The 143,301-nt window shown below is 50.3% G+C and overlaps 3 protein-coding genes and 1 long non-coding RNA gene across 5 annotated transcripts in view; 2 read left to right on the forward strand and 2 right to left on the reverse strand.

Moving 5' to 3' along the window:
- ccnb1ip1 (cyclin B1 interacting protein 1) overlaps positions 1-708 on the reverse strand; it is a 6,971-nt gene extending 6,263 nt beyond the window's left edge. Inside the window, exon 1 of the mRNA XM_085984399.1 lies at positions 350-708. Within this exon, the coding sequence (XP_085840525.1) occupies positions 350-646 (297 nt within the window). The 5' untranslated portion in view covers positions 647-708. The remainder of the gene's footprint in view (positions 1-349) is intronic.
- An 11,725-nt stretch (positions 709-12,433) lies between these two features.
- LOC147118334 (protein mono-ADP-ribosyltransferase PARP14-like) lies at positions 12,434-83,723 on the forward strand. 2 transcript variants are annotated; one of them, XM_085984400.1, is made up of 15 exons: positions 12,434-12,892; positions 14,677-14,801; positions 29,168-29,198; positions 33,848-36,015; positions 36,695-36,928; positions 40,880-41,092; positions 43,077-43,143; positions 44,039-44,185; positions 49,991-50,050; positions 51,335-51,511; positions 52,178-52,372; positions 57,435-58,016; positions 64,876-65,018; positions 68,322-68,490; positions 82,063-83,723. In XM_085984400.1, the coding sequence occupies exons 1-15, from the start codon at positions 12,724-12,726 to the stop codon at positions 82,401-82,403; spliced, it is 4,821 nt and encodes a 1,606-aa protein (XP_085840526.1). In that variant the 5' UTR covers positions 12,434-12,723; the 3' UTR covers positions 82,404-83,723. The 2 variants fall into 2 exon arrangements, with proteins under 2 accessions (XP_085840526.1, XP_085840527.1); XM_085984401.1 differs by lacking the exon at positions 57,435-58,016.
- A 25,367-nt stretch (positions 83,724-109,090) lies between these two features.
- On the forward strand, positions 109,091-119,619 carry LOC147118335 (immunoglobulin lambda-1 light chain-like). The gene is made up of 3 exons (XM_085983713.1): positions 109,091-109,174; positions 116,423-116,776; positions 119,101-119,619. Exons 1-3 carry the CDS (start codon positions 109,129-109,131, stop codon positions 119,442-119,444), a joined length of 744 nt encoding a protein of 247 aa, XP_085839839.1. The 5' UTR covers positions 109,091-109,128; the 3' UTR covers positions 119,445-119,619.
- Positions 119,620-130,672: 11,053 nt separating this feature from the next.
- The window catches only part of LOC147118336 (uncharacterized), a 17,423-nt gene continuing 4,794 nt past the window's right edge, over positions 130,673-143,301 (reverse strand). The window contains exon 3 of the long non-coding RNA XR_015077901.1: positions 130,673-135,032. This is a non-coding gene — a long non-coding RNA (uncharacterized LOC147118336). The remainder of the gene's footprint in view (positions 135,033-143,301) is intronic.

The raw sequence follows: 143,301 nt of genomic DNA on the forward strand, positions 1-143,301 counted from the left end.
ACCCCGGGGGATGGGCACTAGTATACCGGGGGATGGGCACTAGTATACCGGGGGATGGGCACTGGGGCCCCGCGGGGTGGGCACTGGGGCCCCGCGGGGTGGGCACTGGGGCCCCGGGGGATGGGCACTAGTATACCGGGGGATGGGCACTGGGGCCCCGCGTGATGGGCACTGCGACACCGGGGGATGGGCACTAATATACCAGTGGACGGGCACTGGGACCCCGGGGGATGGGCACTAATATACCGGGGGATGGGCACTGGGGCCCCGCGGGATGGGCACTGCGACCCCGGGGGATGGGCACTAGTATACCAGCGGACGGGCACTGGGACCCCGCGGCAGCCGATACCTGGTAGGTCCAAAAGGCCAGCGCGCGGGAGGCGATGTCCAGGATGAGCTCGGGCCGCAGGCCGGACAGCACCATGGCCTTGTACTCCTCGGACGGGCTGAGCTCGGTGCGCACGATGTCCAGCTGGCCGGCCAGGTCGCTCTTGCAGGCCGGGCAGCGGCCGGGCGAGCGGCTGAACTCGCCGCTGCCGTGCTGGTCGCAGAAGACGTGCGAGCAGGCGGTGACCCAGGCGAAGCCCGACAGCTTGGTCCGGCACTTGGCGAAGTTGCACAGCAGCACGTCCTCGCACATCGCCATGGCGCCCCGGCCGACCGAGTGGGTAGTGCGCAGGCGCGTGGCGGGGAGCGGGGGAGCAGTGCGCAGGCGCGAGCCGGGGAGGTGGGCAGTGCGTGGACGCGAGGCGGGGAGCGTGCACGCGGCTCGCAGGGTGTAGGCCAGTGCGCACGCGCGTAGCGGCGAGGGCAGTTGTGTGAACGCGCGTGGCGGGGAGGCCAAGACCGGCAGTTGCGCACGCGCGAGGAGGGGGCACTGAGGCCGGACTGCGCGCGAGCGTGATAAGAAGGCGGGACCGCACGCGCGAGGTGCGGCGAGCGCGCAGGCGCTTGGAGGCCAAAGGGGCGGGGCCGATTTTGATTGGCGGGCGGGGAGGAATCTTTGCGTGTGTGGGGAGGGGCAGGGCTTTTTTCAGGATGGAGGGCGGGGCTCGGGAGAGCGGCTTGTCTCAGGGGGCGGGGCTTGGATCATTGGGCGGAGCTGGGCTTAGAGGGCGGGGCACGGATCAGGGGGCGGGGCTGGTCTCTGGGGGCGGGGTTTGGCTCAAGGGCGGGGCTGGGCTCAGAGGACGTGCCCTCTCGAGCCTCACGTGGGTGGGGTGGGACAGGCGCGAGCCCAGCCAACCGCCCAACGCAGGATTTCGCGTGCTTGCCCGGGGCACGTGATCACCAACTGCCAGGGGAGGGGCGCCATCTTGGTAAAGATGAGGCATCCATTTTGTCTATGGCACTTAAAACTCTAATATTTAACATGTCAGATTCTCTGATTCTGAAGAATCTCATATCCCCCAGCTGTTCAATGCTAGTTGGTGCCCTTTGCCAGGCCTTCAGGATGGGAGTTATCATAGAATGGTTACAGCACAGAAGGAGGCCATTTGGCCCTTCGAGCCCGTGCCTGCTCTCTGCAAGACCACTTCAGCTAGTCCCACTCCCCGCCCTTTCCCCGTAACCCTGCACATTTCTTTCCTTCAGATACTTATCCAACTCCCTTTTGAAAGCCGCGATTGAATCTGCCTCCACCACCCTCTCAGGCAATGCGTTCCAGATCCTAACCACTCGCTGCGTAAAAAAGTTTTTCCTCATGGCGCCTTTGGTTCTTCGGCCAATGACCTTAAATCTTAATACGATAGCAAAATACTGCAGATGCTGGAAATCAGAAATAACAACAGAAAATGCTAGAAAAACTCAGCAGGCCAGGCAACATCCGTGGAGAGAAATTAGAGTCGACGTTTCGGGTGAACGCTTTTTCAAAACTGGAAAGGAAATGAAATAGATCGAAGGCAGGGCTGCGATAGAACAAAAGAAGTGAAGGGACATTAAGAGGTATTCAAAACCAGACGAGATGGTAATAGGACAAGTGGAGACAAAAGACGGCTCAGATTAGGTGTGAAGTGTACTGGCAGAATGGGAGACAGCTGCCATGTGGGAGAGAGAAAAAAAAGGAAAGGGTGGGGGGAAAACCCAAAACAAAGGGGTGGAAAAAAATATAAGTAAAAATGTAATAGGAGCCGAGGTTATGATCTGAAATTGTTGAACTCGATATTGAGTCCGCAAGGCTGCAAAGTGCCTAATCGGAAGATGAGGTGCTGTTCCTCGAATCTTAAATCTTAAACTCCTTATGTGGCGCGCTGTCAACTTTTGTTTGATAATGCTCCTGTGAAGTGCCTTGGGACGTCTTACTACATTATACAACAACAACAATTTGTAAAACGTCCCAAGGCGCTGCACAGGAGTATTTTAAGACAAAAAATTTGACACCGATCCACATAAGGATAAATTAGGGCAGGTGGCCAAAAGCTTGGTCAAAGAGGTAGGTTTTAAGGAGCGTCTTAAAGGAGGAAAGAGAGGTAGCGAGGCGGAGAGGTTTAGGGAGGGAATTCCAGACTTTAGATCCTAGGCAACAGAAGGCACGGCCACCAAAGGTTGAGCGATTATAATCAGGGATCCTCAAGAGGGCAGAATTAGAGGAGCGCAGATATCTCGGGAGGTTGTGGGGCTGAAGAAGATTACAGAGATAGGAAGGGGCGAGACCATGGAGGGATTTGAAAACAAAGGATGGGAATTTTGAAATCAAGACGTTGCTTAACCAGGAGCCAATGTAGGTCAGCGAGCACAGGGGGGATGAGTGAACGGGACTTGGTGCGGGTTAGAACACGGGCAGCTGAGTTTTGGATGACCCCAGGTTTAGGTAGAGTAGAATGTGGGAGGCCAGCCAGGAGTGCGTTGGAATAGTCAAGTCTAGAGGTAACAAAGGCTCGGGTGAGGGTTTCAGCAGCAGATGAGCTGAGGCAAGGGCGGAGACGGGCGATGTTACGGAGGTGGAAGTAGGCGGTCTTTGTTGTGCTGCGGATATGTGGTCGGAAGCTCATTTCAGGGTCAAATATGACACCAAGGTTGTGAACAGTGTGGTTCAGCCTCAGACAGATGTTAGGGAGAGGGATGGAGTCCGTGGCTCGGGAACGGAGTTTGTGGCAGGGACCGAAAACAATGGCTTCGGACTTCCCAATATTTAATTGGAGAAAATTTTTGCTCATCCAGAACTGTATGTCGGACAAGCAGTCTGACAATTTAGACACCGTAGAGGGGGTCGAGAGAAGAGGTAGTGAGGTAGAGCTGGGTGTCGTCAGCGTACATGTGGAAACTGACGCGGCGCTGTATAAATACAAGTTGTTGTTGTTGCTGGGTATCCAGCCCAGTTGTCTGTTCCTAAAAGCAGGAGGGGAAGTTTTCGATTCAAAAAGCAATGGAGTTAAACATTTTATTATATGTGGTTGTCTATGCCTTTGTACTGTCTATAATAACATGGGAGTGATGAGTGCAGCGAGAAGGCATTATTTCAGAAAGTAAGAGGCGTGTCTTAAGTGGAGGCCTGTCAGTTGTTTTAAATTCGTCTCAGCAGTGGTGCAAAATGGGTGGCATTGGATCGGCCGCCCGTTATACGCAGCGCCTGACATTCAGTTCCACTGCAGTCATTTCAGAATTTCTAGGCCCATGTATTTCTATTCATTCTTTCTAACTTGTACCGGTCGGTCTCTTATCAGGGTGATCCAAGCCTGCTAAACATTTAATGCCTTTCCCACATTACAACACTGACTCCACTTCAAAAGTACTTCATTGGCTGTAAAGCGCTTCGAGACGTCCGGTGGTCGTGAAAGGCAAGTCTTTCTTTCTTCCCTCTTTATCACTCCAGGCTTTCTCTCTGTGGTCCGGGTCCAAAGATTAATGCAGTACACTGGTGTTTAGCGTTAGGGTGGCAATAGAATGTATTATTCTGGCTAGTTACAAATAACTTCATCTCCAAATGTAAACAATGTGTAACTCTTGATCGGCACCCCATCCACACCTTAAACATTCACTCCCTCCACCACCGGCGCACTGTGGCTGCAGTGTGTACCAGCTACAAGATGCACTGCAGCAACTCGCCAAGGCTTCTTCGGCAGCACCTCCCAAACCCGCGACCTCTTCCACCTAGAAGGACAAGGGCAGCAGGCGCATGGGAACACCACCACCTCCAAGTTCCCCTCCAAGTCACACACCATCCTGACTTAGAAATATATCGCCGATCCTTCATCGTCGCTGGGACACAATCCTGGAACTCCCTCCCTAACAGCACTGTGGGAGTACCTTCACCACACAGACTGCAGTGGTTCAAGAAGGCGGCTCACCACCACCTTCTCAAGGGGCAACTAGGGATGGGCAATAAATGCTGTCATTGCCAGCGACGCCCTGATCCCATAAACAAATTTTAAAAAACTCGGCATACAAGGCAGGCTTCTCTGACTGCTGTCCAGACACTCTTAACTACATTTGCAGGTTATTGGTTTTATGTTTTTTTTTAAAACTATAAAGCTGATTTAAAATGGAACCTAGTATCAATAGATTATTTTTGTACAAGATGGATTCCTTTACTAGCTTTCAATCTCGTGACATGTTGACCCAAGCCTCACGCACTGAAGGCTGGTCAATTGGACAGGATATTGGTGGGGAGCTGTCCTCCAGTGAACTGTAGAAGCAGAAGAACTTGGATTTCTATAGCGCCTCTCACAACGTCCCAAAGTGATCTGGAGACACTTTTGTAGTGTTGTAATGTAGGAAAAGAGGCAGCCAATTTGCGCACAGCAAGATCCCAGAAAAAGCAATGCGATAAATAACCAGATAATCTGTTTTGGTGGTGTTGGTTGAGGGATAAATATTGGCTAGGACACCAGGGAGAACTCCCATGCTTTTTGGAATAGGGTCCCTCGGACCTTTTACATCCAACTGAGAGGACAGACGGTGGCGGGTGGGGGGGCGCCTTGGCTTCACGTCTCATCTAAAAGACAACACCTCCGACAGTGTAGTACTCCCTCAGTACAGGCACCAGGAGCGTCAACCCTGGATTATGGGCTCGTCTCTGGAGTGTTGGTGGCTCGACCTTCTGACTCAGAGGTGAAAGCGCTACCACAGCTGTACCCTAAATTCCTTCATGGAAGAGGGTGAAGAGAATCAAAGAATGATACAGCACAGAAGGAGGCCATTCCGCCCATCGTGCCTGTGCCGGCTCTTTGGTAGAGCTATTCAATTAATCCCACACCCCTGCTCTTTCCCCACAGCCCTGTATTTTTTCCCCCTTCAAGTATTTATCCAATTCCCCATTGAACGTTATTATTGAATCTGCTTCCACCGCCCTTTCAGGCAGTGCGTTCCAGATCACAGCAACTCGCTGCGTAAAAAAATGACTCATGTCGCCTCTGGTTCATTTGCCAATCACCTTAAATCTGTGTCCTCTGCTTACCGACCCATCTAAACTGGAAACAGTTTCTCCTTGTTTACTCTATCAAACCCATTCAAAACTATGAAAACTCCCTTTAACCTTCTCTACTCCAAGGAGAACAACCCCAGCTTCTCCAGTCTCTCCACATCACTGAAGTCCCTCATCCCTGGTACCACTCTAGTAAATCTCCCCTTAACCTTCTCTGCTCTAAGGAGAACAATCCCAGCTTCTCCAGTCTCTCCACATCACTGAAGTCCCTCATCCCCTGGTACCATTCTAGTAAATCTCCCCTTAACCTTCTCTGCTCTAAGGAGAACAACCCCAGCTTCTCCAGTCTCTCCACGTTAACTGAAGTCCCTCATCCCTGGTACCATTCTAGTAAATCTCCCCTTAACCTTCTCTGCTCCAAGGAGAACAATCCCAGCTTCTCCAGTCTCTCCACATAACTGAAGTCCCTCATCCCTGGTACCATTATAGTAAATCTCCCCTTAACCTTCTCTGCTCTAAGGAGAACAACCCCAGCTTCTCCAGTCTCTCCACATCACTGAAGTCCCTCATCCCTGGTACCATTCTAGTAAATCTCCCCTTAACCTTCTCTGCTGCAAGGAGAAAAACCCCAGCTTCTCCAGTCTCTCCACATCACTGAAGTCCCGCATCCCCGGTATCATTCTAGTAAATCTCCCCTTAACCTTCTCTGCTCCAGGGAGAACAACCCCAGCTTCTCCAGTCTCTCCACATCACTGAAGTCCCTCATCCCCTGGTACCATTCTAGTAAATCTCCCCTTAACCTTCTCTGCTCTAAGGAGAACAATCCCAGCTTCTCCAGTCTCTCCACATTGCTGAAGTCCCTCATCCCTGGTACCATTCTAGTAAATTTCCCCTTAACCTTCTCTGCTCCAAGGAGAACAATCCCAGCTTCTCCAGTCTCTCCACATCACTGAAGTTCCTCATCCCTGGTACCATTCTAGTAAATTTCCCCTTAACCTTCTCTGCTCCAAGGAGAACAACCCCAGCTTCTCCAGTCTCTCCACATCACTGAAGTCCCTCATCCCCTGGTACCATTCTAGTAAATCTCCCCTTAACCTTCTCTGTTCTAAGGGGAACAACCCCAGCTTCTCCAGTCTCTCCACATTAACTGAAGTCGCTCATCCCCGGTACCATTCTAGTAAATCTCCCCTTAACCTTCTCTGCTCCAAGGAGCCAAATAAAGAGGAAAAAACAAGTCAGCAGGGAAGGCAGAGCAAAGGTGTGAAGGCAAAAGGGAATATGGCAGGGCTGGAAGGCATTTATTTTAATGCAAGGAGTCTTGCAAATAAGGTGGATGAACTGAAGTTGTTGTTGAACACATGGGAGTACGATATTGTTGCTATCACGGAGACATGGTTGAGGGAGGGTCAGGACTGGCAGCTAAATATTCCGGGGTATAGAATCTTCAGGCGAGACAGAGGGGGGTGTAAAAGGGGAGGGGGTGTTGCAATATTAATTAAGGAGTCTATTACTGCTGTAAGGAGGGATGATATATTAGCGGGTTCCTCTAATGAGGCCATATGGGTAGAACTTAAAAACAAAAAGGGGTCAAGCACCTTGCTGGGAGTGTATTATAGGCCCCCAAACAGTCAGGGGGAGATAGAGGAACAGATATGCAGGCAGATATCAGAAAAGTGTGAAAATAATAGGGTAGTAATAGTGGGGGATTTCAACTTCCCCAATATAAATTGGGATAGTCAGAGTGTGAAAGGCTTGGAGGGAGCAGAATTCTTAAAGTGCATCCAGGAAAGCTTTTTGAGCCAACATGTAGAAAGTCCTACAAGAGAGGGGGCGGTACTGGACCTAATTCTAGGGAATGTAGCCGGGCAGGTGGTGGAAGTGTCTGTAGGAGAGCATTTTGGCGATAGTGACCACAATTCGGTGAGATTTAAGGTGGTCATGGAAAAAGACAAAGACAGCCCGGAAATCAGGGTTCTAAATTGGGGGAAGGCCGATTTTAATAAGATAAGACAGGATCTGGCAAAAGTGGACTGGGAGCAGCTACTTATAGGAAAATCCACATCAAAACAGTGGGAGGCTTTCAGAAGGGAAATAGAGAGAGTACAACACCAACATGTTCCTGTAAAGGTCAAGGGTGGGACCAACAAGCAAAGGGAACCTTGGATGACAAAGGATATACAAAAATGCATTAGGAAAAAAAGGGGGGCTTTTGGCAGTTACAAAAGACAAAAGATGGTGGAAGCCCTAGAGGAGTATAAGAGGTGCAGGGGCATACTTAAAAAGGAAATTAGGAGGGCGAGGAGGGGCCATGAAATAACACTGGCGAGCAAAATAAAGGAAAATCCTAAGATGTTTTATAAGTATATTAAGGGCAAGAGGATAACCAGGGAAAGGGTAGGGCCCATTAGGGACCAAAGTGGCAAGCTGTGTGTAGAGCCAGATGAAGTAGGTGGGGTTTTAAATGAATTTTTTGCCTCAGTGTTCACTATGGAGAAAGACGATGTAGACATAGAAGTCGGGCAAGGGGACTGTGACATACTTGAACATATTAGCATCGAGAGGGAGGAGGTACTAGCGGTTTTAGCAGGCCAAAAAGTGGATAAATCCCCAGGCCCGGACGAGATGTATCCCAGGCTGTTGTGTGAGGCAAAGGAGGAGATTGCAGGGGCTCTGACACAAATTTTCAGAACCTCTCTGGCCACAGGGGATGTACCAGAGGACTGGAGAACAGCTAACGTAGTACCATTATTCAAGAAGGGTAGCAGGGATAAACCAGGGAATTACAGGCCAGTGAGCCTAACATCTGTGGTAGGGAAATTATTGGAAAAAATTCTGAGGGACAAAATTAGTCTCCACTTGGAGAGGCAAGGATTAATCGGGGATAGTCAGCATGGCTTTGTCAAGGGTAAATCATGTCTGACCAATCTGATTGAATTTTTCGAGGGGGTGACTAGGTGTGTGGATGAGGGAAATGCTGTGGATGTGGTTTACATGGACTTCAGTAAAGCTTTTGACAAGGTCCCGCATAGGAGACTGGTCAAGAAGGTAAGAGCCCATGGGATCCAGGGGGCCTTGGCGCGTTGGATCCTAAACTGGCTGAGTGGCAGGAGGCAGAGGGTGATGGTCGAAGGTTGCTTTTGTGACTGGAAGCCTGTGTCCAGTGGGGTACCTCAGGGATCGGTGCTGGGTCCCTTGTTGTTTGTGATCTACATTAATGATTTGGATGAGAATGTAAAGGGTATGATCAGTAAGTTCGCGGATGACACGAAAATTGGTGGGGTGGTAAATTGCGAGGAGGAAAGCCTCAGGCTACAGGACGATATTAACGGGTTGGTCAGATGGACGGAAAAGTGGCAAATGGAATTTAACCCGGAAAAGTGCGAGGTGATGCATTTTGGACGGACAAATAAGGCAAGGGAATACACAATGAGTGGTAGGACCCTAGGAAGTACAGAGGGTCAGAGGGACCTTGGTGTACATGTACATAGATCCCTGAAGGCAGCGGAACAGGTAGATAAGGTGGTTAAAAAGGCTTATGGGATACTTGCCTTCATTAGCAGAGGCATAGAATATAAGAGCAGGGAGGTTATGATGGAGCTGTACAAAACGCTGGTGAGGCCACAGCTGGAGTACTGTGTGCAGTTCTGGTCGCCTCACTATAGGAAGGATGTGATTGCTTTGGAGAGGGTGCAGAGAAGATTCACCAGGATGTTACCTGGGATGGAGCGCCTCAGCTATGAAGAAAGACTCAACAGGCTGGGGTTGTTTTCCTTGGAGCAAAGGAGGCTGAGGGGGGACCTGATTGAGGTGTACAAAATGATGAGGGGCATAGATAGGGTAGATAAAGAGGAACTTTTCCCCTTAGTAGGGGGGTCAATAACAAGGGGGCACAGATTCAGGGTAAGGGGCAGGAGATTTAGGGGGGATTTGAGGAGGAACTTTTTCACCCAGAGGGTGGTTGGAGTCTGGAACTCACTGCCTGAAAGGGTGGTAGAGGCAGGAACCCTCACAACATTCAAGAAGCATTTGGATGAGCACTTGAAATGCCATTGCATACAAGGCTATGGACCAAATGCTGGAAAATGGGGTTTGACTGGACAGGGATGGATGGGCGGCGCAGACACGATGGGCCGAAGGGCCTCTTTCTGTGCTGTAAAACTCTATGACTCTATGACTCTATGAGAACAACCCCAGCTTCTCCAGCCTCTCCACATCACTGAAGTCCCTCATCCCCGGTACCATTCTAGTAAATCTCCCCTTAACCTTCTCTGCTCCAAGGAGAACAATCCCAGCTTCTCCAGTCTCTCCACATCACTGAAGTCCCTCATCCCCTGGTACCATTCTAGTAAATCTCCCCTTAACCTTCTCTGCTCCAAGGAGAACAATCCCAGCTTCTCCAGTCTCTCCACATTAACTGAAGTCCCTCATCCCCGGTACCATTCTAGTAAATCTCCCCTTAACCTTCTCTGCTCCAAGGAGAACAATCCCAGCTTCTCCAGTCTCTCCACATCACTGAAGTCCCTCATCCCTGGTACCATTCTAGTAAATCTCCCCTTAACCTTCTCTGCTCCAAGGAGAACAATCCCAGCTTCTCCAGTCTCTCCACATTAACTGAAGTCCCTCATCCCCTGGTACCATTCTAGTAAATCTCCCCTTAACCTTCTCTGCTCCAAGGAGAACAATCCCAGCTTCTCCAGTCTCTCCACATCACTGAAGTCCCTCATCCCCTGGTACCATTCTAGTAAATCTCCCCTTAACCTTCTCTGCTCCAAGGAGAACAATCCCAGCTTCTCCAGTCTCTCCACATCACTGAAGTCCCTCATCCCTGGTACTATTCTAGTAAATCTCCCCTTAACCTTCTCTGCTCCAAGGAGAACAATCCCAGCTTCTCCAGTCTCTCCACATGTAACTGAAGTCCCTCATCCCCCGGTACCATTCTAGTAAATCTCCTCTGCACCCTCTCCAAGGCCTTGATATCCTTCCTAAAGTGTGGTGCCCAGAATTGAATGCAACACTCCAGCTGGGGCACAAGCAGTGTTTTATAAAGGTTTAGCAACAACTTCCTTGTTTTTCTACTCTGTTCCTCTATTAATAAAGCCAAGGTTCCCATATGTGAGAATAGGAACAAATCCAACAAATTGAATATATATTTATTCCACATTTTGTCCCACCTTGGTGTCATACTTGACTCTGAGATGAACTTCAAACCCCATATTCGCTCCATCGCTAAGACCACCTACTCCACCTCCGGACTCTGCCCCGCCTCAGCACATCTGCTGAAACCCTCATCCGTACTTCTGTTAACTCTTGACTTGACTATTCCAACGCTCTCCTGCACCCTTCATAAAATTTAAACTCGGCTGCCCGTGTCCTAACTCGCACCAAGTCTCATTCACCCATCACCCCTGTGCTCGCTGACCTACATTGGCTCCCGGTTAAGCAACGCCTCGATTATAAAATTCTCATCCTTATTTTTAAATCCCTCCATGGCCTCCTCCCTCCCTATCTCTGTAACCTCCTCCAGCCCTATAACCCTCCGAGATATCTGCGCTCCTCCAATTCTGGTCTCTTGAGGAGCCCTGATTATAATCGCTCCAGCATTGGTGGCCGTGCCTTCTGTTGCCTAGGCCCTAAGCTCTGGAATTCCCTCCCTAAACCTCTCCGCCTCGCTACCTCTCTTTCCTTCTTTAAGACGCTCCTTAAAACCGACCTCTTTGACCAAGCTTTTGGTCACCTGCCCTAATTTCTCCTGATGTGGATCGGTGTCAAATTTTGTTTGATAACGCTCCTGTGAAGCGCCTTGGGACGTTTTACTACATTAAAGGCGCTATGTAAGTACAAGTTGTTGTTGTTGCTGGGTATCCAGCCCTGTTGTCTGCAGGAGGGGAAGTTTTCGATTCAAAAAGCAATGGAGTTAAACATTGCTTTATTTGTGGTAGTCTACGCTTTTGTAAAGAAAGATTTGCATTTATATAGCACCTTTCACGACCACCGGATGTCTCAAAGCACTTTACAATGAAGTATTTTTGAAGTGCAGTCACTGTTGTAATGTGGGAAACGCGGCAGCCAATTTGCACCCAGCAAGCTCCCACAAACAGCAATGTGATAATGACCAGATTCTTCTTCTTAGGCAGTCCCTCGGAACCGAGGATGACTTGTTTCCACATTAAAAATGAGTTCTCAGGTGACTGATGAGTCCAATGCGGGACCTACAGTTTCTGTCACAGGTGGGGCAGACGGTGGGTGGGGTGCTTGGGTTGACGTGCGCTCCTTGCGCTGCCTGCGCTTGGCTTCCGCTTGCTCCCGGCGAAGAGACTCGAGGTGTTCGGCGCCTTCCCGGATGCTTCTCCTCCTCTTTGTGCGGTCTGGGGCCAGGGATTCCCAGGTATCGGTGGGGATGTTACACTTTTTTCAAGGAGGCTTGGAGGGTGTTTCCTCTGCCCGCCTGGGGCTCTCTTGCCGTGCCGGAGCTCCGAGTAGAGCGCTTGTTCTGGGAGTCTCGTATCGGGCATGCGGACAATGTGACCCGTCCAACGGAGCTGATCGAGCGTGGTCAAAGCTTCGATGCTGGGGATGTTGGCCTGAGCGAGAACACTGACGTTGGTGCGCCTAGCCTGCCAATGGATTTGCAGGATCTTGCGGAGGCAGCGTTGGTGGTACCTCTCCAGTGCTTTGAGGTGCCTGCTGTACATGGTCAATGACCAGATAATGTTATGTTGAGGAATAAATATTAGCCAGGACACCAGGGATAACTCCCCTGCTCTTCTTCGAAATAGTGGCCATGGGATCTCTTACGTCCGCCTGAGAGGGCAGACGGGGCCTCGGTTTAATGTCTCATCCGAAAGACGGCACCTCCGACAGTGCGGCGCTCCCTCAGCACTGCGCTAGAGTGTCAGCCTAGCTTTATGTGCTTCAAGTCCCTGGAGTGGGACTTGAACCCACAACCTTCTGACTCTGAGGCAACTGACTCACTTGTACTGTCTGCAATAACATGCAAGTAACAAGTGTAGCGTCATTGGTTCAGAGGTTGCAAGTAAGAGGCGTGTCTTAAGTGGAGGCGTGTCAGTTATTTTGAATTCTCGGTTTGCAGGGATAGGGAAGGACGACAGAGAGGTGGGGGGAAACTATTGGGATTGACTCTTTTAGTTGCCCTTTTCCCAAGACCTCGGTGGTCAAGAGGCAAGAGTCGAAAGGGGAGCCTGGAGGAGGAATGAGGTGGAGTTTTCAACCAGCTCTAAACTGCCAGAGTGGTTTGAAGAACAGCGAGCGAAAGAGAAAGTGTTTTCAAAGAGAGATACGCACACAAAAAAGGTTGTTTTAAGTTTGGGGGGGTTGGAGGGAAGAGAGAAAGATACCTCAAGATGAGCCAGGAATGTTTCCCCGTTTTGGTCGAGGTTTCAGCACCGAACGATGGGTTGGAAAAGGTGCTGAAAAGCTATTTCAGTGTCCAGAGAAAATCTGGGGGAGGCGATTGCCAACTGGTCTCCTTAACCAACACCACCTTCAGGGTCTCCTTCAGCAAGAAAGAAGGTAAGTGCTGTCTGACCCTGTGACTTGTGCATCAAGAAAAAAACGTCCCTTTTGGACAACGAAAGACCTCGGAACAAGAACGTTGTTGGGTTTTTGTTAAGTGTAATTTACAGGCAAGCTCAAAACCGAAAGTAACCGTTGGCAGCGTTTTCCCATAAATTGTAAGTTTCGCTTCTGAGTTTAACTGGAAACTGAAAGTGATTGCAATTCATCGAATCATAGAAATTTACAGCACAGAAGGAGGCCATTCGGCCCATCGTGTCTGTGCTGGCCGACAAACAGTTATCCAGCCTAATCCCACTTTCCAGCACTTGGTCCCTAGCCTTGTAGGTTGTGACACTTCAAATGCAAAGCCAAGTATTTTTAAAAATGTGATGAGGGTTTCTGCAGTACTGAGGGAGCCTTGCCCTGTTGGAGGGGCTGTACTGAGGGAGCCCTCCGACAGTGCGGCGCTCCCTCAGTACCGCCCCTCCGACAGTGCGGCGCTCCCTCAGTACCGCCCCTCCGACAGTGCGGCGCTCCCTCAGTACCGCCCCTCCGACAGTGCGGCGCTCCCTCAGTACCGCCCCTCCGACAGTGCGGCGCTCCCTCAGTACCGCCCCTCCGACAGTGCGGCGCTCCCTCAGTACCGCCCCTCCGACAGTGCGGCGCTCCCTCAGTACCGCCCCTCCGACAGTGCGGCGCTCCCTCAGTACCGCCCCTCCGACAGTGCGGCGCTCCCTCAGTACCGCCCCTCCGACAGTGCGGCGCTCCCTCAGTACCGCCCCTCCGACAGTGCGGCGCTCCCTCAGTACCGCCCCTCCGACAGTGCGGCGCTCCCTCAGTACCGCCCCTCCGACAGTGCGGCGCTCCCTCAGTACCGCCCCTCCGACAGTGCGGCGCTCCCTCAGTACCGCCCCTCCGACAGTGCGGCGCTCCCTCAGTACCGCCCCTCCGACAGTGCGGCGCTCCCTCAGTACCGCCCCTCCGACAGTGCGGCGCTCCCTCAGTACCGCCCCTCCGACAGTGCGGCGCTCCCTCAGTACCGCCCCTCCGACAGTGCGGCGCTCCCTCAGTACCGCCCCTCCGACAGTGCGGCGCTCCCTCAGTACCGCCCCTCCGACAGTGCGGCGCTCCCTCAGTACCGCCCCTCCGACAGTGCGGCGCTCCCTCAGTACCGCCCCTCCGACAGTGCGGCGCTCCCTCAGTACCGCCCCTCCGACAGTGCGGCGCTCCCTCAGTACCGCCCCTCCGACAGTGCGGCGCTCCCTCAGTACCGCCCCTCCGACAGTGCGGCGCTCCCTCAGTACCGCCCCTCCGACAGTGCGGCGCTCCCTCAGTACCGCCCCTCCGACAGTGCGGCGCTCCCTCAGTACCGCCCCTCCGACAGTGCGGCGCTCCACCAGTGCGGCGCCCCTCCGACAGTGCGGCGCTCCACCAGTGCGGCGCCCCTCCGACAGTGCGGCGCTCCACCAGTGCGGCGCCCCTCCGACAGTGCGGCGCTCCACCAGTGCGGCGCCCCACCGACAGTGCGGCGCTCCACCAGTGCGGCGCTCCCGCAGTGCGGCGCTCCACCAGTGCGGCGCTCCTGCAGTACTGGCACCAGGAGTGTCGGCCTCGATTATGGAGCACTCGTCTCTGGAGCGGGGACGCAAAACCACGACCTTCTGATGCGAGAGTAACAAAAGAAAAACTTTAGTTCTTCAAATCAAAATTATCGCAGTCCCTTTGATTATAATGAATGGCTAAATATGTAGGGACTTCCCTGCACCACTGACCTCCATTCATCTGTTTTACTCCTTAAGCACAAGGAAGAGTGCTGCAGCAACAGCACCACGTTGTAAAAATAAACTCTGGCGATTTGTACGTGACTGTTCGAGGAATTGAAAATGCCGATACAACCTCCTCAGGGGAGTCGATTCAATGTCAGGTAAGAACACAGCAATACATCGCAAGTCAGCGAGGTCAGTGTATCTGGAGCGAGTTACTCCAAACCCAGGTGGGTCAGTGTATCTGGAGAGCGTCACTCCAAACCCAGGTGGGTCAGTGTATCTGGGTACGGTCACTCCAAACCCAGGTGGGTCAGTGTATCTGGAGAGTGTCACTCCAAACCCAGGTGGGTCAGTGTATCTGGGTACGGTCACTCCAAACCCAGGTGGGTCAGTGTATCTGGAGAGAGTCACTCCAAACCCAGGTGGGTCAGTGTATCTGGAGAGAGTCACTCCAAACCCAGGTGGGTCAGTGTATCTGGAGAGAGTCACTCCAAACCCAGGTGGGTCAGTGTATCTGGGTACGGTCACTCCAAACCCAGGTGGGTCAGTGTATCTGGAGAGTGTCACTCCAAACCCAGGTGGGTCAGTGTATCTGGAGAGAGTCACTCCAAACCCAGGTGGGTCAGTGTATCTGGGTACGGTCACTCCAAACCCAGGTGGGTCAGTGTATCTGGAGAGAGTCACTCCAAACCCAGGTGGGTCTGTGTATCTGGAGAGCGTCACTCCAAACCCAGGTGGGTCAGTGTATCTGGAGAGCGTCACTCCAAACCCAGGTGGGTCAGTGTATCTGGGTACGGTCACTCCAAACCCAGGTGGGTCAGTGTATCTGGGTACGGTCACTCCAAACCCAGGTGGGTCAGCGTATCTGGAGAGAGTCACTCCAAACCCAGGTGGGTCAGTGTATCTGGAGAGAGTCACTCCAAACCCAGGTGGGTCAGTGTATCTCAAGAGAGGGTATCCACCCCATAACCAGAAACGCCTATTTCCACTTCCGTAACATCGCCCGTCTCCGCCCTTACCTCAGCTCATCCGCTGCTGAAACCCTCATCCGGGCCTTTGTTACCTCCTAGATTTGTTTATTCCAACGCGCTCCTGGCTGGCCTCCCACATTCCACCCTACATGAACATGAGGTTATCCAAAACTCGCCTGCCCGTGTCCTAACTCGCACCAAGTCCCGTTCACCCATCACCCCTGTGCTCGCTGACCTACATGGGCTCCCGGTGAAACAACACCTCGATTTCAAAACTCTGCTGTTTGTTTTCAAATCCCTCCGTGGCCTCGCCCCTCCCTATCACTGTAATCTCCTCCAGCCCCACAAACCCCCGAGGTATCTGCGCTCCTCCACTTCTGCCCTCTTGAGCATCCCTGATTATAATCGCTCAATCTTTGGTGGCCGTGCCTTCAGCTGCCTAGGCCCAAAGCTCTGGAATCCCCTGCCTAAACCTCTCGGACTCTCTACCTCTCTTTCTTCCTTGAAGACGCTCCTTAAAACCTACTTCTTTGACCAAGCTTTTCTACCCTAATTTCTTCTTATGTGGCTCGGTGTCAAATTTTTTTGTCTGATAGTATTCCTATGAAGCGCCTTGGGACGTTTCACAATGTTAAAGGCGCTATATAAATACAAGTTATTGTTGTTGAGTGTCACTCCAAACCCAGGTTGGTCAGTGTATCCGGGTACAGTCCTTCCAAATCCAGGTAGGTCATTCATCGTCAGATCTGGTTGGACCACATAAAGCACTGTCGGGTCCTGCTCTCCTTGGCCAAAACTGCTCATTATTCCAGGATCATTCAGGAATGCAATGATAACCACGACAAACCGTCTTCTTAAACCCCTCTCCCCTGCCTCCTCCACCCCCACCTGCAACAAGCGCGATGGACTTCTTTGTCACTAAGATTGAGACCATCCGTTCAGCTGCCTCTGCCACTTCCCTTCCTTCCCCTAGCCCACCGGGCCAAACTTCCTCTAAGGAGCTGCCCTAGCCTTGAACTCGCATGTTTCTCTCCTATCTCCCCTCTTGTCCATGAGACCCACCTCCTGCTCCCTCGACCCTGTTCCCACCAAACTGCTGACCACCCAACTTCCTTTCCTGGCCCCCATGCCGGCTGACATCTCCTCAGGTATTGTCCCCAACCCACTCAAATCTGCCGTCATCACTCCCCTCCTCAAATGACCCCTCTGACCTTTGAAAACTACCACCATATCTTCAATCTCCCTTTCCTCTCCAAAATCCTTGAACGTGCTGTCGCCTCCCAAATCCGTGCTCATTTTCCCCACAACTGTATGGGTAGAATTGAGAAATACTAAGGGGAAAAAAACATTAGTGGGAGTGGTATATAGACCTCCAAACAGTAAGGCGGAGGTTGGGGATGGCATTAAAAGGGAAATTAAAGAAGCATGCAATAAGGGCACAGCAGTCATCATGGGTGACTTTAATCTACATATAGATTGGGCCAACCAAATTAGTAGCAATACTGTGGAGTAGGAATTCCTGGAGTGTTTACGGGATGGTTTCCTGGACCAATATGTCGAGGAACCAACCAGAGATCAGGCCATCTTAGACTGGGTATTATGTAACGAGAAAGGATTAATTAGCAATCTTGTTGTACGAGGCCCCTTGGGTCGGAGCGATCGTAATATGATCGAATTCTTCATTAAGATGGAGAATGAAGTAGTTGACTCAGAGACAAGGGTCCTCAATTTAAATAAAGGAAACTACGATGGTCTAAGGAGCGAGTTGGGTAGGATTGATTGGGGAATGTCACTCAAAGGGTTGACGGTGGATAGGCAATGGCAAACATTCAAAGACTGAATGGATGAGCTACAGAATTTGTTATTCCCAGTTTGGCATAAAAATAAAACAAAAAAAGGTGACTCAACCGTGGCTAACAAGGGAAATTAGGGATAGCATAAGATCCAAGGAGAGGACATATAAATTGGCTAGAAAAAGCAATAATCCTGAGGATTGGGAGCAGTTTAGGAGTCAACAAAGGAGGACAAAGGGATTAATTAAGAAAGGGAAAATAGAATATGAGAGTAAGCTAGCAGGGAACATAAAAACTGACTGTAAAAGCTTTTATAGATATGTGAAGAGAAAAAGATTGGTGAAGTCAAGCGTAGGTCCCTTACAGTCAGAATCAGGGGAATTTATAATGGGAAACAAGGAAATGGCAGACCAACGAAATACATACTTTGGTTCTGCCTTCACAAAGGAGGACACAAATAACCTCCCAGAGATGCCGGGGAACATAGGGTCTGATGAAAGGGAGGAACTGAAAGAAATCAGTATTTGTAGGGAAATGGTGTTAGGGAAAATTGATGGGACTGAAGGCCGATAAATCCCCAGGGCCTGATGGTCTATATCCCAGGGTACTTAAGGAGGTGGCCCTAGAGATAGTAGATGCATTTCTGGTCATCTTCCAGAACTCGATAGACTCTGGAACGGTACCCATGGATTGGAGGGTAGCTAATGTTACCCCACTATTCAAAAAAGGTGGTAGAGAAAAAGCGGGGAATTATAGATCGGTAAGCCTGACATCGGTAGTGGGGAAAATGCTAGAGTCTATTATAAAAGATGTAATAGCAGAGCACTTGGAAAGCAGTGACAGGATCGGACAAAGTCAACATGGATTTACAAAAGGTAAATCATGCTTGACTAATCTACTGGAATTTTTTGAGGATGTAACTGGTAAAATAGATAAGGGAGAACCAGTGGATGTGGTGTATTTGGACTTTCAGAAGGCTTTCGATAAGGTCCCACATAAGAGATTAGCGTGTAAAGTTAAGGCACATGGGATTGGGGGCAAGGTATTGACTTGGATAGAGAACTGGTTGGTGGACAGAAAGCAAAGAGTTGGAATAAACGGGTCGTTTTCCGAGTGGCAGGCAGTGACTAGTGGGGTACCGCAAGGATCGGTCCTAGGACCCCAGCTGTTCACAATATATATTAATGATCTGGACGAGGGACTTGGATGTAATATCTCCAAATTTGCAGACGACACAAAGCTGGGTGGGAGGGTAAGCTGTGAGGAGGATGTCGAGAAACTCCAGTACGATTTGGACAGATTGGGTGATTGGGCAGAAACATGGCAAATGCACTATAATGTGGATAAATGTGAGGTTATCCACTTTGGTGGCAAAAACAGGAAGGCAGATTATTATTTGAATGGCAATAGATTGGGAGAAGGGGAAGTGCAAAGAGACCTGGGTGTTCTTGTGCACCAGTCGCTGAAGGTAAGCATGCAGGTACAGCAGGCGTTTAAGAAGACAAATAGTATGTTGGCCTTCGTAGCAAGAGGGTTCGAGTACAGGAACAAGGATGTCTTGCTACAGTTGTACAGGGCCTTGGTGAGACCACACCTTGAGTATTGTGTGCAGTTTTGGTCACCTTACCTGAGGAAGGACGTTCTTGCCATGGAGGGAGTGCAGTGAAGATTCACCAGGCTGATACCTGGGATGGCAGGAATGACGTATGAGGAGAGATTGTGTCGATTGGGCTTATACTCACTGGAGTTTAGAAGAATGAGAGGGGATCTCATCGAAACCTATAAAATTCTGTCAGGTCTGGACAGACTAGATGCAGGAAGGATGTTTCTGATGGCCGGGGAGTCCAGAACCAGGGGTCATAGTCTAAGGATAAAGGGTAAGCCATTTAGGACTGAAATGAGGAGGAATTTCTTCACCCAGAGAGTGGTGAACCTGTGGAATTCTCTGCCACAGAGGGCGGTGGAGGCCAGTTCATTAAATATATTCAAGAAAGAATTGGATATATTTCTTAAGGCTAAAGGGATCAAGGGATATGGGGAGAAGGCAGGGACCGGGTACTGAATTTGGATGATCAGCCATGATCTCATTGAATGGCGGAGCAGGCTCGAAGGGCCGAATGGCCTACTCCTGCTCCTATCTTCTATGTTTCTAACCAGGGCTTTGTATAGCTGCAGTATAACTTTTACCCCCTTGTATTCTGGTCCTCTAGATATAAAGGCCAGCATTCCATTAGCCTTTCTGATTATTTTCTGTACCTGTTCATGACATTTTAATGATCTATGTACCTGGACCTCCCAAGTCTACTGTTTTTAGCTTTTCACCATTTAGAAAGTACCCTGTTCTATCCTTTTTAAGTCCAAAGTGCATGACCTCACATTTGCTTACATTGAAATCCATTTGCCACAGTTTTGCCCATTCACTTAATCTATCAATATCTCTTTGTAGTGTTATGCTTTCATCTACACTGCCTATAATGCCGCCTATCTTTGTGTCATCGGCAAATTTCGATATGTGGCTTTCTATTCCATTATCTAAGTCGTTAATAAATACAGTGAATAGTTGAGGCCCCAACACCGATCCCTGCGGGACACCACTAGTCACATCCTGCCAATTTGAGTACTTACCCATTATCCCCACTCTCTGTCTCCTGCCGCTCAGCCAATTTCTTAAGCAGGTCAATAATTTGCCTTCAACTCCGTGGGCTTCTACCTTAACTAACAGTCTCTTATGAGGGACATTATCAAATGCCTTCTGGAAGTCCATATAAATAACATCCATCGACATTCCCCTGTCCACTACTTTAGTCATCTCTTCAAAAAATTCCATCAGGTTTGTCAGGCATGACCTACCTTTCACAAATCCATGCTGGCTCCCTCTGATCAGCTGAAAATTTTCAAGGTGTTCAGTCATCCTATCCTTAATTATAGATTCTAGTAATTTCCCAACAACAGATGTTAGACTAACTTGTCTAAAATTCTCTGGTTTCCCCCTCTCTCCATTCTTAAATAGCGGAGCAACATGTGCAATTTTCCAATCTAAAGGAATGGTTCCTGAGTTGAGAGAACTTTGGAAGATTATAGTTAGGGCACCTGCAATGTGCTCACCTACTTCCTTTACAACATCTTCCTCCTCCAACGCCTCTCCTTCATTGTCCAACTGGGTGGGACTGCCCTCGCCTGGTTCCATCCTTCTCTATCCAGTCACAGTCAGAGAATCACCTGCGATGGCTTCTCTTCCTGCTCCCGCACCGTTACCTCTGATGTCCCCCAAGCATCTATCCTTGGCCCCCTCCTGTTTCTCATCTATATGCTGCCCCTCGGTGACATCATCCAAAAATACGACGCCAGGTTCCACATGTACGCTGACGACACCCAGCTCTACCTCACCACCGCCTCTCTTAACCCCTCCATTGTCTCTGATTTGTCATGCTGCTTTTCTGACATCCAGTCCTGGATGAGCAGAGATTTCCTCCAACTAAATATTGGGAAGACCGAAGCCAATGCATTCGGTCCCCGCCACACATTCCGTTCCCTTGTCACTGTCTGAGGCTGACTTGGCATCCATTTTGACCCTGAGATGAGCAGCAGGGTGTGATTTGAGCAGATTGGTAGCTGCAGAAATGTCATAGTGAATGGAAGTCCAATGGCTAGACAGTTGGGAATTTGAAAGTGCAGTGGTAAGCGACTTGGGGAAGAGATTGTCCAGGGGCAGACATGTTGGAAGTGGGATTGATAGGGGGGATGTGAGTGGAGCGCAATACAAGCAAGTGGCCTTATCTGTGATTGACATGATGGGAGTAAAGAGGCCTCTTTTTTTAATTCGTTCATGGGCTGTGGGCGTCGCTGGTGAGGCCAGCATTTATTGCCCATCCCTAGTTGCCCTTGAGAAGGTGGTGGTGAGCCGCCGCCTTGAACCGCTACAGTCCATGTGGTGAAGGTACTCCCACAGTGCTGTTAGGGAGGACGTTCCAGGATTTCGACCCAGCGACGATGAAGGATTGGCGATATATACTTCTAAGGCAGGATGGTGTGTGACTTGGAGGGGAACTTGGAGGTGGTGGTGTTCCCATGCGCCTGCTGCTCTTGTCCTTCTAGGTGGTGGAGATCGCGGGTTTGGGAGGTGCTGCCGAAGAAGCCTTGGCGAGTTGCTGCAGTGCCTCTTGTAGATGGTACACACTGCAGCCACGGTACGCCGGTGGTGGAGGGAGTGAATGTTTAAGGTGGTGGATGGGGTGCCAATCAAGCGGGCTGCTTTGTCCTGGATGGTGTCGAGCTTCTTGAGTGTTGTTGGAGCTGCACTCGTCCAGGCAAGTGGAGAGTATTCCATCACACTCCTTACTTGTGCCTTGTAGATGGTGGAAAGGCTTTGGGGAGTCAGGAGGTGAGACACTCGCCGCAGAATACCCAGCCTCTGACCTGCTGTTGTTGCCACAGTATTTATGTGGCCGGTCCAGTTAAGTTTCTGGTCAATGGTGACCCCCAGGATGTTGATGGTGGGGGATTCGGCGATGGTAATGCCGTTGAATGTCAAGGGGCAGTGGTTAGACTCTCGCTTGTTGGAGATAGTCATTGCCTGGCACTTCTGAGGCGCGAATGTTAATGGAGAGAGCAATGGAGGATAGGAGGCAAGTGAGCTCAGAGGCGAGACAGCATGATGAGTGGAGATGGAGGTTGAAATCACCGAGGCTGAGAAGTTGCTCGGTGCAGAGACTGAGGGGGAGCTGAGGGAGGAAAGCAGTGAAGATATCTCAGTGAGAAACTTGGCAGTGTACTTGGGTGGGCGGTAGAGAGCGAGATTTTAAAGGCGAGGCGAGAGGGGTGGAACAAGGTGAGATGATCAAAGGAGGAGAAGGTGCCAGAGAAATGGGGGGACAGACCAAGGTGTGTTTTGGTGATCAGAGCCATACCGCCACCACGGCAGTCTGGGCGGGGCAAGTGGTGGAAGGTATAGCCGGGCGGGGAGGCTTCATTTAGGGGTAAGGTGTCATCACCCCTCAGCTAGGTTTCTGTCAAAGCCATGATGTCGATGCTAATGTTGCCTTTAAGCTGTGCAGCTGCGCAGCTCTCTGGACCTCCAGCGCAGCCGGCCCACTGGCTTTCCAGTGCCAAAAAACGCGCGTGCGCGGTATTTTGAATGGGCCGCGCTGGCCTTTAAAGGGGCCACGCACCCAATGAAAATGAACAGGAACATTGGTCGATGTAATCACACACAATAAGCTCATGGATGGCACGGGCCTTGTTGATGTGAGCGGACATTCTGGAGGGAGATGCGGAGAAGGACGGTGATAGCCGATCCGCTGGCAGAGACCGCAGGGTCAACGCTGGGAGGGGTGAATGGGACAGGAAGGAGATTGGCAAGATTAGCCCCCAGCGGGCGCGCTGGGCGGGAAGGTCAGCGAAAGAGTAGGATGGGGCAGTTGGGGAGTGGGGGGGGGAGGTTGCTGCTGATAAGGGGGCAGCAACGAGTGCCTCGATGGGCTCTTCGGAGGATGTCAACGTAGGCACAGAGGGAAGCTGTAGGCTTATCTAAGAGGGAGTCAAGCCTGGGACGGCGGCCGGAGAGTAGAAGATCAAGGAGTGCTGAAGGGTTGGGATAGGAGTTTGTGGGGGGTGGGGACTGAGTACCCGAGAGGGGCGAGTGAAAGGAGGCATGACAACAGGAGAGAGGAGTCTAAGAGGTAAAGAGAAAATATAATGATGGGCTCAGGTCTGGAGCGGCAGCAAGTGAATGCACACTGGAAAACTCAAGGTACATAGGCCTGATTACGTAGCAATTATTAGGATACATATATCCTGGTAGTAAAAATATTGTTAGAAGTGGAAAAGGTAGAAGCAATGGCAGGGGTGAAAGTTGATAGCCAGGATGTACTAGAAAGGCTGGGTATGCTTAGAGTGGACAAGTCGCCTGGTCCAGATGGCTTGCATCCCAGGTTGCTAAGGGAATTGGGGGAGGAGATAGCGGAAGGGCTTGCCATAATTTTCCAATCTTCCCTAGATGCGGGGGAGGTGCCTGAAGATTGGAAAGTGGCAAATGTGACACCATTGTTGAAGAAAGGGTGTAAGGACAATCCTAGTAACTACAGGCCGGTCAGTTTAACATCAGTGGTGGGTAAAGTTTTAGAAACAATAATCAAGGAAAAATAATGGGCACTTGGAGAGGTTTAAGCTAATTAAGGAGAGCCAACACGGATTTATAAAAGGAAGTTTGTGTTTGACTAATCTAATTGAATGTTTTGATGAAGTAACAGAGAGGATTGATGAAGGGAATGCATTGGATGTTGTCTACATGGATTTTCGGAAGGCGTTTGACAAAGCACCACATAGAAGGCTGGTTAACAAAATGGAGGCTCATGGAATAGGTGGGTCAGTGGCAGCTTGGATAAGGAATTGGCTTAAGGACAGAAAACAGCGAGTTGTGGTAAATGGATATTTTTCAGACTGGAGGATGGTAGACAGTGGTGTTCCCCAAGGGTCAGTGCTGGGGCCACTGCTTTTTTTGATATATATAAATGACCAGGATATTGAAATACAGAGTAGACTTTCTAAATTTGCCGATGACACCAAACTTGGGGGTGTGGTAAACAGTGAGGATGATAGCAATCGACTGCAACAGGACATAGAAAGGCTAGCAGAATGGGCAGACAAGTGGCAGATGGAATTTAATACAGATTGTACAAGTGTGAGGTGATGCATTTTGGCAGACGGGACTGGGAGTTAATGTGCATAGGTCCCTGAAGGTGGCGGGACATATTGAGAGTGTGGTTAACAAAGCATATGGGATCTTGGGCTTCATAGATAGAGGTATTGAGTACAAAAGTAGAGAAGTTATGCTGAACCTTTATAAAGCGCTGGTTAGGCCACAACTGGAGTATTGCATCCAGTTCTGGTCACCACACTTTAGGAAGGATGTGAAGGCCCTTGAGAGGGTGCAGAGGAGATTTACCAGAATGGTTCCGGGGATGGGGGATCTTAGCTACAAGGACAGGCTGGAGAAGCTGGAATTGTTTTCATTAAAGCAAAGGAGGTTGAGGGGTGATTCGATAGAGGTGTACAAGATTATGACGGGTTTGGATAGGCTAGACAGGGAAAGGCTGTTCCCACTAGTTGATGGTACAAGGACTAGGGGACACAGATTTAAGGTTTGGGTAAGAGATACAGGGGGGGATGTGAGGAAAATCTTTTTTATGCAGCGAGTGGTGAGGACCTGGAACCATTCTGGTAAATCTCCTCTGCACCCTCTCAAGGGCCTTCACATCCTTCCTAAAGTGTGGTGACCAGAACTGGACGCAATACTCCAGTTGTGGCCTAACCAACGCTTTATAAAAGTACAGCATAGCTTCTCCACTTTTGTACTCAATACCTCTATCTATGAAGCCCAAGATCCCATATGCTTTGTTAACCACTCTCTCAATATATCCTGCCACCATCAGGGACCTACGCACATTAACTCCCAGGTCCCTCTGTCCCTGCACACTCTTTAAAACTGTGCCATTAAGTGTATATTGCCTCTCCCTGTTCCCTCTGCCAAAATACATCACCTCACACTTCTCTGTATTAAATTCCATCTGCCATTTGTCTGCCCATTCTGCTAGCCTTTCTATGTCATGTTGCAGTCGATTGGTATCATCCTCACTGTTTGCTACACCCCCAAGTTTGGTGTCATCGGCAAATTTAGGAGTAGATTTTATTTCTCACAGGAGGCTGCAAAAGCAAAATACTGCGGATGCTGGATATCTGAAATAAAAACGTAAATAGCTGGAAATGCTCAGCAGGTCAGGCAGCATCCATGGAGAGAGAAACAGAGTTAACGTCTCGGTTCGATGACCCTTCGTCAGAACAGGAAAAAGTTAGGCATGTAGCAGATTTTAAGCAAGTGTAGGGGCAGGGAAAGTGGGCTTGGAGAGGAAAGAACAAAGAGAAGGCCTGTGATAGGATGGAAGGCAGGAGAGATGAAATGGCAAAAGGGATGATGGTGCAAGGCAAAAGGAGATGGTAACGGGAGAAGTAAAGAAACAAAAGATGGGTCTACAAGAAGTGTGAATGGATATAGCCCCTACGTTTGCTTAAAAATCTGTTACATCTCTAACTTTTTCCAGTTCTGACGAAAGGTCATAGACCTGTTTCTCTCTCCATGGATGCAGAGTGAATTTCTTGGCCGGGGACCAGACTATAGCAAAAAATAAAGCTGAAAAACCAGTCAGACCGGTTAAACAGAAAACACTGGGAACAACTCAGCAGGTCAGGCAGCATTCCGTGGATTCTGCTGACTATTTCCAGAATTTCCTGTTTTTATTTCAGATTTCCAGCACTCGCAGTATCCTGCTTTTGTTTTGGACCTCTTCTTCTTAGGCAGTCCCTCGGAACCGAGGATGACTTGCTTCCACATTAACAATGAGTTCTCAGGTGACTGATGAGTCCAATGCGGGACCTACAGTCTCTGTCACAGGTGGGGCAGACGGTGGTTGAAGGGGCGGGTGGGTGGGGTGCTTGGGTTGACGTGTGCTCCTTGCGCTGCCTGCGCTTGGGTTCCGCTTGCTCCTGGCGAAGAGACTCAAGGTGTTCGGCGCCTTCCCGGATGCTTCTCCACTTTGTGCGGTCTTGGGCCAGGGATTCCCAGGTGTCGGTGGGGTTGTTACACTTTTTCAAGGAGGCTTTGAGGGTGTCCTTGAAGTGTTTCCTCTGCCCACCTGGGGCTCTCTTGCCGTGCCGGAGCTCTGAGTAGAGCGCTTGTTTTGGGAGTCTCGTATCGGGCATGCGGACAATGTGACCCGTCCATCGGAGCTGATTGAGCGTGGTCAAAGCTTCGATGCTGGGGATGTTGGCCTGAGCGAGAACACTGACGTTGGTGCACCTATCCTGCCAATGGATTTGCAGGATCTTGCGGAGGCAGCGTTGGTGGTACCTCTCCAGTGCTTTGAGGTGCCTGCTGTACATGGTCCATGTCTCTGAGGCATACAGCAGGGCGGGTATCACTGCTGCTCTGTAGACCATGAGCTTGGTGCTGGGTTTGAGGTCCTGGTCTTCAAACACTCTCTTCCTCAGGCGACCGAAGGCTGCACTGGCACACTGAAGGCGGTGTTGGACTTCATCGTCGACGTCTGCCCTTGTTGACTGTAGGCTCCTGAGGTATGGAAAGTGGTCCGCGTTGTCCAAGGCCTTGTCGTGGATTTTGATAATCGGGGGGCAGTACTGTGTGGCGGGGGCAGGTTGGTAGAGGACCTTTGTCTTACGGATGTTTAGAGTAAGGCCCATGCTCTCGTACGCTTCGGTGAAGGTGTTGACGATGGTTTGAAGTTCGACCTCCGAGTGAGCGCAGACGCAAGCGTCGTCTGCATACTGTAATTCGACTGTAGTACTGTATTTATATAGCGCCTTTAACGTAGTATAACACCCCAAGGCGCTGCACATACCCACCTTTGCCCCATACCTCTTAATACCTTTGGTTAACAGAAATCTATCAATCTCCAATTTAAAATTAATAATTGACCTAGCATAAACAGAGTTCCAAACTTCTACCACCCTTTGCGTATAGAAGTGTTTGCCAGTTTCACTCCTGAAAGGTCTGGCTCTAATTTTTAGACTCTGCCCCCTGGTCCTAGAATCCCCAAACAGCGGAAACAGTTTCTCTCTATCTACCCTATCGGTTCCCCTTAATATCTTGAAAACTTCGATCAAATCACCCCCTAACCTTCTAAATTCCATGGAATACAACCCTAATTTGTGTAATCTCTCCTCGTAACTTAACCTTTTAGAGTCCGGGTTTCATTCCGGTAAACCTACACTGCACTCCCTCCAAGGCCAATATATCCTTCTTGGGTGCGTTAGGGCTAAAATGCAACCATTTAGAGCCAGGGAACTTAAACAGTGGAAGACTTGAGATTGGTGGGGAGGGAAAGGGTGAAGGATGGCCCAGGATAGAGTTGCACAGCAAAGGAGCTCCCTAGGGCGCAGCAGCCCAGGACTCAAAGCAGGTGGGTCAGCCTTTATGGGTACTCTAAATAGCGCTGCACTGTTCGAGGGTCAGTACTGAGGGAGTGCTGCAGTGTCGGAGGGGCAGTACTGAGGGAGCGCTGCACTGTCGGAGGGACAGTACTGAGGGAGTGCCTCATTGTGGGAGGGACAATACTGAGGGAGTGCCTCATTGTGGGAGGGTCAGTACTGAGGGAGCGCTGCACTGTGGGAGGGTCAGTACTGAGGGAGCGCTGCAGTGTCGGAGGGGCAGTACTGGGGGAGCGCTGCACTGTAGGAGGGACAGTACTGAGGGAGTGCCTCATTGTGGGAGGGTCAGTACTGAGGGAGCGCTGCACTGTGGGAGGGTCAGTACTGGGAGCGCTGCACTGTGGGAGGGTCAGTACTGGGAGCGCTGCACTGTGGGAGGGTCAGTACTGGGAGCGCTGCACTGTCGGAGGGTCAGTACTGAGGGAGCGCTGCACTGTCGGAGGGTCAGTACTGAGGGAGCGCTGCACTGTCGGAGGGGCAGTACTGAGGGGGCGCCGCACTGTCGGAGGGGCAGTACTGAGGGAGCGCTGCACTGTCGGAGGGGCAGTACTGAGGGAGCGCTGCACTGTCGGAGAGTCAGTACTGTGGGAGCGCTGCACTGTGGGAGGGTCAGTACTGAGGGAGCGCTGCACTGTCGGAGAGTCAGTACTGAGGGAGTGCCTCATTGTGGGAGGGTCAGTACTGAGGGAGCGCTGCACTGTCGGAGGGGCAGTACTGAGGGAGCGCTGAACTGTGGGAGGGTCAGTACTGAGGGAGCGCTGCACTGTCGGAGGGGCAGTACTGAGGGAGCGCTGCACTGTGGGAGGGACAGTACTGAGGGTGTGCTGCACTGTTGGAGGGGCAGTACTGAGGGAGCGCTGAACTGTGGGAGGGTCAGTACTGAGGGAGCGCTGCACTGTCGGAGGGGCAGTACTGAGGGAGCGCTGAACTGTGGGAGGGTCAGTACTGAGGGAGCGCTGCACTGTCGGAGGGGCAGTACTGAGGGAGCGCTGCACTGTGGGAGGGACAGTACTGAGGGTGTGCTGCACTGTTGGAGGGGCAGTACTGAGGGAGCGCTGAACTGTGGGAGGGTCAGTACTGAGGGAGCGCTGCACTGTCGGAGGGGCAGTACTGAGGGAGCGCTGCACTGTGGGAGGGACAGTACTGAGGGTGTGCTGCACTGTCGGAGAGTCAGTACTGAGGGAGCGCTGCACTGTCGGAGAGTCAGTACTGTGGGAGCGCTGCACTGTGGGAGGGACAGTACTGAGGGTGTGCTGCACTGTCGGAGAGTCAGTACTGAGGGAGTGCTGCACTGTCGGAGGGGCAGTACTGAGGGAGCGCTGCACTGTGGGAGGGTCAGTACTGAGGGAGCGCTGCACTGTCGGAGGGGCAGTACTGAGGGAGTGCTGCACTGTCGGAGGGTCAGTACTGAGGGAGTGCTGCACTGTCGGAGAGTCAGTACTGTGGGAGCGCTGCACTGTGGGAGGGTCAGTACTGAGGGAGCGCTGCACTGTCGGAGAGTCAGTACTGTGGGAGCGCTGCACTGTGGGAGGGTCAGTACTGAGGGAGCGCTGCACTGTCGGAGAGTCAGTACTGAGGGAGCGCTGCACTGTAGGAGGGGCAGTACTGAGAGCGCGCTGCAGAGGTGAGCCTGCTACCCGCTGAGCCACGGCTAGCCGATTGCACCACAGGGATTGTGTGTACACTCATCTTCAGAATCTGGGCTTGGCCGACGTCAATCCAATGTGCTCTTAACTTGTTGCCTTATTTGTGTTGTCACAGGAGCCAAGGGATGCCTCTGGGAGCCTGGCAGGTAAGCAAAGATCCTCATCGCTTTATCTTGTTTGATGTGCAGGAACTTAAGGGGCAATGTTAATCCAGCCTGCGCAGGGGGAATGGAGCGGGCTTGGGGTTATGTTGGGGGGGGTGGCGGCGTGTATGTTTCTCCCTGTTCACGCACCCACGCTCCAATTCCCCCCCCCCCCCCACCACCTCACCAGGTATGGTTAAGGGCACCCAACCCAGAGAAGCGGGGGCCTAATTTCAATGACGTCCTCGGTGCCATTTTAACCCAGGAGGCCCAGTTAAGTGAGATCGCAGACTTTCCATTTTCAACCCCACCCACCTCTCCCTATTCCTGTCTTGCCTTGCCGGGGAACGTATTCCGTGGCTATCCTGACGATGGTCTCACCATTCACCCCGCCTGCTGTCGGTGAGATCATTCCTGACGGCTTTGGGCGTGTGTCAGTGTCGGAGGGCGTGTAAATGTGTTAAAATCTCCCGGGCCTTATGTTCGGAGGACGGGGTGGGGGCGGGGAACGACTCGCCACCCGCATTGGACCCGCACCACACCCTCACCCCCTGCCGCCCCCCCCCCCCCAAGCAGCATGAGTTAAAATCGGGGCTTTAGAATTAAATTGCAGCACAAAACAGGCCATCCGGTCCATGCTGGTGTTTATGTTCCACATGAGCCTCCTACCACCCCGACTTCATCTAACCCCCATCAGCAAATTGGCTGCTGCGTTTCCTACATTACAACAGTGAATACACTTCACATAAGAACATAAATAAGAGCAGGAGTAGGTCATCCGGCCCCTCGAGCCTGCTCCGCCATTCAATAAGATCATGGCTGATCATCGCCCTCAACTCCATTTTCCTGCCCGATCTCCATATCCCTTGATTCCCCTAGAGTCCAAAAATCTATCCCCTCATGTCCTTATCCAGCTTCCCCTTAAATCAATCTATGCTATTCGTCTCAACTACTCCCTGTAGGAGCGAGTTTCACGTTCTCGCCTGTCTGCTCTCTCAGGTAGACGTAAAAGATCCCATGACAATATTTCGATGAAGAGTAGGGGGAGTTATCCCCGGTGTCCTGGCCAATATTTATCCCTCAACCAACATCACAAAAAAACAGATTATCCGGTCATTACCACATTGCTATTTGTGTGCAAATTGGCTACTGCGTTTCCTACATTGCAACAGTGAATACACTTCACATAAGAACATAAGAAACAGGAGCAGGAGTAGGCCATATGGCCCCTCGAGCCTGCTCCGCCATCCAATAAGATCACAGCTGATCATCGACCTCAACTCCACTTTCCCGCCCGATCTCCATATCCCTTGATTCCCCTAGAGTCCAACAATCTATCGATCTCAGCCATGAATACACTCAAAGACTCAGCATTCACAGCCCTCTGGGGCAGAGAATTCCAAAGATTCACAACCCTCTGAGTGAAGAAATTCCTCCTCATCTCAGTCTTAAATGGCCGACCCCTTATCCTGAGACTATGCCCCCTAGTTCTAGACTCTCCAGCCAGGGGAAACAACCTCTCAGCATCTACCCTGTCAATCCCCTTCAGAATCTTGTATGTTTCAATGAGATCACCTCTCATTCTTCCAATCTCTAGAGAATATAGGCCCATTCTACACAATCTCTCATCATAGGACAGCCCTCTCATCCCAGGAATCAATCTAGTGAACCTCTGTTGCACCGCCTCCAAGGCAGGTATATCCTTCCTTCGATAAGGAGACCAAAACTGTGCACAGTACTCCAGGTGTGGTCTCACCAAGGCCCTGTACAATTGTAGCAAGACTTCCTTACTCTTATACTCCAAACCCCTTACAATAAAGGCCAACATGCCATTTGCCTTCCTTATTGCTTGCTGTACCTGCATGCTAGCTTTCTGTGTTTCTTGCACGAGGATCCCCAGATCTCTGAACACCAACATTTGAAAGTTTCTCACCATTTAAAAAATAATTGTGTTTTCTATTCTTCCTACCAAAGTGAATAACCTCACATTTCCCCACATTATACTCCATCTGCCACCTTACTGCTCACTCACTTAGTCTATCTATATCCCTTTGCAGACTCTCTGTGTTCTCCTCACAGCTCACTGTCACACCTAGCTTTGTATCGTCAGCAAACTTGGATACATTACACTCGGTCCCTTCATCTAGGTCATTAATATAGATTGTAAATAGCTGAGGCCCCAACACTGATCCTTGCGGCACCCCACTAGTTACAGCCTGCCAACCTGAAAAAGATCCGTTTGTCCCTACTCTCTGTTTTCTGTCTGTTAACCAATCCTCTATCCATGCTGCTATATTACCCCCAACCCCATGAGCCCTAATGTGTACTAACCTTTTAGTGGCAGCTTATCGAATGCCTTTTGGAAATCCAAATATACGACATCCACTGGTTCCCCTTTATCTACCCTGCCAGTTACATCACAAAGCACTTCATTGACTAAAACGCTTTGGGACATCCTGAGGTCATGAAAGGCGCTATATAAATGCAAGTCTTTTTTTTTTCTGGGTAAAGTTTCTCGTGAATGCCCTGTTGGATTTATTGGTGACTATCTTACATTTATGGCGCCCTAGTTTTGGTCTCCCCCCGCCCCACAAGTGGAATCATCTTCTCTACATCTACTCTATCAAACCCCTTTCATAATTTTAAAGACCTCAATCAGGTCGCCCCCCCTGAGCCTTCGCTTTTCTAGTTCAAACGTGGGGACTTATTTTCCATCTGACGAAACGATCCTCAGGCAAAACTGGCCACAGAAAAAGCATCTCGCTAAAGAATCAGAGGGGAGGTGAGGACAAATTTCAAAAGGCAATTGGAGATATACTTGAAAAGGTTAAAATAAAATTGTAGAGCTATGGGGAAAGAGCAGGGTGGGGCTGTGGGGGGTGACTGGGACTAATTGGTTAGCTCTTTCAAAGAGCCGGCACAGGCACGATGGACCGAATGGTCTGTGCTGTATGATTCACGACTTCAGGATGTCCCAAAGACCGAGTACAACATCCAGGCTGACACTCCCAGTGCCAGTACTGAGGGAGCGCCGCACTGTCAGAGGGTCAGTACTGAGGGAGCGCCGCACTGTCGGAGGGTCAGTACTGAGGGAGCGCCGCACTGTCGGAGGGGCAGTACTGAGGGAGCGCCGCACTGTCGGAGGGGCAGTACTGAGGGAGCGCTGCACTGTCGGAGGGTCAATACTGAGGAAGCGCTGCACTGTCGGAGGGTCAGTACTGCGGGAGCGCTGCACTGTCGGAGTGGCAGTACTGAGGGAGCGCTGCACTGTCGGAGGGGCAGTACTGAGGGAGCGCTGCACTGTCGGAGGGTCAGTACTGAGGGAGCGCTGCACTGTCGGAGTGGCAGTACTGAGGGAGCGCTGCACTGTCGGAGGGTCAGTACTGAGGGAGCGCTGCACTGTCGGAGGGTCAGTACTGAGGGAGCGCTGCACTGTCGGAGTGGCAGTACTGAGGGAGCGCTGCACTGTCGGAGGGGCAGTACTGAGGGAGCGCTGCACTGTCGGAGGGTCAATACTGAGTGAGCACTGCACTGTCGGAGGGGCAGTACTGAGGGAGCGCTGCACTGTCGGAGGGTCAGTACTGAGGAAGCGCTGCACTGTCGGAGGGGCAGTACTGAGGGAGCGCTGCACTGTCGGAGGGGCAGTACTGAGGGAGCGCCGCACTGTCGGAGGGGCAGTACTGAGGGAGCGCTGCACTGTCGGAGGGACAGTACTGAGGGAGCGCTGCACTGTCGGAGGGCCAATACTGAGGGAGCGCTGCACTGTCGGAGGGTCAATACTGAGGGAGCGTTGCACTGTCGGAGGGTCAGTACTGAGGGAGCGCTGCACTGTCGGAGGGGCAGTACTGAGGAAGGGCTGCACTGTCGGAGGGTCAGTACTGAGGGAGCGCCGCACTGTCGGAGGGTCAGTACTGAGGGAGCGTTGCACTGTCGGAGGGTCAGTACTGAGGGAGCGCTGCACTGTCGGAGGGGCAGTACTGAGGGAGCGTTGCACTGTCGGAGGGTCAGTACTGAGGGAGCGCCGCACTGTCGGAGGGGCAGTACTGAGGGAGCGCTGCACTGTCGGAGGAGCCGTCTTTTGGATGAAACGTTAAACCGAAGCCCCGTCTGCCCTCTCAGATGGACGCAAATGACCCGAACATTTATCCCTCAACTAATATCACTAAAACAGATTATGACAGAAAGACTTGCATTTATGTAGCGCCTTTCAGTATCTCCTAAACCGAGGGCCCCGTCTGCCCTTAGGTGAGATGTAAAGGTTCCCACAGCCACTATTTCGAAGAAGAGCAGGGAGAGTTCTCCCCGGTGTCTTGAGGCCAATATGTATCCCTTGACCAACCTCACTAAAAAACCGATTATCTGCTTATTAGCTCATTGTTGTTTGTGGGAGCTTGTTGTGCTCAAATTGGCTGCCGCGTTTCCTACTTTACAACAGTGACCACGCTTCAAAAGGATTTCATTGGCTGTGAGGCGCTTTGGGATGCCCAGAGGTGATGAAACATGCCTTATAAATGCAAGCTCTTTTTTATTGCCTGATACTGAGTTGTCTCCCTCCCTGCCCAAGCTTCCTGAGAACAGAGGCAGGTTGGCAAGAGTCAAGGCTGAAGGAGCCTACCTAAATGCCAGTCTTTCTTTCCTCCCTGTCTTCGCAGCTGAGAGCGGGGCCGCTGAGGGGGCGATCCCCAAACAAAGAGGGTCGGCGAGGAGTGGTGCTTATTCAGAGCGAAGAAGCTCCTCCATGGAGAGCAGAGGGCCAGTGAAAGAAATGACGGTGGATCCATTCTTCGGGGAGTACCTGAAAGAGCGAGATGATGTTCTGAGTGACTTCCAACAGAAGCTGCTCGGAGCTCAATGCGAGGTCCAACTCTACAAAGCCAACGATACGATTTTTCTGTTGCCCACAGTCGGCAACTTTCCCGTGGAGGATTCGACTGAATGGTGCGATGGGGCAGGAAGGGCATTTCAGAAAATGCAAGGAAGGTACCTGGTTCATTGTGGAACCGACTCAGCCAGGATGCAACTGGCAATGGAGCTATGCAAAGTGGCACTCAAGTCTCTCTCTATTTTCAAAGCAACTCAGCCAGATCGCACGGCAGTAGTGGGCCTGAGCGAAGACGTCAAACTTTTCACCAGCATTATCGAGTTGCTCGCTGGACAGATTGAACCTGCGGAGGAACCGCAGACTGAGACCACACTGCAGAGCCTTTCGAAGTTCTCCCTCATTAGGGGCTCCTTTGAACAACATCTCGAGACTCACTGTCCAAATTTAACGTGGAGCTTGGATGAATCCCGTTCCTCAATCTCGTTCGCGGGAAGCCCGGGCGAGGTGCGAGATGCCACGGCGAGTCTCCGTGACCATATGAATCAAGTGTTGGAGGTACTGCTCCACCTCTCAGATCAGAAAGTGGCATTCCTCAGCTTGTGGGCACCCCAGGAGATGGCCACAGAGCTGTTTTCTTTTCCCATTGTCCTGGAGCTGGGTGACCGTCGGGCGGTCCTCTTCGGAAACTCCTGGCCTGATCTGGACCGAGCCAAATCGATCCTGGTCAATAAAATCTACGAGGAAGTAATCGATGTACGGGACGAAGCTCGGGCAGCAACGCATGCCAAAGAGTGGCATGATTTACTGAGGCCATTCCTCAGTATCTCATCAAAGAGGCTGCTGGTCCATGAGGTCAAGGGCATAAGCGGGGGCACCTCCACGGTCAACATTGCTGGGTTTAGAGAGGAGGCGAACGAAGTGGCATCTAAAATAAAGGAATATTTACACAACAGCGCCGTGATAGAGGAGACCATCGTGCCTCGCAGACAGGTGCTGGTTGAGTTCATTCATAAGCTGATGGACCTCATGAACTGCCAAAAATTCCTATCGGACATCACCACCCGGGCCAAGCGAGCGATCGTCCTCAAAGGGCCGAGATCGATATTGGCAGCAGAGAAGGACTGCCTGGAGAGCTGTCTGGAGTCCATCGCTTGGGAGAGCCTGACGATAGCTGAACCGGGGGCAAAGGAGTTCTTTCAAGGGAGGGGGAAGGAGCATCTGGACATGGTAGCCACAGACTCCAAGTGTTTGGTCGTGTTGCAAGAGGACATCCCGGCCAGCGAGGCAGGGGATCTGTCGGCTTCCCCAGGCAGCATGGTCCTCGCCACCTACTGCTCGGAAGGCGGGCTGGCCATATCAGTCTGCCAGGGGGACATCACGCAGCAGCAAGTTGACGTGATAGTCAACGCGGCCAACGGGCAGCTCCAGCATGGCGGTGGGGTGGCCGAGGCCATCTGCAAAGCCGGAGGGCCCGAGATACAGAGGGAAAGCTCGGCTTTGGTCGCTAGATACGGGGCAGTGCCAGTCGGGAAAGCGGTGATGACTGGCGCTGGGAGACTTCCTTGCGCCAAGGTCATCCACGCCGTGGGACCCCAGTGGAGACTGATGGGAACCCACGGGCAGAACCAGGTCACGGACCTCTTGAGGAGTTGCATCTCCATGTCGCTGGAGTTGGCGGAGAGTGATGGCCGCCGGTCGATCGCCATCCCGTGCCTGAGCTCCGGGCTCTTCGGCGTCCCCAAGGCCGTGTGTGCCGACGCCATCGTCTCGGCCATCAAGGGATTCAGCGGAAGCTCGCTGAAGTGCATCACTCTGATTGACATCAATACCGACGTCCTTTCCGAACTCCAGCGAGCCTGCGGACAGGCCTGGGCTTCACCTGCCCGCAGCAGGCCACACGGTCCGGGCGCCAGATCGCCGACCCCGCCGCCTGACCCCAGTCACCCGGCAACCACCCTGCAATTGGAAATCATTTCCGGGCCTTTGGAAGAGCAGGAGGTAAGCTTGTCCTGTTTTGTGACTTTCCTTGGGAGGTAATATTCTGTGACGAAGTGGGGGTGGTCAGATACTGACCTTTCATCCTCCTGGAGTCCGAGTTCAGCCCCCAGACAGAGAGGGGGAATGAACGGCTCCTCTCTCGCTGATGGGGGACTGGGTGGGTCGGACATTGACCGTTGACCCTCGGGTGACCTCTGGTCAAATCCAGCCCCAGGCAGCTGGGGGTGGAGGGCTCCTCTCCCCTTAAAGCAGAGAAGGTTAAGGGGAGATTTAAAAGAGATGTTCAAAATCATGAGGGGGTTTTGAGAGTAGATAAGGAGAAACTGTTTCCACTGGCAGGAGGGTCGGTAACCAGAAGACACGTTTAAGATAATCAGTGAAAGAGGGACGCGCTGCCTGAAAGGGCAGTGGAAGCAGATTCAACAGCAACTTTCAAAAGGGGAATTGGATAAATACTTGAAGGGGAAAAAATTGGCAGGGCTAAGGGGGAAAGAGCAGGGGCGTGTGGGGCTGTTCGGTTAGCTCTTTTCAAAGAGCCGGCACAGGCACAATGGGCCGAATGGCCTCTTCCTGTGCTGTATCATTCTGTGACCCGAAGTACCAGTGTAGAAGGACTGGTTTCTTCTTGCTGCCGTTCCATCCTTGGTTACTAATGCTGCTCCGTGCCGTTTGTTCACAGTCCGACGTCCTGGTTGCTCCTATTTCTCAGGATCTGAACTTACATTCCACTGAGGATTCCAGCGCAATTGTTGCCAAGACTCTGACTGCGGAATCCCCTTTCAAGCAAGGCCATATCGTACCTCCAGGGGTTGTCAAACAATACGACGTCACACGTGACCCCGGTTTGAAGTGCAAATTTGTCTACTTTTTCATTTGCAATCCATGGACTGGGCCCCAAGACCAGGACGAACAGGTAATTTTATTGTGAATATAAGCTTTTCTATATCATTTTGAAAATGTTCCCTAGCGGCGAGTCACTATGAACCATTGATGAGTTAAATAGTCTTCCAGCGGGCAGAAAGCAATATCTTCATCCGTCCACCCGTCCATCTATCAATCCATTTGTCTGTCCATCCTTCCATCCATTTATCAGTCGGTTCCTTTATCCATTCATCCACCCATCCATTCCTCCATCTGTCCATCCGTCCATCTATCAATCCACCCATCCACCCCCTCCATCCATCCGTTCGTTCATTATTCCCTCCCTCCCTCCATCCATCCATTATCAATCCCTCCCTCCCTCCCTCCCTCCCTCCATTTATCAATCCCTCCCTCCGTCCATTTATCAATCCCTCCCCCCCCTCCGTCCATTTATCAATCCCTCCCTCCCCCCCTCCGTCCATTTATCAATCCCTCCCTCCCTCCCTCCGTCCATTTATCAATCCCTCCCTCCCTCCGTCCATTTATCAATCCCTCCCTCCCTCCGTCCATTTATCAATCCCTCCCTCCCTCCGTCCATTTATCAATCCCTCCCTCCCTCCGTCCATTTATCAATCCCTCCCTCCCTCCGTCCATTTATCAATCCCTCCCTCCCTCCGTCCATTTATCAATCCCTCCCTCCCTCCGTCCATTTATCAATCCCTCCCTCCCTCCGTCCATTTATCAATCCCTCCCTCCCTCCGTCCATTTATCAATCCCTCCCTCCCTCCGTCCATTTATCAATCCCTCCCTCCCTCCGTCCATTTATCAATCCCTCCCTCCCTCCGTCCATTTATCAATCCCTCCCTCCCTCCGTCCATTTATCAATCCCTCCCTCCCTCCGTCCATTTATCAATCCCTCCCTCCCTCCGTCCATTTATCAATCCCTCCCTCCCTCCGTCCATTTATCAATCCCTCCCTCCCTCCGTCCATTTATCAATCCCTCCCTCCCTCCGTCCATTTATCAATCCCTCCCTCCCTCCGTCCATTTATCAATCCCTCCCTCCCTCCGTCCATTTATCAATCCCTCCCTCCCTCCGTCCATTTATCAATCCCTCCCTCCCTCCGTCCATTTATCAATCCCTCCCTCCCTCCGTCCATTTATCAATCCCTCCCTCCCTCCGTCCATTTATCAATCCCTCCCTCCCTCCGTCCATTTATCAATCCCTCCCTCCCTCCGTCCATTTATCAATCCCTCCCTCCCTCCGTCCATTTATCAATCCCTCCCTCCCTCCGTCCGTTTATCAATCCCTCCCTCCCTCCGTCCGTTTATCAATCCCTCCCTCCGTCCGTTTATCAATCCCTCCGTCCGTTTATCAATCCCTCCCTCCGTCCGTTTATCAATCCCTCCCTCCGTCCGTTTATCAATCCCTCCCTCCGTCCGTTTATCAATCCCTCCCTCCCTCCGTCCGTTTATCAATCCCTCCCTCCCTCCGTCCGTTTATCAATCCCTCCCTCCCTCCGTCCGTTTATCAATCCCTCCCTCCCTCCGTCCGTTTATCAATCCCTCCCTCCCTCCGTCCGTTTATCAATCCCTCCCTCCCTCCGTCCGTTTATCAATCCCTCCCTCCCTCCGTCCGTTTATCAATCCCTCCCTCCCTCCGTCCGTTTATCAATCCCTCCCTCCCTCCGTCCGTTTATCAATCCCTCCCTCCCTCCGTCCGTTTATCAATCCCTCCCTCCCTCCGTCCGTTTATCAATCCCTCCCTCCCTCCGTCCGTTTATCAATCCCTCCCTCCCTCCGTCCGTTTATCAATCCCTCCCTCCCTCCGTCCGTTTATCAATCCCTCCCTCCCTCCGTCCGTTTATCAATCCCTCCCTCCCTCCGTCCGTTTATCAATCCCTCCCTCCCTCCGTCCGTTTATCAATCCCTCCCTCCCTCCGTCCGTTTATCAATCCCTCCCTCCCTCCGTCCGTTTATCAATCCCTCCCTCCCTCCGTCCGTTTATCAATCCCTCCCTCCCTCCGTCCGTTTATCAATCCCTCCCTCCCTCCGTCCGTTTATCAATCCCTCCCTCCCTCCGTCCGTTTATCAATCCCTCCCTCCCTCCGTCCGTTTATCAATCCCTCCCTCCCTCCGTCCGTTTATCAATCCCTCCCTCCCTCCGTCCGTTTATCAATCCCTCCCTCCCTCCGTCCGTTTATCAATCCCTCCCTCCCTCCGTCCGTTTATCAATCCCTCCCTCCCTCCGTCCGTTTATCAATCCCTCCCTCCCTCCGTCCGTTTATCAATCCCTCCCTCCCTCCGTCCGTTTATCAATCCCTCCCTCCCTCCGTCCGTTTATCAATCCCTCCCTCCCTCCGTCCGTTTATCAATCCCTCCCTCCCTCCGTCCGTTTATCAATCCCTCCCTCCCTCCGTCCGTTTATCAATCCCTCCCTCCCTCCGTCCGTTTATCAATCCCTCCCTCCCTCCGTCCGTTTATCAATCCCTCCCTCCCTCCGTCCGTTTATCAATCCCTCCCTCCGTTTATCAATCCCTCCCTCCGTTTATCAATCCCTCCCTCCGTTTATCAATCCCTCCCTCCGTTTATCAATCCCTCCCTCCGTTTATCAATCCCTCCCTCCGTTTATCAATCCCTCCCTCCGTTTATCAATCCCTCCCTCCGTTTATCAATCCCTCCCTCCGTTTATCAATCCCTCCCTCCGTTTATCAATCCCTCCCTCCGTTTATCAATCCCTCCCTCCGTTTATCAATCCCTCCCTCCGTTTATCAATCCCTCCCTCCGTTTATCAATCCCTCCCTCCGTTTATCAATCCCTCCCTCCGTTTATCAATCCCTCCCTCCGTTTATCAATCCCTCCCTCCGTTTATCAATCCCTCCCTCCGTTTATCAATCCCTCCCTCCGTTTATCAATCCCTCCCTCCGTTTATCAATCCCTCCCTCCGTTTATCAATCCCTCCCTCCGTTTATCAATCCCTCCCTCCGTTTATCAATCCCTCCCTCCGTTTATCAATCCCTCCCTCCGTTTATCAATCCCTCCCTCCGTTTATCAATCCCTCCCTCCGTTTATCAATCCCTCCCTCCGTTTATCAATCCCTCCCTCCGTTTATCAATCCCTCCCTCCGTTTATCAATCCCTCCCTCCGTTTATCAATCCCTCCCTCCCTCCCTCCGTTTATCAATCCCTCCCTCCCTCCCCGTCTCCCTCCATCCGTTTATCAATCCATCCCTCCCTCCATCCATTTATCAATCCCTCCCCGACTCCCTCCATCCATTTATCAATCCGTCCCTCCATCCATTTATCAATCCCTCCCTCCCCGACTCCCCCCCTCCATCCATTTATCAATCCATCCCTCCCTCCATCCATTTATCAATCCCTCCCTCCCCGACTCCCTCCATCCATTTATCAATCCATCCCTCCGTCCCTCCATCCATTTATCAATCCCTCCCTCCCCGACTCCCCCCTCCATCCATTTATCAATCCATCCCTCCCTCCATCCATTTATCAATCCATCCCTCCCCGACTCCCTCCAGCCATTTATCAATCCATCCCTCCCTCCATCCATTTATCAATCCATCCTTCCCTCCATCCATTTATCAATCCATCCCTCCCTGACTCCCTGCAGCCATTTATCACTCCCCCATCCATTATCACTCCCTCCGTCCTTCCATAAAGCAGTATAAATGAGTTCAAGTGCTGTGAGGGAGCCTTTCTGGAGATGGCAAAGATTGGGAGACATCAGCCTGGAGATGACTGATGGCGATGTGTGAGCGCGTTCTTGACAAGTTCACGGGACTTGAGGAGGGTAACCCATTTAGAATAAAGGCCTCTGTTCGAATAATGGGCCGAGGGATGTCACGTGAACTCTCTAAGCATCCACCTCTTCATCGCCAGCAGTTAATGTCAAGGCTGTGGCCAACAGGTGGGACCGACCTAGATTAGAACCAAGACCGCGTAGGTCTTTTCTTTTCTCACTTGTGACTTTTTCATTCCCCCTCACCAGTCGCTCCGGCTCGGGATCAGGACTTGCCTCGAAGACTGCCACAAGGCGTCTCTCTCCTCCATTACGTTCCCACTCGGTGGCATGGCCTTTCCCAAGGATGTCGCGGCGAGGGCTCTGCTGGGAGAAGTCCAAAGGTTTCAGGCAGAGAATCAGCTCACCTCGATAAAGACCGTTAAGATTGCCGTCCATCCCTCCGACCAATCTGGAGACGCGGTAGGTGTTACGCTGGGAATGTGACTCTACCGAGTAAAAAGAAAGATTTGCGTATATAGGAAGATAGGAGGCCTCCAGCCTTTCCCGCCATTTCAATTAGATGCGTGCAGTTCTGGTCACCACATTACAGGAAAGATGTGATTGCACTAGAGAGGGTACAGAGGAGATTTACAAGGATGTTGCCGGGAGTAGAGAATCTGAGCTCTGAGGAAAGACTGGATCGGCTGGGTCTGTTTTCCTTGGAACAGAGGAGGCTGAGGGGAGACCTTATTGAGGTGTATAAAATTGAGGGGCATAGATAAAGTGGATAGAAAGGACCTATTTCCCTTAGCAGAGGGGTCAAAAACCTGGGGGTACAGATTTAAAGTAATTGGTGGAAGGTTTAGAGGGGATTTGAGGGGAAATTTCTTCACCCAGAGGGTTGTGGGAGTCTGGAACTCACTGCCTGAAAGGGTGGTAGAGGCAGGAACCCTAACCACATTTTAAAAAGTACTTGGATGTGCACTTGGGATGCTGCAACCTACAGGGCTATGGACCAAAAGCTGGGAAGTGGGATTAGGCTGGATAGCTCTTTGTTGGCCAGCGCAGACACGATGGGCCGAAATGGCCTCCTTCTGTAGCTTTCTATGATTTCTATGATTCTATCACGGCTGATCTGTATCTTAGTACCATCTTTCCGCCTTGGATCCCTATCCCTCAATACCCTTAACCTAACAAAAATCTATCAATCTCCGTTCTTAAATTTTCAATTGACCGCCCACCCCCCCACCCCAAAGCCTCAAACAGCTTTTTGGGGGAGAGAGTTCCAGATTTCCACTACCCATTCTGTGATGAAGTGCTTCCCGACATCATCCCTGAACAGTCTAGCACTAATTTTAAGGTTATGCCCCCTTGTTCTGGACTCCCCCCACCAGAGGGAATTGTTCCTCTCTATCTACCCTATCATATTCTTTAATCATCTTAAACACCTTGATCAGATCACCCCTTAATTGCGCTGCACTGTCGGAGGGGCAGTATTGATTGAGCGCTGCACTGTCGGAGGGGCAGTACTGAGGAAACGCTGCACTGTCGGAGGGGCAGTGCTGAGGGAGCACTGCACTGTCGGAGGGGTAGTGCTGAGGGAGCGCTGCATTGTCAAAAGGGGCAGTACTGAGGAAACGCTGCACTGTCGGAGGGGTAGTGCTGAGGAAACGCTGCACTGTCGGAGGGGTAGTGCTGAGGAAACGCTGCACTGTCGGAGGGGTAGTGCTGAGGGAGCACCGCACTGTCGGAGGGTCAGTACTGAGGGAGCGCTGCACTGTCGGCAGAGCAGTACTGTGGGAGTGCTGCACTGTCGGAGAGGCAGTACTGAGGGAGTGCTGCACTGTCGGAGGGGCATTGCTGAGGGGGCGCTGCACTGTCGGAGAGGGCAGTACTGTAGGAGCACCGCACTGTCGGAGAGGCAGTACTGAGGGAGCGCTGCACTGTCGGAGGGGCAGTATTGGCGGGGTTAATTCGAGTGCTCTCGCTGCCCCTTTGAGGTGAGATGTAAAAGATTCCACAGCCACTATTGGAAGAAGAGCAGTGGGAAGTTCTCCCCCCCATGTCCTGGCATCAATGTTTATCCCTCATCCGAAGAAAAAAAACAGATTAACTGGTCATGATCTCATTGCTGGCTGTGGTATCTTGCTGTGCGCAACTTGGCTGCTGCATTTCCAGCATTATGAACAGTGACCACATTTCAAAAAGTACTTCATTGGCTGCGAGGGGCTTTCTTTCATCCAGATCCCAGAGGGTCAAATGTCAGTGTCTGACGCTCTGTCGATCCGCCATCAGAGAGAGGCGGCCTTCACCTCCCTCCGTCGTGGGGCTGGGTTGACCCCAGGTCCCCAGAGGGTGAAAGGTCAGTGTCTGACCCTTGCCCCACCAGTCAATAGTGAGCCAGATCGACTGCAGTCTGTGGACACCAATGGCTATCATAGGACATTTCTTTATATTTTCACAGATACTTCGGGAAACTCAACAGCACCACCAACAGATGAGAGCTGGCATGACGGGCAGCAGGAGTCTGGGTGAGGAAATCACGGAGAGGGAGTGGGGAAAGTATTTGGGGAGAAGTGGGGAGGGTGAAGAAATTTACGCATAATCTTAAAGGATTTTCACTCAGTGCCGACGAAGGAACGATGCTGTACGTCCAACTCGGGATGGTTGTAAGGTGTCAGCCATGGCTCAGTGGGCAGCACCCTCGCCTCGGAGTCAGAAGGTCGTGGGTTCAGTCTCCACTCTAGAGACTCACGCCCCATAATTCAGGCTGATGCTCCTGCAGTGCCAGTACTGAGGGAGCACTGCACTGTCGGAGGGGCAGTACTGAGGGAGCACTGCACTGTCGGAGGGGCAGTACTGAGGGAGCGCTGCACTGTCGGAGGGGCAGTACTGCGGGAGCGCCGCACTGTTGAAGGGGCAGTACTGAGGGAGCGCTGCACTGTAGGAGGGTCAGTACTGAGGGAGCGCTGCACTGTAGGAGGGTCAGTACTGAGGGAGCGCTGCAGTGTCGGAGGGGCAGTACTGAGGGAGCGCTGCACTGTCAGAGGTGCTGTCTTTCGGGATAAGACGATAAACCAAGGCCCCCGTCTGCCCTCTCTGGGACGTAAAACATCCCACGCCCACTATTCCGAAGAAGAGTAGGGGAGTTCTCCCTGGGGGCCCAATATTGATCCCTTAACCAACAGCATTAAAAAGCAGAATATCTGGTCATTTATCTAGTTGATGTTTCTGGGAGCTTGCTGTGCGCAAAATGGCTGCTGCGTTTCCCACATTGCGACAGTGGCTACACTTCGAAAAGTGCTTCATTGGCGGCGAACCGCTTTGGGGTGTCCTGGGGTGGTGAAAGACGCTGTAGAAATGCAAGTCCTTTTCTGAAAACGGTCACAAACTGCACTAACAGATCGAATTTTGCTCCAATCCCAGGTGCCTTTTATCACTCACTGTCGACCTCTGGGGACTTGGTCAGGATGAATATCGGAGATATTGTTCTGCAGATCGCCTGCGCCGATATCACCAAGGAAACAAGTGACATCATCGTCAACTCGACGGGCAGCGACCCGCTTCAATCCGGTAAAGGAATCGCTTTTAATCATATCTCTGTCGTCTCACCACTTTACATATTTAGACTGTGAGGGGAACACTTTCAAATTACAGGTACCTGGGTGAGGTACACTATGGGCAAGATACAGAGTAAAGCTCCCTCTACACTGACCCATCAAACACTCCCAGGGCAGGTACAGGACGAGTTATATACAGAGTAAAGCTCCCTCTACACTGTCCCATCAAACACTCCCAGGGCAGGTACAGCATGGGCTAGATACAGAGTAAAGCTCCCTCTACACTGTCCCATCAAACACTCCCAGGGCAGGTACAGCACGGGTTAGATACAGAGTAAATCTCCCTCTACACTGTCCCATCAAACACTGCCAGGACAGGTACAGCACGGGTTAGATACAGAGTAAAGCTCCCTCTACACTGTCCCATCAAACACTCCCAGGGCAGGTACAGCACGGGTTAGATACAGAGTAAATCTCCCTCTACACTGTCCCATCAAACACTGCCAGGACAGGTACAGCACGGGTTAGATACAGAGTAAAGCTCCCTCTACACTGTCCCATCAAACAGTCCCAGGGCAGGTACAGCACGGGCTAGTGCCTGACATACTCTGCGACATTAAAGGTAGTCCTCCTCGAAGGACTCTTAAGTGTGGGAGAGCAATAGCGGTAGGTGATTTGATAGGGGAGCAGACGGGCGTTTCTGCTGCCACAGACGTGACTCCAGGATGTTATGTTGCCTCCCTGGTGACAGGGTCAAGGATGTAACTGAGCAGCTGCAGAACATTCTATGGGGGGAGGGGGAACAGCCAGAGGTCGTGGTCCATATCGGTACCAACAACATAGGTAGAAAGAGATATGAGGTCCTGCAGGCAGATTTTAGGGAGTTCGGAAAGATATTAAAAAGCAGGACCTCAAAGGTAGTAATAGAAACTTAGAAGAAACATAGAGAAATAGGAGCAGGAGTAGGCCATTCGGCCCTTCGAGCCTGCTCTGCCATTCAATATGATCATGGCTGATCCTCTATCTCAATACCATATTCCTGCTCTCTCCCCATACCCCTTGATGCCTTTTGTGTCTAGAAATCTATCTATCTCCTTCTTAAATATATTCAGTGACTTGGCCTCCACAGCTTTCTGTGGTAGAGAATTCCACAGATTCACCACCCTCTGAGTGAAGACATTTCTCCTCATCTCAGTCCTAAATGTATCCTGAGACTGTGACCCTTCGTTCTAGACCCCCCCCCCCCCCCAACCAGGGGAAACATCCTCCCTGCATCCAGTCTGTCTAGCCCGGTCAGAATTTTATATGTTTCAATGAGATCCCTTCTCATTCTTCTAAACTCTAGTGAATACAGGCCTGGTCGACCCAATCTCTCCTCGGTCTGGTGAATCTTCGCTGCCCTCCCTCTATGGCAAGTATATCCTTTCTTAGGTAAGGAGACCAAAACTGCACACAGTACTCCAGGTGTGGTCTCACCAAGGCCCTGTATAACTAGTAAGACATCTTTGCTCCTGTACTCAAATCCTCTTGCAATGAAGGCCAACATACCATTTGCCTTCCTAACTGCTTGCTGCACCTGCATGTTTGCTTTCAGTGACTGGTGTACAAGAACACCCAGGTCCCTTTGTACATCAGCATTTCACAATCTATCACCATTTAAATAATACTCTGCCTTTCTCTTTTTCCTGCCGAAGTGGATAACTTCACATTTATCCACATTATACTGCATCTGCCATGTATTTGCCCACTCACTCAACTTGTCTAAATCGTCTTGAAGTCTCTTTGCCTCCTCCTCACAACTCACAATCCCACCTAGTTTCGTGTCGTCAGCAAACTTGGAAATATTACATTTGGTTCCCTCATCCAAATCATTGATCTATATTGTGAATAGCTGGGGCCCAAGCACTGATCCCTGGGGTACCCCACTAGTCACTGCCTGCCACCCCGAAAAAGACCCATTTATTCCTACTCTCTGTTTCCTGTCTGTTAACCAAGTTTCAATCTTCGGAATACTCCCCGGTGCCACGCGCAAGTGATTATAGAAATAGGAGGATAGAGCGGATGAATGCTTGGCTGGAGAGATGGTGCAGGAGGGAGGGCTTCAGATTCCTGGGGCATTGGGGCCGGTTCTGGGGGAGGTGGGACCTGTACAGGCCGAACGGGTTGCACCTCAACAAGGCCGGAACCAATATCCTGGCGGGGAGATTTGCCAGTGCTGATGGGGAGGGTTTAAACTAATTTGGCTGGGCAATGGGCAACAGGATGCAACATTAGAAAGGGAAAATAAAGTGCTCAAAGGATTCGGAGAGGCAGGGAGCACTAAAGTAAGAAACAGTAAGGTATTAGGAGAATACAGGAGGGTCTAATATGGGTTTACAGTGTATGTATGGGAACGCACGAAGCATAGTAAACAAGCTCATAGTCATAATGGCACAGAAGGAGGCCAGTCGGCCCATCGAGTCCGTGCCGGCTCTCTGTAGAGCAATCCAGTCAGTCCCATTCCCCCGCTCTATCCCCGTAGCCCTGCAAGTTTATTTCCCTCAAGTGCCTATCCAGTCTCCCCTTGAAAACATCGAGTGTCTCCGCTTCCACCACTTCCGTCGGCAGCGAGTTCCAGGTCCTCACCACTCGCTGCGTAAAAAAGTTTTCCCTCACATCTCCCCCTGTATCTCTTGCCCAAAACCTTAAATCTGTGTCCCCTAGTCCTTGTACCATCAGCTAGTGGGAACAGCCTTTCCCTGTCTAGCCTATCCAAACCCGTCATAATCTTGTACACCTCTCTCAAATCATCCCTCAACCTCCTTTGCTTTAATGAAAACAAATCCAGCTTCTCCAACTTGTCCTTGTAGCTAAGATCCCCCCATCCCTGGAACCATTCTGGTAAATCTCCTCTGTACCCTCTCGAGGGCCTTCACATCCTTCCTAAAGTGTGGTGACCAGAACTGGATGCAATACTCCAGTTGTGGCCTAACCAACGCTTTATAAAGGTTCAGCATAACTTCTCTACTTTTGTACTCAATACCTCCATTTATGAAGCCCAAGATCCCATATCCTTTGCTAGCCACCTTCAGGGACCTATGCACATTAACTCCCAGGTCCCCCTGTCCCTGCGCACTCTTTAAAACTGTGCCATTAACTGTATATTACCTCTGCCAAAATGCATCACCTCACACTTCTCTATTAAATTCCATCTGCCACTTGTCTGCCCATTCTGCTAGCCTTTCTATGTCTTTTGTGGATAAATGCGAGGTTATCCACTTTGGTGGCAAAAACAGGAAGGCAGATTATTATCTGAATGGCAATAGATTGGGAGAAGGGGAAGTGCAAAGAGACCTGGGTGTCCTTGTGCACCAGTCGCTGAAGGTAAGCATGCAGGTGCAGCAGGCGGCTAAGAAGGCAAATGGTATGTTGGCCTTCGTAGCGAGAGGGTTCGAGTACAGGAACAAGGATGTCTTGCTGCAGTTGTACAGGGCCTTGGTTAGACCACACCTTGAGTATTGTGTGCAGTTTTGGTCACCTTATCTGAGGAAGGATGTTCTTGCCATGGAAGGAGTGCAGCGAAGATTCACCAGACTGATACCTGGGATGGCAGGAATGATGTATGAGGAGAGATTGGGTTGACTGGGCTTGTACTCGCTGGAGTTTAGAAGAATGAGAGGGGATCTCATTGAAACTTATAAAATTCTGACAGGACTGGACAGACTAGATGCAGGAAGGATGTTCCCGATGGTCGGGGTGTCCAGAACCAGGGGTCACAGTCTAAGGATAAGGGGTAGGCCATTTAGGACAGAAATGAGGAGGAATTTCTTCACCCAGAGAGTGGTGAACCTGTGGAATTCTCTACCACAAAAGGCAGTAGAGGCCAATACATTAAATATATTCAAGAAGGAGTTGTATATATTTCTTAAGGCTAAAAGGATCAAGGGGTATGGGGAGAAGGCAGGGACCGGGTACTGAATTTGGATGAATTTGAATAGCAGGCTCGAGAGGCCGAATGGCCTACTCCTGCTCCTATCTTCTATGTTTTGCAGTCGATTGGTATCATCAGCACGGTTTGCCACACCCCCAAGTTTGGTGTCATCGGCAAATTTAGAAAGTCTACTCTGTATTCCAATATCCAGGTCATTTATATATATCAAAAAAAGCAGTGGCCCCAGCACTGACCCTTAGGGAGCACCACTGTCTACCATCCTCCAGTCTGAAAAACAGCCATTTACCACAACTCCTTTCCTTATCCAAGCTGCCATTGACCCACCTATTCCATGAGCCTCAATTTTGTTAACTATGTGGTATTTTGTCAAACGCCTTCCTAAAATCCATGTAGACAACATCCATTGCATTCCCTTCATCGATCCTCCCTGTTACTTCATCAAAAAATTCAATTAGATTAGTCAAACATGATCTGCCTTTTACAAATCCGTGTTGCCTCCTTAATTAACTTAAACCTCTCCAAGTGCCTGTTAATTATTTCCTTAATTATTGTTTCTAGAACTTTACCCACCACTGATGTTAAACTGACCGGCCTGTAGTTACTCGGATTGTCTTTACACCCTTTCTTGAACAATGGTGGCACATTTGCCACTTTCCAATCCTCAGGCAGCTCCCCTGCATCTAGGGAAGATTGAAAGATTATGGCAAGCCCTTCCGCTATCTAGTACATCCTGTCTATCAATTTTCACCCCTTCCATTGCTTCTACCTTTTCCACTGCTACCAATATTTTGTCAGCATTCACCTCCTTAGTAAATACCGATACAAAGTACTCATTGAGTATTCTAGCCTTGCCCTGCGCCTCTAAGCATAACCTTCTTTGTCGCTAATAGGCCCCACCCCACCTCTTACTACCCGCTTATTGTTTACATGCTGGTAGAAGATTTTTGGGCTCCCTATATGTTGACCGCCATTCTACTCATATTCTGTCTTTGCCAATCTTATTTTCATCATCACTTACCCTCTCAACTTATTGTATTTGGTCTGGTTCTCCCTTGAAGAATTCACCTGACATGCATCATACATCCTCTTTGTTTGTTTCATCATCTTCTCTATCTCCCTCGTCATCCAAAGAGCCCTTGCTTTGGTTCCCTTACCCTTCCCTCTTGTTGGAAGTGAAGCTGCAGGCACATATAGCCACATGGGAATATGATGTTGTGGCAATAACTGAGTCCTGGCTCAAAAAAGGGCAGGATTGGGTATTAAATATTCCTGGATATAAGGGGGGTGATTTTTCCCAGCCCCGAGGAGGCGGGTTTGGAGGCGGGAGTTGGCAAAATGGCAAAAAACTAAGGGCGGGTTCAGAACCCGCCTCCAGTGAGGAAAATCGCGCCCATGGTGTTCAGGAAAGATCGGAGGTGGGGTGGCAGTATTGGTTAAGGAGAATGTTACAATGCCGGAGAGGGAGGATGTCCTGGAGGGGTCAAGGACAGAATCTATTTGGTTAGAGATAAGAAATAATAGAGGTGCCATCACACTATTAGGTGTATTCTATAGACCACCAAATAGTGGGAAAGATGTGGAAGAGCAGGGCGGGTGTGTGGGACGAGCAGAGAGTCGGCACGGGATCGACGGGTCGAATGGCCTTCTTTAGTGCTGTAACCATTCCATGATTCTAAGGACCAGCAGCATGTACAAGCGTGTTGTGTGCTCCGGCCAAGTGTTTCTCTCCTTGGTGCTTCCCTTGTTGCGCATTAGACACTCGGGTGTCTCCCGTCACCTAATCCAGGGCTACCCACATCGGTGGTGAAAGGAACTATATAAATGCAAGTCAGTTCTTTCTTTAAGTTCTTTCCATTTCATTTCTTTTCCTGATTCCCTTTCTTGCAGGAGTATCACAAGCGATCTTCAAAGCATCCGGCCTGCACAACGAGCAGCTAGTGCGTAAAGGTGACTCCACTATTCATTCAAAGAACTTGACGTCTTTCTGACACAAAGGCTAAGGAATGGGGGCGTGGGGGGGGGTTTCAAAGTTCAGCAGCACCTGGCTTTTGAATTGCAATGCCGAAACTGTGACGCCCGCACTGTTGGAGGGTCAGTACTGAGGGAGCGCTGCATTGTCGGAGGGGCAGTACTGAGGGAGCGCTGCATTGTCGGAGGGGCAGTACTGAGGGAGCACTGCACTGTCGGAGGGGCAGTACTGAGGGAGCGCTGAACTGTAGGAGGGTCAGTACTGAGGGAGCGCTGCATTGTCGGAGGGGCAGTACTGAGGGAGGACTGCACTGTCGGAAGGGCAGTACTGAGGGAGCGCTGAACTGTCGGAGGGGCAGTACTGAGGGAGCGCTGCACTGTCTGAGGGGCAGTACTGAGGGAGCGCTGCACTGTCGGAGGGGCAGTACTGAGGGAGCGCTGCACTGTCGGAGGGGCAGTACTGAGGGAGCGCCGCACTGTCGGAGGGGCAGTACTGAGGGAGCACCGCACTGTCGGAGGGGCAGTACTGAGGGAGCACCGCACTGTCGGAGGGGCAGTACTGAGGGACCGCTGCACTGTCGGAGGGGCAGTACTGAGGGAGCACTGTCGGAGGGGCAGTACTGAGGGAGCGCTGAACTGTAGGAGGGTCAGTACTGAGGGAGCGCTGCACTGTCGGAGGGGCAGTACTGAGGGAGCGCTGCACTGTCGGAGGGGCAGTACTGAGGGAGCGCTGCACTGTCGGAGGGGCAGTACTGAGGGAGCACTGCACTGTCGGAGGGGCAGTACTGAGGGAGCGCTGCACTGTCGGAGGGGCAGTACTGAGGGAGCACCGCACTGTCGGAGGGGCAGTACTGAGGGACCGCTGCACTGTCGGAGGGGCAGTACTGAGGGAGCACTGTCGGAGGGGCAGTACTGAGGGAGCACCGCACTGTCGGAGGGGCAGTACTGAGGGAGCACCGCACTGTCGGAGGGGCAGTACTGAGGGACCGCTGCACTGTCGGAGGGGCAGTACTGAGGGAGCACTGTCGGAGGGGCAGTACTGAGGGAGCGCTGCACTGTCTGAGGTGGTGGATACAGATTCAATAGCAGCCTTCAAAAGGGAATTAGATAAATAAAGGAGAAAAATTTGCAGAGCTATGGGGAAGAGCGGGTTAGTAGGACTAACTGGATTGCTCTACGAAAGAGCCGGCGCTGTACTAATCTATGATTACTTTCCCCCACACACTCACTCTCACACTCTCTCTCTCTCTCTCTCTCTCCCAGCCGACCTCTCAAACGGGAATTTCTACACGATGGAGCCGGGCAGATTAAAATGCAAAGCGATCCTGCACGTGTGTGGTAATAATGACCCTGAGGTGATAAAGAAAGCAGTGAAGAATGTCCTACATGAGTGCACTAGGCGTGGCTGGGAGTCTGTCTCCTTCCCAGCAATTGGAACAGGTCCGTATCGGTCGTGCAGCAGAATTTGTCACCTGTCTGTAGCTCAGTGGGTAGCACACCCTCTCTCTCTTTCAGCCTCAGAGACATAAGGTTGCGAGTTCAAGTCCCCACTTCAGAGAGCTGTGCCCAAAGTCTAGGCCGTCACTCCCTCAGGTGCCGGTAACTGAGGGAGCGCTGCACTGTCGGAGGGGCAGTACTGAGGGAGCGCTGCACTGTTGGAGGGGCAGTACTGAGGGAGCGCTGCACTGTCGGAGGGGCAGTACTGAGGGAGCGCTGCACTGTCGGAGGGGCAGTACTGAGGGGGCTCTGCACTGTTGGAGGGGCAGTACTGAGGGAGCGACGCACTGTCAGGTGTCCCATCTTTTGGGAAGAGACGTTAAACCCGAGGTCGCCCCCTCTTGCCCTCGCGGGTTGGACGGAAAAGATCTTGCGGCCACTATTTCGAAAAAGAGCAGGGGGGCTTTCTCCCTGACGGCCCCAATTTTTATCTCCTCAATGTACGTCATCGATGACATTGCTGTTTGTGGGAGCTTGCTGTGTGCAATATGGCTGCCGCATTTCCCCCACGACCTTCTGACCTTCAGAGGCCAGAGAGAGAGAGAGCGCTACCCACTGAGCCCTGCTTGATCCCCTAACTCTTCTGCTTTTGGACCTTCTGCTCCTAAGGATGTGGCACCTTGAAGCCAGACATTGTCGCTGAGGCGATGATCGACGCGATTGCATCGGTGGCCCAAGAACACTCGCCAGCTCAGGTCCGAGTGGTCCGCATTGTTATATTGCATCTCGTCATCTACAACATCTTCACAGCCAGTTTGGAAAACCGACTGGGGGAGGTGTCATCACCTGCCAACCACCTGAAAGGTAGTCCTTCCATCTCTCTTTCTAACCACACACAACTTGCAACTTACATTCAGCATCTTGAACGTGCCCAATGCGGTTTACAGGAACGATTATCAAACAAAATTTGACACCAAGCCGCAGAAGGTGCTATTAGGACGGGTGACCAAAAGCTTTTTTTAAAACAATTTGTTCCTGGGATGTGGGCGTTGCTGGCAAAGCCAGCTTTTATTGCCCATCCCTAATTGCCCTCGAGAAGGTGGTGGTGAGCCGCCGCTTTGAATCACCATGATGCTTCTTTGTAGCGGTTTGTTACTCATTGAAACTTATACAGGACTAGACAGACTAGATGCAGGAAGGCTGTTCCCGATGGCGGGGGAGTCCAGAACCAGGGGTCACAGTTTAAGGATAAGGACTGAGATGAGGAGGAATTTCTTCACCCAGAGAGTGGTGAACCTGTGGAATTCTCTACCACAGAAGGCAGTTGAGGCCAATTCATTAAATATATTCAAGAAGGAGTTAGATATATTTCTTGAGGCTAAAGGGATATGGGGAGAAGGCAGGGACAGGGTACTGAATTTGGATGATCAGCCATGATCTCATTGAATGGCGGAGCAGGCTCGAGGGGCCGAATGGCCTACTCCTGCTCCTATCTTCTATGTTTCTGTGTTACATACTGAGTGGCTTGCTGGGCCATTTCAGAGGGCAGTTAAGTGTCAACCACATTGCTCTGGGTTTGGAGTCACGTATAAGCCAGACCAGGTAAGGGACGGCAGATTTCCTTCCCTAAAGGACATCTAGTGAACTACATGTACGACAATCTGGTCGTATTCGTGGTCATCATTACTGATTCCAGATTTATTTAATTAACTGGATTTAAATTCCCCAGCTGCCGTGGTGGGATTTGAACTCTCCTCTCTTGGATTATTAGTCCAGGCCTCTGGATTACTAGACCAGTGACATAACCACTATGCTACTGTATCCCCGCTTGGTCAAACAGGTAGGTTTTAAGAAGCGTTTTAAAGGAGGAGCGGGAGGTAGAGAGGCGGAGGGAATTCCAGAGCTCGGGGGCCTGGGCAGCTGAAGCCGCGGCTGCCAATGGTGGAGCGATGAAAATCGGGGAATGCGCAAGAGGCCAGATTTGGGAGAGGGCAGAGATCTGGGAGGGTTGTAGGGGCTGGAGGAGGTTACCGAGATGGGGAGGAACGGGACTTGGTGCGAGTTAGGACACGGGCATCACAGACGCAGGAAGAGAAACGCAGTGCCGGGCCATTCGGCCCCTCTAACCTGCTTCGCCTTTCCGGAGTACGGTAGCGTAGTGGCTCTGTTACCGGACCACGGTAGCGTAGTGGCTCTGTTACCGGACCTGCAATCCAGAGGCCTGGGCTAATAATCTGGAAACGTGGGTTCAACTCCCACTGTGGCAGTTTGTGAATTTCAAATTCAGTTAATTAAATAAATCTGGAAATAAAAAGCTAGCATGGTGACCGTGAGGCTATCAGATTGTCGTTTAAAAGAAAAACCCGCCTAGTTCACTAAAGGTCCTTTAGGGGACGGAAAACTGCTGTCTTTACCTGGTCTGGCCTATACGTGACTCCAGACCTACAATGTAGTTCACTTTTAACTGTCCCCCTGAACTGGCCTAGCAAGCCATTCAGTTATCAGCCGTTCCTTCATCGTCGCTGGGTCAGAATCCTGGAATTCCCTCCCTAACAGCACTGTGGGAGTACCTTCACCACACGGACTGCAGCGGTTCAAGAAGGCGGCTCACCACCACCTTCTCAAGGGCAACTAGGGATGGGCAATAAAGGCGGGCCTTGCCAGCGACGCCCACATCCCGTGAATGAATACATTTTTTTTTTTTAATTCTATCAGATCGCGGTTGGTCAGTACACCTACCTTTGTCACTCAATACCCTCACCCAGCAAAAATCTATCGATTTCAGTCTTCAAAGCTCCAATTGACCTGGACACCGTGCTCCAGATGTGGTCTGACCAGACCTGGGTTTGACCAGACCTGGACGCCGTGCTCCAGATGGGGTCTGACCAGACCTGGACACCGTGCTCCAGATGTGGTCTGACCAGACCCAGACGCCGTGCTCCAGATGGGGTCTGACCAGACCTGGACGCCGTGCTCCAGATGGGGTCTGACCAGACCTGGACACCGTGCTCCTGATGGGGTCTGACCAGACCCGGACACCGTGCTCCAGATGGGGTCTGACCAGACCCGGACACCGTGCTCCTGATGGGGTCTGACCAGACCCGGACGCCGTGCTCCTGATGGGTTTTGACCAGACCCGGACGCCGTGCTCCTGATGGGTTTTGACCAGACCCAGACGCCGTGCTCCTGATGGGGTCTGACCAGACCCGGACGCCGTGCTCCAGATGGGGTCTGACCAGACCCAGACGCCGTGCTCCAGATGGGGTCTGACCAGACCCGGACACCGTGCTCCAGATGGGGTCTGACCAGACCTGGACACCGTGCTCCTGATGGGGTCTGACCAGACCCGGACGCCGTGCTCCAGATGGGGTCTGACCAGACCCGGACGCCGTGCTCCTGATGGGTTTTGACCAGACCCAGACGCCGTGCTCCAGATGGGGTCTGACCAGACCCAGACGCCGTGCTCCAGATGGGGTCTGACCAGACCCGGACGCCGTGCTCCAGATGGGGTCTGACCAGACCCAGACGCCGTGCTCCAGATGGGGTCTGACCAGACCCGGACACCGTGCTCCTGATGGGGTCTGACCAGACCTAGACACCGTGCTCCTGATGGGGTCTGACCAGACCCAGACGCCGTGCTCCAGATGGGGTCTGACCAGACCCGGACACCATGCTCCAGATGGGGTCTGACCAGACCCGGACACCGTGCTCCAGATGGGGTCTGACCAGACCCGGACACCGTGCTCCAGATGGGGTCTGACCAGACCCGGACACCGTGCTCCAGATGGGGTCTGACCAGACCCGGACACCGTGCTCCAGATGGGGTCTGACCAGACCCGGACACCGTGCTCCAGATGGGGTCTGACCAGACCCGGACGCCGTGCTCCAGATGGGGTCTGACCAGACCCAGACGCCGTGCTCCTGATGGGGTCTGACCAGACCCAGACGCCGTGCTCCTGATGGGGTCTGACCAGACCCAGACACCGTGCTCCAGATGGGGTCTGACCAGACCCAGACGCCGTGCTCCAGATGGGGTCTGACCAGACCCGGACACCGTGCTCCAGATGGGGTCTGACCAGACCCAGACGCCGTGCTCATGATGGGGTCTGACCAGACCCGGACGCCGTGCTCCAGATGGGGTCTGACCAGACCCGGACGCCGTGCTCCAGATGGGGTCTGACCAGACCCGGACACCGTGCTCCTGATGGGGTCTGACCAGACCCAGACACCGTGCTCCTGATGGGGTCTGACCAGACCCAGACGCCGTGCTCCAGATGGGGTCTGACCAGACCCGGACACCGTGCTCCAGATGGGGTCTGACCAGACCCGGACACCGTGCTCCAGATGGGGTCTGACCAGACCCGGACACCGTGCTCCAGATGGGGTCTGACCAGACCCGGACACCGTGCTCCAGATGGGGTCTGACCAGACCCGGACACCGTGCTCCAGATGGGGTCTGACCAGACCCGGACGCCGTGCTCCTGATGGCGTCTGACCAGACCCGGACGCCGTGCTCCTGATGGCGTCTGACCAGACCTGGACACCATGCTCCAGATGGGGTCTGACCAGACCCGGACGCCGTGCTCCTGATGGGGTCTGACCAGACCCGGACACGGTGCTCCAGATGGGGTCTGACCAGACCCGGACACGGTGCTCCAGATGGGGTCTGACCAGACCCGGACGCCGTGCTCCAGATGGGGTCTGACCAGACCCGGACGCCGTGCTCCTGATGGGGTCTGACCAGACCCGGACGCCGTGCTCCTGATGGGGTCTGACCAGACCCGGACGCCGTGCTCCTGATGGGGTCTGACCAGACCCAGACGCCGTGCTCCAGATGGGGTCTGACCAGACCCAGACGCAGTGCTCCAGATGGGGTCTGACCAGACCCAGACGCCGTGCTCCTGATGGGGTCTGACCAGACCCAGACGCCGTGCTCCTGATGGGGTCCGATCGAGGCTCTGTATAACTGTAGCATCACTTCCTTCGCCTTGTTACCAGGTTGTTGCGACAAAGTGTAGAGTGGCCGTAAGTTCAAGTTTTGTAATCTAGTGAGATCTGCTGTGCTCGCTGACACACAGCGTGAATAATCACCCGGTAAACCTCACTGGAAAGGGCACCCGGGTCGTGGCAGGGCGGGATTCAGCTGTGATGCCCACCCAAGGGTGCATTACAACAACAATCACTTGCATTTATATACAGCATTTTGACGTCGTAAAACGTCCCAAGGTGCGACACAGGAGCGTAATCAAACAAAATTTGACATCGAGCAATATAAGGAGATATTAGGACAGGTGAAAAAAAGCTTGGTCATACTGGTGGGTTTAAAGGAGGAGAGAGGTGTTTAGGGAGGGAATTCCAGAGCTTGGGGCCCAGGCAGCTGAAGGCACGGCCACCAGTGGTGGAGCGATTATAATCGGGGATGCTCAAGAGGCCAGAATTAAAGGAGGAGGGAGAGAAGCCTAGAGCTTCGGGCCTACACGGCTGAAGGCACGGCCGCCCATGGTGGGGCGAATGGATTAGGGGGGATGGACAAGAGGCCAGAATTGGAGGAGCACCGAGATCTTGTGGGGGTGGAGCAGGTTCCAGAGATAGCGAGAGGGGGAGGGCCATGGTGGGATTTGAACACAAGGATGGAGAATTTTAAAATCAAGACGAGAGCCAGTGTGTGTCAGCGAGCACAGGGGCGATGGGTGAACAGGACTTGGTGCGAGTCAGGATACTGGGCAGCCAGGTTTGGGGTGAGCTGAAGTTTACGGAGGGTGAAAGGTGGCCAGGAGAACGTTGGGAAGAGTTGGAGTCTGGAGGTAACAAAAGGCAGGGACGAGGGTTTCAGCGGCAGGGGGTGGAGACGGGGGGGGGGGGGGCCCCGATGTTACGGCTGCTTCTGAAAATAACATGATGAAACTGGCGCCTTGTTCTCCCGTAGAATTGCCGAACACTGCGCAGAGACGGGAGGGGACGTCCCACATCCCTGAGAAGCACGAGAGCGACGAGGCTGTGCAGCCGGCGGTGATTAACGTGTTCGGCAGGGACGGACCGAGCGTGCGGGAGGCCGTGTCCCGCCTCCAGAGAGTCCGCAACGCTAATTTCCGGGAGGAGGACGCCACCTACGCCTGCCCGGCCCGGCTGACGACGGCCGAGATCGAGGGGCTCCTGCAGCTGGGCCAGCTACATGGCGTCCACGTGACGGTGGAGAGAGGGCGGGTGAGGGCACGGGGCGAGGTCGAGAAGGTCAAGGGCGCCCTGGCCGCCGCCTGCCGGGCGCTGGAGGTCGCAGCCCGCAGGGAGCAAGACGAGCTGCTGTCCACTGTCCGCTGGTACTTCATCCTCAACGGCAAGGAGATGCCCTTTGACCCAGAAGCCAACTTTCAGCTGGAGCACAGCCATGGCAACAAGGTCACGGTGAAAGTGCAGGATTACACGTTCCTCGTTGATCTGCGTCGCAAAGAGGCCGAAGTGAGAGAGACCAGCGAAATGCTCAAGATCAAGAGGATAGAAGCTCGTGCGGGTAATGCCACAAATTCTCGAACTTATTATTCAAACACATTTCCACGCAGCCAATTTTCATCCCCTCCACCACCAAAGGCCATTGGTGCCAACCATGCTTAAATCATCCTAGGGCAGGTACAGCACGGGTTAGATACAGAGTAAAGCTCCCTCTACACTGCCCCATCAAACACTCCAGGGCAGGTACAGCATGGGTTAGATAGAGTAAAGCTCCCTCTACACTGCCCCATCAAACACTCCCAGGGCAGGTACAGCATGGGTTAGATACAGAGTAAAGCTCCCTCTACACTGTCCCATCAAACACTCCCAGGGCAGGTACAGCATGGGTTAGATAGAGTAAAGCTCCCTCTACACTGCCCCATCAAACACTCCAGGGCAGGTATAGCATGGGTTAGATACAGAGTAAAGCTCCCTCTACACTGCCCCATCAAACACTCCAGGGCAGGTACAGCATGGGTTAGATAGAGTAAAGCTCCCTCTACACTGCCCCATCAAACACTCCAGGGCAGGTACAGCATGGGTTAGATACAGAGTAAAGCTCCCTCTACACTGCCCCATCAAACACTCCCAGGGCAGGTACAGCACGGGTTAGATACAGAGTAAAGCTCCCTCTACACTGTCCCATCAAACACTCCCAGGGCAGGTACAGCACGAGTTAGATACAGAGTAAAGCTCCCTCTACACTGTCCCATCAAACACTCCCAGGGCAGGTACAGCACAGGGTTAGATACAGAGTAAAGCTCCCTCTACACTGTCCCATCAAACATTCCCAGGGCAGGTACAGCACGGGTTAGATACAGAGTAAAGCTCCCTCTACACTGTCCCATCAAACACTCCCAGGGTAGGTACAGCACAGGTTAGAATCAGAGTAAAGCTCCCTCTACACTGTCCCATCAAACACTCCCAGGGCAGGTACAGTGTGGGTTAGATACAGAGTAAAGCTCCCTCTACACTGTCCCATCAAACACTCCCAGGGCAGGTACAGCACGGGTTAGATACAGAGTAAAGCTCCCTCTACACTCTTTGATAGTACATAATGATTAATTTTGAAAGGTATAAATCAAAAGCGGAATTCTTTGAGAAAACACATCCCAGTTTGAATTTTTCAGCACAGAAACAGGCCATTCAGTCCAACTGGTGCACGCCAGTGTCGATGTTGCACCGGAGCCTCCTATCACCCTCTTCATCTCACCCCATCAGCATATCCTTCTATCCCTTTCTCCCTCATGTGTCTGTCCAGACTCCCCTTAAATGCCTTTTATGCTATTCGCCTCAACCACTCCCTGTGACAGCGAGTTCCACATTCTCACCACTCCCTGTGACAGCGAGTTCCACATTCTCACCACTCCCTGTGACAGCGAGTTCCACATTCTCACCACTCCCTGTGACAGCGAGTTCCACATTCTCACCACTCCCTGTGGCAGTGAGTTCCACATTCTCACCACTCCCTGTGACAGCGAGTTCCACATTCTCACCACTCCCTGTGACAGCGAGTTCCACATTCTCACCACTCCCTGTGACAGCGAGTTCCACATTCTCACCACTCCCTGTGGCAGCGAGTTCCACATTCTCACCACTCTCTGGGTAAAGAAGTTTCGCCTGAATTCCCTATTGGATTTATTAGTGACTCTCTTATATTTATAACCCCCTCGTTCTGATGTCCCGCATAAGGGGAAACATCTTCTCTGCATCTACCCTATCGAATCCCTTTCATAATCTTAAATACCTCTATCAGGTCACCACTCCGTCCTCTCTTTTCCAGAGCAAAGAGCTCCAGCCTGTTCAGTCTTAGCTCATAGTTATAACCTCGCAATTCTGGTATCATCCTTGTGCAAAAAAGATTTACATTCTCCAGTGCCTCTACATCTTTTTGTAAGATGGAGGCCAGAATGGTGCACAGAGCTCCAAGTGTGATATGGAGACCAGAACTGTGCACACTGCTCCCAGTGTGATATGGACTCCAGAACTGTGCACACTGCTCCCAGTGTGATACGGACTCCAGAACTGTGCACACTGCTCCCAGTGTGATACGGTGACCAGAACTGTGCACAGTGCTCCCAGTGTGATATGGAGACCAGAACTGTACACAGTGCTCCCAGTGTGATATGGAGACCAGAACTGTACACAGTGCTCCAAGTGTGATATGGAGACCAGAACTGTGCACAGTGCTCCCAGTGTGATATGGAGACCAGAACTGTGCACAGTGCTCCCAGTGTGATATGGAGACCAGAACTGTACACAGTGCTCCCAGTGTGATATGGAGACCAGAACTGTGCACAGTGCTCCAAGTGTGATATGGAGACCAGAACTGTGCACAATGCTCCAAGTGTGATATGGAGACCAGAACTGTGCACAGTGCTCCCAGTGTGATATGGAGACTAGAACTGTGCACAGTGCTCCCAGTGTGATATGGACTCCAGAACTGTACACAGTGCTCCCAGTGTGATATGGAGACCAGAACTGTGCACAGTGCTCCAAGTGTGATATGGACTCCAGAACTGTGCACAGTGCTCCCAGTGTGATATGGAGACCAGAATTGTGCACAGTGCTCCCAGTGTGATATGGACTCCAGAACTGTGCACAGTGCTCCCAGTGTGATATGGAGACCAGAACTGTGCACAGTGCTCCCAGTGTGATATGGACTCCAGAACTGTGCCCAGTGCTCCCAGTGTGATATGGAGACCAGAACTGTGCACAGTGCTCCCAGTGTGATATGGACTCCAGAACTGTGCACAGTGCTCCCAGTGTGATATGGACTCCAGAACTGTGCACAGTGCTCCCAGTGTGATATGGACTCCAGAACTGTGCACAGTGCTCCCAGTGTGATATGGACTCCAGAACTGTGCACAGTGCTCCCAGTGTGATATGGAGACCAGAACTGTACACAGTGCTCCCAGTGTAATATGGAGACCAGAACTGTACACAGTGCTCCCAGTGTGATATGGAGAACAGAACTGTGCACAGTGTTCCCAGTGTGATATGGAGACCAGAACTGTACACAGTGCTCCCAGTGTGATATGGACTCCAGAACTGTACACAGTGCTCCCAGTGTGATATGGGGACCAGAACTGTGCACAGTGCTCCCAGTGTGATATGGAGAACAGAACTGTACACAGTGCTCCCAGTGTGATATGGACTCCAGAACTGTACACAGTGCTCCCAGTGTGATATGGAGAACAGAACTGTGCACAGAGCTCCAAGTGTGATATGGAGACCAGAACTGTGCACAGTGCTCCCAGTGTGATATGGAGACTAGAACTGTGCACAGTGCTCCCAGTGTGATATGGAGACCAGAACTGTGCACAGTGCTCCAAGTGTGATATGGAGACCAGAACTGTGCACAGTGCTCCCAGTGTGATATGGACTCCAGAACTGTGCACAGTGCTCCCAGTGTGATATGGACTCCAGAACTGTGCACAGTGCTCCCAGTGTGATATGGACTCCAGAACTGTGCACACTGCTCCCAGTGTGATATGGACTCCAGAACTGTGCACAGTGCTCCCAGTGTGATATGGACTCCAGAACTGTGCACAGTGCTCCCAGTGTGATATGGAGACCAGAACTGTGCACAGTGCTCCCAGTGTGATATGGACTCCAGAACTGTGCACAGTGCTCCCAGTGTGATATGGACTCCAGAACTGTACACAGTGCTCCAAGTGTGATATGGAGAACAGAACTGTGTACAGTGCTCCCAGTGTGATATGGAGACCAGAACTGTGCACAGTGCTCCAAGTGTGATATGGACTCCAGAACTGTGCACAGTGCTCCCAGTGTGATATGGAGACCAGAACTGTGCACAGTGCTCCCAGTGTGATATGGACTCCAGAACTGTGCACAGTGCTCCCAGTGTGATATGGACTCCAGAACTGTACACAGTGCTCCCAGTGTGATATGGACTCCAGAACTGTGCACAGTGCTCCCAGTGTGATATGGAGACCAGAACTGTGCACAGTGCTCCCAGTGTGATATGGACTCCAGAACTGTGCACAGTGCTCCCAGTGTGATATGGACTCCAGAACTGTGCACAGTGCTCCCAGTGTGATATGGAGACCAGAACTGTGCACAGTGCTCCAAGTGTGATATGGAGACCAGAACTGTGCACAGAGCTCCAAGTGTGATATGGAGACCAGAACTGTGCACAGTGCTCCCAGTGTGATATGGACTCCAGAACTGTGCACAGTGCTCCCAGTGTGATATGGAGACCAGAACTGTGCACAGAGCTCCAAGTGTGATATGGACTCCAGAACTGTGCACAGAGCTCCCAGTGTGATATGGAGAACAGAACTGTGCACAGTGCTCCCAGTGTGATATGGACTCCAGAACTGTGCACAGAGCTCCCAGTGTGATATAGAATCATAGAAAAATTATGACACACAAGGAGGCCATTCAGCCCATCGTGTCTGTGCCGGTCAGAAAAGAGCTCACCACCCTAATCCCGCCTTCCAGCACTTGCTCCATAGCCCTCTAGGTTACGGCACTTCAGGTGCATATCCAAGTACTTTTTAAATGTGATGAGGGTCTCTGCCTCTACCACCCTTTCGAACAGTGAGTTCCAGACCCCCACCACCCTCTGGGTGTAAAAATTCTCAACCCCCCTCTAATCCTTCTACCAACTACTTTAAATCTATGCCCCATGGTTCTTGACCCTTCTACTAAGGGAAATAGGTTCTTCCTATCCACTCTATCTGGGCCCCTCATAATTTTATGCATCTCAATTAAATCTCCCCTCAGCCTCCCCTGTTCCAAGGAAAACAACCCCAGCCTGTCCAGTCTTTCCTCATAGCTAAAGTTTTCCAGTCCTGGCAACATCCTCGTAAATCTCCTCTGCACCCGCTCTAGTGCAATCACATCCTTCATGTAATGTGACCAGAACTGCACGCAGTACTCTAGCTATGGCCTAACTAGTGTTTTATACAGTTCAAGCATAACTTCCTTGCTCTTATGCTTCGGCTAATAAAGGAAAGCATTCTGTATGCCTTTTTAACTACTATATCGACCTGTCCTGCTACCTTTAAGGTTCTGTGGACATACACTCCAAGGTCCCTCATGTTCCTCCATACCTATCTGTATCCTCGCATTAATTGTCTATTCCCTTGCCTGGCTGCCCCCCACCGCCCCCCAAATGCATTACCTCACACTTTTCCAGATTGAATTCCATTTGCCACTTTTCTGCCCAACTGACCAGTCCATTGATATTTTCCCGTAGTCTAAAGCTTTCCTCTTCACCGTCAACCACACGGCCAATTTTTATATTATCATGCCCCCTACATTTAAGTCTAAATCATTAATATATACTACAAAAAGTAAGGGACTGAGCCCTGTGGAACCCCACTGGAAACGGCCTTCCAGTGGCAAAAATTCCCCTCAACCATTGCTTCCTGCCACTGAGCCAATTTTGGATCCAATTTGCCACTCTCCCTTGGATCCCATGGATTTTTACTTTTTTGATCAGCCTGCCATGTGGGACCTTGTCAAAAGCCTTGCTAAAATCCATGTAGACTGCATCAAATGCACTGCCCTCATTGACCCTCCTTGTTACATAGAAGATAGGAGCAGGAGTAGGCCATTCGGCCCCTCGAGCCTGCTCCGCCATTCAATGAGATCATGGCTGATCATCCAAATTCAGTACCCTGTCCCTGCCTTCTCCCCATATCCCTTGATCCCTTTAGCCTCAAGAAATATATCTAACTCCTTGAATATATTTAATGAATTGGCCTCTACTGCCTTCTGTGGTAGAGAATTCCACAGGTTCACCACTCTCTGGGTGAAGAAATTCCTCCTCATCTCTGTCCTAAATGACTTACCCCTTATCCTTAGACTGTGACCCCTGGTTCTGGTCTCCCCAACCATCGGGAACATCCTTCCTGCATCCAGTCTGTCTAGTCCTGTCAGAATTTTATAAGTTTCAATGAGATCCCCTCTCATTCTTCTAAACTCTAGCGAATATAAGCCTAATCGACCCAATCTCTCCTCATACGTCATTCCTGCCATCCCAGGTATCAGTCTGGTGAATCTTCGCTGAACTCCCTCCATGGCAAGAACATCCTTCCTCAGATAAGGCGACCAAAACTGCACACAATACTCAAGGTGTGGTCTCACCAAGGCCCTGTACAACTGTAGCAAGACACCCTTGTTCCTGTACTCGAATCCTCTCGCTACCAAGGCCAACATACCATTTGCCTTCTTAACCGCCTGCTGCACCTGCTCAAAGAATTCAATCAAGTTAGTCAGACACGACCTTCCCTTAACAAACCCATGCTGACTGTCCCTGATGAATGCCTTTCTAAATGAAGGTTTATACTGTCCCTCAGAATTGATTCCAGTAATTTTCCCACCACCGAGGCAAGAACTGTGCACAGTGCTCTAAGTGTGGTCTAACCAAGGTTCTATACAAGTTAATATAACTTCTCTGCTTTTGAATTCTATCCCCCTAGAAATGAACCCCAGTGCTTTGTTTGCTTTTTGTAACGGCCTTGTTAACCTGCATCGCTACTTTTAGTACAATAGCAAAATACTGCGGGTGCTGGAAATCTGAAATAAAAACAGAAAATGCTGGAAACCCTCAGCAGGCCAGGCAGCATCCGTGGAGAGAGAAACAGAGTCAACGTTTCAGGTTCTGATGAAGGGTCCCAGACCTGAAACGTTAACTCTGTTTCTCTCTCCACGGATGCTGCCTGGCCTGCTGAGCGTTTCCAGCATTTTCTGTTGTTATTTTGCTACTTTTAGTGATTTGTGTGTCTGTACCCACCAGATCCCTCTGTTCCTCCACCTCATATAGCTCCTCACTGGCAGTGTTCAGATGAGAAAATGGCCAACCTGTGTTCGGGGATTTACCTGTTTGATCCCTTCTCTCATTCTAGACAGGAACCAGCCGGGTAACTGGGAAGATATGAAAGACAAACAGATGATGATGTTCTTGTTGGATAAGGGTTCTGAAGAGTATCAGAGAGTGGCGAAGAAATTCAGCGAAAGTTTCCAACCGCAAGCAATAGAAATAATTAGAGTGAGTTCATCATTTCTTGTGGTGTCAACCGTTGTTCAGTGGGTCCCACTCTCGCCTTAGTTAGAAGCCATGCGTTCAAGTCCCACTCAACAGATTCGATACCCATAATCTGACACTCCCCATTTGCCAGTAACTGAGGGAGCGCTGCACTGTCGGAGAGCAGTACTGGGAGGGCTGCACTGCTGGAGGGGGCAGTACTGAGGGAGCGCTGCACTGTTGCAGGGGGCTGTAGTGAGGGAGCGCTGCACTGTCGGAGGGGGCAGTACTGAGGGAGTGCTGCACTGTCGGAGGGGCAGTACTGAGGGAGCACTGCACTGTCGGAGGGGGCAGTACTGAGGGAGTGCTGCACTGTCGGAGAGGCAGTACTGAGGGAGTGCTGCACTGTCGGAGGGGCAGTACTGAGGGAGTGCTGCACTGTCGGAGAGGCAGTACTGAGGGAGTGCTGCACTGTCGGAGGGGCAGTACTGAGGGAGCGCTGCACTGTCGGAGAGGCAGTACTGAGGGAGTGCTGCACTGTCGGAGGGGGCAGTACTGAGGGAGTGCTGCACTGTTGGAGGGGCAGTACTGAAGGAGTGCTGCACTGTCGGAGGGGCAGTACTGAGGGAGTGCTGCACTGTCTGAGGGGGCAGTACTGAGGGAGCGCTGCACTGTTGGAGGGGCAGTACTGAGGGAGTGCTGCACTGTGGGAGGGGCAGTACTGAGGGAGCGCTGCACTGTGGGAGGGGCAGTACTGAGGGAGCGCTGCACTATACATGTACAGAAGCTGACACTGAATCACACACAGGCCGTACAAAATTCTTACAGGGCTTGACAGGGTAGATGCTGAGAGGCTATTTTCCTCTGGCTGGAGAGTCTAGAACCAGGGGTCACAGTCTCGGAATAAGGGGTCGACCAAGTAGGACTGAGATGAGGAATTTCTTTACTCATAGGGTTGTGAATCTTTGGAATTCTCTGCCCCAGAGGCTGTGGAGGCTCAGTCATTGGGTATATTCAAGACAGAGATCGATAGATTTTTGGATATTAAGGGACTCGAGGGATTTGGGGATAGTGCAGGAAAGTGGAGAGGAGGTGGCAGATCAGCCCTGATCTTATTGAATGGCGGAGCAGGCTCGAGGGGCCGAATGGCCGACTCCTGCTTCCATTTCTTATGTTCTTATCGAGCAAATGTCTGTGTGTTTGGTCTCAGTTAAAGTGAGCATGAAAGTGTTGTTTAAAATCCCAACTGGTTGATCTTTCGGGGGAAGGAAACCTGCCGTCCTTACCCGGCCTGGGCCTATACATGCGTCCATTCCCCACACCAAAAGACGGTCGTCTCGTACCTGCCTCCCAATGCGGCCTAGCAAGCCGCTCATTGGCCCAGAGAAGGCCGACGAGATGATCTTCGCTCGGCGAACGATTCCTAGAAGAAAAATTATCAGCTGCCGAAAACCGTCAAAAAAAAAAAAAAAAAAAAAATCCAAACAAAATCTTTTTGTATCAATAAGAAATAAGAGCAAGGGCCCTACGGTCCCTCGAGTCTGCTCCGCCATTCAATAAGCTCATGGCTGACCTTCAACCTGAACTCCACCTTCCCGCACTTTCCCCAAATCCCTCGATTCCCCACGAGACCAAAAATCTATCGATCTCTGTCTTGAATATACTCAACGACTGAGCCTCCACAGCCCTCTGGGGTAGAGAATTCCAAAGATTCACCGCCCTCTGAGTGAAGAAATTTCTCCTCATCTCAGTCCTAAATGGCCGACCCCTTATTCTGAGACTGTGACCCCTGGTTCTAGACTCCCCAGACAGAGGAAACATCCTCCCTGCATCTACCCTGTCAAGCCCTGTAAGAATTTTGTATGTTTCAATAAGATCACCTCTCATTCTTCTAATCTCTAGTGAATATCGGCCTAGTCTCCTCAATCTCTCCTCATAGGACAATCCCCCCATCCCAGGAACCAGTCTGGTGAACCTTCGTTGCACCGCCTCTATGGCAAGTATATCCTTCCTTAGGTAAGGAGACCAAAACTGTACACAATACTCCAGGTGTGGTCTCACCAGGGCCCTATATAATTGCAGTAAGACTCTCTTATGATAGCAAAATACTGCGGATGCTGGAAATCCGAAATAACAACAGAAAATGCTGGAAAAACTCAGCAGGCCAGGCAACATCCGTGGAGAGAGAAAGAATCAACGTTTCAGGTCGAAACCCTTCGTCAGGACTGAGAAAAAACACAGGAAATGAAACCGATGAAAAGGCCAGTTTGGGGGCTGGGAAATGGGGATGAGAGAACAAAAGGGAAGTGAAGAGACATTAAGAGGTATTCAAAACCAGACGAGATGGTGATAGGACTAGTGGAGACAAAAGACTGCTCTAGATTAGGTGTGAAATGCGCTGGCAGAATGGGAGACAGCTGCCATGTGGGAGAGAGAAAAGGGGGGAAGGGCACAAAACAAAGGTGTGGATAAAAAATATATAAAAATATAATAGGGGCCGAGGTTATGATCTGAAATTGTTCAACTCGATATTGAGTCCGGAAGGCTGTAAAGTGCCTGATCAGATGATTTGCTGTTCCTCGAGCTTACGCTGAGCTTCCGTGGAACAATGCAAGAGCCCGAGTACAGTGAGGTCTGAGTGGGAATGGGGCGATGAATTAAAATGACAGGTGACCAGAAGTTCGGGGTCACCCTTACGGACTGAACGGAGGTGTTCCGCAAAGCGGTCACCCAATCTGCGTTTGGTCTCCCCAATGTAGAGGAGACCGCATCGTGAGCAGCGAATACAGTATACTAGATTGCGAGAAGTACAAGTAAATGGCTGTTTCACCTGGAAGGGGTGTTTGGGGCCCTGTACAGTGGGAAGGGGGGAGGTAGAGGGGCAGGTGTTACATCTCCTCCACTTGCACGGGAAGGTGCCGGGGAAAGGGTGTTGGGGGTGATAGAGGAGTGGACCAGGGTGTCTCGGAGGGAGCGGTCCCGACGGAATGCTGAAAGGGGAGGGGAAGATGCGTTTGGTGGTGGGATCACATTGGATCATGCCCAAACTGGCCTTTTAATCTGTTTCATTTCCTGTGCTTTTTCAATCCTGACGAAGGGTTTCGACCTGAAACGTTGACTCTGTTTCTCTCTCCACGGATGTTGCGTGGCCTGCTGAGTTGTTCCAGCATTTTCTGTTGTTATTTCTTTACTCTTACACTCAAATCCTCTTGTAATAAAGGCCAACATACCATTTGCTGTACCTGCATGTGAACTTTCTGTGATTGGTGTACAAGGACACCCAGGTCCCTCTGATTAACCGTGGTCAATCTTTGCCGCCGTCTGTAGATTGACAGGACCCAGAATGTTTATCTGTGGGCCGCGTACCTGGCCAAGAAGTTGGCCATGGGAGCTGAACAGCATTCGCAGGAGAAAATTCTTTATCACGCCACGAACTACAGTGACAACGTGGACATTTACATCCAAGGGTTCAGGAGGAGATCTACTTCAGTAAATGGTACGTAAGGTGTAAAACGGGAATAGTAGACCGAGTCTACCGTAGTTTTGGTCACAGGCTGATTAACGGTCAGGCATTGCGGCGTTCTTATTGTTCCTCGTAACATAGCTCTTCCCCGGGAGAATGGAAGGATTCGTGGGCTGACTAACAAGCCACAACGTGACGCTCCTTCCATCTTCATACCAGCCGCTATGGGTGGCCAGTTGGTCCTACACAGCAGGATCCCACAACACATGCGACGAGCTGGGGCCTACCCGCCGCCCCCGCCGACGGACGAGACCGTCCCCGCTGCACATCAACCCAGAATTCAGACCCGGAGCTCCGGTCTCCGCTCGCCGGGACTGTCCCGTAGCGGAGTTCTAACCCTGCACCTTCTGACTCCGAGGCGGAAGATGCTGCCACCATCACCAGCAGCAACAACTTGCATTTATACGGTGCCTTTAATGCAGTAAAACGTCCCCCAAGGCGCTTCACAGGAGCATAAATCAGACAAAATTTGACACCAAGCCAGATAAGGCGATATCAGGACCAAAAGCTCGGTCAAAGAGGTGGGGTTTAAGGAGCGTCTTAAAGGAGGAGAGCGACGTAGAGAGGCGGAGAGGTTTAGGGAGGGAATCCCAGAGCTTAGGGCCCAGGCAGCTGAAGGCACGGCCACCACTGGTGGAACGATTAATATCGGGGATGCTCAAGAGGCCGGAATTAGAGGAGCGCAGAGATCTCTGGGGGGTTGTAGGGCTGGAGGTGGGAGGGACGAGGCCATGGAGGGATTTGAAAACCAGGATGAGAATTTTAAAATTGAGGCTTTGTCAGTGAGTGATGGGTGAACGGGACTTGGAGCGAGTTAGGACGCGGGGCAGCAGTGTTTCAGATGAGCTCAGGTTTATGGAGGGTGGAAGGTGGCAGGCTGGCCAGGTGAGCGAGTCAAATGCTCGCTCCTGCTGAGGGTTTAACTGAGAGACAGAGACCAGCAAGGGCCAATGCAAGATTAGTTGATCTCCACTAGAGCAAGTGGCTGGGGAGGGTGGAATTGATACAGTTGGCCTCATCTGCCTCGGGGTTATGGAGAGGACAAGTGATCCTGACTGGAAAAGTGAAGAAAGAACTCCCTAATCATGCCGCATCTTTCACAACCTCAGGATGCCCCAAAGCGCTTCACAGCCAATGAAGTACTTTTTGAAGTGCAGTCACTGTTGTAATGTAGGGAAATCCGGCAGCCAATTTCTGCACAGCAAGCTCCCAAAAAACAGCAATGTGATAATGGCCAGATCATCTGTTTCTTTTCAGTGACGTTGTGTTCAGGGATAAATATTGGGCCCCGGGACACCGGGGAGAACCACCCCCCACCCCCCCCCCCCCCCCCCCGCTTTTCATCCAATAGTGGCTGTGGGATCTTTTAGGTCCACCAGACAGTGCAGCGCTCCCTCAGTACTGCCCCTCCGACAGTGCAGCGCTTCCTCAGTACTGCCCCTCCGACAGTGCGGCGCTTCCTCAGTACTGCCCCTCCGACAGTGCGGCGCTCCCTCAGTACTGCCCCTCCGACAGTGCAGCGCTCCCTCAGTACTGCCCCTCCGACAGTGCGGCGCTTCCTCAGTACTGCCCCTCCGACAGTACGGCGCTCCCTCAGTACTGCCCCTCCGACAGTGCGGCGCTTCCTCAGTACTGCCCCTCCGACAGTGCAGCGCTCCCTCAGTACTGCCCCTCCGACAGTGCAGCGCTCCCTCAGTACTGCCCCTCCGACAGTGCGGCGCTTCCTCAGTACTGCCCCTCCGACAGTGCAGCGCTCCCTCAGTACTGCCCCTCCGACAGTGCAGCGCTCCCTCGGTACTGACCCTCCGACAGTGCAGCGCTCCCTCAGTACTGCCCCTCCGACAGTGCAGCGCTCCCTCAGTACTGGCACCGGGGAGGTGTAGCCTGGATTATAGGGCTCGAGTCTCTGGAGCGGGACTTGAACCCACGACCTTCAGACTCAGAGTTGAGAGTGCTACGAACTGAGCCAAGGTGGGGGAGTTCTTCCCGGTGTCCTGGGGCCAATATTTATCTCTCAACCAACACCACCATAAACAGATGATCTGGTCTTTTACTTTACTTCTGTTTGTGGGAGCTTGCTGTGCATAAATTAGCTACTGCATTTCCGTCATTACTACACTTCAAACGTACTTCATTGGCTGTAAAGAAAAAGGATATTGAGGCACTGGAGGAAATGGGGAAAATATTTACAAGGCTGTTACCAGAATTGAGAGGATACAACAATCGGGAAGCATTGCGCAGACTGGGTCTCTTTTCTCTGATAGAGGCCTTTAAAATTAGGAAGGGGTTCCAAAGGGGTGGATGTGGGGAAACTGTTCCCACTTTCTTTCACATGGTGAGTGGTGAGAATGTGGAACAAGCTGCCTCGCGGCGTGGTTGAGGCTGAAAGCAGTGACGACTCATTTAAAGGGAGGCTTGATACATACGTGAGGGAGAAGAGAATAGAAGGATATGGGGTGGGAGTAAAGAAAGGAAGACTTGCATTTATATAGCGCCTTTCACGACCACCGGACGTCTCAAAGCGCTTTACAGCCAATGAAGTAGTTTTGAAGTGTAGTCACTGTTGTAATGTGGGAAATGCGGCAGCCAATTTGCGCACAGCAAGCTCCCACAAACAGCAATGTGATAATGACCAGATCATCTGTTTTTGTTATGTTGGTTGAGGGATAAATATTGCCCGGGACACCGGGGAGAACTTCCCTCTGCTCTTCTTCGAAATAGTGCCATGGGATCTTTTACCTCCACCTGAGACAGCAGACTGACAGACTTGGTTTATGGAATATGAGAGTAAGCTGCTTCAGTACTGCCCCTCCGACAGTGCAGCGCTCCCCCAGGACTGCCCCTCCGACAGTGCAGCGCTCCGACAGTGCAGCGCTCCCTCAGTACTGCCCCTCCGACAGTGCAGCGCTCCCTCAGTACTGCCCCTCCGACAGTGCAGCGCTCCCTCAGTACTGCCCCTCCGACAGTGCAGCGCTCCCTCAGTACTGCCCCTCCGACAGTGCAGCGCTCCCTCAGTACTGCCCCTCCGACAGTGCAGCGCTCCCTCAGTACTGCCCCTCCGACAGTGCAGCGCTCCCTCAGTACTGCCCCTCCGACAGTGCAGCGCTCCCTCAGTACTGCCCCTCCGACAGTGCAGCGCTCCCTCAGTACTGCCCCTCCGACAGTGCAGCGCTCCCTCAGTACTGCCCCTCCGACAGTGCAGCGCTCCCTCAGTACTGCCCCTCCGACAGTGCATGTCGGAGGGGCAGTACTGAGGGAGCACTGCACTGTCGGAGGGGGCAGTACTTGGAATATGAGAGTAAGCTTGCAGGGAACATAAAAACTGACTGTAAAATCTTTTATAGATATGTGAAGGGAAAAAGATTGGTGAAGTCAAGCGTAGGTCCCTTGCAGTCAGAATCAGGGGAATTTATAATGGGGAACAAAGAAATGGAGACCAACTAAATACATATTTTGGTTCTGTCTTCACAAAGGAGGACACAAATAACCTCCCAGAGATGCCGGGGAATATAGGGTCTGATGAAAGGGTGGAACTGAAAGAAATCAGTATTTGTAGGGAAATGGTGTTGGGAAAATTGATGGGACTGAAGGCCGATAAATCCCCAGGGCCTGATAATCTACATCCCAGGATACTTAAGGAAGTGGCCCTAGAAATAGTAGATGCATTGCTGATCATCTTCCAGAACTCGATAGACTCTGTGTCGAAGTCTCGACTCCCGAGTAAGACTCTTTAAACACAAAGTATCGTTAAAGACCGGCTTTATTTGCTTGCAAGGGAAGGGTTGTGTAGTCAAAAGCTACATCAGACCTCTTCGAAGTAATACAGAATTTGTAACATATTTATACAGTACAGAAACAAAACAGGCTTTCTATGCCACATGACATAATATTGAATCATACCTGATTACAAAGGCACAGACCTTGCAAATTACTGAAACAACGTATTCCAGGCTTTGTTAGAATAACGAACAGAAATACCTTGAGATAAGATTAACTAATCCTTTATTATGGGATCCTTCTGTTCTCCCACTGTACCAACTGAGCCTGTGGACCGATGTTTACCTTATCCTGTCCTTGGCTATTTGTTTGGTAAACGAGGCTCCTTGTTAAGCTTGTCACAGATAAGGAGTACGTATGTAGCATTCCTAAATTGTCTCATCCCCTTGAAACTGATTAGTGAATCATTCTGTCGGCCATTTGAGTTTTTATTCTATGCCCAGGAAGCCATTTTGTGTCTAAGTGAGAAACTGTACTTCCACATCTGGAACAGTACCCATGGATTGGAGGGTAGCTAATGTTACCCCACTATTCAAAAAAGGTGGTAGAGAAAAAGCGGGGAATTATAGACCGGTAAGCTTGACATCGGTAGTGGGGAAAATGCTAGAGTCCATTATAAAAGATGTAATAGCAGAGCACTTGGAAAGCAGTGACAGGATCGGACAAAGTCAACATGGATTTACAAAAGGTAAATCATGCTTGACTAATCTACTGGAATTTTTTGAGGATGTAACTGGTAAAATAGATAAGGGAGTACCAGTGGATGTGGTGTATTTGGACTTTCAGAAGGCTTTCGATAAGGTCCCACATAAGAGATTAGCGTGCAAAATTAAGGCACATGGGTGATACGCTTATCAATTATTCCATAAAAGGCGATGAATTAGGATAGTAATGAAAAGGTTTTTATTAACTAAAGAACAGAGCATGCCTCTCGTGGGCGACTGGTCCCAAGAAGGAAGTGGGCTGCCGAGCAGCCACCTTTATACCAGGTCACGTAGGCGGAGCCAGCTGAGGCATGCATTGGTACACAGTGAGTAGCAAGAGGTAACAATGTGCCAATAACGATAACAGTAGTGAACCACAGTGAACAACAATGAAAACAATAACAGTGGTTTACCACATTCACCCCTTGTTTAAAATTGAGTCCGGCGGGGTGAAGTGTGCTAAAAGTTCGTGTAGGTAAGTCTATCAGGAGGCCTTGTATGCCGTCCTGATCGTCGTAGCAGCGGCGGCGGTGGTGCAGTATCCAACGTCGAATCTGGTGTCTGAGTGGTCAACGAAGGGTCCTGGGGCTCCGGCATGCCGTCTACAGGGGTTGGGTTGGGAGAAGTGGTGGGGAATAACGGTGGTGATTCCGGGGCGCCCGAGGGTGCGAGGTCTCGTATGGAGACCGTGTCCTCCCGCCCGTCTGGGTATGCCACGTAGGCATACTGGGGGTTGGCGTGTAGGAGGTTCACCCTCTCGACCAGGGGGTCCGTTTTATGGGTCCTCACGTGCCTCCGCAGTAGGACGGGCCCAGGAGAAGTCAGCCATGTCGGTAGCAAGGTTCCCGATGTGGACTTCCTGGGGAAAACGAACATTTGCTCATGAGGGGTGGCAGTACAAAGCAGTGACCGGATGGAGTGGAGCGCCGCAGGGAGGACCTCCTGCCAGCGAGAGGTCGGAAGGCCTTTAGATTTTACGGCTAAGAGGGCGGCCTTCCAAACCGTCGCATTCTCTCTTTCCACCTGGCCATTCCCCCGGGGGTTGTAGCTGGTGGTCCTGCTCGTAGCAATACCTCTCGCGAGCAGGTACTGCCGAAGTTCGTCGCTCATGAAAGAGGAGCCCCGGTCGCTATGTATATAGCTAGGGAACCCGAACAAGGCGAAGAGGTCATTCAGGCATTTGATGATCGTGGTACTGGTCATGTCTGGGCAAGGGATGGCAAAGGGAAAACGGGAGTACTCATCAACTATGTTGAGGAAGTACACGTTGCGGTCAGAGGAAGGGAGAGGCCCCTTAAAGTCGATGCTCAAGCGCTCGAAGGGGCGGGTAGCCTTGATCAGGCGTGCTCTGTCTGGCCTATAAAAATGCGGTTTGCATTCGGCACAGGTTTGGCAGTTCCTGGTCATAGTCCTGACCTCCTCGATGGAGTAGGGCAGGTTGCGGGCCTTAATGAAGTGGCAGAATCTGGTGACCCCGGGGTGGCAGAGGTCATTGTGGAGGGTCCGCAGTCTATCAACCTGCGCGTTGGCGCATGTACCTCGTGATGGAGCATCTGGGGGCTCATTGAGTTTCCCGGGCCGGTACAAGATATCGTAATTGTAGGTGGCGAGTTCAATTCTCCACCTCAAGATCTTGTCGTTCTTGATTTTGCCCCTCTGCTTATTATTGAACATAAAAGCAACAGAACGCTGGTCAGTGAGAAGGGTAAATCGTTTTCCGGCCAGGTAATGCCTCCAGTGCCGCACCGCTTCCACAATAGCCTGGGCCTCCTTTTCGACAGAGGAGTGTCGAATCTCGGGGCCCTGGAGGGTCCTTGAGAAAAAGGCCACGGGTCTCCCTGCCTGGTTAAGGGTTGCAGCTAGGGCGAAGTCGGACGCATCGCTCTCCACTTGGAAAGGGATGGACTCATCCACTGCGTGCATTGTGGCCTTCGCAATATCACTCTTGATAAGAGTGAAGGCTGCACCCGCCTCTGATGTCAGGGGGAAGGAGGTGGACTTGATGAGGGGTCTGGCTTTGTCTGCATAGTTGGGCACCCACTGAGCGTAGTAAGAGAAAAACCCCAGGCATCTCTTCAGTGCTTTTTGGCAGTGGGGGAGGGGGAGCTCCATAAGGGGGCGCATTCTGTCGGGGTCGGGCCCAATGACTCCGTTCTCCACTACGCAGCCGAGGATGGCAAGGCGCTTGGTGCGAAACATACATTTCTCCTTATTGTATGTTAGATTCAGCCGCTGGGCCGTACAGAGGAATTTCGCTAGATTAACGTCATGGTCCTGCTGGTCGTGGCCGCAGATGGTGACGTTATCCAGATAGGGAAAGGTGGCCTGCAGCGCGTTCTGGTCGACCATCCGGTCCATCTCCCTTTGGAAGACCGAAACCCCGTTGGTGACGCCGAAAGGAACCCTAAGGAAGTGGTAGAGGCGGCCGTTTGCCTCGAAGGCAGTATATTGGCGGTCCTCATGGCGGATAGGGAGTTGGTGGTATGCTGACTTAAGGTTAATGGTGGAGAATACCCTGCATTGCGCAATCTGATTGACCATATCAGATATGCGGGGAAGGGGGTATGCGTCCAGCTGGGTGTACCGGTTTATGGTTTGGCTGTAGTCAATGACCAGGCGGCGTTTATCGGCGGTCTTAACAACTACAACCTGGGCTCGCCAGGGGCTGGTGCTCCCTTCGATAATGCCCTCCTTCAGGAGCCGCTCCACCTCAGCGCTAATAAAAGCTCTGTCCCCGGCGCTGTACCGCCTGCTCTTGGTAGCGATGGGTTTACAGTCGCGGGTGAGGTTAGCGAACAGGGGAGGGGGGGGGACTTTGAGTGTGGAAAGACTGCAAGTGGTGCGCGGCGGGTGATTTGAAAACTGTTGGTTGCAGACTGTGAGTGGGGGGAGGGGTCCACCGTATGCCAATGTGACACACTTGAGGTGGCACTGAAAATCCAACCCTAGCAGAACGGCAGCGCAAAGACGGGGCAGGACAAGAAGTTTAAAATTTTTATATTCGGTGCCCCTAACCGAAAGGGTCACCACACAGTAGCCGCCGACGTCCGTTGAATGGGACTTGGACGCCATAGAAATCCGATGGCGCGTTGGCAGGACCGTGAGGGAGTGGCTACGCACCGTATCGGGGTGAATAAAACTCTCCGTGCTCCCGCTGTCAAACAGGCAAGTAGTGGCGCGGCCGTTTACCGTAATGTCCATCATGGACCTGGACAGATGATGAGGGAGAGCTTGATCCAGCGTAACGGAGGCCAGTGTATGGCTGAGTGAGCCGATATGGTCATCAGACGAGATGGTGGTCGATTCCGGAGACAAAATGGCGGTTGAGTGCGGCGGGCAAAATGGCGGCGGCCATGATTCCGATCCCCACGCGGCCGGAGGTGCACAAAATGGCGGAGAAGATGGCTGCCCCCACGGTTCACACGCGGCGCTGCTGGCGTTCACGGGTTTCCCTCTGCAGGCATTGGCGTAATGGCCTTTCTTCCCGCAGCCAGAGCAGGTAGCGGTCTTCGCCGGGCAGCGCGCTCTAGGGTGTTTTAACTGGCCACAGAAGTAGCATTTTTGGGCCTGGTTACGGGACATCGTTGCAGTAGTTGGTACCGGGGGCGGCGGTCCCAGTTGATTTCGGGACATTGCTGCAGTAGTTGGTACCGGGGGCGGCGGTCCCATGTCCCAAGGTCGCGATGGCCATGGCGCGGCACCGTTACGTGAGTATGCTTCGAGGTTTCGGTGGGCCGCATCTAGTGAGAGCACGAGGGCTACGGCCGTCTTCAGGTCGAGCTCCTTGCTTTCGAGCAGTCTCTGCCGGGAGTAGTCGGACTGGAGGCCCTTAACGAAGGCATCACAGATAAGTCCCTCCGCGTGCGCCGCAGCCGTTACCGCCTTACAGTCGCAGTCCCTGCAGAGTGCCTGTAACGCCCGTAAAAATGTCTCTACCGATTCCCCCGGTTTCTGCCTGCGGGATCCCAGGAGGTGTCTGGCGTAAATCGTATTCACTGGGCGCTTGTATTTCCCTTTTAGCAGGTCGAGAGCCGCCGTGTACGTAGTAGCGTCCCGGATGAGTGTATATACTTGAGGGCTCACCTGGGCGGTCAGAACTTTTAATTTGTTCTCCTCCGATGTCACGGCGGAGGCTTCTAGGAAGGATTCAAAGCAGCTCAGCCAGTGTTCGAAATTGGTAGCTGAACCCGCCGCTTGAGGGTCGAGGTCCAGGCATGCTGGTCTGAGGGCTCGCGGCAACGCCTGCTGTTGTTGCTGCTCAGGTCACGACATTTTAATTTTAGTTAATAAAATTGATACGCTTATCAATTATTCCATAAAAGGCGATGAATTAGGATAGTAATGAAAAGGTTTTTATTAACTAAAGAACAGAGCATGCCTCTCGTGGGCGACTGGTCCCAAGAAGGAAGTGGGCTGCCGAGCAGCCACCTTTATACCAGGTCACGTAGGCGGAGCCAGCTGAGGCATGCATTGGTACACAGTGAGTAGCAAGAGGTAACAATGTGCCAATAACGATAACAGTAGTGAACCACAGTGAACAACAATGAAAACAATAACAGTGGTTTACCACAATGGGATTGGGGGCAAGGTATTGACATGGATAGAGAACTGGTTGGCGGGCAGAAAGCAAAGAATTGGAATAAACTGGTCGTTTTCCGAGTGGCAGGCAGTGACTAGTGGGGTACCGCAAGGATCGGTCCTAGGACCCCTGCTGTTCACAATATATATTAATGATCTGGACGAGGGAATTGGATGTAATATTCAATTCAATTTTTATTTGTGTACTGCACAATGAAATGTTGATTTTTACAAGTCCTCCCAACAAATATCTCCAAATTTGCAGACGACACAAAGCTGGGTGGAAGGGTAAGCTGTGAGGAGGATGTCGTGAAACTCCAGTCCGATTTGGACAGATTGGGTGATTGGGCAGAAACGTGGCAAATGCACTATAATGTGGATAAATGTGAGGTTATCCACTTTGGTGGCAAAAACAGGAAGGCAGATTATTATTTGAATGGCAATAGATTGGGAGAAGGGGAAGTGCAAAGAGACCTGGGTGTTCTTGTGCACCAGTCGTTGAAGGTAAGCATGCAGGTGCAGCAGGCGGTTAAAAAGGCAAATGGTATGTTGGCCTTCGTAGCAAGAGGGTTCGAGTACAGGAACAAGGAGTCTTGCTACAGTTGTACAGGGCCTTGGTGAGACCGCACCTTGAGTATTGTGTGCAGTTTTGGTCGCCTTATCTGAGGAAGGACGTTCTTGCCATGGAAGGAGTGCAGCGAAGATTCACCAGACTGATACCTGGGATGGCAGGAATGACGTATGAGGAGAGATTGTCGATTGGGCTTATACTCACTGGAGTTTAGAAGATTGAGAGGGGATCTCATCGAAACCTATAAAATTCTGTCAGGCCTGGACAGACTAGATGCAGGAAGGATGTTTCTGATGGCCGGGGAGTCCAGAACCAGGGGTCATAGTCTAAGGATAAGGGGTAAGCCATTTAGGACTGAAATGAGGAGGAATTTCTTCACCCAGAGAGTGGTGAACCTGTGGAATTCTCTGCCACAGAGGGCGGTGGAGGCCAGTTCATTAAATATATTCAAGAAAGAGTTGGATATATTTCTTCAGGCTAAAGGGATCAAGGGATATGGGGAGAAGGCAGGGACAGGGTACTGAATTTGGATGATCAGCCATGATCTCATTGAATGGCGGAGCAGGCTCGAGGGGCCAAATGACCTACTCCTGCTCCTATCTTCTATGTTTCTATGTCTCATCCGAAAGATGGCACCTCCGACAGTGCGGCACTCCCTCAGCACTGCACTGGAGTGTCAGCCTAGATTTTTGTACTCAAGTCTCTGGAGTGGGACTTGAACCCACGACCTTCTGACTCCGAGGCAAGAATGTGCTACCAACTGAGTAGGGAGGGAAGAGGCTGGTGTGGAGTATAATCACCGTTATAGGCCAGTTGGGCCGAATACTATGTAAGACATCCCTCCTAAAGCGTGGTGCCCAGAATTGGCCACAATACTTCAGCTGAGGCCTAACCAGTGTTCTTTCTTGAAGCTGGTGAATGTTTGGAATTCTCTACCCCAGAGGGCTGTGGAGGCTCAGTTGATGAGTATATTCAAGGCCGAGATCGATAGATTTTTGGACTCTAGAGGAAGCGAGGGATATGGGGATCGGGCGGGGAAGTGGAGTTGAGGTCGATGATCAGCCATGATCTTATTGAATGGCGGAACAGGCTCGAGGGGCTGCGTGGCCGACTCCTGCTCCTAATTCTTGTGTTCTTAAACACATGAGGGAGAAAGGAACAGAAGGATCTGTTGATGAGGTTAGATGAAGAGGGGGTGGGAGGAGGCTCGTGTGGAGCATAAACACCGGCACGGACCAGTTGGGCCGAATGGCCTGTTCCTGTGCTGTAGATTGGATGTAAAATTGCTACATTTCCTGCGGGGATTCCCCTGTGATGTTGCCCTGTGATGCCGGTCGGTGACGCCCTGATGGGACTTTTCCACTTTATTTCATCGCCTCCCTGTCACGTTTGGCTGTCGCGTTGCCACTTGGTCCTGTGCAGCTTTGCCTTTTGTTTGTTTGTTTTTGTTGTTGCATCAAGTAACGTCGCCTGTGCAAAGACCTCCATCTGCTTGCCCAGCTTTGTAACTTTTTAAAATTTCTACAAATTGCCGGCCTTTGTTGAGGTTGCTAAGTCCCGCCATTTCCTTTTTGTTTTTTGTTTCAGCCCTAGCTCCCAGTCCGCTCCTGGTGACCTGTTAGTAAGAAAGAATGTTGAGTATCTTCAAGGCTGAGATAGATCGATTTTTGGGGCTAAAATTTGGGACGCTAACTTCGCCGAGGCGCTACTTTTAGCGCCCTGGAAAAATTAGCGCACTGCACCGAAATTTCAATGGTTGCGCCCCAAGAGGGCACCCATGCAGACACACATATCTATATACACACTGACACACACACACACACTCACACTCACACTCACACTCTCTCTCTTCCCGGGAGTCGGGTACCTGAATTGCGCAGGGACCTGAACCCTAGCGGCGGGAAGAGGATTATAGCCACTTAATTGCCTGCTAATCGGTAGTTAACATGCAGTTAAGAGGCTTTTTCCCATTTTGAGACTTCTGCGGGCTTCCTGACGTCGGTGAACCCCGCCAGGGTAAGTGAGGCGTGCTGTGGGTCTGCTGTAATGTTTGTGTATAGATGACAGCTGCAGAAGTGGTGTGAAGATGCAATGGGACACTGGTGAGTATCAAAGGCAAGGAAATGTTGGGAAAGTCATTTTTTAATCTGTTTAGATTTTTCTGTAGGTGACGAGCTTTGAAGTGTTTGTGTGGCCTCACCTCATTGGGAGAAGTGACAGATCGCTTCTATAACCTCACCTGCAGCTGCCATCTGTTTTATCCTAAGGAGAGAGTCATTGGAGAGCCTGGGTGCAAGGGCTCACCTTTGTACAGTGAGTGCCGGTGTTTGACAGCACCTCAATGCTGTCAAACACTGTCAAATCATCTGTCAAAAATAAATGATTCATGACCCTTTAAGAAAACCGGCAGATGAAGTGTCATCAACTGACATCATCTGACACCAGCTTTCCCTTAATTGGCCAGCAAGCCCGCAGAGTGGGCTTAACAAGGGTCAGTGGGTGATAGGGCGGGATAACTCTGCTCCAGCTCAGCATAAGAGGGCAACAAGATACAAGTAGATGTTAGCAACTTGCAGAATGGGCGTGCAAATGAATTTCAATATAGGTAAGTGTGAGGTGGAGTATTTTGGTAGGAGGAAAAGGAGGCCACATATTCCTTGGAAAATAAGAGTCTAAATGGGATAGATGAGCAAAGAGATCTAGGCGTGCAGATGCACAAGTCACTAAAAGTAGCGGTGCAGGTTAATAAGGAAATAAAATTGGAAATAAAGCGCTGGGGTTCATTTCTAGAGGGATATAATTGAAAAGCAGAGAAGCTACATTACTACACTTGTATAGAACCTTGGTTAAACCACACTTGGAGCACTGTGCACAGTTCTGGTCTCCATATCACACTGGGAGCACTGTGCACAGTTCTGGTCTCCATATCACACTTGGAGCACTGTGTACAGTTCTGGTCTCCATATCACACTTGGAGCATTGTGCACAGTTCTGGTCTCCATATCACTGGGAGCACTGTGCACAGTTCTGGTCTCCATATCACACTGGGAGCACTGTGCACAGTTCTGGTCTCCATATCACACTTGGAGCACTGTGCACAGTTCTGGTCTCCATATCACACTTGGAGCACTGTGCACAGTTCTGGTCTCCATATCACACTGGGAGCACTGCACAGTTCTGGTCTCCATATCACACTGGGAGCACGGTGCACAGTTCTGGTCTCCATATCACACTTGGAGCACTGTGCACAGTTCTGGTCTCCATATCACACTTGGAGCACTGCACAGTTCTGGTCTCCATATCACACTGGGAGCACTGTGCACAGTTCTGGTCTCCATATCACACTTGGAGCACTGTGCACAGTTCTGGTCTCCATATCACACTGGGAGCACTGTGTACAGTTCTGGTCTCCACATTATAAAAGGTATATAGAGGCACTGGAGATATCCTTGCAAATCTTTTTTGCACTGATACCAGAACTGAGCGGTTATAACTTGAGGGGTGACCTGATAGAAGTCTTTAAGATTATAAAAGCATTCGATCGAATAGACATAGAGAAGATGTTTCTACTTTGGGTGGGGGAATCCAAAACTAGGGGGCCACAAATAGTCACTGATAAATCCAATGGTGAATTCAGGAGAAATGTCTTTACCCAGAGAGTGGTAGAATGTGGAAGTCGCTACCACAGGGAGTAGTTGAGGTGAATAGTATAGATGAGGGAGAAAGGAATAGAAGATTATCTTGTTGGGAGTGAGATGAGGGGTGGGAGGAGGCGCGTGTGGACCATAAACACCGGCATAGACCAGTTGGGCCGAATGGCTTCTTTCTGTGCTATAAATTCAAAGTAACTATGACCTGCGATGGGGCCCGTTTGTTTTTTTGTTCATGCGGACTAACGTGGCTTCTCTGTTTCAGGATTTCGTTATGGAGAGGGCGTGTACTTCACCGTGAAGCCATGGAATTCCACCTGCCCTCCGCCGGACAGTAACGGGCTCTGGTACGTGTACCAGGGGCGGGTCCTAGTGGGGCGATGGGCCCCTGGGAAGGCGGGGATGAAGGCTCCACCTCCTCGGCCAAGCAAGAACCCCAACGACCTCTTTGACAGCCTGGTGGACTATGCCAAAGCACCCTCCACCTTCGTGATCTTCCAAAGCGATCAGGCTTACCCCGAATACTTAATCACATACAAGGGCAACGCAAGTATGGGATCAGGAGGAGGCCATTCAGCCCCTCGAGCCTCTTCTGCCATTCAATGAGATCATTGCTGATCTGTGACCTAACTCCATGTACCCGCCTTTGCCCCGTATCTCTCAATACCTTTGGTTACCAGAAATCTGTTGATTTCAGATTTAAAACTGACAATTGACCCAACATCAATTGCTGTTTGCGGAAGAGAGTGCCAAACTTCTACCACCCTTTGTGTGTAGAAGTGTTTCACTCCTGAAAGGCCTGGCTCTAACTTTTAGGCTATGTCCCCATATCTCCCCAACCAGCCGAAATACTTTCTCTCTATCTACACTATCAATTGCCCTTAATATCTTGAAAACTTCGATCAAATCACCCCTTAACCTTCTAAATTCCAGGGAATACAACCCTAATTTGTGTAATCTCTCCTCGTAATTTAACCCTTGGAGTTCAGGTATCATTCTGGTAAATCTACGCTGCACTGCCTCCAAGGCCAATATATCACTCCTAAATTCGGGCCTCTTGAGCATCCCCGATTTCCATCGCTCCACCATTGGCAGCCGTGCCTTCAGCTGCCTGGGCCCTAAGCTCTGGAATTCCCTGCCTAAACCTCTCCGTCTCTCTATCTCCCCTCCTTTAAGACGCTCCATAAAACCGACCTCTTTGACCAAGCTTTTGGTCACCTGCCCTAATTTATCCTTGTGTGGCTCGGTGTCAAATTTTGTTTGATAATCGCTCCTGTGAAACGCCTTGGGACGTTTTTACTGTGTTAAAGGCGCTATATAAATACAAGTTGTTGTTGTTTAAATATTAGCAACAACAATTTGTATTTATGTAGCGCCTTTAATGTAGTAAAATGTCCCAAGGCGCTTCACAGCAACTTAAATCAGACAAAATTTGACACCAGGCCACATAAGGAGCTATTTGGACAGGTGTCCAAAAGCTTGGTCAAAGAGGTAGGTTTTAAGGAGCGTCTTAAAGGAGGAGAGAGACAGTGAGGTTTAGGCAGGGAATTCCAGAGTTTAAGGCCTAGACAGCTGAAGGCACGGCCGCCAATGGTGGAGCGATTAAAATCGGGGGTGCGCAAGTGACCAGAACTAGAGGAGCGCAGAGATCTCGGAGGGTTGTAGGGGCTGGAGGAGGTTACGGAGATAGGGAGGTGGGGGAGCGAGGGCTTGTGTGGCACTTGTGGAAGTTAAACCTTTGGCCGTGACCCCCTGGGTCTGGTGAGGTCAGACACCCCCTCAGCACCCTTTACCCGTGTAAGCTTAGCATCTCCTAAGTACTGTATTAATCATCTATAATTTACCTGTATTGCTTTGTGAAATCTTCTCTGGCTCAAAGCTTATTTTAATTACTGTTCATTAATAAACCTTACAATTGAGCACCTCCTTTCTCTTCAATCTGGCCTCGATTCTTTATAACACACCACAGGGAGGATTTTGCACTCGTGTATGGGTACTGTGGTGTGGCGGTTCTGTTAGTGGACCAGTCAATCCAGACATCTGGACCAATAATCCAATAGAACATAATAACTAGGAGCAGGAGTAGGCCCTTCGAGCCTGCTCCACCATTTAATAAGATCATGGCTGATCTTCTACCTCAACTCTATCTTCCCGCCCGATCCCCATATCCCTTGATTCCCCGAGAGTCCAAAAATCTATCAATCTCAACCTTAAATATACTCATCAACTGAGCCTCCACAGCCCTCTGGGGCAGAGAATTCCAAAGGGGGAGAAATTGGGTTGCGATTCACCACCCTCTGGGTGAAGAAATCTCTCCTCATCTCAGTCCTAAATGGCCAACCCCTTATTCTGAGACTCTGAGTTCTAGACTCCCCAGCCAGGGGATACAGCCTCTCAGCATCTACCCTGTCAACCATGTAAGAATTTTATACGTTTCAATGAGGTCACCTCTCATTCTTCTAAACTCCAGAGAACATAGACCCATTCTACTCAATCTCTCCTCATAGGACAATCCCTTCATCCCTGGAATCAGTCTAGTAAACCTACGCTGCACTCCCTCTATGGAAAGTATATCCTTACTTAGGCAAGGAGACTAAAACTGTACACAGTACTCCAGGTTAATTCAAATCCCACCACGGGAGTTTGAGAATTTTGAATTCGGTTGAAAAGAAAATCTGGAAATAAAAAGTTTCACAGTAAAGGTGACCGTGAAACTGCTGGATTGTAGCTTAACAACCCACTGGTTCACTGATATCCCTTTAGGCGAAGGAAGGACACCCTGCCATCCTTACCCGGTCTGGGCTATAAAGAAAGAACTTAGATTTATACAGCACCTTTCACGGCCTCAGGATGTGCCAGAGCACTTTACAGCCAATGAAGTTATTTGGAAGTGTTGTAATGTAGGAAATGTGGCTGTCAATGTGCGCACAGCAAGATCCCACAAAAAACAACAATGTGACAATGACCAGATAATCATTTTATTTTACGGTGTTCGGTTGAGAGAGAAATATTTGGCCCAGGACACCGGGCAGAACTCCCCCCGCACTTCTTCCAATAGTGGCTGAGAGATCTTTTACGTCCCACCTGAGAGGGAGACAGTGGGCCATGATTTTACGTATCATGCAAAAGATGGCTCCTCCAACAGTGCAGCGCTCCCTCAGTACTGCCCCTCCCACAGTGCGGCGCTCCCTCAGTACTGCCCCTCCCACAGTGCGGCACTCTCTCAGTACTGACCCTCCGACAGTGCAGCGCTCCCTCAGTATTGCCCCTCCTACAGTGCAGCGCTCCCTCAGTACTGCCCCTCTGAAGGTACAGCGCTCCCTCAGTACTGCCCCCCCCCCGACAGTGCTGCGCTCCCTCAGTACCGCCCCTCCAGCAGTGCAGCGCTCCCTCAGTACTGATCCTCCGACAGTACAGCCCTCCCTCAGTACTGCCCCTCCGACAGTGCAGCGCTCCCTCAGTACTGCCCCTCCAACAGTGCAGCGCTCCCTTAGCACAGCCCCTCCAACAGTGCGGCGCTCCCTCAGTACTGCCCCTCCAGCAGTGCAGTGCTCCCTCAGTACTGCCCCTCCGACAGTGCAGCCCTCCTTCAGTGCTGCCCCTCCGACAGTACTGCGCTCCCTCAGTACTGCCCCCCACCCCCCTGACAGTGCTGCGCTCCCTCAGTACCGCCCCTCAGCAGTGCAGCGCTCCCTCAGTACTGATCTTCTGACAGTGCAGCCCTCCCTCAGTACTGCCCCTCCGACAGTGCAGCGCTCCCTCAGTACTGCCCCTCCGACAGTGCGGCGCTCCCTCAGTACTGCCCCTCCCACAGTGCGGCACTCCCTCAGTACTGCCCCTCCGACAGTGCGGCGCTCCCTCAGTACTGACCCTCCCACAGTGCGGCACTCCCTCAGTGTTGTGTCCGTGTATAATAAGACACAGACTGCAGGAGAACGGTACAACAGGTGTTTACTCAACGTGGCTCACACTGGAACTGATCTGTACAGATTACTACTCAGGGCTATATACAGGTGTGGTCACTGCCGGTACTGCAGTATACATGAGCTGTAAAAGATAGTTCCCCCCCTTAAAGGTATATACATTATAATTCCTCCCCTTTTAGATTAACAGTACCATAACACTCATTTAACAATTAAATATCAAACTAATTACAATTAACACTTTTAACATGCAACATTAGCTGAAAATAGTCTATTTATATATTCAGTCTTTGGGGAGGCTTCCTGACCCTTTCTAGATAGCGCCTTTCCCGAGTGTCTTGCTCTTGGTGCGGAGGCGATTCTAGCCCCCTGTCGTCGGTTGGTTCATCAGCTTCCGATGCTACTGTTTCTGGGGTAGATGCGACCTGTACGTCGGGTTCATCACCAGGTACGTATGGGCGAGGCATGGGGTTGACTTGTTCCTATGACTCCAGGATCTGGTCAGCATGGCATCTCACGATGCTCTCCCCAACGTCCACTGTGTACATTAGTGGACCCTGCCGTGTGCATATCGTTCCTGGCTGCCATTTTTCTGTTCGGTAGTCGCGGGCCAAGACTGGTTGCCCTACATTGAAGCTCCTTGTTGGCTTCTCATGGATGTGCTGGAATTGCTTACTCTCAACATCTCTGCGTACGTTTGGTCTGAGCAAATCCAGGCGAGATCTTAACCTTCGGTTAAAGAACATCATGGCTGGGGCCTGGTTGGTGACTGCATGTGTCGCATTCCGGTAGGCGAGCAGGAAATTGTCCACCTTGTGCTGCAGCGGAATGTTCTCATTGTACATAGCCTTTATTGCCTTCTTAAAGGTTTGTACGAACCTCTCAGCCAATCCATTTGTGGCTGGATGATACGGGGCAGATGTGTAATGCCTTACCCCATTCTTTTTCAAGAACCTCCGGAACTCTTCGGACACAAACTGTGGTCCGTTGTCGGAGCAAATCTGTTCTGGCAAGCCATTCCTGGCAAAAATGGTCCGTAGGACTGCAATAGTTTTTCCGTGGTGGTGGAGGACATTTTGATGACCTCAGTCCATTTCGAGTGCGCATCCACGGCTATTAAAAACATTGAGTCCATGAATGGGCCAGCAAAATCAATATGCACCCGTTGCCATGGAGATGAGGGCTACTCCCATGGGTGTAGAGGGGCCTCTGGTGGTGCATTTTGGACTTTCTGGCATCCTGAGCAACTCTTGGTCAGGTCCTCGATTTGTTTATCGATTCCCGGCCACCACACATAAGCCCTGGCTAGGCTTTTCATTTTTACCCCTCCCAGATGACCCTCATGAAGCTCATTGAGCACTCTACCCCTTAACTTGGGTGAAATTACCACTCGGGATCCACACATCAAGGTCCCCCGGCACACTGACAGCTGTTCTCTCCTTGTCAAGAATGCTGGCAACAGTGAGTCGCCATGTGCTGGCCATCCCTTCACCGTCAAATCATATACCCGAGACAGTGTCGGGTCATTTCGGGTTTCCTTTTCGATACAAGCGTTAGTTACCGGTAGGTATTCAACTATAGTCGAATGGAATATTTCGACAGGATCCACTGCTGGTGCTTCCTCCGCAGTTGGCAGTGGCAGGCGTGATAGCCCATCGGCATTTCCATGCTGTTTCGTGCCCTTATATTCAATCTCATAGTGGTGCGCCCCTAGAAAAAGTGACCATCTTTGTAGTCGTTGTGCAGTCAACACTGGAACGCCCTTCTTCGGATTAAAAATGGAGACAAGAGGCTGGTGATCCGTCAGCAAGGTGAATTTCTGCCTGTGCAGATAGTGATTGAACTTTTTCACTCCCCACACTAGGCTGAGGGCCTCCCTGTCAATCTGGGCGTAGTTATGCTCGGCTGACGTTAGTGATCGTGACGCAAAGGCTATTGGCCTCTCTGAGCCGTCCGAGAATTTGTGCGACAGCACAGCGCCAATGCCGCAGGGTGACTCATCACATGCCAACCGAATTGGTAATGCCGGGTTGTAATGGGCCAATACCTCTTTCAATGTGATTAGTGTTTTGCTCTTCTGGAAAGCTCATCTACATTCGTCACTCCACCTCCATGGCACCCCAGTTTGCAGTAGGGTGTTCAGTGGGTGTAGTATTGTAGACAAATTTGGCAAGAACTTATGGTAGTAGTTTACCAGCCCGAGGAACGACCTCAGTTGTGACACATTTTCCGGTGCTGGAGCCTTGACTACTGCCTCAATCTTCTCTGGGGATTTATGTAACCCCTCTTTATCGATAACGTGGCCACAATACGAGATCTGTTTTCTAAAAAACTCGCATTTGGGGCGGTTAGCTCGGAGCCCATATTCCTGCAATCTAGTGAGCACCTGCTCCAGGTTGGCAAGGTGGTCACTGTCATTTTCGCCCGTGACCAGGATGTCATCCAAATAACACTGGGTCCCTGGGATCCCTTGCAGGACTTGTTCCATTGCCCTCTGCCAAATAGCCGGAGCTGATGCTACCCTGAATACCAGCCGGTTGTATTGGTAGAGACCTTTATGGGTGTTGACTGTGAGGTATTTTTTTGATGCTTCTTCTACCTCCATTTGCAGATACGCCTGGGCCAGATCAATCTTAGTGAAGCGTTTCCCTCCAGATAGCGAGGCGAAAATATCTTCAATCCGCAGAAGTGGATATTGTACGGTGTGAAGGACCGGGTTCACTGTTACCTTAAAGTCCCCACAGATGCGAACCTTCCTTGGTTCCCCAGGCGTGCTGCTCAACGACTTTTTCATCACAGGGACGATGGGTGTAGCCCACTCGCTCCAGTCTACCTTGGACAGTACACCTGAACATTGCAGACTCTCCAGCTCTGCTTCGACGGCTGGGTGAATCGCATGTCTGTGTCTGGCCTTAAAAAATTTTGGGCTTGCGTTTTCTTCAATTTTAATCGTCACTGTCATGCCTTTTAGTGTTCCGAGTCCTTGCTGGAACACTTCTTTCGCGTCAGTTAGGATCTTTGACAGTCGCCCAGGTGTGACGTCGTCATCCTTTTTATCAGCCACAGTCAGTGCTGTTAAGTATGTGTATTGTATTGAACAATTAACACACAGACTTAAACGTATAACTCAAACAGGTCTTTACTGGTTGGAGGTAGGGACTGCACGTAGGTCTTTACTTCATGCCCACAGGCGGGAACTGAGGGGAGATCAGTACCCACAGTACTATTTATACCCCTATGGCCAGGAGTGGTACTGCGTATCACTACGCCCTACAAGTAGTGCAGTCCTGTCCATAGGTTCAAAGTAGCACACATATTACATACACAACATTCCTCCCTTCTTAGCTTTACAGTCATCTCCCCATTTAACATAACGTAATAACATATATACATATATAACTTCAGGTTTACATAACAGAATAACATAGATACATAGATAACTTCATGTCAAAACAGATCACAGATTCAGTCTCTGCGGAAAACAGTTCACAGATTCAATCTCGGTGGTGTAGTCGGTTCACGTTGCTGGAGTGACTCATTCAATAGTCCCTCCATGGATTTAACAGTTTGAACTTCCGAACTGAATTGGCTCCGTTCGGAGGGACCACGTGTGTGTGATCTGGTAGAGGTAATAATGGTTCAGATGGGTCATCTTCTGTTTCGACTTTTCCTTTTCTGCTTCTTGGAGACTGGGTTCCACTGTCAGCTGCATGCGCAGTTCCTCCTTCTCTTCCTCCTTTTTCCGTAGTAGAGCCACCTTCTCCCGATGTTCCGTAGACTTTCGGTGCTCCTCCATGATTTCTGTATGGTGGGAGTCGAAGTTACAAGTTGGGCAGGACAGGACATAGTAATATTCGGTGTCGTCCTGATCTAGGCCAGCGAGAGGGTCTTCTATTTCCTCCATACCCAGCTGGGCGTTAGCCAGCTTTTGTTCCAAGTCCAGACATCTTTCCTGAAGAGACTTCTTCATGCGTACCTCTTCATCCAGCTTTTTCTGGGCTTTCAGCAAGTCGTTTACTAGTGACCTCATTTGAGATTTTACTACTTCAACTTCTTTTGGAGATTGATTGATCGGACTATTCAATCCCTCTACCGGAGCAGCTGTTTCAGCGGTCTGTTGTTCTACGTTGACGTGAGTCAGCGTACTTTTGGCATCCAAGGGCTGCTCTGTTGCAGTCATCTCAGTCTGTGTTGCCACCTCAGCTCTTCCAATAACCTTTGAGAGCTCCGAACCCCTTTCGTTTGAATATTGAAGTTCGTGTTCAAGTTTTTCCCATTTCAGAGTCCTGTCCTTCAGCATATGCAGGAGTTGGCTGACCGTTAACTCCTCTGACATCAGACGTTTTGTGTGCTCCTGCTCCATTTTCTCCATCAGCTGCTTCTGTTGTCTTTCCAGATTCTCCAACTCTATATCAAAGAACTCTTTCGTTGCATTCAACTCTTGCTCACAACGGCGAAGCATTTGTTCTAATTGCTGTTGTAGTTTGAAATGGAGTTGAGTTCGAGCCCGGTGTCCCTCAGAAATGGGCACATCAGTAGACTTGCCAGACTCAGAATCCACAGTTAAACTATGTTGTTGTTGCTCAGTGGAATTCTGTGCTGAAACTTTGTCTTTTGCACCCGAGTTGGGCTTACCATCATCCGTTCCAGAGTCTGGGCCGACTATCTTCACCGAGTTCTCACTCGTTATTGTTTGTAGGAAATGCCAGTCCATATTCATTTTCCTAATCCACTCCCGTCCTAGTAGTGGAGGACCTCCTTCAGATATCACATATAAGTCCATTATTTGACTGTCTTCGCCCTTGTGGACCACTGCAACCTCTATTTTCCCGATGGGGTACACTCTTTGCCCCGTGTATGTTTTCAATATAATCCCCGTATCCTGTAGGGGAATATGTTGGAATAACTTTCCGTAATCTTTCTTATTTATGACCGTCAATGCCGATCCAGTGTCCAATTCCAGTTTTACTTGGACTCCTTCTATCTGAAGAGTGACCCAAATTGTCTGGAGGTCTGCACCCTTACCAGCGTTGAGTACTCTTAAGCTAGCCAGTTCATTACAGCTTAAGCTAGCCAGTTCATTACTGCTAGCGTCTGAATCGGACTCCTGTTCGGTCATCTTGTGTACCTTTGCGTATTTTCCTTGCGGTGACTTCTTTGTTGCTGGTCTTCTTCCCTGACCTGCATACTCTAGCTATATGTCCAAGCCTACCACAAGTTCTACATTCTTGGTTTTTAAACCAACACTGGTTCTGATCATGCGTTGTCTTTCCACAACGATAACATTTGCCAGAACTCTCACCCAATTTGTGTGCACTGAGCTCCGGTGACCGTAGCTGCATTACTGCCGTGCCTCTCGCTGCGGCTTCGTGTGCTGCTGCCATAGTGACCGCCTTCTCAAGCGTCAGCTCATTCTCCTCGAGCAGTCGCTTTTGTGTATCCTGTTTAAATAAACCACACACAAATTTGTCTCGTAGTGCATCTGTCAGTCCCGTTCCAAACTGGCAATATTTCGCTAATTTACGTAATTCCAGCAAATATTCAGCATTGCTTTCATGCTGTAGCTGCCTTCTGTCGTAAAATTTAAATCGTTCCGCTAGCATCAGCGGCGAGGGGTTTAGATGATCTTTCAGGACAGTAACAATCTCATCGAACGTCTTATCCGCCGGTTCATCTGGTGATAACAGGTGTTTCAATTGCCCGTATGTCTTCGCACCCATTAAATTTAATAATGTTAGAGCTTTATCTTGGTCACGAATTTTATTGGCCTTACAATAATTTTTTACTCTTTCAACATATATGGCCCAATCTTCGAGGTCACTATCAAAGGTGCTAATATTCCCGTGTTTAGGCATTGTAGATTTGCAATTTCTCAGATTTTATTTTCTTTACTTGTTATCAAAGATGGCGGCTTCCCACTCTTGCCGTCGTCCTCCGCCCACAAAATGGCGGTTTTCCCGCGCTTGGCGGTCTTCACCCGTCCCCCGACGCCGTCTCCCTTCAGCCCCCGAGTGCGGCCTTTATCTTCGCCGCGATCGCCCGAGTGCGGCCCTTATCAGCGGATGCGATCGCTGGATCCCGAAGCGGCTCTCGGCCCTTATCTTCTGTGCGATCGATAGCCCGCGCTGTGCACCGCGGCTCTCGCACCTTGAGCTTCTGCAGCCGCCGCGCCTTTCAGTCCGAGTGCGGCCCTTATCTTTGGTCCCGATCGCTGGCCCGCGCTGCGCCTCGCACTTGAAGCGGCTCCCGGCCTCTGGCTCACCCGCTCGCGCGGCTCTTGCTCGCTCCCTCCCGGGCTCTGGCTTACCCACTCGCGCGTTTCACCGCGGCTCTTATCAGGGATTGCGATCACCCTTATCTCCCGATGGTGGCCCTGTCTTTGCAGCCAACGCTGCTCGGCTTACCCACGAGGTTATGGAGGCTTCAGGGTCCTAATGCCTGTCGCTTTCAGTCGCTGGAAGCTGTCAGGATTTCTGCTGCCCTTCAGTTTTGAGTGGGGTGTTGAGGATTGAAACCTCTCTTCAACGTCCTGTCTTTGGACGAAGCCGCCGTGGAATAACTGCCGCAGGGTTCGAACCGACTCGTCGCCAGTGTTAAGTATGTGTATTGTATTGAACAATTAACACAAAGACTTAAACGTATAACTCAAACAGGTCTTTACTGGTTGGAGGTAGGGACTGCACGTAGGTCTTTACTTCATGCCCACAGGCGGGAACTGAGGGGAGATCAGTACCCACAGTACTATTTATACCCCTATGGCCAGGAGTGGTACTGCGTATCACTACGCCCTACAAGTAGTGCAGTCCTGTCCATAGGTTCAAAGTAGCACACATATTACATACACAACAAGTGCCTGTATGGAATGCCAATCCAGTTGTATTTTCTGGATCCATTCACGTCCCAGTAATGGTGGTCCTCCATCTTGTAATACATACAGGTCTGGTTTTGGTGTTTCCTTACCGTTATATATAACGGTCACCCTTATTTTTCCTTTGGGGTAGACTTTTTGCCCCGTGTACGTCTTCAAAATAATTTTTGTGTCTCTCAAGGGTATGTGTGAGAATAGCTGCTCGTAGTCCCGTCGGTTTATGACTGTTACGGCTGATCCTGTGTCCAATTCCATCTTTACCTGGACTCCTGCTATCTTGAGAGTGAACCAAATGGTTCGGTGATCCTCCGTTGTGCTCACATTATGTAGTTTCAGACAACTCAGTTCCCTGCTTTTGGAGTCGTTATCACTCTTTTGTTCGTCTGAACTATTCTCCATCATCTTATGTACCTTCTTGTACTTTTCTTTGGTAGGTTTCTTATTGCTGGTTTTCTTTCCCGACCTGCAGACTCGTGCTATGTGTCCTACTTTTCCACACTGTCTGCACACTTTGGCCTAGAAATTCACTATGGCCCCGCCAGCTGCCGAGCGCCCAAAAGTTAGCGCTGGGCGGGAAGCCTATAGCGATCGTCAGATATTCATTGTTAGCGCCCCAATTCGGAAGCGGGCGCTATACCAGGGTGTGCCCGCCTCTGCTTGGTGCGCTAACACTGAATATCAGCGCTCTTGGCGCCGCTGCGCCAGGCGCTGCGCAGCGGCAGGCTGCGGTACTGCAGGCCTCCTCCTCTTAAGGGGGAGCTGCCTGCAACAGGGAGATCGCCGCTGGATAGTGCCGGCAAATGAGCCCGGCACCACGGAGAAGTGCCGGGCTCGCGGAAAGCAGCCGACAATGCCGCGGGGGGGGGGGTGGAGGAGGCCGGGGAAGGAGGTGCGGGCAGGCGGCCGCCACAAAAGCGGCCGGCCGCACCTTCCGCTTTAAAGCGCCCCACTAAGGCAGCAGGACGGCCCCATTTTCTGGTCGCTGTTTGCGGCCGCAACTAAATATGGGGATCGGCGCGGTTTCAGGGCGGAACCGGGGCACTGCGCACACCGATGACGTCATCGGTGCCGGCGCAGCGCTAACGGCTACCGCCGCCAATACCGCTGCGCTGAATATCTGCGCAAACTCATTTTTGGTGCAAAATCACCCTTTAGGCGTTAACTGGGCGCAAAGCTGGCAGCGCCTTAATGAATTTCTAGGTCTTTGTCTTTGAACCAGCAATTATTCTGGCCGTGTGTTGTTCTGCCACAGCGATAGCACTTCTCTGTTCCATATAACATTTCGTTTGTGCCATATTCTTGCGGTCTCTGTTGTACCTCTGCAGCACCCCTCCTATGATACCGCAATGCTGAAAGCCTTTTCCAGCGTAAGGTCCTTTTCAGATAAAAGCCGTTTCTGGGTTCCTTCACTTTGAAGCCCACACACAAACTTGTCCCTTAAGGTATCTGCCAGTCCCGCTCCAAACTGGCAGTGTTTCGATAGTTTGCGCAGTTCTGTTAAATAATCAGCATTGCTTTCATCCTTATGCTGGTTCCGTTTGTGAAACTTGAATCTTTCTGCTATCAGCAGCGGTGTGGAGTTTAAATGTTCCTGTAATATCGTTACTATGTCTTCAAAACTCTCTTCCATTGGCTTCGTTGGGGTTACTAGATTTTGTAATAAACCATACGTCTTTGCACCCATTAAATTTAACAATAACGACGCTTTCTTGTCATCTGACACCTCATTTGCCTTGCAGTATACCTCTATTCGTTCGACATATGTAGTCCAATCTTCGACTTCATTGTCAAATGCGGTGATACTGCCACTCTTCGGCATTTTGGGTGTGGTTTAAAATGGCGTCTCCCGCGCTTTGCTTCCTCCCCCGCTGCTGCAGACGCCGCTCCCGGCGGTTCTCATGGCAGTGGCGGCGCCCTGTAGGCTTCACGCGCTTCTCCTGCACTGCTGCCAACGTCGCTCTCGGCGGTCCTCGTGGCAATGGCGGCGCCTCGCGGGTTTCTGCGCGTCTCTCTCTCCCTCTCTTCGACACTGCTCGGCCCCTGAACACCGGCTGCGCCCTGTGCGCTCTGCCCTCTCTCTTCCCCCGTCGACGCTGCTCGGCCCTTTGCTGTGCCGCTCGGTCGGGCTCTAGCCCGCCGCTGTCCGGGAAGGGTCTGCGCACTACCTGTTGCCAGCCCGTTTCGCTGGACCACCTCAACTGGAAAGCCAAGCCTGGCTCTCGACAGCCTCCCCCGCAATTCTCGAGTCTCTGCTGGATGACTGGGCAGTTGCCCGTGGTCGACGCCCGAGTCTCTGGCCTTGACCTCCAATCCACTGATCTCCAGGAACGAATCCCCGGGAGGTGATGCAGAGTTGCAGGTGTAGGTTCGAACTTGCCTTGTCGCCAATGTTGTGTCCGTGTATAATAAGACACAGACTACAGGAGAATGGTACAACAGGTGTTTACTCAACGTGGCTCACACTGGAACTGATCTGTACAGATTACTACTCAGGGCTATATACAGGTGTGGTCACTGCCGGTACTGCAGTATACATGAGCTGTAAAAGATAGTTCCCCCCATTAAAGGTATATACATTACACTCAGTACTGCCCCCTCCGACAGTGCAGCGCTCCCTCAGTACTGCCCCTCCGACAGTGCAGCGATCCCTCAGTACTGACCCTCCGACAGTGCAGCGCTCCCTCAGTACCGGCAGCTGGAGTGTCGGGCCTAGGTTTTGCACGCGAGTCTCTGAAGTTGGGGTTGAACCCCGCAAGCTGCCTCTTAGAGGTCGGAGAGAGAGAACTACCCACTGAGCCTAGTTGTGACTCCAGTCCCTACACACCCAACGCGTTGTCTCTTCACGGCCCTCTGAAACGGCCATTCAGTTCAATCAAAAACGGCTCACGGCTGAAGCAGCAGGCCGACCACCTCTATCACCACCTTCTCTAGAGGGCAACTAGGGGATGGCAATAAATGCCAGCCTTGCCAGCGACACCCACACCCCGAGAACGAGTAACGTTTAAACAAGTGGAGAATCAAGGCCAAAATCTTGTCTGAAGGTAAGCATGCAGGTGCAGCAGGCGGTTAAGAAGGCAAATGGTATGTTGGCCTTCGTAGCGAGAGGGTTCGAGTACAGGAACAAGGATGTCTTGCTGCAGTTGTACAGGGCCTTGGTGAGACCGCACCTTGAGTATTGTGTGCAGTTTTGGTCGCCGTATCTGAGGAAGGATGTTCTTGCCATGGAGGGAGTGCAGCGAAGATTCACCAGGCTGATACCTGGGATGGCAGGAATGACGTATGAGGAGAGATTGGGTCGATTGGGCTTATATTCGCTGGAGTTTAGAAGAATGAGAGGGGATCTCATTGAAACTTATAAAATTATGACAGGACTGGACAGACTAGATGCAGGAAGGATGTTCCCGATGGTTGGGGAGTCCAGAACCAGGGGTCACAGTCTAAAGATAAGGGGTAAGCCATTTAGGACAGAGATGAGGAGGAATTTCTTCACCCAGAGAGTGGTGAACCTGTGGAATTCTCTACCACACAAGGCAGTTGAGACCAATTCATTAAATATATTCAAGAAAGAGTTGGATATATTTCTTAAGGCTAAAGGGATCAAGTGATATGGGGAGAAGGCAGGGACAGGGTACTGAATTTGGATGATCAGCCATGATCGCATTGAATGGCGGAGCAGACTCGAGGGGCCGAATGGCCTACTCCTCCTTAAACATCGGCTGTGTCAGTTGTCCATCGCCCACCACAGCTCTCGACACCTTTCCCATGTAGGCGATGGGGTTAGAGCATAAGAAATAAGAGCAGGAGTAGGCCATCCGGTCCCTCGAGCCTGCTCCGCAGTTGCGGCGGGGGGTTCTCAGGCCTGCTCGCCTTCCCACTTCAGCAACCCTCCTCGCTATCCACCCCCGACCAGCGGTCGAGGGGAAGCCCAGAGGCTAGAAAGGGGCTGACTGCGGGAGTTGGGCTGATTGATATGTTCGGCCGAATGGCATGAGGCTCCTCTCCCAGCCCCCTCAAGTGGCCTGTTCTCTACCGTTGGGCTCGTTCAGATCCAGAATTCCGTCATTGCCACTAAGGTGGGTGAGGGGTCGAAACTTCCAATCTCCAATTTTTAAAAATTATTTCATGGGATGTGGGTGTCGCTGGCCAGGCCAGCATTTATTGCCCATCCCTAGTTGCCCCTTGCGAAGGTGATGGTGAGCCGCCGCCTTGAACCGCTGCAGTCCATGTGGTGAAGGTTCTCCCACAGTGCTGTTAGGGAGGGAGTTCCAGGATTTTGACCCAGTGACGATGAAGGATCGGCGATATATTTCTAAGTCAGGATGGTGTGTGATTTGGAGGGGAACTTGGAGGTGGTGGTGTTCCCGCGCCTGCTGCCCTTGTCCTTCCAGGTGGAAGAGGTCGCGGGTTTGGGAGGTGCTGCCGAAGAAGCCTTAGCGAGTTGCTGCAGTGCATCTTGTGGATGGTACACACTGCAGCCACGCTGCGTCGGTGGTGGAGGGAGTGAATGTTTAAGGTGGTGGATGGGGTGCCGATCAAGCGGGCTGCTTTGTCCTGGATGGTGTCGAGCATACTCCCTCGTAAAGATCTATTGACACAAAGTTGAACAGATTTCAAAAACCTTACGTTGTCCTCGTGCGATGGGACAACCTCTGCCAGCTGCACTGATTCCGCAGGGAAATCTAGAATTAGTTTACTGGCGACAATACCTTTTGAAGATGGAGTTTACATCTAACAGTTGTTGTTCACAAGATGGACGAGGAAGGCCATTTGGCCCATCTCGATATAATGGAAGTGAACATGAAGAGAAGGTCCTTTGGGATTCTACATAATGGGAGTGAACAGACAGAGACGGTCCATTGGGTCCGAGGACCGGTGCACCCTCTCACTCAGTCCCTGAGCCATCCTGAATCACGCCCTGTGTGTCAGCCAGCCCATTCCTACTCCACATCTTCAGTGGAAGTGGGTGAGTGGGGCCCACAATAACTGCTCCACGAAAATTTCAGTGATTCATGTACAAGGGCTGTATGAAGCGGTTATTTTTTGCAATACCTCCCACTGTTCATCTGTAGTTTTACCCGATAACAGTTTCGACTCTGTCTCATCCTGTAACAAAATCTAGAATCTTTGTGACTGTAACTGTGTTATGCTTCTCCTTTTCAAACCAGCACTTAAATTCAATCATCGTATGATCACTGTTAGATAAATGTTCCCATACTATTAGATTATTAACTATTGGAGGCATAGTAACATAGTGGTTATGTCACTCCGACACGGCAAGAGAGCCCCAGGTGGGCAGAGGAAACGCTTCAAGGACACCCTCAAAGTCTCCTTGAAAAAGTGCAACATCCCCACCGACACCTGGGAATCCCTGGCCCAAGACCGCACAAAGTGGAGGAGAAGCATCCGGGAAGGCGCCGAACACCTCGAGTCTCTTCGCCGGAAGCAAGTGGAAGCCAAGCGCAAGGAGCGCACATCAACCCAAGCACCCCACCCACTCGTCGGTTCAACCACCGTCTGCCCCATCTGTGACAGAGACTGTAGGCCCCACATTGGACTCATCAGTCACCTGTGAACTCATAGAAACATTGAAGATAGGAGCAGGAGTAGGCCATTCGGCCCCTCAAGCCTGCTCCGCCATTTAATGAGATCATAGCTGATCATCCAAACTCAGTACCCTGTCCCTGTTTTCTCCCCATATCCCTTGATCCCTTTAGCCTTAAGAACTATATCTAACTCCTTCTTGAATATATTTAATGAATTGGCCTCAACTGCCTTCTGTGGTAGAGAATTCCGCAGGTTCACCACTCTCTGGGTGAAGAAATCCCTCATTTCTGTCCCAAATGGCTTACCCCTTATCCTTAGACTGTGACCCCTGGTTCTGGACTCCCCCGCCATCAGGAACATCCTGCATCCAGTCTGTCTAGTCCTGTTAGAATTTTATAAGTTTCAATGAGATCCCCTCTCATTCTTCTAAACTCCAGCGAGTATAAACCCGGTTGACCCAATCTCTCCTCATACGTCATTCCTGCCATCCCAGGTATCAGCCTGGTGAATCTTCGCTGAACTCCTTCCATGGCAAGAACGTCCTTCCTCAGGTAATGTGATCAAAAAAATCATTTTTAATGTGGAAGCAAGCCATCCTCGGTTCCGAGGGACTGCCTAAGAAGAAGAAAGACTAGTAATCCATGAGCCCTGGACTAATGATCTAGAGACGTGAGTTCAAATCCCACCACGGCCGCTGGGGAATTTAAATTCAGTTAAATAAATCTGGTATAACAAGCTAGTATCAGTAATGGTGACCATGAAACTATCAGATTGTCCATTCATGTACTTTAGGGAAGGAAATCTGCTGTCCTTACCTGGTCTGGGCCTATATGGGACTCCAGACTCTTAACTGCCCTCATTTTAACATAGAAGATAGGAGCAGGAGTAGGCCATTCAGCCCCTCGAGCCTGCTCCACCATTCAATGAGATCATGGCTGATCATCCAAATTCAGTACCCTGTCCCTGCCTTCTCCCCATATCCCTTGATCCCTTTAGCCTCAAGAAATATATCTAACTCCTTCTTGAATATATTTAATGAATTGGCCTCTACTGCCTTCTGTGGTAGAGAAAGAAATTCCTCCTCATCTCAGTCCTAAATGGCTTACCCCTTATCCTTAGACTGTGACCCCTGGTTCTGGACTCCCCGACCATCGGGAACATCCTTCCTGCATCTAGTCTGTCCAGTCCTGTCAGAATTTAATAAGTTTCAATGAGATCCCCTCTCATTCTTCTAAACTCCAGCGAATATAAGCCCAATCGACCCAATCTCTCCTCATACGTCATTCCTGCCATCCCAGGTATCAGCCTGGTGAATCTTCGCTGAACTCCTTCTATGGCAAGAACATCCTTCCTCAGGTAAGGCGACCAAAACGGCACACAATACTCAAGGTGTGGTCTCACCAAGACCCTGTACAACTGCAGCAGGACATCCTTGTTCCTGTACTCAAACCCTCTCGCTACGAAGGCCAACATGCCATTTGCCTTCTTAACCGCCTGCTGCACCTGCATGCTTACCTTCAGCGACTGGTGCACAAGGACACCCAGGTCAAGGGCAACTGGGGATGGGCAATAAATGCCGGCCTTGCCATCCCAAGAACAAATTAAAAAAAAAACACTGCTCTTCCCTATCTATCTGAAAATGAAAGTCTCTCATTAAAACAACCCTGCTTTTGCTAATCTCTGAATTAATACATTCTGCCACTTCATTGCTGCTATCAGGCAAGCCTGTGGACAACCCCCATTACAGCTTTAAATCGGTTCCTATTCCTCAGTTCTAACCATAGACTCTCCGCTGATTGCTTTGCCAAACCGATATCGTCTCTTACAAATGTGGTAACAGCGGCCTGGCAATTTCCGCAAAAGATTTGAGGTACTTTAAGCGCCAATCACATTCAGCGCAACTCGAGGTGCGCGATCTTTGGCGCTGGTTTCAAACACGTCGCGCTAGAAGCCGGCCCCGCCCTCAAAACTGGCCTCACCCCCTCCCCCCGCAGAGTGAATGAATCGCCACGGCGAGTTGCCGCTAATTGCGCCCGTTTGCGGGCCTTCGGGGAGGCCCCGAAAATCAAACCGGTTCTTTTGCCCGCAAGGACTTTAACAGGCACCTTTTAAAAGCTTGTGAATATAATTTTTCTTTTAGTTTACTAAGAAACTGACTACCAGGAACCAATCTATCTAGCAAACGGTTCTGTATAGTTTTTACAAGTCATTTTCAGCCATTTAAAATCAGGACACTGTGATTAAAAATGCTTATTTTTTGTGCTAAACCCATTTCCAGCTGTATTAGTCAAACTGCACCTCGTTACCACTCTTAAGTATATCAAGGAATATTTTTTTTAATTACGATCATGAACAGAAACTTGGAAAAAAAAACTTTTCAAAGAGGGCGCCCAAAGCAGATAATCTACCGTAGTATCTTTGATCAACAAGTTTACCCCTCGTTCTCTCCCAGTTTCCCTATCATTTCTAAAGAACTTATAACCTTGGAGTATTTAACTCCCAATCACGTACAATGGGAGTGAATGGGGAAAAGATGATCCATTGGGATTCTGGACAATGGGAGTGAATGGGGAAAAGATGATCCATTGGGATTCTGGACAATGGGAGTGAATAGGAAAAGGATGGTCCATTGGGATTAAGGACAATGGGAGTGAATGGGAAAAGGATGGTCCATTGGGATTCTGGACAATGGGAGTGAATGGGAAAAGGATGGTCCATTGGGATTAAGGACAATGGGAGTGAATGGGAAAAGGATGGTCCATTGGGATTCTGTACAAAAGAAAGACATATTTATATAGCGCCTTTCACGATCACCGGATGTCTCAAAGCGCTTTACAGCCAATGAAGTACTTTTTGAAGTGGAGTCACTGTTGTAATGTGGCAGCCAATTTGTACATAGCAAGCTCCCACAAACAGCAATGTGATAATCTGTTTTCAGAGATGTTGGTTGAGGGATAAATATTGGCCCCAGGACACTGGAGGATAACCCCCCAGCTCTTCTTTAAAATAGTGCCATGGGATCTTTTACGTCCACCTGAGAGAGCAGACGGGGCCTTGGTTTAACGTCTCATCCGAAAGACGGCACCTCCGACAGTGCTGCACTCCCTCAGCGCTGCACTGGAGTGTCAGCCTAGCTTTATGTGCTCAGGTCCGCTGGAGCGGGACTTGAACCCACTAACCTTCTAACTCAGAGGCGAGTGTGCTACCAACTGGGCCACAGCTGACGCTAATGGGAGTAAATGGGAAAAGGGATGGTCCATTGGGATTCTATGCAACGGAAGTGGAGAGGAGGCATCGTCCTTTCTGATTTTGACCCAGCGACGATGAAGGAACGGCAATATATTTTGAAGTCGGGATGGTGTGTGACATGGAGGGGAACCTGGAGGTGGTGGTGTTCCCATGCACCTGCTGCCCTTGTCCTTCTAGGTGGTGGAGGTCGCCGGTGGTGGAGGGAGTGGATGTTTGAGGCGGTGGATGGGGTGCAGATCAAGCGAGCTACTTTGTACTGGGCACAAGATTTTTCTGGGAAGAGGAAAGATCATCAGAGAGGGTTTTTTTTTTTTTAAGACTTGTGTCGGGCTTGATTTGGTGTTATCTTCTGGAATGGGCAACAAAGTTCAAAGAAAGACATGCATTTTTAACAACGCCTTTCATGACCTCAGGACGTCCCAAGGTGCTTTACAGCCAATGAAACACTTTTGAAGTGTAGGAAACGCAGCAGCCAATTTATACACGGCAAGCTCCCACAAACAGCAATGGGATGGAATGATCAGATATTCTCTTTTTAGTGATGTTGGTTGAGGGATAAATATTGGTCCCTGGACACCGGGGAGAACGCCCCCTGCTCTTCTTCCAATAGTGCCATGGGAACTTTTACCTCCACCTGAGAGGGCAGATGGGGGCCTCAGTTTAAGGTGACATCCGAAAGACGGCACCACCAACAGTGCAGCTCTCCCTCAGTACTGACCCTCCGACACTGCAGCACTCCCTCAGAACTGCCTCTTCGACAGTGCAGCGCTCCCTCAGTACTGCCCCTCCGACAGTGCAGCGTCCCTCAGTACTGCCCCTCCGACAGTGCAGCGCTCCCTCAGTACTGCCCCTCCGACAGTGCAGCGTCCCTCAGTACTGCCCCTCCAACAGTGCAGCGCTCCCTCAGTACTGACCCTCCGACAGTGCAGCGTCCCTCAGTACTGCCCCTCCGACAGTGCAGCGCTCCCTCAGAACTGCCTCTTCGACAGTGCAGCACTCCCTCAGTACTGCCCCTCCGACAGTGCGGCGCTCCCTCAGTACTGCCTCTTCGACAGTGCAGTGCTCCCTCAGTACTGCCCCTCCGACAGTGCAGCACTCCCTCAGTACTGACCCTCCGACACTGCAGCACTCCCTCAGAACTGCCTCTTCGACAGTGCAGCGCTCCCTCAGTACTGCCCCTCCGACAGTGCAGCGCTCCCTCAGTACTGCCCCTCCGACAGTGCAGCGCTCCCTCAGTACTGCCCCTCCGACAGTGCAGCGCTCCCTCAGTACTGCCCCTCCGACAGTGCAGCGCTCCCTCAGTACTGCCCCTCCGACAGTGCAGCGCTCCCTCAGTACTGACCCTCCGACAGTGCAGCACTCCCTCAGTACTGCCCCTCCGACAGTGCAGCGCTCCCTCAGTACTGCCCCTCCGACAGTGCAGCGCTCCCTCAGTACTGCCCCTCCGACAGTGCAGCGCTCCCTCAGTACTGACCCTCCGACAGTGCAGCACTCCCTCAGTACTGCCCCTCCGACAGTGCAGCGCTCCCTCAGTACTGCCCCTCCGACAGTGCAGCGCTCCCTCAGTACTGACCCTCCGACACTGCAGCACTCCCTCAGAACTGCCTCTTCGACAGTGCAGCGCTCCCTCAGTACTGCCCCTCCGACAGTGCAGCGCTCCCTCAGTACTGCCCCTCCGACAGTGCAGCGCTCCCTCAGTACTGCCCCTCCGACAGTGCGGCGCTCCCTCAGTACTGCCCCTTCGACAGTGCAGCGCTCCCTCAGAACTGCCCCTCCGACAGTGCAGCGCTCCCTCAGAACTGCCCCTCCGACAGTGCAGCGCTCCCTCAGTACTGACCCTCCGACAGTGCGGCGCTCCCTCAGTACTGGCCCTCCGACAGTGCAGCGCTCCCTCAGTACTGACCCTCCGACAGTGCAGCGCTCCCTCAGTACTGACCCTCCGACAGTGCAGCGCTCCCTCAGTACTGACCCTCCAACAGTGTGGCGCTCCCTCAGTACTGCCCCTCCGACAGTGCAGCGCTCCCTCAGAACTGCCCCTCCGACAGTGCAGCGCTCCCTCAGTACTGACCCTCCAACAGTGCAGCGCTCCCAGTACATAAGAACATAAGAAATAGGAGCAGGAGTAGGCCATACGGCCCCTCGGGCCTGCTCCGCCATTCAATAGGATCATGGCTGATCTGAATCTAGACTCACGTCCACTTCCCTGCCATCTCCCTGTAACCCCTAATTCCCTTATCTGCTAGGAAAATGTCGATCTCCATTTTAAATTTATTTAATGTTGCAGCTTCCACAGCTCTCTGAGGTAGCAAATTCCATAGATTTACCACCCTCTGAGTGAAGAAGTTTCTCCTCATCTCAGTTTTGAAAGGGCAGCCCCTTATTCTTAGATTATGCCCCCTAGTTCTAGTCTCACCCATCAGCGGAAACATCTTCCCCGCATCCACCCGATCAAGCCCCCTCACAATCTTATATGTTTCGATAAGATCGCCTCTCATTCTTCTGAACTCCAATGAGTAGAGTCCCAACCTACTCAACCTTTCCTCATACGTCAACCCCCTCATCTCCGGAATCAACCGAGTGAACCTTCTCTGAACTGCCTCGAGAGCAAGTATATCTTTTCTTAAATATGGAAACCAAAACTGCACGCAGTATTCCAGGTGTGGCCTCACCAATACCCTGTATAACTGCAGCAAGACTTCCCTGTTTTTATACTCCATCCCCCTTGCAATAAAAGCCAAGATTCCATTGGCCTTCCTGATCACCTGCTGTACCTGCATACTAACCTTCTGTGTTTCATGCACCAGGACCCCCAGATCCCTTTGTACTGTAGCACTTTGCAGTTTCTCTCCATTTAGATAATAACTTGCTCTTTGATTTTTCTGCCAAAGTGCATAACCTCACACTTTCCAACATTATATTGCATCTGCCAAATTTCTGCCCACTCACTTAGCCTGTCTATGTCCTTTTGCAGGTTTTTTATGTCCTCCTCACTCACTGCTTTCTCTCGCATCTTTGTATCGTCGGCAAACTCGGATATGTTGCACTCGGTCCCTTCCTCCAAATCGTTAATATAGATTGTAAAGAGTTGGGGTCCCAGCACTGACCCCTGCGGAACACCACTAGTTACTGATTGCCAGCCCGAGAACGAACCATTTATCCCAACTCTTTGTTTTCTGTTAGATAGCCAATCTTCCACTCATGCCAGTATATTACCCCCAATCCCGTGATTTTTTATCTTCATCAGTAATCTTTTGTGTGGAACCTTGTCAAATGCCTTTTGGAAGTCCAAATACACCACATCCACTGGTTCCCCTTTATCCACCCTGTATGTTACATCCTCAAAGAATTCGAGCAAATTTGTCAAACATGACTTCCCCTTCGTAAAACCATGCTGACTTGGTCCTATTAAATTATGTTTATCCAAATGCTCTGTTACTGTTTCCTTAATAATGGACTCCAACATTTTGCCAACCACAGATGTTAGGCTAACTGGTCTATAGTTTCCAGCTTTTTGTCTACTTGCCTTCTTAAATAAGTTTTCCAATCTGCAGGGACCTTTCCTGAGTCCAGGGAGTTCTGGAAAATGATCACCAATGCATCCACAATCCCTACCGCCACCTCTCTCAAGACCCTAGGATGTAGGCCATCAGGTCCGGGGGATTTATCCGACAGTGCAGCGCTCCCTCAGTACTGCCCCTCCGACAGTGCAACGCTCCCTCAGTACTGCCCCCCCGACAGTGCGGCGCTCCCTCAGTACTGCCCCTCTGACAGTGCAGCGCTCCCTCAGTACCGCCCCTCCGACAGTGCAGCGTTCCCTCAGTACTGTCCTTCCGACAGTGCAGCGCTCCCTCAGTACTGCCCCTCCGACAGTGCAGTGCTCCCTCAGTACTGCCCCTCCGACAGTGCAGCGCTCCCTCAGTATTGCCCCTCCGACAGTGCAGCACTCCCTCAGTACTGCCCCTCCGACAGTGCAGCGCTCCCTCAGTATTGCCCCTCCGACAGTGCAGCACTCCCTCAGTACTGCCCCTCCGACAGTGCAGTCCTCCCTCAGTACTGGCAACTGGGGAAGTGTCGGTTCTGGATTATGTGGCTCAAGCCTTTGAAGTGGGACTCAAACCCCACGACCTTCTGACCCTGAGAGCGAGAAGGAGAGAGAGAGAGAGCTACCCAACACAGCCAAGGCTTACGAGCTGGCCAACGGCGCAGGAAGCCCATCTGGCCTTCTCACCCATCTGGAGAGGCACTGCTATTAAATAAAGGACAGCCGCACACCCACCCACCATTGCTTTGTTATTCTCCTCGGTCGGTAAACAACCCCAGTCTTGCATCAGCCTGTCCATCGTAGCGTGTTGCCCAGGTGTTGGCTGTGGACCAACACGACGGCCAGGTGCTTCCTGTTAACACTACAAGTACCACCAAGGGGAACAGAAACTAGCAGCTAATCTGGCTGCTGGTGAGAGATAGGAAACACCCAGCCCTGTTGTTTACCGAACCAGTCTAACCGCCAGCGGTGACGCTCCTGTTTTTGATCGCCCATCTATCGTGTCGTTTGGCGCCTATCCAATTTGCCGCCATGTCAAACTCCCAACTCCACGCTCTCGTTGGATAGATAACACCCGCCAATGTTCGCTCCGTGACACTAAAGGTGATCAGGTCGCAAATCCACGCATCGTTTTTTTCGCTGGGGCTTTGAACCCGAGTTTGAGATAAGGTGTTTGGATCAATTCCTTCACCCCATTTGAGGCATTGCCTTGGTTCTGTTGGAAGAAAGAAAGAAAGAACAAAATAGACACAAAGAGAGAGAAAGAGAGAAAAAAATAAAAGACAGAAAGAAAGAGAGAAGAAAGAGAGAGAGGAGAAAGAAAGAGAGGAGAAAGAAAGAGAAAAAAATAAAAGACAGAGAAAGAAAGAGAGGAGAAAGAAAGAGAGGAGAAAGAAAGAGAGGAGAAAGAAAGAGAACAAAAGAGACAAGGAGAGAGAAAGAAAGACAGAGAAAGAAAAAGACAGAAAGAAAGAAAGAGAGACAAGGAAAAAAAGAGCGAAGAAAGACAAAGAAAGAAAGAGTAGAAAGAGAGACAAGGAAAGAAAGAGTAGAAAGAGAGGCAAGGAAAGAAAGAGAGAAGAAAGAAAGACAAAGAAAGAAAGTAGAAAGAAAGACAAAGAAAGAGAGAAGAAAGAAAGAAAGAGAATACAGGAAACTTTGGGCTATCCGGCACCGACGGGACCGAGCTGTTGCCGTCCCATCAAAACTGCCGGACAAACCAGCGCTAATGTTGAAACATACGGAGCTTTTGAGCTCCGTATCTGGCAACAAACCCTGTTGCTTAGCAACAGCTTCTAAAGAGTCGGCCGTACCTTGCAAGTGTCTCTGTAGCTTAGCAACAGCTTCAGCGAGACCTTGCAGAGCCTGACTGGTGAAAAAAAAGCAACGAGAAGAAAAAAAACCTAACGAAACGGCTCCTGATTTTTGCCGGTGGATCGAGCATTCCGGACAGTTAACCTCCGGATAAACCAAAGTTTCCTGTAGAAAGAAAGACAAAGAAAGAAAGAAAGAGAGAGGGAAAGAAAGATAGCAGAGAGAGAAAGAAAAACAAAGGACCTTATCCACTGCTGCGAATTCAGGAGTTTAAATATTTTAACACAGGCTGTCTGGAGAGATGATCCCAGTACTAACAAATCAAACTAGGGTTGTCGCTGGTGACGGCAGTTCGGAATTTAATTGAAATTAAATATAAAATTAGGAATCTCACAGTCTTCTAATCGATATATTCAGCATTCGTGTGTGAGCTAGCTGTTTTTACTTGCTGTGATTTAAACATCGAAGCCTTCAGGAAAAAGCGCGACTTTAATTATTAGAATTAAAATCTTTCCCAATCTCATTGTTAAAATAAGCCCCACTGCCTCCCACATAATATCTCAGTCAATGTGGAGAAGCTGGGGGTTGTTCTCCTTAGAGCAGAGAAGGTTAAGGGGAGGTTTAATCGAGGTGTTCAAAATCATGAAAGGGTTTTGATTAGAGTAAATAAGGAGAAACTGTTTCCAGTGGCAGGAGGGTCGGTAACCAGGGGACACAGATTTAAGGTGATTGGCAAAAGTACCAGAGGGGGGAGGATAATTTTTTTTACGCAGCGAGTTGTTGTGATCTGGAATGCGCTGCCCGAAAGGGCGGTGGAAGCAGATTCAATAATAACTTTCAAAAGGGGAATTGGATAAATACTTGAAGAGGAAAAATTTGCAGGGCGAAGGGGGAAAGAGCAGGAGGTGTGGGACTAATTGGAGAGCTCTTTCAAAGAGCGATGGGCCAAACGGCCTCCTATCTGAGCTGTAAGCTTCTGTGATCGCCAGTCCGCTCTCATGAATTACGAGGGTTCATTTATTTCCTGATTCGAGGACCTCAATGGACCAGGTGCCTTTTTTAAAAACCCGCATTTACCCCTCAAGTTAAGGTTCGTGACTTGAACGGTATTGTGTGCGAGGCTTGAAGGTTCCGTTATAATCACCAAGTTCCACCCTGACCCCCCCAAAAAAGTGTCTGATGGAAAATGAGCAATCTTATGTATCATGGAATAGTGCAGCACAGAAGGAGGCTGTTCAGCCCATCGAGTCTGCGCCGGCTCTTTTGAAGAGCAACTCAGTCAGTCCCACTCCCCCCTCCGCTCTTACCCCATATTACAACAGTGACTGCACTTCAAAAAGTACTTGCTCCATTGGCTGTAAAGCGCGTTGAGACGTCTGGTGGTCGTGAAAGGTGCTATATAAATGCAAGCCTTTCTTTTCATATCCCTGCAATTTTTTCTCCTTCAGGTGTTCATCCAATTCCCTTTTGAAGGCTGCTGTTGAATCTGTATCCACCACCCTATCAGGCAGAGCGTTCCAAATCCTGACCACTCGCTGCGTAAAAAAGGTTTTTCCTCATGTCGCCTCTGGTTCTTTTGCCAATCACCTTAAATCTGTGTCCTCTGGTTATCGACCCTTCTGCCAATGGGAACAGTTTCTCTTTAGTTACTCGATCTATACCCTTAGTTTAGTGTGCTTCCTGACATCACCCCTGAACAGCCTGGCTCTAATTTTAAGGTTATGCCCCCTTGTTCTGGACTCCCTGCACCAGAGGGAATTGTTCCTCTCCATCTACCCGATCAACTCCTTCAATCATCTTAAGCACCTCAGTTAGATCACCCCTTAATCTGCGAGACTTGAGGGAATACCAGCCTAGTCTGTGCAACCTGTTCTCATCATTTAAGCCTTTTAGCCCCCATATTAGCCTGGTGAATCTGTGTTCCACCCCCTCCAAGGACAATACAGCCTTCCTGAGGTGCGGTGCCCAGAACTGGGTCTGACCAGAACTGGAACTCCCTCCCTAACAGCACTGTGGGAGTACCTTCACCACACGGGACTGCAGCGGTTGAAGAAGGCGGCTCACCACCACCTTCTCGAGGGCAACTAGGGATGGGCAATACATGCTGGCCTTGCCAGCGAAGTCCACATCCCGTGAATGGGTGAGTTGGCCAGCTGTCCCTCTCGCTGTGTGGAACCCTGCCCCCTGAACTAACGTCACAAACCATTCCAAGCCTCCCCTCGGCCAATGAAAGTTCGGAACGTAACCATTTGCATCTTGGGGTCGTCCGAGTGGTCCTGTTTGAATATTATGCAAAGACCTGCTTCAATGCAAGCCCAACCTACCAACCCTCGGCCCCTATAAGAGCAAGGAGCTGAGGCAGGCTCAGCAATCAAGCAACGGAGTCCAGCGATGGAGGCAATGCATAGGATCTTCATCTTCCTCTTGTGTCTCACAGGTCAGTGGCTGTTTGGTACCTGTTTGATGGTTGATCTGTTGAGCAATGTAAAGACACAGGCTGTGATATGCAGGGATCTTGGGTGGTAGCCGGAACTCAGTCGCTATCCAAGTCAGAAGGTCGTGTTCCGAGCCCCCGCACTCCAGAGACGCGAGCTCCATAATCCAGGGATCGGCACTCCCTCGGTTGCCAGTAACTGAGGGAGCGCTGCACTGTCGGAGGGGCAGTACTGAGGGAGCACTGCACTGTCGGAGGGGCAGTACTGGGGGAGCACTGCACTGTCGGAGGGGCAGTACTGAGGGAGCACTGCACTGTCGGAGGGGCAGTACTGAGGGAGCGCTGCACTGTCGGAGGGACAGTACTGAGGGAGCACTGCACTGTCGGAGGGTCAGTACTGAGGGAGCACTGCACTGTCGGAGGGGCAGTACTGAGGGAGCGCTGCACTGTCGGAGGGACAGTACTGAGGGAGCGCTGCACTGTCGGAGGGGCAGTACTGAGGGAGCGCTGCACTGTCGGAGGGGCAGTACTGAGTGAGCACTGCACTGTTGGAGGGTCAGTACTGAGGGAGCGCTGCACTGTCGGAGGGTCAGTACTGAGGGAGCACTGCACTGTCGGAGGGGCAGTACTGAGGGAGCACTGCACTGTCGGAGGGTCAGTACTGAGGGAGCACTGCACTGTCGGAGGGTCAGTACTGAGGGAGCGCTGCACTGTCGGAGGGGCAGTACTGCGGGAGTGCTGCACTGTCGGAGGGGCAGTACTGAGGGAGCGCTGCACTGTCGGAGGGTCAGTACTGAGGGAGCGCTGCACTGTCGGAGGGTCAGTACTGAGGGAGCGCTGCACTGTCGGAGGGTCAGTACTGAGGGAGCGCTGCACTGTCGGAGGGGCAGTACTGAGGGAGCGCTGCACTGTCGGAGGGGCAGTACTGAGGGAGCGCTGCACTGTCGGAGGGGCAGTACTGAGGGAGCGCTGCACTGTCGGAGGGGCAGTACTGAGGGAGCGCTGCACTGTTGAAGTTGCAGTCTTTTGGATAAGGCAGTAAACCCAAAGCCTCTGTCTGCCCTTTCAGGTGGACATAAAAGATCTGACAGCCACAATTGGAAGAAGAGCAGGGAGGAGTTCTCCCTAGTGTCATGGGGCCAATATTTATCCCTCAACCAACATCACTAAAGAACAGATGATCTGGCCATTATCACATTGCTGTTTGTGGGATCTTGCTGTGTGCAAATTGGCTGCCGCATTTCCTACATTACAACAGTGACTACACTTCAAAAGTAATGCATGGGCTGTAAAGTGCTTTGGGATGTCCTGAGGATGTGGAGATTGCTATATAAATGCAAGTTATTTGCTTTCTTTCTCTCTTTCTGACTCTATCTTTCTCTTCTTTTTTTTTCTCTCTCTTTCTTTCTGTTTATTTCTCCTTCCAACCCTAAATTCTTGCCATCACCAAGACTGCCTATTTCCACCTCCGCAACATCGCCCGTCTCCATCCCTGCCTCAGCTCATCCAGGCCTTTTTTTACCTCCGGACTCGACTATTCCAACGCACTCCTGGCTGGCCTTCCATCTTCCGCCCTCCGTAAAATTGAGCTCATCCCAAACTCTGCTGCCCCCGTGTCCTAACTCGCAGCGAGTCCCGTTCACCCATCACCCTCCCCTGTGCTCGCTGACCTACATTGGCTCCCGGTCCGGCAACACCTCGCATTTAAAATTCTCATCCTCGTGTTCAAATCCCTCGCCACCCCCCCTCCCTATCTCTGTAACCTCCTCCAGCCCCACAACCCTCCCTCTCTCTCTAACCTCCTCCAGCCCCACAACCCTCCCTCTCTCTCTAACCTCCTCCAGCCCCACAACCCTCTGAGATCTCCGCACTCCTCCAATTCTGGCCGCTTGACCAGCCCCGATTTCCATCGCTCCACCATTGGTGGCCGTGCCTTCAGCTGCCGAGGTCCTGAGCTCCGGAAATCCCTCCCTGAACCTCTCCGCCTCGCCACCTTGCTCTCCTCCTTTAAGTCACTCCTTAAAACCCAACCTCTTTGAGCGACCCTTTGGTCACCGGTCCTAAAGGGCCAGAATTGGCTGTGGTAGAGCATCGAATGGTGTCTGCCGTTAGTTAGAGATGCCCCTGCACTCTTCAGCTCCTAACCGCACAGTGAGGGAAACAGGGCATCTGGGATCTGAGTGAAAAGGACAACCGGGTATCTCCTTAACCAAGCAGATTGAAGGATTGGGAAATAAACAGAGGAAGGACTGAGAAGGAGGGTGAATTAAAGGGGGTGAATTCAATGTCAAATCAGGTACAGAAAGAGAAAAAATGAAAGATTGGATTAAGAGAGAAAAGAGACAGAAAGGACAAGTAAGAATTTTTTTTTTGTTTAAATTTACAATTTGACATTTTAAAAATCTACCCGCAAAATGTCAATACCTGAAGGAACGAGACTCCGCATTTGTAATTGTTAGTTTTCGGTGTCAGAGGGGTTGATTGGAAAAAGAAAGAAAGACTTGCATTTATATCGTGCCTTTCACGACCACCGAACGTCTCAAAGTGCTTTACAGCCAACAAAGTGCAGTCACTGTTGTAATGTGGGAAACGCGGCAGCCAATTTGCGCACAGCAAGCTCCCACAAACAGCAACGTGATAATGACCAGATCATGTTTTTGTTATGTTGGTTGAGGGATAAATATTGGCCAGGACACCAGGGATAACTCCCCCCTACTCTTCTTCGAAATAGTGGCCGTGGGATGTTTTACGTCCAGCTGAGAGAGCAGACGGGGACTCGGTTTAACGTCTCATCCGAAAGACGGGTTGGCAGTAATTCGTACTTATCACGTCGTTAACAGGGTACTTACGCTAGTGATGACAAGAGCTAACTTTCCGCGGCGAGTTCAACGGGCAGTTAGTGGGACAATACAGCAATTCCTTAAAAAAACGGAGGGGGGGGCCGCCGCTAAGGGCAGGATGCCGTGTTCGCAAAGCCAGCGGAGAATCCGGCGCAAATGGGATGGGCAACCTTTGGATATTGGCGTTTAACCGGGCATCTGCCCTCGCCTGAAGTTGCTGCACCATTTACCCAGAAATAACGGTGAGCGCCATTAACCTCAGCGTTATATGGCAGCAAACTCTGGCCCAATATCTCCTCGTGTGACTCGGTGTCAAATTTTGTTCAATAATCGCTCCTGTGAAGCACCTTGGGACGTTTTACTACGTTAAAGGAGCTATATAAATACAAGTTGTTGTTGTTCTCTCTTTCCTTTTTTTCAATTTCGTCTGCTAACAGAAACTATATTTTTTAATCTTTCCCGCAACTCCATGTTTGAACCCCTCCAATTTTATATAAGATAGTCACTAATAAATCCAATGGGGAATTCAGGAGAAACTTCTTTACCCAGAGAGTGGTGAGAATGGGGAACTCGCTGCCACAGGGAGTGGTTGAGGCGAATAACGTAGATGCATTTAAGGGGAGGCTGGACAAGGATAGGAGGGAGAAGGGAATCGAGGGTTACGCTGATAAAGTTAGATGAGGAAAGACGGGAGGAGGCTCGAGTGGAGCATAAACTCCGGCATGGACTGGTTGGGCCGAATGGCCTGTTTCTGTGCCGTATAGCCTATGTAATCCTGTGTAACTATCCCTCCTCGTCCTTCTCAGCCTTTGGCACGGTTGACCACACCTAAACTCCGGCATTCCCTCCCTAAACCTCTCCGCCTCTCTCTCTCCTTTAAGACGCTCCTTAACGCCTACTTCTTAGGGTGGTGAATCTGTGGAATTCTCTAGCCCAGAGAGCTGTGGAGGCTGGGTCATTGAATGTATTTAAGGTGGAGATAGACAAATTTTTGAACGATAAGGGAGTCAAGGGTTATGGGGAGCGGGCAGGGAAATGGAGTTGAGGCCAAGATTGGATCAGCCATGATCTTATTGAATGGCGGAGCAGGCTCGAGGGACCGATTGGCCTACTCCTGCTCCTGCTCCTGGTTCTTATGTTCTTAACCAAGTCCCTATCCTAATATCTCCTTATGCGGCTTAGGGTCAAATTTGGTGTGATAATGCTACTACTAAGCGACGTTTTACTATGTTAAAGGCGTTGTATGAATGTAAGAGTTTGGAAGAATGAGAGGGATCTCATTGAAACTTATAAAATTCTGGCAGGACTGGACAGACTAGATGCAGGAAGGATGTTCCCGATGGTCGGGGAGTCCAGAACCAGGGGTCACAGTCTAAGGATAAGGGGTAAGCCATTTAGGACAGAGATGCGGAGGAATTTCTTCACCCAGAGAGTGGTGAACCTGTGGAATTCTCTACCACAGAAGGCGGTTGAGGCCAATTCATTAAATATATTCAAGAAGGAGTTAGATATATTTCTTAAGGCTAAAGGGATCAAGGGATATGGGGAGGAAGCAGGGACCGGGTACTGAATTTGGATGATCAGCCATGATCTCATTGAATGGCGGAGCAGACTTGAGGGGCCGAATGGCCAACTCCTGCTCCTATCTTCTATGTTTCTATGTAAGGTATTGTTGATTGCTTTTGGATGTTCACTGTGTAAATTGAACTGACATTTTTTTTTAATTGCCCTTAATGAGTTGCTATTTATTTGTTTTGAGAAGAAGTTAGAAAATATATTAATTTCCTATAAGCGTAGAGTGTAGAAAAAAGCCCTCGTTCTTCAAAGTGCTTGAACTGTTGAGATGATCGCGGTTGCATTGGGACAGTTGAACGCAGCCTGGCAGCTGGATATCAGAAGCTAAGAGGCTGCTTGTGTAAAGCAAACTGTATATAACAGGGCACGGGCACAGTTAGATCGCCGGGGATTGTGTGTCTGTGTGTGTGTAAGCGCATAAACAGCGGAGGGTGTAGAGTACAATTCTAGAAAGGTTGAACCGGGCCTGGGCCTCTTTTCTCTTGAAAAGAGAAGGCTGAGGAGTGACCTGCGAGAGGATTTTAAAATTCGGAAAGGGGTTCCAATAGGGTAGACGTAGAGAAGACGTTTCCACTCGTGTGGGGGAAGAGTCCAAAACCAAGGTGCCATCAATTTAGGGTAGGATCTCATTGAAACTTATAAAATTCTAACAGGACTGGACAGACTAGATGCAGGAAGGATGTTCCCGATGGTCGGGGGAGTCCAGAACCAGGGGTCACAGTCTAAGGATAAGGGTGTGGTGATTATTCTTTATGTTTAGTAAGAAGTATTGTGATTGGTTGTTTGTTTCCTGCCTTGGGATATATGCTGTAATCTCATTGGTAGTTGATGTCATGTGATTTGTGGTGGCCATCTTAAATTCAGTTCTTTCCAGCCTTTAGTTGGGACTGGGTGTTGAAAGATGTGCTACAGGATTTTTAAGTTAATAAAGCCTAGATTAGAAAGGCAAATCTATTCTTCATTTCAAAGGGGTAGGCCATTAAGGACAGAGATGAGGAGGAATTTCTTCACCCAGAGAGTGGTGAACCTGTGGAATTCTCTGCCACAGAGGGCGGTGGAGGCCAGTTCATTAAATATATTCAAGAAGGAGTTGGATATATTTCTTAAGGCTAAAGGGATCAGGGGATATGGGGAGAAGGCAGGGACCGGGTACTGAATTTGGATGATCAGCCATGATCTCATTAAATGGCGCAGCAGGCTCGAGGGGTCGAATGGCCTACTCCTGCTCCTATCTTCTATGTTAGTCACTAATAAATCCAATAGGGAATTCAGGAGAAACTTCTTTACCCAGAGAGTGGCGAGGATGTGGAACTCGCTGCCACAGGGAGTGGTCGAGGCGAATAGTGTAAAGGCATTTAAGAGGAGGCTGGAGAAAAACACATGAGGGAGAAAGGGAATAGAAGGTTATGTTGATGGGGTGAGGTGAAGAGAGGGTGGGAGGAGGCTCGTGTGGAGCAGTTGGGCCGAATGGCCTGTTTCTGTGCTGTAGACGCGATGAAAATGCCAAATCAGGTGGAGAAAGAGAAATAAAAAGAGGGAAAGAAAGATTGGATTAAGAGAGAGAGAGAGAGAGAGAGAGAGAGAGAACTGAGACAGAAAGGAAAAGTAAGAATTTTTTTGTTTAAATTTACAATTTGACATTTTTTTTAAATCGCCCTGCAAAATCTCACCTCCTGAAGGAACATAGAAACATAGAAGATAGGAGCAGGAGTAGGCCATTCGGCCCCTCGAGCCTGCTCCGCCATTCAATGCAATCATGGCTGATCATCCAAATTCAGTACCCGGTCCCTGCCTTCTCCCCATATCCCTTCATCCCTTTAGCCTTAAGAAATATATCCAACTCCTTCTTGAATATATTTAATGAATTGGCCTCAACTGCCGTCTGTGGTAGAGAATTCCACAGGTTCACCACTCTCTGGGTGAAGAAATTCCTCCTCATCTCAGTCCTAAATGGCTTACCCCTTATCCTTAGGCTGTGACCCCTGGTTCTGGACTCCCCCGCCATTGGGAACATCCTTCCTGCATCTAGTCTGTCCAGTCCTGTTAGAATGTTATAAGTTTCAATGAGATCCCCTCTCATTCTTCTAAACTCCAGCGAGTACAAGCCCAATCGACCCAATCTCTCCTCATATGTCATACGAGACTCCCCACTTGTAGTAGTTAGTTTTCGGTGTCAGAGAGGTTGACTGGCGGTCATTAACACTGATCACGTCGCGAACAGGGTACTTAGGCTTGTAATGACAAGTGTTAACTTTCCGCGGCGCGTTCAACGGGCAGTTAATGGGACAATACAGCAATTCCTTATTTTTTAAAACGGGGAGGCCAAGGGTGGGATGCCGCGGTCGCCAAGCCAACGGAGAGGCCGGCGCAAATGGGATGGGCAATAAATGCCGGCCTTGCCCACATTCCAGGACGGCAACTTTTGGATATTGGCGCTTAACCGGGCGTCTGCCCCTCGCCTGAAGTAATAAATAGTAAGAAATAACGGTGCGCGCCACTAACCTCACTGATAAATGGCAGCAAACTCTGGCCCAATATCTCTTAATATGGCTTGGTGTGAAATTTTGTTTGATAATCGCTCCTGTGAAGCGTCTTGGGACATTTTACTATGTTAAAGTTGCTATAAATACAAGTTGCTGTTGTTTTCTCTCTCTCTCTCTCTTTCTTTCTCCATTTCAGCCGTTCTCTCTATTTCTTTCTATCTCTCTTTCTTTCTTTTTTTTTTACTTTCTCCTTCCTTCCTACCTTCCTTCCTTTTCTGTTCTTTATTCCCGTTGCGTCCAGAGTCCTGGATAATGTCTTGTCCTTCTTTCGCCCCGCTCCCCCCATCCTCCAGGCGCCCGGCCGAACCCCGTCCTCCAACAGCCGCTGTCGGCCTCGGTTTCCGCGGGAGGGACCGTGACCCTGTCCTGTCAGGTGGAGAAGCTGAACATCAAAGACTACGGCGGCTTCTGGTACCGGCTGCGGAGCGGGCAGAGGCCGGAGTGGGTGCTCACCCACTGGGCGAGTGGCAGCATCAACCGGGGCACGGGCATCACCGAGCGCTTCCAGCCCTCCAGGGAGCTGACGAACAACACCTACCTCCTGAGCGTGAGCAGCGTGGCCAAGGCTGACACCGGGGCCTACTTCTGTGCCATGCTTTACAACAACCAGTTCCACTTCGGCAGTGGAGTCCACCTGCTTATACCCAGTGAGTAACCTCTACCCTACTGTCGTATCTACCAACTTATACACAACCGTAGGAAGACCACACTTGGAGCACGCAAAAGGATATTAGGAAAGCAAAGAGAGAGCATGAAAAATTCTTGGCAAGTAAAATCAAGGAAAACCCAAAGATGTTTCATAAATATATTAAGAGTAAGAGGATAACTAAAAAAAGGCCTATTAGAGATCATGAGGGTAATCTGTGTGTGGAGGCGGGAGATGTCGGTAGGGTTCTTAATGAATACTTTGCGTCTGTTTTAACAAAGGAGAGGGGCGAAGCAGACATTTCTATCAGGGTGGAGGAGTGTGAAATATTAGATGAAATAAACATAGTGAGAGAGGAAGTATTAAGGGGTTTAGCAGCTTTAAAAGTGGATAAATCCCCAGGCCCGGATGAAATGTGTCCCAGGCTGTTAAGCGAAGAAAAAGAGGAAATAGCAGAGGCCCTGACCATCATTTTTCAATCCTCTCTGGCTTCAGGTGTGGTGCCGGAGGACTGGAGGACTGCTAATGTGGTACTCTTGTTTAAAAAGGAAGGAAGGATAGATCAAGTAATTACAGGCCAGTCAGCCTAACCTCGGTGGTGGGAAAATTATTGGAAAGAATTCTGAAGGACAGGATAAATCTTCTTTTAGAAAGACACGGCTTAATCAAGGATAGTCAGCACGGATTTGTTAAGGGAAGGTCGTGTCTGACAAACTTGATTGAATTTTTTGAGGAGGTAACAAGGAGGGTAGGTGAGGGTAGTGCATTTGATGTAGCGTATATGGGCTTTAGCAAGGCTTTTGATAAGGTTCCACATGACAGACTGGTCACGAAGTTAAAAGCCCATGGGATCCAGGGCAAAGTGTCAAGTTGGATTGTCAAACTGGCTCGGAGACAGGAAGCAGAGGGTAATGGTTGATGGGTGTTTTTATGACTGGAAGGCTGTTTCCATTGGGGTTCCACAGGGCTCAATACTGGGTCCCTTGCTTTTTGTGGTATATATCAACGATCTAGACTTGAATATAGAGGGTATGATTAAGAAGTTTGCAGATGATACTAAAATCGGCTGTGTGGTTGATACTGAAGAAGGAAGTTGTAGACTGCAGGAAGATATCAATAAATTGGTCAGGTGGGCAGAACAGTGGCAAATGGGATTCAATCCAGAGAAGTGGGAGGTAATGCATTTGGGGAGGGCCAGCAAGGAATGGAATACACATTAAATGGTAGGACACTGAGTAGTGTAGAGGAACAAAGGGACCTTGGAGTGCATGTCCACAGATCCCTGAAGGTAGCTGGCCAGGTAGATAAGGTGATTAAGAAGGCATACGGAATGCTTGCCTTTATTAGCCGTGGCATAGAATACAAGAGCATGTAACTTTCTATGATTCTGGTCTCTATATCACATTTGGAGCACTGTGTACAGTTCTGGTCTCCATATCACACTTGGAACACTGTGCACAGTTCTGGTCTCCATATCACACTTGGAGCACTGTGCACAGTTCTGGTCTCCATATCACACTTGGAGCACTGTGCACAGTTCTGGTCTCCATATCACACTTGGAGCACTGTGTACAGTTCTGGTCTCCATATCACACTTGGAGTACTGTGTACAGTTCTGGTCTCCATATCACACTTGGAGCACTGTGTACAGTTCTGGTCTCCATATCACACTTGGAGCACTGTGCACAGTTCTGGTCTCCATATCACACTTGGAGCACTGTCTACAGTTCTGGTCTCCATATCACACTTGGAGCACTGTGCACAGTTCTGGTCTCCATATCACACTGGGAGCACTGTGCACAGTTCTGGTCTCCATATCACACTTGGAGCACTGTGCACAGTTCTGGTCTCCATATCACACTTGGAGCACTGTGCACAGTTCTGGTCTCCATATCACACTTGGAGCACTGTGCACAGTTCTGGTCTCCATATCACACTGGGAGCACTGTGTACAGTTCTGGTCTCCATATCACACTTGGCGCACTGTGCACAGTTCTGGTCTCCATATCACACTGGGAGCACTGTGCACAGTTCTGGTCTCCATATCACACTTGGAGCACTGTGTACAGTTCTGATCTGCATATCACACTGTGAGGACGGTGCACAGTTCTGGTCTCCATATCACACTGTGAGGACGGTGCACAGTTCTGGTCTCCATATCACACTGTGAGGACGGTGCACAGTTCTAGTCTCCATATCAAACTTGGAGGATGGCGCAAAGCTGTGGAAGGATTCATGTTGCTGATTAACAGTCTAGCAGGGTGGCAATGTCGTTGTTTTCATATCGGGGCCTGACTAACGCCTGCTCTTTCGTCCCACCTGCAGGCCATCCGCTCTCGGCGCCCTCTGTCCAACTGTACCCGCCATCGAGAGAGCAGCTTGCTAGCGCCAGCGCCAGCATCACACTCAGCTGCCTGGTCAGTGGCTTCTACCCGGGCTACCTGCGTGCCCGCTGGATGCTGGACGGCGAGGAGGCGGAGAGCGGGCAGAGCGCCGGCACGGCGGAGGCGGCGCCGCAGGAGGACGGCAGCTACAGCTGGAGCAGCTACCTGACCCTACCCGCCGACCAGTGGGGCGCCCACTCACGCTACTCCTGCGAGGTGAGCCACGAGTCCAGCCGAGAGCCCATCGTCCAAACCATCGAGCGGGAGACCTGCGAGCTGTGGTGAGCGCCCGGCAGAATCCACACCGGTGGCAACGCACTGCCGCACTCCCCCCCACCCCCCAATTAGCTGTGCGACATTGTTGTCAGGCTAACTCCACCTGAGCTACCCTACAGTGCAGGAAGAGCTATTTGTTTGCAATGTCTTATATCCTCAATAAATGGTCTAACATTGTTTTAAAGCTGACTTGTGTTATTGACTGTCGAGTGAAATGTTTAAACACCGTACGAACATAACAGGTAGGAGCAGCAGTAGGCCGCTCGCGCCTGCTCCCCCTTTCAATAAGATCATGGCTGGTCTTTGACCTCAACCCCACTTTCTTGCACTATCCCCATATCCCTCGATTCCCTTAGTGTTCAAGAGAATTCCGAGTATCTGAGAGCATTGCTTAAACAGAGCGATAAACTCTTAAGTACTGAGAATTTGGTTAGGCTACACTTGGAGCACTGTGCACAGTTCTGGTCTCCATATCACACTAGGAGCACTGTGCACAGTTCTGGTCTCCATATCACACTTGGAGCACTGTGCACAGTTCTGGTCTCCATATCACACTAGGAGCACTGTGCACACTTCTGGTCTCCATATCACACTTGGAGCACTGTGTACAGTTCTGGTCTCCATATCACACTTGGAGCACTGTGTGCAGTTCTGGTCTCCATATCACACTTGGAGCACTGCATACAGTTCTGGTCTCCATATCACACTGGGAGCACTGTGCACAGTTCTGGTCTCCATATCACACTTGGAGCACGGTGCACAGTTCTGGTCTCCATATCACACTGGGAGCACTGTGTACAGTTCTGGTCTCCATATCACACTTGGAGCACTGCATACAGTTCTGGTCTCCATATCACACTGGGAGCACTGTGCACAGTTCTGGTCTCCATATCACACTTGGAGCACTGTGCACAGTTCTGGTCTCCATATCACACTGGGAGCACTGTGCACAGTTCTGGTCTCCATATCACACTGGGAGCACTGTGCACAGTTCTGGTCTCCATATCACACTGGGAGCACTGTGCACAGTTCTGGTCTCCATATCACACTTGGAGCACTGTGCACAGTTCTGGTCTCCATATCACACTGGGAGCACTGTGCACAGTTCTGGTCTCCATATCACACTTGGAGCACTGCGCACAGTTCTGGTCTCCATATCACACTTGGAGCACTGTGCACAGTTCTGGTCTCCATATCACACTTGGAGCACAGTGCACAGTTCTGGTCTCCATATCACACTGGGAGCACTGTGCACAGTTCTGGTCTCCATATCACACTTGGGGCACTGTGTGCAGTTCTGGCCTCCATATCACACTGGGAGCACTGTGTACAGTTCTGGTCTCCATATCACACTGGGAGCACTGTGCACAGTTCTGGTCTCCATATCACACTGGGAGCACTGTGCACAGTTCTGGTCTCCATATCACACTGGGAGCACTGTGCACAGTTCTGGTCTCCATATCACACTGGGAGCACTGTGCACAGTTCTGGTCTCCATATCACACTGGGAGCACTGTGCACAGTTCTGGTCTCCATATCACACTGGGAGCACTGTGCACAGTTCTGGTCTCCATATCACACTTGGAGCACTGCGCACAGTTCTGGTCTCCATATCACACTTGGAGCACTCTGCACAGTTCTGGTCTCCATATCACACTGGGAGCACTGTGCACAGTTCTGGTCTCCATATCACACTTGGAGCACTGTGTACAGTTCTGGTCTCCATATCACACTGAGAGCTCTGTGCACAGTTCTGGTCTCCATATCACACTGGGAGTACTGTGTACAGTTCTGGTCTCCATATCACACTGAGAGCTCTGCACAGCTCTGGTCACTATACAGTATTACAAAAATGACACATAGATACTGGAGAAAGTGTAAAAAAGATTCACATGGATGATACCAAAACTGAGAGATTATAACTATCAGGAAAGACTGAACAGGCTGGGGCTCTTTTCTCTTGAAAAGAGAAGGCTGAGGGGTCACCTGATAGAGGGCTTTAAAATTATGAAAGGTTTTGATAGATTGGATACAGAGAGAATGTTTCCACTTGTGGGGAGGAACATAACTGGAGGCCATCAATATAAGAGAGTCACTAACAAATCCAATAGGGAATTCAGGAAAAACTTCTTTACCCAGAGAGTGGTGAGAATGTGGAACTCGCTGCCACAGGGAGTGGTCGAGGCAAATAGCATAGATGCATTCAAGGGGAGTCTGGACAGACATATGAGGGAGAAGGGAATCGAGGGTTATGCCGATAGATTTAGATGAGGAAAAACGGGAGGAGGCTCGAGTGGAGCATAAACGCCGGCATGGACTGGTTGGGCCGAATTGCCTGTTTCTGTGCCGTACATCCTGTGTAATCTACCACATAATAGATTTACTAGCACAAGTCCATGGGATGAAAGGGGGGCAGTGGTAGCATGGATACTAAATTGGCAAAGGGGCAGAAAGCAGAGAGTTATGGTGAATCGCTGTGTCTCAGGCATCCATTTTTACAGGGGACAAGGTTAAGAGGAGATTTAATAGAGGCGCTCAAAATCATGAAGGGGTTTTGATAGAATAAATAACGTGAAACTGTTTTCAGTCGTCGGGGGGTCAATAACCAGAGGACACAGATTTAAGGTGATTGGCAGAAGAACCAGTTGTAAATTCTAAATACTGAGAATAAAATAAATTCAAAATATTAACAATTTTAAATAAAATTAATTCTAAATACTGAGAATTTTAAATGAAATAAATTCTAAATACTAAGAATTTTAAATAAAATAAACTCTAAATACTGAGAATTTTAAGTAATATAAACTCTAAATACTGAGAATATTAAATTAAATAAACTCTAAATATTAACAATTTTAAATAAAATAAACTCTAAATATTAAGAACATTAAATAAAATAAATTCTAAATATTTAAAATTTTAAATAAAATAAATTCTAAATATTGAGAATTTTTAATAGAATAAATTCTAAATATTGAGAATTTTAACTAAAATAAACGCTAAATACTGAGAATTTTTAATAAAATAAACTCTAAATACTGAGAATTTTAAATAAAATAAATTCTAAATACTGAGAAGTGTAAATAAAATAAACTAAATACTGAGAATGTTAAATAAAATAAACTCTAAATACAGAGAATTTTAAATAAAATAAACTCTAAATACTGAGAATTTTAAATAAAATAAACACTGAATACTGAGAATTTTAAATAAAATAAAGTCGAAATACAGAGAATTTTAAATAAAATAAACTCTAAATACCGAAAATTTTAATTAAAATAAATTCTAAATACTGAGAATTTAAAATAAAATAAACTCTAAATACTGGGAATTTTAAATAAAATAATCTCGAAATACTGAGAATATTAAATAAAATAAACTCGAAATACTGAGAATTTTAAATAAAATAAACTCGAAATACTGAGAATTTTAAATAAAATAAACTCGAAATACTAAGAAGTGTAAATAAAATAAACTCTAAATACTGAGAATTTTAAATTAAATAAACTCTAAATACTAAGAATTTTAAAAAAAATCTCTAAATACTAAGAATTTTAAATCAAATGAACTCTAAATACTAAAAATTTTAACTAAAATAAACTCTAAATACTGAGAATATTAAATAAACATAAGAACATAAGAAGTAGGAGCAGGAGTAGGCCATACGGCCCCTCAGGCCTGCTCCACCATTCAAAAGGATCATGGCTGATCCGAACCTAGACTCACGTCCACTTCCCTGCCCGCTCCCCGTAACCCCTAATTCCCTTATCAGCTAGGAATCTGTCTATCTCCGTTTTAAATTTATTTAATGTCGCAGCTTCCACAGCTCTCTGAGGTAGCAAATTCCATAGATTTACTACCCTCTGAGTGAAGAAGTTTCTCCTCATCTCAGTTTTGAAACGGCAGCCCCTTATTCTAAGATTATGCCCCCTAGTTCTAGTCCCACCCATCAGTGGAAACATCCTCCCCGCATCCACCCGATCAAGCCACCTCACAATCTTATATGTTTCGATAAGATCGCCTCTCATTCTTCTGAATTCCAATGAGTAGAGGCCCAACCTACTCAACCTTTCCTCATAAGTCAACCCCCTCATCTCCGGAATCAACCGAGTGAACCTTCTCTGAACTGCCTCGAGAGCAAGTATATCTTTTCTTAAATATGGAAACCAAAACTGTACGCAGTATTCCAGGTGTGGCCTCACCAGTACCCTGTATAACTGAAGCAAGACTTCCCTGCTATTATACTCCATCCCCCTTGCAATAAAAGCCAAGGTTCCATTGGTCTTCCTGATCACCTGCTGTACCTGCATACTAACCTTCTGTGTTTCATGCACCAGGACCCCCAGATCCCTTTGTACTGTAGCACTTTGCAGTTTCTCTCCATTTCGATAATAACTTGCTCTTTGATTTTTTCTGCCAAAGTGCATAAGCTCACGCTTTCCAACATTATATTCCATCTGCCAAATTTCTGCCCACTCACTTAGCCTGTCTAAAATAAACTCTAAATACTGAGAATTTTAAATAAAATAAACTCTAAATACTGAGGATATTAAATAAAATAAACTCTAAATACTGAGGCCTAGAATTTGGGTATAGCCCCGCTTGGGGCATTAGAATTGGCGCAGCGCAAAGTTTATAGCCAGATGCAACTTATCGCCACCTGGCGCGATATTGGGTTACATCGCCCCTAAAGGTGATTGAGGCGCAAATTCAGGCGTTACACGGGACTCCTAAGGCGCTAAGCTTCCGGCGCAACCCAATATCGGAGTGAACGGGCGCAGCGCAGGTGCTCTCAATTACCGATGACCACAAGACTTCCAGTCGCCGGCCAGCTCTTAAAGGGGTGGGTCAGTCAGCTTCAGCATCCACACTCTTCGCCTTGCAGGCCTCAGATTCGGCGCAGGCCCTTCTCTGGTGCTAAAAACTTGGACCAGATGGAGAAGGTGAGACAGAGAGCAGAGCGCTTCACCAATGAGGCTCTGGAGCAATTGGTGGCCGCAGTGGCGCGCCAGCGAGATGTTCTCTACCCAGACAATGGCAGGAGGCCGAATCATAAGGACTACCGACGAGCTTGGAGGGATGTATGCCAGAGGGTCAACTCCAGCAGCACGGTGACCAGGAGCCCTGACCAATGCAGAAAGAAATTCAACAGCCTCACTCGGGTCGTGAGGGTGAGTGTTGTTTCTGCAAACTTCAGCATCCCTTCATTTGCACCTGACTTTATGGCTACAGGGTGGCCTGTGCCCCATTGGCCATCTGCCAGCAAGCACCCATGGCCCTTTCTGGGCACACACATGCACATTTGACTCAAGGCGTCATGTAAGGGCTCTTGCACCATGGGGGGCATGAGATGACCACTCAGGGCATCAGGTAACATAACTTCCCCTCCTTTCCCCTGCAGTCCAAGCTGGCGAGGATTGGCAAAGACCAGCTTTGCACCGGTGGAGGACCTCCACAAGTGGTCACTCTCACGGATCTCGAGGAGAGAGTCCACCAGATTCTTGGAGGACGTCTGAGTGGTCCTGTAACCACTGCAACTGCCGACCCCATTGTCGACAGCGATGGTAAGGTTCTCACCTTTTACAACTGTCTCCTTCCACTTGTTCCCCCGCCAGCATGCTTTCTCACTGTGGACCCATGTCATAGCCTTGCCGCAATCTGGCATCCCTTGCTGCCAAGCTGTCCTTTTGCTAAAGCCACTCTTCCACCTCCCTGCTTTCAGATGTTGCATCACCAGCTCGGGAGCCGGGCCCTCAAGCTGCCAGTGCCAGTGCCTCCGAAGGCTCAATGAGAAAAGTACTGTCCAACAGAAGGTCAGCAACTCTCTCCAGCAACGATCAGAATGGCCAGCCCAAATGGCTGCAGCTTTTATTCTAGTGCTGTCCCCTTTAAATAGCGCTCCCCGAGTCCGAGAAGGGCCTGGGAACGCTCCATCCAACTGTCACTAATAGCGCCAGGTGGAAAGGTTGCGGACGCTACCGAATATCCGGTCCGGGGCGCCAAAAAGGCATTGCACACTGAAATGACGTCATGATCTGCCTGCGCCCGCGGGCGCGCGCAAAGAGTTAGCGCCGGCGCTAAAAGGATACTCAATATGGGAGGTGGCGCTATATTCACTGCGCCCGCCCGAAAATTGGGTAACGCCCCAATTCTCGGGCTCTTTAGGCGCTAATCACTGGCACTACCAACCGAATTTCTAGGCCTGAGAATTTTAAATAAAATAAACTCTAAATACTGAGAATATTAAATAAAATAAACTCTAAATACTAAAACTTTAGGAAGAATGGCAAGGCCTTGGAGAGGGTGCAGAGGAGATTTACTAGAATAGTACCAGGGATGAGGGGCTTCAATGATGTGGAGAGACTGGAGAAACTGGGATTGTTCTCCTTGGAGCAGAGAAGGTTAAGAGGAGATTTACTAGAATGGTACCAGGGATGAGGGACTTCAGTGATGTGGAGAGACTGGAGAAACTGGGATTGTTCTCCTTGGAACAGAGAAGGTTAAGAGGAGATTTACTAGAATGGTACCAGGGATGAGGGACTTCAGTGATGTGGAGAGACTGGAGAAACTGGGATTGTTCTCCTTGGAGCAGAGAAGGTTAAGGGGAGATTTACTAGAATGGTACCAGGGATGAGGGACTTCAGTGATGTGGAGAGACTGGAGAAGCTGGGGTTGTTCTTCTTGGAGCAGAGAAGGTTAAGGGGAGATTTACTAGAATGGTACCAGGGATGAGGAACTTCAGTTATGTGGAGAGACTGGAGAAGCTGGGGTTGTTCTTCTTAGAGCAGAGAAGGTTAAGGGGAGATTTACTAGAATGGTACCAGGGATGAGGGACTTCAGTGATGTGGAGAGACTGGAGAAGCTGGGATTGTTCTCCCTGGAGCAGAGAAGGTTAAGGGGAGATTTACTAGAATGGTACCAGGGATGAGGGACTTCAGTTATGTGGAGAGACTGGAGAAGCTGGGATTGTTCTCCTTGGAGCAGAGAAGGTTAAGGGGAGATTTACTAGAATGGTACCAGGGATGAGGGACTTCAGTGATGTGGAGAGACTGGAGAAGCTGGGATTGTTCTCCTTGGGGCAGAGAAGGTTAAGGGGAGATTTACTAGAATGGTACCAGGGATGAGGGACTTCAGTGATGTGGAGAGACTGGAGAAGCTGGGATTGTTCTCCCTGGAGCAGAGAAGGTTAAGGGGAGATTTACTAGAATGGTACCAGGGATGAGGGACTTCAGTTATGTGGAGAGACTGGAGAAGCTGGGATTGTTCTCCTTGGAGCAGAGAAGGTTAAGGGGAGATTTACTAGAATGGTACCGGGGATGAGGGACTTCAGTTAATGTGGAGAGACTGGAGAAGCTGGGGTTGTTCTCCTTAGAGCAGAGAAGGTTAAGGGGAGAATTACTAGAATGATACCGGGGATGCGGGACTTCAGTGATGTGGAGAGACTGGAGAAGCTGGGATTGTTCTCCCTGGAGCAGAGAAGGTTAAGGGGAGATTTACTAGAATGGTACCAGGGATGAGGGACTTCAGTGATGTGGAGAGACTGGAGAAGCTGGGGTTGTTCTCCTTGGAGCAGAGAAGGTTAAGGGGAGATTTACTAGAATGGTACCAGGGATGAGGGACTTCAGTGATGTGGAGAGACTGGAGAAGCTGGGGTTGTTCTCCTTGGAGCAGAGAAGGTTAAGGGGAGATTTACTAGAATGGTACCAGGGATGAGGGACTTCAGTGATGTGGAGAGACTGGAGAAACTGGGATTGTTCTCCTTGGAGCAGAGAAGGTTAAGAGGAGATTTGATAGATGTGTTCAAAATCGTTAAGGGTTTTAACAGAGTAAATAAGGAGAAACTGTTTCCAATGGCTGAAGGATCGGTAGCACGAGGACACAGATTTAAGGTGTTTGGCAAAAGAACCAGAGGCGACGTGAGGAAACACTTTTTTACGCAGTGAGTGGTTAGAATTTGGAATGCACTGCCCGAAAGGGCGGTGGATACAGATTCAATCGCCGCTTTCAAAAGGGAATTGGATAAATACTTGGAGGAGAAAAAATTGCAAGGATATTGGGAAAGAGCCGGGGAGTGGGACTAACTGGATTGCTCTTCGAAAGAGCCGGCGCAGACTCGATGGGCCGAATGGACCTCCTTCTGTGCTGTACTATTCTATCATTCTATGAAATAAAAAAAATCACATGAATTTATACTAATCTGCCAATGCTGAGATTTTAATAGAAAATTAACTAACTATTTGAAATATGAATAAACTTCAAATACTAAAATTTATATTATAAAATGTAAATACGCAGAATTCAAAATAAAACTAAACTGTAACTTTTTTAAAATTCGTTTATGGGATGTGGGCGCCGCTGGCATGGCCAGCATTTATTGCCCATCCCTAATTGCCCTCGAGAAGGTGGTGGTGAGCCACCTTCTTGAACGACTGCAGTCCGTGTGGTGAAGGTACTCCCACAATGCTGTTAGGGAGGGAGTTCCAGGATTTTGACCCATAGAAACATGGAAGATAGGAGCAGGAGTAGGCCATTCGGCCCCTCGAGCCTGCTCCGCCATTCAATGCGATCATGGCTGATCATTCAAATTCAGTACCCTGTCCCTGCTTTCTCCCCATACCCCTTGATCCCTTTAGCCTTAAGAAAAGCTTTGCAAGTATCGATGCCTTCTCTGAGGACCCAGCAACGATGAAGGAATGATGATTATTTCCAAGTCAGGATGGTGTGGAACTTGGAGGTGGTGGTGTTCCCATGCGCCTGCTGCCCTTGTCCTTCTAGGTGGAAGAGGTCGCGGGTTTGGGAGGTGCTGCCGAAGAAGCCTTGGTGAGTTGCTGCAGTGCATCTTGTAGATGGTACACACTGCAGCCACGGTACGCCGGTGGTGGAGGGAGGAATGTTTAAGGTGGTGGTTGGGGTGCCAATCAAGTGGGCTGCTTTGTCCTGGATGGGGACAACTATTGGGAATCTTCCACTGAGAAACACTTTAAATGCTGAGGATCGAAAATAAAATGAGCTGTTAAATCAAAAAGTGTACATACTGGATTCTAAAATAAAAATATAACTCAAACTCTCCACTTTACCGCTCTTCCTCTCGTCCCATAGCCCTGCATCATTCCCAAACTAATCACTCTGCTGCTGAATCCCTCAGCCATGCCTTTGTCACTCTGGACTTGACTATTCCAACGCACTCCTGGCCGGACTTCCATGTTCCACCCTCCGTAAACTTGTGGTGATCCAAAACTCAGCTGCCCGTGTCCTAACTCGCACCAAGTCCCGTTCGCCCATCACCCCCTGTGCTCGCTGACCTACATTGGCTCCCGGTCCGGCAACACCTCGATTTTTAAAATTCTCATCCTGGTGTTCAAATCCCTCCGTGGCCTCTGTAACTTCCTCCAGCCCTACAACCCTCCCATGATCTCAGCGCTCCGCCAATTCTGGCCTCTCGCGGCATCCACGATTTTAATCGCTCCACCATTGGCGGTCGTGCCTTCAGCTGCCTGGGCCCTAAGCTCTGGAATTTCCTCCCCAAACCTCTCCCTCCTCCTTTAAGACGCTCCTTACAACCTACCTCTTTGACCAAGCCTTTGGTCACCTGTCCAAATATCTCCTGATGTGGTTCGGTGTCAAATTTTACCTGATTTACGCTCCTGTGAAGCATCTTGAGGACGTTTTACCACGTTAAAAGCGCTGTTTTTAGTAAATGCACGTTGTTCATATGATTGACGTCAACCTGCGTTCCTTGCTGTCTACAGGTGGATCAGCGGAGTTTAATGGGGTACTGTAGTGTAGTGGTCACGTTACTGGACCAGCACTAGAGGCCTAGATTAGTAATGCCGAGATATGAGAGTCCAAATCTCACCATGGCAGTTTGAGAATTTGAATTCAGGTTTAAAACTCTGGAAATAAAAAGCCAGGATCAGTAAAAGTGACCATGAAGCTGTTGGATTGTCTTAAAAAAAAAACAACTGGTTCACCAACTACCTGCGGGGAACCTGCCATCCTTCCCCAGCCCGGCCTGTGTGCGTGACTCCAGTCCCACACCAACATGGCTGACTCTTAACTGCTGTCTGAAGTGGACGAGTGAGCCAGTCGGTGGGATGAAATCACGGCCAGCGGTTCAAGGCGAAGGCCCACCACCACCTTCTCAGGGCAACTAGGGATGGGCAATAAATGCCAGACTTGCCCCACATCCCGAGAATAAATGAAGGAAAATGGGATAAATATCTGAAGCAGAGGAAGATGAAGGACTATGGGGAGAGAGCGGGGCTGTGGGATTAGTTTGGGATTGATACAGGGCTATGGGGAGAGAGCGGGGCAGTAGGATTAGTTTGGGATTGATACAGGGCTATGGGGAGAGAATGGGACAGTGGGATTGGTTTGGAATTGATACAGGGCTATGGGGAGAGAGCGGGGCAGTAGGATTAGTTTGGGATTGATACAGGGCTATGGGGAGAGAGTGGGACAGTGGGATTGGTTTGGAATTGATACAGGGCTATGGGGAGAGAGCGGGGCAGTAGGATTAGTTTGGGACTGATACAGGGCTATGGGGAGAGAATGGGACAGTGGGATTGGTTTGGAATTGATACAGGGCTGTGGGGAAAGAGCGGGTCAGTGGGATTGGTTTGGGATTGATACAGGGCTATGGGGAGAGAGCGGGGCAGTGGGATTGGTTTGGGATTGATACAGGGCTATGGGGAGAGAGCGGGGCAGTGGGATTGGTTTGGGATTGATACAGGGCTATGGGGAGAGAGCGGGGCAGTGGAATTAGGTTGGGATTGATACAGGGCTATGGGGAGAGAGAGAGAGAGAGAGAGTTTTGATCGCTACATGGCTAGATTTACTGGAATGGTATCGGGGATGGAGAGAGACTGGAGAAGCTGGGGTTCTCCTTAGAGCAGAGAAGGTTACGAGGAGATTTGATAGAGGTGTTCAAAATCATGAAGGGTTTTGATAGAGTCGATAGCGAGAAACTGTTACCAGTGGCGAAGGATCATGGGGGGAAGATGAGAAATGTTTTTTTACTCGGGGAGTTGTGATCTGCACCGCGCTGCCTGAAAGGGCGGTGGACGCAGATTCGATAGTAACTTTCAAAAGGGAATCGGATAAATATTTTAAAAGGACAAATATTGCTGGGCTATGGAGAAAGAGCAGGGGGAGCGGCACTAATCTATCGAAGAGATGGGCCCAACGGCCTCCTTCTGTGCTTTAAGATTCTGTGAAGTCAGACAATTCACACATGATACACTCAAGATACTTTATTATAAAATTTGTATTTACAAAAACTGAAAATTCACAAACTTAGACCAGGGAATTTTTGGTTAAGGCACGACTTGCACTCCTCACACCGGGGCAAAGGGAGACCAGGTCGAGACACTCCGTGCCGTGACCCTGCTGCACAGAACAGGACTCGGGGCTCAGGCAGCGACACACAGAGGTCCATGAGCGAGATGATGAAATGCCTGACTTCAAGAGAGACAGGAAAGTCATTAAAGATTGAGCGGCACAATCAGCAGTACATCAGTGTTCAGACCGTCAGCACCAAACACGGGTTAGATACAGAGTAAAGCTCCCTCTACACTGTTCCATCAAACACTCCCAGGGCAGCTACAGCACGGGTTAGATACAGAGTAAAGCTCCCTCTGCACTGTCCCATCAAACACTCCCATGGCAGGTACAGCATGGGTTAGATACAGAGTAAAGCTCTCTCTACACTGTCCCATCAAACACTCCCAGGGCAGGTACAGCACGAGTTAGATACAGAGTAAAGCTCCCTCTACACTTTTCCATCAAACACTCCCAGGGCAGGTACAGCACGGGTTAGATACAGAGTAAAGCTCCCTCTACACTGTCCCATCAAACACTCCCAGAGCAGGTACAGCACGTGTTAGATACAGAGTAAAGCTCCCTCTACACTGTCCCATCAAACACTCCCAGAGCAGGTACAGCACGGGTTAGATACAGAGTAAAGCTCCCTCGACACTGTCCCATCAAACACTCCCAGGGCAGGTACAGCACGGGTTAGATACAGATTAAAGCTCCCTCTACACTGTCCCGTCAAACACTCCCAGGGCAGGTACAGCACGGGTTAGATACAGAGTAAAGCTCCCTCTACACTGTCCCATCAAACACTCCCAGGGCAGGTACAGCACGGGTTAGATACAGATTAAAGCTCCCTCTACACTGTCCCGTCAAACACTCCCAGGGTAGGTACAGCACGGGTTAGATACAGAGTAAAGCTCCCTCTACACTGTCCCATCAAACACTCCCAGAGCAGGTACAGCACGGGTTAGATACAGAGTAAAGCTCCCTCTACACTGTCCCATCAAACACTCCCAGGGCAGGTACAGCACGGGTTAGATACAGAGTAAAGCTCCCTCTACACTGTCCCATCAAACACTCCCAGGGCAGGTACAGCACGTGTTAGATACAGAGTAAAGCTCCCTCTACACTGTCCCATCAAACACTCCCAGAGCAGGTACAGCACGGGTTAGATACAGAGTAAAGCTCCCTCGACATTGTCCCATCAAACACTCCCAGGGCAGGTACAGCACGGGTTAGATACAGATTAAAGCTCCCTCTACACTGTCCCGTCAAACACTCCCAGGGTAGGTACAGCACGGGTTAGATACAGAGTAAAGCTCCCTCTACACTGTCCCATCAAACACTCCCAGAGCAGGTACAGCACGGGTTAGATACAGAGTAAAGCTCTCTCTACACTGTCCCATCAAACACTCCCAGGGCAGGTACAGCACGGGTTAGATACAGAGTAAAGCTCTCTCTACACTGTCCCATCAAACACTCCCAGGGCAGGTACAGCACGGGTTAGATACAGAGTAAAGCTCCCTCTACACTGTCCCATCAAACACTCCCAGGGCAGGTACAGCACGGGTTAGATACAGATTAAAGCTCCCTCTACACTGTCCCGTCAAACACTCCCAGGGTAGGTACAGCACGGGTTAGATACAGAGTAAAGCTCCCTCTACACTGTCCCATCAAACACTCCCAGAGCAGGTACAGCACGGGTTAGATACAGAGTAAAGCTCTCTCTACACTGTCCCGTCAAACACTCCCAGGGTAGGTACAGCACGGGTTAGATACAGAGTAAAGCTCTCTCTACACTGTCCCATCAAACACTCCCAGGGCAGGTACAGCACGGGTTAGATACAGAGTAAAGCTCCCTCGACACTGTCCCATCAAACACTCCCAGGGCAGGTACAGCACGGGTTAGATACAGAGTAAAGCTCCCTCTACACTGTCCCATCAAACACTCCCAGGGCAGGTACAGCACGGGTTAGATACAGAGTAAAGCTCCCTCTACACTGTCCCATCAAACACTCTCATCTATCGGTTTCAGACTGGAAAGTTTCCAATGTGTTTAGAAGGTTGAGGGGTGATTTAATGAAGGCATTTAAGGTGATTAAAGGATTCGATAGGGTAGAGAGAAACTATTTACTCTTGTGAGGTTGAGGGGGGCAAGTCCAGAACAAGGGGGAATCACCTTAAAATTAGAGCCAGGCCATTCAGGGGTGATGTCGGGAAGTGCTTCTTCACAGAAAGGGTTAGTGGGAATCTGGATCTCTCTCCCCTCAAAGAGGCTGTGGATCGATTGGAAGTTTCATGGCTGAGACGGATTGATTTCTGTTAGGGTGAGGGTATCGAGGGATATTCAGCGAAAGCTTTTAAATAGGAGTCGAGGTGACAGATCAGCAGTAAACATCAAACCCGTCTCTCTATCGGCATACATCATACATCTTAAGGCTAAAGGGATCAAGGGATATGGGGAGAAGGCAGGGACAGGGTACTGAGTTTGGATGATCAGCCATGATCTCATTGAATGGCGGAGCAGGCTCGAGGGGCCGAAACCTGCTCCTATCTTCTATACACCACTAGCACATACCCACCAGAGAGAGGGCAATGACCCCAGAGACGGCGCCATTCGAGGAAGGGGCAGGAGGTGGGGTGGCTGAGAAATTAAACCCCCCCTCCTGCTGCGATGGGCGCCTCCCTCCCTCATGAATAATAATAATAATTAATAAATAAATCGCAGAGCCCAGAAACGGTACATCATCAGCTGAGGCAGGGAGGTCCCCTGGGGGGGGATTTAGACAATGTGACCACCACACAGCAGCCCCCCCCCCCCCCCCGACCATCCAATCCAGATACAGGCTCCCCAGGGGGTGGGGCAACAGTGTCGCCCAGCACAAGGGTTAACAACAATTTCAGATCATAACCTCGGCCCCTATCCTATATATATTTTTTATCCACACCTTTTATTTGTGTCTTCCCTTCTCCCCCACAGGGCAGCTGTCTTTCATTCTGCCAGTGCAATTTACACTTCCTCTAGAGCCATCTTTTACTTCTTAACCTGTCCCGTTACCATCTCATCTCGCCTTGAATATCTCTTAATCTCTTAATGTCCAAAGATGTGCGGGTTAGGTTGATTGGCTATGATAAATTGACCCTTAGTGTTAGGGGGATTAAATACGTGGGGTTACGGGGATCGGGTGGGATATGTGTTGGTGTAGGTGTTATGGGGATCGGGTGGGATATGTGTTGGTGTAGGTGTTATGGGGATCGGGTGGGATATGTGTCGGTGCAGGTTCGATGGGCCGAAATGGCCTCTATCTGCATTGTGGGGTTTCTGTGATTCTGTGAATCACTCCTGCCTTCCACCCTATCACAGACCTTCCCTTTTGTTCTTTCATCCCCTCCCCGCTTTCCCTGCCCCGACATTTGCTTAAAAATCTGTCCCATTTCCTGCTTTTTTCCCCCCCAGTTCTGACGAAAGGTCATCGACCTGAAACGTTAACTCTGTTTCTCTCTTCACAGAAAATGCTGGAAAAACTCAGCAGGTCATTTCCTGCCTTTTCTCTCACTTCTGTAGAAGGGTTTCGACCCGAAACGTTAACTCTGTTTCTCTTTTCACAGATGCTGCCTGGCCTGCTGAGTATCTCCAGCATTTTCTGTTTTTATTTCAGATTTCCAGCATCTGCAGTATTTTCTTTTTGTTTTTTGGGGTAACAGGGTTCCCAACTCTGATTGGCCGGATTCCCAGCTGTCTAAATCACATGACCTCCCACCCCCAACGGCCTCACCCAGTCGAACAGCCGATATTTTTTTTTTACAACTAACAGAAGTGGGGAGAAAAAAAGCCAACACCCTTTTGGGGCGATCCCTGGGACTCTCCTGGGGGGTGGTGGGGGCAATGAAAAATCCCAGAGATTGACAAAGTTAGAGAAAGATTCAAAAGATAGCAAAATAAGTCAAGGAGCTCCCGCAGGCTGTGGTCCTGCGACGGGGAGTCACAGCCCAGAGAGATGGGAGGGGGAAGTAACTCGGTAAGCGTACAAGTAACGCTTGGGAGGGGTGGGGTGGGGTGGGGGATGGAAAGAGGTCCCCACCGCCGGTGAACCCGAAACGCCTCCACTGCGATGTCTGGGGTTGGAAGAGAGCACGTGGGTTTTCTGGAAACCGATCAGCTCCCGCTCGTCATCTCAAGCTTCCCACATCCCCTCCCCGGGGGCAGAAAATACAGTCGCTATAAAGGAGCGTTGAAACAGTCGGACTGGTTCCACTGAATCCCCAATTGGGAATCTTTGTCTGAAAGAGAAGAACAGGTGGTTAGAAATTTGTAGACGTGTGGAGCGCGAAGAGTCGAATCATCTCGCTTCAACCCGCAACGAACTTGTTTATATCCCAGCCTGTAACTCTCTTCCGGGTATCTGTTATTCTATATATAAACCCCCCAAACCCCTCGATTAGATTCCAGCCTGTAACTCACTCCCGGGTATCTGTTATTCTACATATAAACCACCCGAACCCCTTGATTAGATTCCAGCCTGTAACTCTCTCCCGGGTATCTGTTATTCTATATATAAACCCCCCAAACCCCTCGATTAGATTCCAGCCTGTAACTCACTCCCGGGTATCTGTTATTCTACATATAAACCACCCGAACCGATTCCAGCCTGTAACTCACTCCTGGGTATCTGTTATTCTATATATAAACCCCCCGAACCCCTCGATTAGATTCCAGTCTGTAACTCACTCCCGGGTATCTGTTATTCTATATATAAACCCTCCGAACCCCTCGATTAGATTCCAGCCTGTAACTCACTCCCGGGTATCTGTTATTCTATATATAATCCCCCCGAACCCCTCGATTAGATTCCAGCCTGTAACTCTCTCCCGGGTATCTGTTATTCTATATATAAACCCCCCCAAACCCCTCGATTAGATTCCAGCCTGTAACTCACTCCCGGGTATCTGTTATTCTATATATAAACCCCCCGAACCCCCGATTAGATTCCAGTCTGTAACTCACTCCCGGGTATCTGTTATTCTATATATAAACCCCCCGAACCCCTCGATTAGATTCCAGCCTGTAACTCACTCCCGGGTATCTGTTATTCTATATATAAACCCCCCGAACCCCTCGATTAGGTTCCAGCCTGTAACTCACTCCCGGGTACTTCTTGCAATCTAGTATACTGTATTCGCTGCTCACGATGTGGTCTCCTCTACATTGGGGAGACCAAACGCAGATTGGGTGACCGCTTTGCGGAACATAGAAACATAGAAGATAGGAGCAGGAGTCGGCCATTCGGCCCCTCGAGCCTGCTCCGCCATTCAATGCGATCATGGCTGATCATCCAAATTCAGTACCTTGTCCCTGCCTTCTCCCCCTATCCCTTGATCCCTTTAGCCTTAAGAAATATATCCAACTCCTTCTTGAATATATTTAATGACTTGGCCTCAACTGCCTTCTGTGGTAGAGAATTCCACAGGTTCACCACTCTCTGGGTGAAGAAATTCCTCCTCATCTCTGTCCTAAATGGCTTACCCCTTATCCTTAGACTGTGACCCCTGGTTCTGGACTCCCCGACCATCGGGAACATCCTTCCTGTATCTAGTCTGTCCAGTCCTGTTAGAATTTTATAAGTTTCGATGAGATCCCCTCTCATTCTTCTAAACTCCAGCGAGTATAAGCCCAATCGACACAATCTCTCCTCATACGTCATTCCTGCCATCCCAGGTATCAGTCTGGTGAATCTTCGCCGCAGTCCTTCCATGGAAAGAACATCCTTCCTCAGATAAGGCGACCAAAACTGCACACAATACACAAGGTGCAGTCTCACCAAGGCCCTGTACAACTGCAGCAAGACATCCTTGTTCCTGGAAAGTGTGAGGTTATGCACTTTGGCAGGAAAAATCGTAGAGCAAGTTATTATCTTAATGGCAAGATACTGGAAAGTACTGAAGTACAAAGGGATCTGGGGGTCCTGGTGCACGAAACTCAAAAGGTTAGTATGCAGGTGCAGCAAGTGATTAAGAAGGCCAATGGAATGTTGGCTTTCATTGCTAGGGGGATAGAATATAAAAATAGGGAGGTATTGCTTCAGTTGTACAAGGTATTGGTGAGACCGCACCTGGAATACTGCGTACAGTTTTGGTGTCCATACTTAAGAAAGGACATACTTGCTCTCGAGTCAGTACAAAGAAGGTTCACTCGGTTAATCCCTGGGATGAGGGGATGGACATATGAGGAGAGGTTGAGTAGATTGGGACTCTACTCATTGGAGTTCAGAAGAATGAGAGGCGATCTTATTGAAACATATAAGATTGTGAAGGGGCTTGATCGGGTGGATGCGGGGAGGATGTTCCCGATGATGGGTGAAACTAGAACTAGGGGGCATAGTCTTAGAATAAGGGGCTGCTCTTTCAAAACTGAGATGAGGAGGAACTACTTCACTCAGAGGGTGGTAGGTCCATGGAATATGCTGCCCCAAAAAGCTGTAGAAGCTACATCATTACATAAATTTAAAACAGAAATAGACAGTTTCCTAGAAGTAAAGGGAATTAAGGGTTACGGGGAGCGGGCAGGAATTTGGACATGAGTCTAGGTTCGGATCGGTCATGGCCCTGTGGGTAGCGGAGCAGGCCCAGGGGCCGTGTAGCCTGATCCTGCTCCTATTTCGTGTGTCTAATTCTGTTAGATTCAGGAGATGGTTCTGTGATAGTGGATTGGCGGTTAGGATCAGATCAGCCATGATCTTATTGAATGGCGGAGCAGGCTCGAGGGGCCGATTGGCCTACTCCTGCTCCTATTTCTTATGTTCTTATGTACTCGAACCCTCTTGCTACGAAGGCCAACATACCATTTGCCTTCTCAACCGCCTGCTGCATCTGCATGGTTACCTTCAGCGACTGGTGCACAAGAACACCCAGGTCTCTCTGCACTTCCCCTTCTCCCAATCTATTGCCATTCAAATAATAATCTGCCTTCCTGTTTTTGCCACCAAAGTGGATAACCTCACATTTATCCACATTATCGTGCATTTGCCATGTTTCTGCCCAATCACCCAACCTGTCCAAATCGTACTGGAGTTTCATGATATCCTCCTCACAGCATACCCTCCCACCCAGCTTTGTGTCGTCTGCAAATTTGGAGATATTTCATCCAATTCCTTCGTCCATGTTGTATCCGTGTGTTAATGGAGACACGGAATGCAGGAGTTGGTTTAACAGGTGTTTACTGAACAAAGTCTGGAGGTGAACTAAAAGATACAAGACGCTGTACAGGCTTATATACCCGAGTGGTCACTACCGGTATCACAGTACACAGGGGCTCTTAAAAAGGTACATACACTACAATTCCTCCCCTTTTAGACAATTAGTACATAACATTTTAAGTAATCATTAATTAACGTGTTTACAAGAACAATAATCTACACATTTGCTGCAGTTAATCAATTATAAGTCAGTCTCTCTGGAGGCTTCCTGACTCGGTCCGGATAACGCCTCGGTGGTGTAGTAGGTTCTTTTGGCAAGGTCGATTCGGCTTGAATGCCAGTGTCGGGTTCATCTGGTTCCAGTATCACCGGATCGGAGGTAGATACTATGGGTATCTCTGCTTCATCATTAGGCGTATAGAGTTGTGGTGTAGGTTGTCCCTTGATTTGGTTTGGTCAGCATGGCGCCTTATTATGCTTTCACCGATGTCCACGGTATACATCAGCGGTCCTAGTCGTGTGCAAATAGTTCCAGGCTGCCATTTCTCGGTACGGTAGTCCCGGGCCAAAACTTGTTGACCTATCTGGAAGGTTCTAGTTGGCCTTTCATTCATGCCTTGAAATTGCCGGTTCTCTACGTCCCTTCTGATGTTTGGCTTGATCAAATCCAGACGGCATCTTAGTCTTCTATTGAAAAACATCATGGCGGGAGTTTGGTTTGTAACCACGTTTGCATACAGGAATGCAACACAAGAAGTTATCTACCTTATGTTGTAGATTTATGTCTTCATTATCCATGGCCTTCTTGAAGGTCTGGACAAACCTTTCAGCTAATCCATTGGTGGCGGGATGGTATGGGGCGGACGTGTAGTGCTTAACCCCATTGTTTTTTTAAGACCTTCCTGAATTCTTCGGACACAAGTTGCAGTCCATTATCAGAACAGATCTATTCAGGCAGCCCATTCCTCGCAAATATGGTCCTTAATACTGTGATGGTTTTTTCCGTGGTGGTGGAGGACATCTTTATTACCTCCGGCCACTTGGAGTGTGCATCAACCGCGATTAAGAACATTGAGTCCATAAATGGACCAGCAAAGTCGATATGTACCCTTTGCCATGGAGATGAGGGCCACTCCCATGGATGTAGAGGGGCTTGTGGTGGGGCGTTTTGGACCTTCTGGCATCCTAGACAGCTCTTGGTCATTTCTTCGATGTCTCCATCGATACCTGGCCACCACACAAACGCTCTGGCTAGGTTCGTCATTTTCACTCCACCCAGATGCCCCTCGTGAAGCTCCTTTAGCATTTTATCCTGGAGTTTGGGTGGAATCACCACTCTGGATCCACACATCAATGTTCCTCGGCACACTGACAGCTGTTCTCTTCTTTGCGAGAATGCTGGCAACAGTGGTTCGCCATGGGCTGGCCATCCCTTCACCGTTAAATCGTAGACTCATGAGAGAGTCGGGTCATTTCTCGTTTCCTTTTCAATGGTAGAATTTGTTACTGGTAGACATTCTACTAGGTCCACTGTAGGTGCCTCTTCTACCGTTGGCAACGGTAGGCGCGATAAACCGTCAGCATTCCCATGCTGTTTTGATCCTTTGTATTCTATGTCATATTGGTGTGCCCCTAGGAAAAGGGACCACCTCTGTAGCCTTTGCGCTGTCATAATGGGAACACCCTTTTTAGGGTTGAATATGGAGACGAGGGGTTGATGGTCAGTCAACAAGGTAAATTTTTGTCCGTGTAGGTAATGGTTGAATTTCTTCACTCCCCACACCAGGCTGAGTGCTTCCCTGTCGATCTGGGCATAGTTACGCTCAGCTGAGTTCAATGAGCGTGACGCAAAAGCTATCGGCCGCTCCGAGCCATCAGGGAATCTATGCGATAATACCGCTCCTACGCCGTAAGGGGATGCATCGCACACCAGTCTGATTGGCAGTGATGGGTTGTAATGAGCCAACACTTCCTTGGATGTGATCAAGCCTTTGCATTTATGGAAGGCACGTTTACAGTCTTCGCTCCATTTCCAAATTACTCCCGTTTGTAGCAGTGTGTTAAGAGGGTGCAGAACAGTTGACAAGTTCGGTAAAAATTTATCAATCCCAGGAACGACCTTAATTGTGAGACATTTTCAGGTGCTGGGGCTTTTATGACCGCTTCAATTTTTTCAGGTGACTTATGCAAGCCTTCTTCGTTAATTATATGGCCATAATATGATATTTGTTTCTGGAAAAATTCGCACTTGGGGCGATTTGCTCGTAGGCCCTGTTCTCTCAGCCTAGTGAGCACCTGCTCCAAATTGGCAAGGTGCTCGTTGTCGTTTTCTCCTGTTACAAGGATGTCGTCTAGGTAGAAACATAGAGATAGGAACAGGAGTAGGCCATTCGGCCCTTCGAGCCTGCTCCGCCATTCAATGAGATCATGGCTGATCTTCGTCTGAGATCATAGCTGATCTTACCAGTTCAGTACCCCGTCCCCGCCTTTTCTCCGTAACCCTTAATCCCCTTAGCCTTCAGAAATATATCCAATTCTCTCTTGAAAATATTTATTGAATTAGCCTTCACAGCCCTCTGTGGCAGGGAATTCCACAGGCTCACCACTCTTTGAGTGAAGAAATTCTTCCTCATCTCTGTTTTAAATGATTTGCCCGCTATTTTTAGACTGTGGCCCCTGGTTCTGTGCTCCCCGGCCATTGGAAACATTCTCTCTGAATTCAGCCTGTCCAGGCCTGCCATAATTTTATATGTTTCGATGAGATCCCCTCTCAATCTTCTAAACTCCAGTGAGTACAAGCCCAAACTATTTAATCTCTCTTCGTAGGTCATTCCCGCCATTCCAGGTATCAGCCTGGTGAATCGCCGTTGCACTCCCTCCATGGCAAGAACATCCTTCCGCAGATGGGGCGACCAAAACTGTACACAATACTCCAGATGCGGTCTCACCAGCACCTTGTACAGCTGTAGTAAGGTATCCCTATTCCTATACTCGAACCCCCTTGATATGAAGGCCAACATACCATTTGCCTTCTTGATCGCCTGTTGCACCTGCATGCTCTCCTTCAGTGACTGGTGCACAAGAACACCCAGGTCCCTCTGCACTTCCCCATCTCCCAATCTATTGCCATTTAGATAATAATCTACCCTCCTGTTTTTACCCCCAAAGTGGATAACCTCGCATTTATCCACATTATAGTGCATCTGCCACGTATCTGCCCATTCCCCCAACCTGTCCAAATCGCACTGTAGCCTCCTGACATCCTCATCAGAGCCCACCCCTCCTCCTAGTTTAGTGTCGTCAGCGAATTTGGAAATATTGCATCCAATTCCCTGATCCAGATCATTTATATATATTGTGAACAGCTGGGGTCCCAGGACAGATCCTTGCGGCACCCCGCTGGTCACTGCCTGCCACTCCGAAAACGAGCCGTTTATTCCAACTCTCTGTTTTCTATCCGCCAGCCAGTTCTCTATCCACGTTAATACTTTGCCCCCAATCCCATGAGCCTTAATTTTGCATGATAATCTTTTGTGTGGAACCTTATCGAAGGCTTTCTGGAAGTCAAGGTACACCACATCCACTGGCTCTCCCCCATCTATTTTACCAGTTACTTCCTCAAAAAATTCCAGCAGATTAGTCAAACACGATTTACCCTTTGTAAATCCATGTTGACTCTGTCCGATCCTTTCCCCATTTGTCAAGTGCTCCGCTATTTTATCCTTAATAATGGACTCTAGCATTTTGCCCACAACCGATGTAAGGCTTACTGGTCTATAATTCCCTGCTTTCTCTCTACCCCCCTTTTTAAATATTGGGGTAACATTAGCTACCCTCCAATCCACGGGTACTGTTCCCGAGTCAATGGAGTTCCGGATGATCCTTAGAGCATCTGCTATCTCCAGGGCCACCTCCTTAAGTACCCTAGGATGTAGTTTATCAGGCCCCGGGGATTTGTCGGCCTTCAGTCCCCTCAACTTACCCAACACCATATCCCTAGAGATACTAATTTCTGTCAGCTCCTCCCTCTCATTAGTCCCTATGTTTGCCGATATTCCTGGGAGGTTATTTGTGTCCTCCTTTGTGAATACAGAACCAAAGTATGAGTTTAATTGGTCTGCCATTCCCCGGAATCCCTTGCAGGACTTGCTCCATAGCTATTTGCCAGATAGCTGGAGCGGATGCTACTCCGAAAACCAGTCGATTGTACTGGTACAGGCCTTTGTGTGTGTTTATCGTGAGATACTTTTTAGAGGCCTCCTCAACCTCCATCTGTAGATATGCCTGTGCCAAGTCAATTTTGGTGAAACGTTTCCCTCTGGATAGTGAGGCGAAAATATCTTCTATCCTGGGAAGAGGATACTGTATCGTGTGAAGGGCCGGGTTCACAGTCACCTTGAAGTCCCCACAGATGCGAACTTTTCTCTGTTCTTCAGATTTATCATTATTCAACATTTTCTTCATGACCGGGACGATGGGTGTTGCCCACTCGCTCCAATCTACCTTGGATAACATGCCTGCTTTTTCCAAATTCTCCAGCTCTGCCTCGACTGCCTCACAGCGCCAGGGACCCGGGTTTGAATCCGGCCTCGGGTGACCGCCTGTGTGGAGTTTGCACATTCTCCCAGTGTTTGCGTGGGTTTCCTCCGGGTGCTCCAGTTTCCTCCCACAGTCCAAAGATGTGCGGTTAGGTTGATTGGCTATGATAAATTGACCCTTAGTGTTAGGGGGATTAAATACGTGGGGTTACGGGGATAGGGTGGGATATATGTAGGGGTTACGGGGATCGGGTGGGATATGTGTCGGTGCAGGCTCGATGGGCCGAAATAGCCTCTATCTGCGCTGTGGGGTTTCTGTGATCTGTGACTGCTGGGCGAATTGCGTATGGCACCGGCCTTGCCTTAAAAAACTTGGGAATTGCCGCATCTTCCACTTTTATTGAGGCGGTGACGCCTTTCAAGGTTCCTAGTTCCTGTTGAAACACCTCTTTGGCGGTAGCCAAGATGTCTTTTAATCGTTCAGGTATGACATCATCATTTTTTTCCTTACTGGTCACCGTCAGTGCCTGAATGGAGTGCCAGTCTAAACGTATCTTCCTGATCCATTCACGTCCCAACAACGGTGGACCACCATCTTGCAGAACGTATAAATACAACTTCTGTATTTCCTTGCCGTTGTATACAACAGGCACCTTTATTTTCCCTCTGGGGTATACTTTCTGTCCCGTATATGTCTTCAAGATAATGGATGTGTCTTTCAGAGGTATATGCGGAAATAGCCGCTCGTAATCCCGTCGACTTATGACGGTCAGAGCTGATCCTGCATCTAGCTCCATTTTAATTGGGGACCCCGCTATC

This window comes from Somniosus microcephalus, chromosome 4 (genome assembly GCF_052327205.1).
Source record: "Somniosus microcephalus isolate GS21.2 chromosome 4, FLI_Smic_1.0, whole genome shotgun sequence".
Classification (NCBI taxonomy): domain Eukaryota; kingdom Metazoa; phylum Chordata; class Chondrichthyes; order Squaliformes; family Somniosidae; genus Somniosus; species Somniosus microcephalus.

Coding starts and splice junctions, on each gene's coding strand:
- LOC147118334 (XM_085984400.1), top strand. CDS start 12,724: ATGAGCCAGGAATGTTTCCCCGTTTTGGTCGAGGTTTCAGCACCGAAC. Junction 36,929..40,879: donor CCCAAGACCAGGACGAACAG/GTAATTTTATTG, acceptor CCCCCTCACCAG/TCGCTCCGGCTCGGGATCAG. Junction 65,019..68,321: donor AAGCAATAGAAATAATTAGA/GTGAGTTCATCA, acceptor CGCCGTCTGTAG/ATTGACAGGACCCAGAATGT.
- LOC147118335 (XM_085983713.1), top strand. CDS start 109,129: ATGGAGGCAATGCATAGGATCTTCATCTTCCTCTTGTGTCTCACAG. Junction 109,175..116,422: donor CTTCCTCTTGTGTCTCACAG/GTCAGTGGCTGT, acceptor CCCATCCTCCAG/GCGCCCGGCCGAACCCCGTC. Junction 116,777..119,100: donor AGTCCACCTGCTTATACCCA/GTGAGTAACCTC, acceptor TCCCACCTGCAG/GCCATCCGCTCTCGGCGCCC.